The 144,179-nt window shown below is 40.9% G+C and overlaps 2 protein-coding genes across 2 annotated transcripts; both read right to left on the bottom strand.

Annotated features, from left to right (window-relative positions):
* Nucleotides 1-42,034: 42,034 nt before the first annotated feature.
* On the bottom strand, nt 42,035-54,528 carry RRM2B (ribonucleotide reductase regulatory TP53 inducible subunit M2B). The gene is made up of 9 exons (XM_088533593.1): nt 54,444-54,528; nt 52,191-52,346; nt 50,097-50,213; nt 49,013-49,146; nt 47,842-47,936; nt 46,734-46,867; nt 43,795-43,899; nt 42,669-42,782; nt 42,035-42,206 (listed from the first exon to the last, which is right to left on the bottom strand). The coding sequence occupies exons 1-9, from the start codon at nt 54,471-54,473 to the stop codon at nt 42,054-42,056; spliced, it is 1,038 nt and encodes a 345-aa protein (XP_088389719.1). The 5' UTR covers nt 54,474-54,528; the 3' UTR covers nt 42,035-42,053.
* A 5,925-nt stretch (nt 54,529-60,453) lies between these two features.
* Nucleotides 60,454-143,419, bottom strand: UBR5 (ubiquitin protein ligase E3 component n-recognin 5). The gene is made up of 60 exons (XM_088533625.1): nt 143,308-143,419; nt 125,502-125,546; nt 124,927-125,008; nt 124,650-124,726; nt 123,742-123,861; nt 120,181-120,370; nt 118,865-119,024; nt 112,958-113,107; nt 110,805-111,016; nt 107,103-107,219; nt 106,914-107,024; nt 105,968-106,122; nt 104,301-104,418; nt 103,238-103,422; nt 102,345-102,454; nt 100,603-100,715; nt 93,841-93,984; nt 93,637-93,748; nt 93,264-93,418; nt 91,595-91,792; nt 90,233-90,443; nt 89,577-89,621; nt 87,542-87,668; nt 87,165-87,316; nt 86,680-86,775; nt 86,126-86,249; nt 85,689-85,786; nt 84,928-85,076; nt 84,413-84,504; nt 83,349-83,495; nt 83,135-83,253; nt 82,925-83,051; nt 82,692-82,821; nt 82,283-82,443; nt 81,477-81,716; nt 80,669-80,792; nt 79,744-79,855; nt 77,996-78,127; nt 76,798-77,059; nt 76,172-76,436; nt 74,583-74,794; nt 74,026-74,256; nt 72,577-72,650; nt 71,697-71,869; nt 71,484-71,618; nt 70,699-70,919; nt 70,085-70,205; nt 69,904-70,002; nt 69,365-69,608; nt 68,671-68,782; nt 68,014-68,158; nt 67,589-67,719; nt 67,028-67,088; nt 66,757-66,932; nt 66,172-66,256; nt 65,014-65,169; nt 64,578-64,691; nt 63,430-63,574; nt 62,691-62,776; nt 60,454-61,631 (listed from the first exon to the last, which is right to left on the bottom strand). The coding sequence occupies exons 1-60, from the start codon at nt 143,367-143,369 to the stop codon at nt 61,419-61,421; spliced, it is 8,463 nt and encodes a 2,820-aa protein (XP_088389751.1). The 5' UTR covers nt 143,370-143,419; the 3' UTR covers nt 60,454-61,418.
* Nucleotides 143,420-144,179: the final 760 nt, after the last annotated feature.

The raw sequence follows: 144,179 nt of genomic DNA, 5'->3' as shown, positions 1-144,179 counted from the left end.
CTCCTAACAATTATAAAGCATTAGAAAATCTCTAACTTAAATCTCCCTTGTTCCAACTTTTAAGTTCACTACCGCTTACCGTAACTAAGTAGACATGAAGAATGATAAATTTATTTGCAGCACCTTCTTACATATCTGAAAATGGCTATCATGTTCCCTCAGACTTCTTTGGAATAAATAATCCCAATTTTTTTAGCCTTTCCTTATAGTAGATTTTATTTCCTAATTGAATTGCTTCTTGTTTCTTTTGGCTTATTTCTCCACTTTCTCACAATCCCTCATCTCATAATCTCATAATATGACTTGCACATTCAATAAATGCACTCTCCTAATCCCATAATGATAGCTCTAAGATTGCATCCACCACTTTTCCAAGTATCTTAGCAATGGTTTTGTAAGAACCTGCTGATTTTTCCCTTTCTTCTCCAGCTCTAGCCTGGGTTCATCTCCTTTTTGCTGCTACTGTTATTCAATCATTATAGTTGCCTTTCTAAAGAAAACCAAAGCATAAAAACACAGTTAAAATGCATTAATCAGGCAGTACGTTTCTCTCTTCGCTGATTAGTAGGTGAACATTTTACTCAGTCTTTCACTTACAACACATGCATCTTTCCCTCAGGCTTACTCTCATGGGATTGTCCCTATTGATTCTCCAAACTGGTTGAAGATTTTTTAATCCTTTGTTTTTAATTCCAATCTTCTCCCTCACCATAAGGAACTCTCCCATTCCTTGATCTCTCACACCTAAACTTCCTTCTCTTTCACAGCCTCAGCCAGAACCTCCGTATTTCCCATACTCAAATCTAAAAGAACCTCCCCGCTAGTTACTTTCTTCACAATCCTTGTCCAAATTTGTATCTCCCTAAGAACTTGTAGAACAGCTGGTGTCTTGCTATATTCCTTCCCTAGCAGATGTCTGGGTTAAATTTCCCACTAGCCCAGTGCTTTTAATAATTGCATAAAGAGGCTGAAATATCTCAGTGGTTCCATCTTCCTTACTCGGTGAATTATAGCAGACTCCTGCTATGACATGGTGGTGTCATTTCTCTGAATCATTAAAAAAGAGTAAATTATTTTTGTCAGAAAGCCACAGTGGAATACCTACGCAATGGAGACTGGCATTGTACAGCTGAATATCTTGTGAACTTCTACACCATTGACACTTCCATAACACCTGGTAGCCCTTAGTAAAGACAAGTAGATTGTTTCAGCATTGACCAGTGAACAGCCCTGTGATACAAGGTGCAAAGGAAGATGTGATGCTTTGACCTGCCAGAAGAGTCAAGACTAAGAGCTCTGCATTTGTTTTAGTAAGAGCACAGATCAATTTTCTCTCTTAGGCCATTTAAAAGCCAAGAAACTCCTGGAGGCAAAGTTCACTGGGAATACATTCAGAGGTGCTTTCCAAGACCCCTGGCAAATTTTAAGGCTATTGGGGTTCCTGAAGACTTGTAGATCTTGCAGAGGGGGAGGTATGCAGTCATTGTTTATGTCAAGGATTCCCTCGAGACACGTAAAAAGCCATCATGAAAATTTTTTCCTCCTCCACATGCATTTACACTCTCAATAGATGTCACAAGTTGCACATATGTACGTACACAAATATAAGCCTACTAAATACAGACAGCAATTGCTTACAGAAAACCATGCTAAAACAATACAGTTGTGCTCTCCAGCACTGTGAAATTATGAAATGCCAGAACTGTCAATGTAAAATTAATCCACCTTAAATTGAAAGCTAATTTTACATGAGTGAAATGTAAACACGGAGTTGGAGGCAATTGGTCCCATATGTGGTGCAGGCAGAGAGTTACACTGCGCTTTGTCCCCAGCGCAGTAGGTGGGGGTCAGTTCAAGGTAAAGTCATCCAGTCAGATCACAAATAGCAAGTGCCCACTCAATAAAATTAAGTAATTTGGTGTCAACATGAGCCCCGGCCAAAGCGCCTGGTATCTCAGCCTTGCTCACCCTTCAGAGCCCACCACTGGCATTGCCTGTGGATGTCTTCATCCCAGCCCTGAAGCACACTGGACTTTTCCTGTGGTTCCTTGCTGACCTTCCAGCAGTTTCAGTCCCATGAAAGAGCCCTTCAGGGGTGGCTGTGACCACCCCTGGTCTGGGCATCACCTCCTGCCAGCCTGGGACTCCAGCCCTGCTGTCTTTTTTGCTTCAAGCACATGGACAGCCGATGGGAGCTCTTCTGCTTGCCTCTTGGCAGCTCAGGCCAGTGGGCAGCATGGAATGGACAGAGCCTGACTTTGCCACATGATGAAAATTGCCAAAAATGACAATCTGGCTTTACATATCCAGAACCCATTCTAGGTAATATCTGAGTTTGCAAGAGAAAGAATTGTACTGTAAATGAGGGAGAAGTACCAACAGGAGGAAAACCTCAAGGCAGCCAAAGCAACATTCCTGGAGATTTGTGTTGAGCAACAAATCCTTCATTTTTGGTGTCAAATGACAAACATGGTCCTGATTGCGGAGCATGTGGCTGCCCTGGTTATTTGGAAGCTGCAGACGCAGGATTCCTGCTGCTCAACTGCTAATCAGCTCAAGGTGGGGGAGCCAGCACCAGCCACATGATTCAGAGTTTGCAGAGCCCTGTGTCACCTCCAAACAACGGGCACAGGGACCATAAAAGCTTTTCTTGCAGATGGACTCCTCCAAATGTGCTGGTGCTGCAGGTGAGATGCATCCCCCCTACTCTGCCTCCTCAGCCCAGTACAAAGGTTGTGCTTGTCCTTTTTAATGGTGTTTTTTATGGTGTTCCCACTACAGGAGACCATCAGGGCCTCTTAGCTGCCCCAGCAGGCTGCAAGGAAGAGCATCAACCAGCCCCAAGGACGAGCACCAACCAGCCCCAGCTCCAGATGCGGGTGGCCAGGTAGGGCATTCAGATGAACAGCAGTGCTACTCGGCTCGCTTGGAAACGTTCCCAGGGCCTGGCCACTTGCCCAGAAAATGACAAAAACAAAAGGCCTAATGATCTGTGCCAGTGGCAGCCTGCTCTGTGGGTTTCTCCTAGGAACTGAAAAAGCCCTGGCTGGAGCAGATCAGCCATTTCCCCAGTCAAGCAGACCTCAGAAACAGAAGAGGCCAATGTGTTCTGCTGAAAAGTCACCAGCAGCTTTCTAAGGAGAGGGCAAGAATCTTTCTTCCACACTGCACTTAAAAGATAGCAAAACCACATGGCAGCAAGGACCTCAGAGGTGGAGCGGTATCTTACTGGGGAAGCCACCTCTGAGATGGCTGTAGGAAGCCCAGCAGGTCTCTGATAAGGACAAGTTTGCCAGCACAGAATTTAAAAGTCAGACAAGTTTCCTGGGCAAACTGGAACAAGCATTGCCAATTATGCAATTCAATATTCTTGCAGTTCAAACAGGGAGCTAGGATCCTTTCAGCGTGTCCAGGACAACACTGGTAGTTCCTGATGCCTCTGGAAAGAGGTCCCAGGAGCTGCATGCAGATCAGGAGGCCACCAGCACAGGACCATTAGCCCCAGAAGTGTGTCCGGGTTCTCTGGAGCAGCCCCATTTGTCCAAGTAGTCCCACGTCTGGGGACACAGCACTGCAGTCAGTCTACAGAGAAGGTGTCAGGGGCCCTGTGCTGCTGGTCTGGCATCTGCTCGTACAGAGGACACGGCTGCTAACCTCTACTGCACCTCTGCAGGGCCAAAGTCCTGAAAATCGGCCAAAGTGAGCAGGGCAGGAAAACGTGCCATTGCAGCTTCAAATTTCATGTATTTTTTTCCAAAGGATTAAGTCATTTAACAAACACCATTTAATGGCTTTTGCAATTGAATCCTGGCCAAACAAAATCCCTCATCCATTCTTGGATGCAATGACTCACTCGATTGATGAAGCAATAAAAATATTGGATTCATATAGTAGATTAATATAGAAATTTATCTCATTTTGGCAGAGCTACAAGCAAGGAAAAAAAGAGTCTAAGAAAGGAACGAACAATGGATAACCTAAGTACCTGGGATTCAGGCACTGGGAAGATAGTTCCTGCATTACCTGAGCTGTGACATTCAGTCTTGTGAAATATACCCTTTTGGATGCCATGATGAAATGTCAAAGGAGCAAATTAAATGCTGTTGGCCAGATGTTTACATTTTATTTATTTCTCTAATAATTACCTGACAACAGCTGATGCAGTAATTTGAAGATGGGTAGCACAATATAAATTCTAGGTATTGGAGCAATTCTGACCAGACATCAATACTAGGACTGGTAAATCAAATTCCTTCTAGCTTCTACACAGTGTGTATATATATAGCTACCTTGCAGCTGCAAAACCAGCATTTTTGCATGAAAAGATTAATCTTCATCTTAGCATCCTAATTTACAAGGCTCTTGCAAAGCTGCAGTTATGAGGAATACATAAATATGTATACTCTGGGGCATACTAAGTGGTCAGATTTAATTTAAAAAATACACTAGAACTTTTATTTTCATCAGTTATCTTGTCTGATTATTAATATGACAGATTTCTTACCTTATTCCTCTGTTTCACTTGCTGGAAATAGAGTCCTGCTTCTGTGGCACTTTCTAGAGGCAACAAAAAAAAAAAAAAAAAAAAAGAGATTGCTCCCAATGGTTTAAGCACAGTCGTCTGCAGCTCCCAGTAATCAGCCAGGTCTGAACCTTTACATTTGGATGCAAAAGGCAAAACTTTCCTACCTGTGCCTCTTCAGGCAAATATACCTGGGTGTGTTAACTTTCAGCCTGTTTCTGCCAGCTTCTTTGTATTAACTAAAGTGGTATTTTTTTTTTCTCTAAGACTGCTTAAGCAATGGTTTGCAGACACAGTTCTGTGCCTGCATATTTATTATGGCAAAGGGAAGTTGTATACTCAAGGGCATTCCTTTTGTTGCTGGCAACATAATAACATTTGCTTAATTGTTTTTTATTAACGTTAACGTACCCAGAGGCTCAGACTCTGCCCGCACTTTTTTGTAAATTGAATTAAAGGAAAAATGAATCAGAGTTAAAAGACAGCTGATTAATTTTATTCATTTGCTTCAGGGGTTTTAAGCCAAATGGTCTCCACGTCTATTTTTCTTTAGAGAACAGATTTTATAGCCACAGGGCTAAGCGAAACTTGTCACTAAACCATTTTCATTGCCACGTGTCAAGAAGGAGAGCTATTTAAAGCAATAAAAGGAGTGGACATTAAGGAATGATACTCACCCCTTGCTCTGTCCAAATGGCAAGGTTATACAGACAGGTTTCCTCCTGCCTGCCAAACTGCAATTTCCATAAAGCATTTTTAATGAAGCTCTCAGAACACCCCCCAGAGCCTGTTGTGCAAGACAGGCAAGGGTACAGGCACAGTATAAACCTGTTAAGAAGGGGGATTTGGATTCACAGAAAATCCACCTTATTGGCAGGTCTATCTCAAAGCATACTGTAATTTAAAGGCCATTATTGCACTCTTTAATAGACTTCCGGCTTGTTGGAGTAGAGATCAGTTCTTCAAACAGATTTCTAATTTGGAAATAAGCATCCTTCATTAGAGGAGACTCTGCTGGATGCCTATTTGTACAAAGCCTTGGGTGAAGCATCAGTGTGAATGCAGAGTCATTCCGTGTTGGGATAGAGACCGTTCTGTCTATTCAGCAGCTTTTCTGAAGGGTCTGGTCTGGAAATGAACTAGATGCAAACATGGCAGGAGTTTCTGGCAATTCTGCTTTGAATGATTTCTTCAGCACTGCCTATTCAAAACTGGAAAGCTGGAAGTAAGGCAAAAACTCAGAGAAAGATGACTTTTTGTAAGTGTATATAAGCGGGTGGTTAGAGCCCCTCAGGGTAAGCAAAAGACACTGCAGAGGTCTCCATGTCTGAAGAGGAAGGCACATCAGAACTGAGGTCTGAACTTTTTTCCATCTCTTTTGTCAGCCTAGTCCATAGGGTCAGGGATTCCATGGTGCTCCAAAGGCTGGAGAAGGCTCCTGGGTGGCACTGACTGTGTGACCAGTGCTCCCAGTTAATGCTGCTCCAGTCAACTTGTGGTGGTCCTCTTTGTCCCTCCCAGGTTCTTCAAATGGTCCTCACTCCCTCATTCTAGGTACATCAACAGCTAATGACATATGAGTAAAGAAAAACGAAGAAATGTTGAATTTTGGAGAGTAGAGGAAATGCCTTTTACACCCTCCAAATGCCTCATGAGCCTTTTTGTAGGTTTCTCCATGTCCTGTCTTCCAAACTGTACATATGTGCTTTGGGCCTCCCACACTGCATGCGCCAGGTAAGTCCTGCAAGGACTCACATACCGTGAGACCTTAGCACAGGGCTAATGAAACTAGTCATCCATCACGATGTTTGTGAACAGCTCCTGGTGCAGTGAAACCAGTGAAATTCCCAGCAGGGCTTCGTCCAACGACCTGCAGAAATCTAATCCTTGTGGAAATGCAGCATAGTCCATGATGGGGCTACATCTGCAATGGGCAGCAAGAGGTGGGAGGAGGGCTTCTCCCGCTGTCCCTGCAGACAGGGAGGCAGCTCAGGATGCTCCTATGTCCTCCCTCATGTCTCACCACCACATCTTGTTGCTGTTCTGCATGCAGCCAGGGTGGTCATAGCATCTCTGAAGACTCATGAGCTCTCTCTGGCCTCTCACAGGAGGTGGGTTCTCACACAGCTCTTTCCCTCCATGGAGACCCTTAAGCTCTTTTACTTGCTCTTATATAGTCATTAAACTTAGAGGGAGTTTAATATCTTTGGGGTGATTACTTTCACAAAAAGAAAAGGTTGTTGGAAATGTGTCAACAGTTTCAAAAATTGATTGTGGACATGGTAAACACATGAGTCGCACTACTCGGAACCATAGGAAACCAACTGAGAATTCAAGTGCACTCAAAACGGCGTAGGGAAGGAACAAAACTCAGGGAAAATGGAATTGCGAAGTTACTTCCTAACTACACCTATATTGCGAAATAAATATGCCTAGGATATTCTCTGGCATTGCAGTCAACTCACACAGAACAGCCTTTACAGGTACATTATGGCTTTTGCACCCACTTGAGCTCCAAAACAAGGTGGTCACAGCCAGATGTTTTTTGGGACAGCTCCTGGCCCGTTGCTAGACCAGGCCTGGGAGTCCCCTGGGTTATGCCATGGCCACAGCCAGTCCAGGGCTGTGCTAGCAATGAACAGTGCAGGCAAGGGGCACCTTCACAGTCCCCAGGTACAAGGACTTTCAAGCAGCTAAAAGTTATCAAGTCCAGACATCCTCACAAAAGGGAAGGAAACCTTCATCTGTGGCTCTAACTTGTCTAAATGAAGCCAGAAACAAAACCCAGAAGATAATAAAGCTTTTTTTTTTTTTTTTTTTTTTTTTACAGTCTTCAGGAAAGAAACACTCTTTTTCAGGTAATAAAAGAAGAAAGCCTCATGTATTCACAGGATTAATGGTGGTTGCTTTGAAGAAGCAAAAAAAAAAAAATCCAAAAAACAAAAACAGTTATGGAGAGATTTATGATGAAAGTACAATTTGGCTCCATTGTGTTTAACTTGGGGAACAGTATAACAGTGGTGTGGGAAAGAGCATCTCACCAGTAAGCCAGCAGTTAGGTAGTCACGTGGGAAAAGACCCTTTTTAAAGTGTGCACAGAAGAGCCTGAGTGAGGTGAAGAAAGTTATGAGAAAGTTTGCTCTGAATTTCCTGACATCTGGGTGATTTAAATGGCATCTGTAACTTCCCATCATGCAGCCACTCATAAAACTATGTTTTATTGTTGTTCAGAGAAATGCAGGATGAAACAGCAAGCGCACGCATTTCCTCATTGCTGGAGCTCCTATTCTGAAGACCTTAAATCCTATTATTATAGGCAAAAACAACTTTCTCTGGTGAGCAAAGCATCCTGCCTTGACTGACATAGGTGACACTTTTGAATTGCATTCCTGTGTTAGAATCCAATTGCTCTTCTCATTTCTCATTTTTGTCTAAGTCAAAAAAAATATATGATTAGGATATGCCATTGTCTTCCAAGTATCTCAAAAACTCTGCCTGGAGGTAGAAAGAAGCAGAAAGATTTTTAAGACAAAAGGATTAATTTGAAAGTGTAACAAGAAAGCCAACACAACACAGAGGTTCAGCATGGACGTGTCAAATCAACTGCACTTTGAAGGAGCAACATGTCCTGGGGAGCTGCCTTCCCTGGGCATCCCCCAGCCTCAATTCCAGCCCAGCCAAATTCCAGCCCAATTCCAGCTCATCAGTCCCTGCCCTGCAACACCAGCAGTGGGACAGTGTGGGATTCCTGAAGGCCAGTGGTCATGCTGTGAGCAAGCCAGATAAGGGCAGAAGGGCGCCAGACCTAGATGAAAGGGCAGAAGGGCGCCAGGCCTAGCTGAAAGGGTGGAAGGACTGCTGACTAAGAGATAAGGAGATCTTGTGGAGAGTCAGATAAGGAGGCAAAGAGTTGACGCAAATAAGAGCTAACCTATCCTGAGCTCAAGCTTTGCAATATGCATGAACCTAATTAAGCTATGTATAAAAGTGCACACTGAGTGTTCAATAAACGAGTCTTGTCGATGACCATATGGTGTCGCAGTCTCCCTTTCTCCTACAAATGGTGACCCCGACGTGATGCAACGAAGGGCAATCCTCTCTCGGACAGAAAAGAAATCGGGAGAAGGACGCACCACGGTGGAGAAAGTAGGAGTTGGGTCCTCTGCAGCCAGGACGGTGCAAATCCGCCAAGCAAACGCTGGAAGGACGGCACCCCCGAAGATCATATAGATGGTTTCGGGCCATACGCGCCACCGGAGCCTGGAGAGCTGCAACAGCGCGCTGACGTCAGGAATGGATAGGCAAGTGGCGTATGAATTATTTACCCGTACCTTACAACAATGTAACGTACAGGGAATTGACTTAAAGAAAGAATTACCGGGATTGTTAGCATGGAGGTACGCGAAGAGTTGCTTTATTGTCCCACATACAGTGCATGAATTATCGGAGTGGCGAAAACTGGGTGATAAGCTATGGGATGCAATGTTAGATGATGATAAGACCATGGTGAAGCAGGGATTGTGGAAGCCCTACGGAAATTTGGTGAATAGGCTTGTGCAATCCCTGGAGCAAGCTACTGATGAACAGGCCTTCTGCAAGCTTTTGATCTGGTGCAGAGAGAATGGGTTCAAAGCCGAGCCCCACCTAGCATTCAAATCCGATGTGAAAGCAAAAAGCAAAGTGGCCGTCGGAGTCACGGCAGCCTTTGCAAGCACTTCAGGACCGGGACCGCCACGCCACCGACAACCGCTGGTGTTTGGAGATCCATCGCCAAAACCCCCCGACCTGCACCTGCAGCACCTGCACCATCTGCGCCCCCACTTCCGGACCCCCTGTCGAGCCTGAGGAACAGCCCGGCTGGGTCCAGGACTTGTTGAATCGCCTTGAAAAATTAGAGAAGGGGGCCGGGGAAGAGAAGGCGAATGAGATCAAGGAGACTGACGTTGCTGAGGGCTTGACAACAGCCAGGGGGGAGGTGCAGGGGAATTTGATCTGTCTTTTAAAGTGGGGGTTGAAGAATTGTAATGCTTTAAGTGAGGACAGAAACCGTTATTAGGGCTATTATTTCTGTTTGCTATGTTCGTCTGTATTATGTGTTGTGTCCTTTGTATAATGATGCTGACACGAGGTATGGTTGAAAGGAGGAAATTTGTATGATCTGTAGAGTCATAATGGGATCTTGAGAAAGAAGATGTTTGCCTGCCCGGGAACTGCAAACATCCTCTAAACTAGTTTGAAGGTCAAACACCTGAGAGGGAGGAAGATGAGGAAGGCAGGAGCCTCAGACTGACAGCTGGGACCACTTACTGGTACGCGCATTTGCGCACCCAGGAGGGAAGGTTATGTGACTGAAGGCGGAGTTTGTCCGCCCCCTGGTCTGCCTGCTGGCACGTACTGGCCCTACGTGGCAGGATGCACCGGGCTTAAACAGACAGTGCAGAGAGAGGGGGGGTGAGACTCCTAACACTGAGACCCACGTTGTCTCTGCGGGGACACCCGCCGAGTTAGGATCCTGACAGCAACCCTCTAATCTGCCAACTCGAGAAGATGTTCAGTCTCAGTATCCTGCCGACAAGTATTACCTCAAGAGTAGTTATTCATACATTGCTTATTAAAGGTGCTTTCACCTGAAAAGAGGCTCGCAGTAGCCACATTGTTTTGGGTGATTATTGCCAAATCCCAAGCTCATTCGCACCTAATTGGCGACAAGGATCGGCTTTGGCAATTGAGACAGTGGAACTCACTAGTGAAGTGCACGGCTACGTGAGGTCGTGCCACTCGACAGAAACTATGTTTTTGCTGTTTGTGTGTGTAGTCTTTAGATCTTTATTGTATAATATATATCAGCAGAGAGGACTGACTAAGTACAACAAGAAAGTGCAGAATTTGAAAGCGGGAAAGCCAGGAATAACTCAGACTATGGCGTCCCCCCCACCAGTGGAGGAATGGGAGCTGTACTCTGACTTGTGTCCTTGGAAAGAGACTAGGGAAGTACTTCTGCACAGGAAGTAAGAATGAAGAACCAAAAGCTGAAATACTGGCTACAAAACAAAACAAAAACAAAAACAAAAACAAAAACAAAAAAAAAAAAAGAGGGGGAGAATTGGGAATTTTTTAAATTTTTTGATTTATAGATATTGGAACCAGATGGGTGCCAGCGAAATGGGTGAGACCTTGGCTGGAAGCAAACTCGCCTAGATCAGATGCAGCAGGCAAGCAACCAGTACCCTAGCTGTGGAAAGTGTGAGCCTGCAGAAGGAAAACATGGGAGGAAGAAGTGTTACTGTTGTTATTAGCTGTATGTTGTAGCTTTTAGGAGGTAGTATTGCTTTTAACGCTATTATAGGGGTTAATGCTGCTTTTAGCGCTAATGGATATGTTATGCTTTTTAGGCAGATTGTTAATTATAACCAAATCAAGAGTTGTTGGCTTTGTGGAACAGCAGATCAACTCGATGCACCGGTGTTAGGTATTAAGTGTTGGGATGGTGTTGTTGATCCTATGTTGCATTCTACTAGTTGTGCCTTGCTTATTGAAATGTGTATCAAATATGATTGAGAATGCTGTAAAGAAGGTTTGGCTGGCTACAATCACTGAGCAAAACGGGTTTGATGATTCTACTAATCTTGTGCATTTTGGTGGTCGTTCCCTGCCTGATTAAGTGTCTGAGACAGACAGTAGACAAGGCGATCAAAGACATATTTTGGGTGAACCATCAAGAATTCTGGCTTGCTCAAAAATAAGAAGGGGGAATTGTGGGATTCCTGAAGGCCAGTGGTCATGCTGTGAGCAAGCCAGATAAGGGCAGAAGGGCGCCAGACCTAGATGAAAGGGCAGAAGGGCGCCAGGCCTAGCTGAAAGGGTGGAAGGACTGCTGACTAAGAGATAAGGAGATCTTGTGGAGAGTCAGATAAGGAGGCAAAGAGTTGACGCAAATAAGAGCTAACCTATCCTGAGCTCAAGCTTTGCAATATGCATGAACCTAATTAAGCTATGTATAAAAGTGCACACTGAGTGTTCAATAAACGAGTCTTGTCGATGACCATATGGTGTCGCAGTCTCCCTTTCTCCTACAGGACAGGGCCCTAGTGCCACCAGGAGCCCCCAACGCACACAGTGCCCTGTCACCGTATTTTATTCTAACACAGGAAAATTTGGTGGTCTCCAGTGGTTCCTCAGCATGAGAAACACTATGTGTTATTCTGGAAAAGGATTATCAGATTGGGATCCTATTAAAAGACTGCATTTTGTAGAGAAGTGTAGCTAAGCTTACTGTCTGTCCAGTAAATGCCATCTGTGAATGATGCGATTACAGAAATACTAATTGCAATACTAATACATAATGAACACAAAGGAAAGGCATGCAGAAGATCAGAAGAAACCATACTAGTGTTGGCAAGAATGTATGTTTTCTGCTGAAGTTTTTTTCTAGAAAAAGAGAAACTCCACCATAAGGTGACATTTGGCCAGAGAAGTTTCAAACTTTTATTATGGCAAAAGCAAAAAGTATATGATGTCAGCCAAATTACAGCCAAGGGCACTTTATTCCCAGCTCTCTTAATCTTTGCCATGTATCTTTTATCTCTATTATGAAGACTAAGTTCAGCTTCATGTTGCTAAATAAGAATGATTTCCATTAGCATAACTAGGGTCAGGGTTATTTAACAAAACTGTTGCGTTTGCAGATGTACTCTGGCATTTCATTAGAGCTTTAATTTCCCTTCAATGCCACTGCAAACAAAACAAATTAAAATGCAGGAGTTACATGCTCTGAAAGAAAGAAAAATGCAGCAGTCACCCAAGTAGAGTGAGCTCCTTGTAGTGTACGAAAAAAAGCAATTTTCCCCCATAATACGTAATACAGGAAACACACAAAGATAAAAATCCCATTTTGAAAGCTTGAGCGGAGACTGTTACCTCTCAGAGTGACCTCTTTGCAGTGTGGAGGAGATGGTGCTGGGCAAGCTGGGCTCTCTGCAGCTATACTCAGCCAGGCTGTGAGCAGACACCTTCCTTTACAAGTTGTTCCCAAACAGTGTAGTCCCCCTGATAGCTTTTGAGTGATAGGGGCATTGTGCCAAGAAACTCATGTAAGTTTTGGCAGCATTCAAACAGACACTTTAAAACTAACAAGGATTTGATATTTCCTAGGCCATCTCCTAGCCTTAGGCCATCTCTTTACGAAGGGGAAAAAATGTGTCGTGACAGAGCTACTGTGCACACTTACAACACTAATATTGCTCAAGGAAAACAGAAAGTAATACGTGCACATACAAGAAATCTGAATGACCTGCCAAGGACTGCCCTACTCTTCATCAAATCACACCAAAGCAACAGACTACCCCGTATGTTAAGGATGTTGCTTACAGCAAAAACTGACAAAATTAAAACAATCAGCTAAATAACCACCTCATTAAATTTATCAGTTAACTGAGATCTTGACCCTGGGCTTTCCAGGCTCATAAGACCACACTGTTTTCAGTTTTGTGTTGTGAAGCTCTTGTCCTGAAATACGTTGTTGACCCAATACCTTCAGTCAAACAAGCTGTTGCATACTGAGACAAAGCATGGTCACTAACCAGAATAAAGTAAAAAGAAACACAAAAGCTTCCTTCAGCTACAAACAGTACATGTGACCTAGGAGATCACCTGTGCTGCAACCTTCACCCCCATATCACATCTATAATCCATGGTGACACAGGATCTCATAAATCCTCAGCGTTCAATCTGCTCTGCAGAGCACCTCACTCACTCTTGATATTGCAAGACAGTAATATTCTGAAAACATATGCAACATAGTTATTTTTAAGGCTAGTTCTCAAAAAATTGGGTTTTATATCAACAAGCCCTAGGCTCTAGTAAAATATTATTACCTTAGGTAACTGCCTGAATACATATTTTAACAGGTGAAAAGGACAGGATTATGTCGATTACTAAAGTAAAATATGACTGTAATTACAGCAAACCCTATTCAAATTTTCAAAATTTTACAAGCTTAACAAAACTTAATAATGCCGTTAAGAATAATCCACTGATTTTATTGATTACAGCATGATTTTGATGGTTTTCATCTACAAGCTGCTATGAGCTATTACACCTTCACAGGAAGGTTCAGAGATGGGGACCTTTCCTCCCTCTCCTGTTGAATGTCAGCAATACCTTCATGCTTGTTGTCTGGAAATGTCTCTTCCCACACTGACCTGTTCCGGCTATTAGAGGAAAATCCCACTCAGCTTGACTTTGTACGAGAGCAGGAGGCAGCAGGAGACCAGGCTAATTCTTCTACTTAAGCTTCATTCTCAGAAACAAAATGCTGTGTTCTCTGCTTCCCTAAAAAATCACTATTAACAGTAGACTAATGTTATGGTAAAGAATTAGTTTACCTACTACAATCCAAAGACTGACAAAACAATTACTAGGGTTAGAGACACTTGTACTTAAATAACAGGTTTTACATGCAGCTACCTATAAAATAGTTCAGCTCCAGGTTTTCTCCTTGTTTTCTCCATCTAAAAAGGTACTGGAACACCTATACAATTCTCACAGCTGAAATTTTTAGGTAAGACAATCATCTTAGATGTGCCATAGGAGAATCATGATTTCAGGACACATCTTGAGATATCAGTTTCCCCCTCAAGGCTTTAGCAAGGTTCACACCTCCTGCAAGAATTTCCTGTGATGCAAAAACCCAACATTCAATCAGAACAATCTTGTTTAAATACTCCTTTCCAATGTCATTGGCAGCTTCTATCTATCATTGGATATAACTTTCTCTTGGGCATGCCTAGGTGCAGCCACTGCCTGGTCAGACAGTAAAAAATATTCTAATAATTGGTTGAGTAATATAGTATAAAAAAGTTGCTCACCTGTTGCATGGAAACACTTTCTACCTCATGGCATAGCAGAGCTCAAGACTGAGTTGATGCTTGTCTAGGCCCTGTGTATCTCATGCAATCTTCACAAACATTAGCAATCTCAGCTCACACAAAAACATGCCAAAGAAGGACGCAGATGGTTTGTTACCAGTGGGAGACTGGGCCTAATGGGATGACCACCCAAGAACACTAAGGAGACCCCACCTCTACCCCAGCTGGTGGCCGAGGGCTTTTGAGGTGAACCTCACCAGCTCTGGTTATCATGTAAGCAGTGACAAAGAGAGCTACTTACTCAAAGTCACACAGCAAGTGTGTTAGCTGATGTCCCCCTTTCCCCTGGCTGATGCTCTGAATATGTTGTCCTGTTCTAGCAGTGTAACATTAATCTGCTGCAGAATACTCCATGTGAAAATGGGAATTAGGGCCTTTAATCAAAACAGATTGCTTTCTCCTGGCATTGTCTAAAAACTAACTCTGATTCCATCATAAGGCAGCAAACAGAAAATCTTTTTTTTTTCTGCTTTGTTCCCATACTGGGTATTCTCCATGCACTATGCTCAGGCAAAAGTGCCCGAGCTCCCTGAAGTAGCTGTTGTACAAAAAAAATCAGGCTTCTTGAATGGGTCCTTAAAGGTAAAAGCGCAGGCGGAGATGACTAACACCACAGCTCTGTGACATGAGTCCGTTCACCCCAGCAGGGCTCTGGATGCTGCCAACAGGCATCATTCACCATTTCATCAGTGGTCACAGGATGAAAGACAAAAAAAGGAGAGAGAGATAGTGTTTGTGAGAGAGAACCGGAAGATTTTATCAGATACTTGGAGGTGACAGTCCAGAAGGAAGACACAGATATGGAGAACTCCTGAGGCAGACCAAGGTAAGGTTTTCCACTATACCTCCAGATCTGCCCCACAATATTTGTCAGTATATTTGTCGCAAATTTGTCACAAATATTTGTGACAATATTTGCCTGTCCCTGAAGCAAGTACCTAGCTCAGCAGGGAGCACCTAAAACGGGGCCATGTTCTCAGATTTGTCAGATTATATCACAGAGCAGTGCAACTCCAATCTGTGATGAGTCCTGAGGCCCAGAGGAGCAAAACATCCCTGCTGCACATAACAGCATGGAAGCAGATGTTGATGGCATATCATAATTTATGGAGACAAGGTCATAAGCAAACTGCTTCTCCTATCAAGGGTTTCATCTGATCTCTGCTATCTTGGACCTATGAGCTATCAACAACATCCTGAGCACAGGGAATTTGAGAAAGTATTGCTGCTATCTTCATAGCTTGAGTCACCTCTTACTACTGTATGGCACAAATGTGTCACTAACTCCCACTTCAGCCACAGTTAAAATTTGGTCCAAGAAGAGAAAGAGGTTATTTCTCACTATGCATTAAATTTCTGCATTTCAAAGCTTATGAGACAATTTATAGGTCCTTGGCTCCAAGAAGAGCTGCAGTTTTAATATATACGAATCCTATACCGATTGCAGTTCTCTGATTCATAAGAACTCCAGTCTGTCATTAAAGAACAAAAAGCCCCAGATTACAGTTTTCAAGTCTATACTTATTCAATGGGAGAAAATAATGGTTTTGGGAGGTGCCTTAAGAAGCAGGGCTGAATGATGGAGTGATACTTACGTGGGTTAATGAGAGAATCACCTAAAGGAGACAGCAATAAGCTAAGGAGTGTGTTTCCATTCACTCCTACCCATCACCCTGCAGTTCTGCTCATCACCTAAATCTGGTGCTCACTGATTCTCCAACAGAGCTGGTGAAACAGATGGCCACCAGGTCCCCTTCCTCTGGGATAAAGGTAGAGTTTGGCTCTAGCCATTTTTCTCTGTGTTACAGGCTAAGCAGAGAGGTGGCACAGGGAGGCAAGATGCTCTGACCTTTCCAAAGACATTTTTCACATCTCCTCCCAGACGGACAAGGGGATGATGTTGTTAGGAGCTGCAGAGTGCTCCTCTCTTCAAAAGCAACAGACTCCTATCTAGACATGTATCCTGCAGGTTGAATTCTTGGACTGTGTTCTTCCCTTACTTGAGCTTTGCAATTATATTAATATAATATATAATTCTGAGCAGATTCTTAATATATTAATTCTGAGCAGATTCTTAATTTGTACTATTTTAGGCAAGAAATTTATAAGCATCCTTTAATTTCAATTCTGAGGGCTAAGTGGGGAACTGTGATTTGAGTCCTTTTCCCATGTTGTTTCTTTTCCTCTTAGCTTTTCTACCACATAGACCAGTTTTGCAAAAGCCTACAAACAGGAGAACTTCTTATCCTTTGCCCTGGAGGCACACTAGCCAAAGAGCAAAACAGAGCTTTTCCTTGCATTTCCTCTTTTGCAATACAATACTTTGAAAAACATCCAGAAATCATCAGTTTCCCTTTTTCCTTTTGGCTCAGCAATGCTAAAACTCCACCCCTAAAAAGAGAATGGTTACTCTACATGTGGGGCATTGGGGCACTATGATAACAGAAAGGCAAAAAACAGCCTTTCTGAGCTCTTTAAATAGAAAGCCCCAATCCACATTAGTGCTGAAGGTTAAACTGTTTTGCAAGTCACTTGGCAGCTCCTGCAGCTCAAAATACTCCAGATAAGCAGAGATCACACAAGCAGATGCCACTCAAGCCATTGGTGCTGTGATGGGCGAAAGGCAGCAGGGAGCGAGCAGCAGGAAAAGCAAGGGCACAATGAGGGAAGGGGAAGCAGGAGGCATCGATTTTCCCCGAGGGCATGATTATTCCCTTCTCCAGAACATAGCTGCTATATAAACACAGAAATGCAATAGGATGAAAGACTTTAGAGACCACAGTGCTGGGTGAAGGTGAATTGTCCGGAGAAAGGGAAGGGAGGAAAGCTGGGGGGAGGCAGGTGCAGCTGGGGCAGAAGAAAAGAGGGATATTTTTGTGTGGGGACCAAGGGAAGGGCCCTGGGGGAAGCACATGCTGCCCGCCCGGAGACTACAGGAGTTGGACTTCATTTATTTAGCATGACAAGGAATGGTCCTTCAGATTTTTTTTTCCTCTGAAAATATATTCCTCCAGCACAGAAAAACAAAGAAATTGCCAGAGTTCTGGGGCAGCAAAGGAGGAGCTGCAGGTTGCTGCTAGCTCTGCTTTTTGCATTCCTGCCTACAGCTGTTAATACTACACTGCTTTTACATTATTCATGCACTGACAGGTACAGAGGCTGCACGTGGAAATATAGAAGCTTGGAAAGAAAAATAACTTCTTGAGACTGCTTCAGAAAAGATTTTTTTTATCATTCTCATACAGAAACTCTCTCATCATTGGAAAAAATAGTCATGCTTTAAACAAACAAACAAAAAAAACCCTGTAAATAACAGTTCACTAGTACTCAGATACTTAGATGATCAGTAAGAAAAAGCAGTCGCAGTTATCTGTGACTGGATGTGGTCACTCCCTATAGGCAGCCATTGATATTTTCAGGAATAACCAAGTCTTGCCTTGGTGACAGGGCACAGAGCAGCCTCCTGGCCCAGCCTCGCAGGCAGCAGCTCTGCAGCTCCTGGGACGCTGCCAACACCATTTTCTTGATGCAGAGTGAATGTTGCACACTGGTGTGCACAGACACATGTGCACACAGAGCAGGTCTTTGGAAATCCAAGCTTACCAGCAATTAGGAGCAGGAGGGAGGGAGATTTGATTAAATGTGTAGATATAGATATGCTTTTTCAAGGATTTCACTTTTGATACATCTCTGCTACTATTTCCATCACACTGTCACACATATCCGTCTACTTCTAGTCATTAGCCTTTCTGCAGCAACAGGTCGACCCCAGGCGTGAGCTCTCAAAAGGGCACTCATGGGATAACCCTGCCAAGGAGGCATCTCCAGCTCCTCAGGACTCAGCAGTGCCCAGCCCTGGGCCAGGCACTGAAGCACAAGAGCATAGGATTGCTTGCACACAGACACATCCATGTTCACGTGGCAAAACACGGTATTTGCTATGATCTCAGAACAGCTATTCAAGAAAATAATCCTTCATTTAGGAACTTAGGGAGAAAACAAGATAGAACGGGATAAACTGGGACCTTTCTCCTCCTCCATGTTCTGCGGTCTGCACTTTGTGGGTGCTGTAAATATAACCAATATAAAGCAGCTTCTTTCATCCAGGCTAGAAATATACAGCCAGATTGGGGCCTGTACCTCTCATACTTTTTTGGTCATCCTTTTTGTATGCAATTTATAGATCCACATAGGTGTCAAGATACTGCAGCAGTGAGCATCACAGAAACTATAGGAGACTCTTCAACCAGCAGCTGAATGTGCAGCATGACAAAAGCTGCTGATTTCTGCTACTAGAGACAGCTGTTTCGAGTACCACTGTTCACGTGCAGTTGGGAGGCAGAAGCTATATTTTGAAAAATACTGTAAACTTATCGAACTAGGAATGCTAAAAGGAAATCATTGCATAACTGAAAATCAAAATCACTTTCAAATATTTTAATTTTCAGATTTTTGTTCAGATTTTCAGATTTGGTTTTGTCAGATTTTAGAAAATATCAAAATCACATGCAGATCTTTGCAGATATGGACAAGTTTGTTGCAAGCCATCAAAATCAATAGACCTTTATCTTTAATGCCATTTTTACTAAATTGGTATTTTCATGGGACTTGCAGATATTTTCTGTAAGAGTGAGTCCCTACTCTCCCTTAATCTCCTTCCTCCCCTTCTAGAACACTGAGGAACCACGTGAAGGAAAAGACACAAAAGTAGCTAATTTACTTGGGAAAGGTGAATAAGAAAGAAAGGAAGGAATACTCAAATAGAAGAGGAGGGTGATGGTACAAACTGTCAGCAAGAAACTTGAGAGAGTGAGAAGATGACGTAAACATAGAGAGTAAGGAAGAATGTGGAAGAAAGCAGTGAGTGGGTGAGTGTGTGGTGCAAAGAGACAAGAAGCCAAATGGAGTGACCAGGGACCAGGACAATATGGGGACTGGTACCCAGGCTGTGATAACATTACAGCTCTGCCAGAGTCCAGGTGAGGTGTCAGGTAGAGGGGAAAAAAGAAAAAAAAATGATAATAGAGACAAGGCAGCCTAAGTGACCTAAAAGAAACCCAGCTCCTGATATGGTAGCAGATCCAAAAGATTGAAGACTGAGTCTAGACTGATCACCATGCTGAAAAACACTCTTATATTATTAAGCTTTTTTCATCCGTTACCCATCAGCATAAGTCCTCCAAGAAACATAATATTTTCCAGAAAGATGGGTAAGGAAAAGCTCCAACTGAACAGAAATTACAGTCCAGATGTCCTGAATTTGGGGTCTGATCTTGCAGTTAATTTGTGCTTGGCAATTCCCCAGGACAGCTACAGTTTAGCTTCTTGTCCTCTGCATGAAAATTCCTGGTAGAAATAGTGTTCTGCACACACATAGACAAGAAAAATGAGTTTTGCATTGGGCAGGAAGATGGCATCACCCCGTGTGACTTAGGAGCTGCATTCTGTGAGCTCCACGTCCTTCAGACAGATAAGAGACCTGTACATCTCATTTGCTTATCAAATGCAAAGTGTTGCTCAGCACCGTGTGGTGTTTCAGATAAATGTGGCAAGATCCAGTGGCTCCCAGACATATATGTGACATTTTGTGGATACCATCTTTACTATGTCTTTTCATTCTTTCCACTTTCCAATCAAAGAAGAGAGGTGTTTGCCTCAGAGCAGTGACTAGTGCTGGTTTTCATGTTTCATTCTGTTTTTTACATGAGCAGCAAGGCCCGAATTGCATAGACCGTTCTAGCAGACATGTCTTAAATCAAGCTCTCCTCAGTTTACAGCAGCACAAGTAGCAAGTGCTGATGGTTGGTCCATGTCTGGAAGAGTTCAAACTGGCCCAGGTGCAGGAAAAGTGCTGGTAGGATTGTCAGGAGACATTAAAAGAGATTGCCTTGCTCAGCCCAACAGTGTGAAAGCTGAGAGAGAATAGGATAGCTTTTTATATATAGCCCTGGAGGAAGGGGAAAGCCAGGCAGTGAGAAGAGCTATTAAAAGGGAAAGACAGCTTCAGCACAAGAACAAATGGAAATAAATTGGCCATAAATAAATCTTGGATGGAAATTGTGTTTTCAACTACTGGAGTGATGAGGTTCTGGGACAAAAAGCCTGTGAGCTGTGGATGAAGGGAACCACCTAATTTCACTGCCTGCAGGGTTAGGAATGTATCTTCTGCCATTGATTCATCTTGACGATTTAAATTCAAGGAAAGCAGAGAGTAGAGGGCAAGATGAAGCTTCCATCTAAGTCAGTTGGGAAAAAAATAATGAAAAACAATTCTCAAAAAATATAAATGAATAATCTTTGAAAAATAGCATGCAATGACAACTTCTCTGTCACATTATCAGATAGAGCTGAAGGGTCCGTTCCTCCTGCCCACAGGAGAAGGCCCAAGGTGTCCATGCTTTCCCCATGTACAAAATAATCCAGTTGCATCCACCTAAGGCAGGAGGGTCTCCTCTGCTCATACTCAAAGCAAAATACAAGCAGTTCTACAAGTCTGCACGTGTAGAGGAAATCAGGTAAACTCACTTCTTTATTCATGTCATGGCGCCTTTTTTTTGTATAGAAAGCAGCCATGAAAGACCCCTGGCAAGGCTGGCACATGTGGCCATGGTTTGTGCAGGGCTTAGCAAACTGGGGCCACATCTGCCACCCTGGCAGTGACGAGACCCCGAGCCAGCGGGTGCTCCGATCGGAGCTTCCTCACCTGCTCCTTCAGACACACACACAGAAAACCTCCCACACCTGGAGGGATGTCTCACAGCAAGGCAAATAATAAACTAGAACAAGGCAATCAGCTGCTGATTTTAAATGGTGGAGGGGGGGAAGTGAAATTGCTGGGGTACCCTGTACCCATACACACGTGTGGTCATGCCCAATAATTTTATCCATCACATTCACTAATACAAGCCTTCCCTCAGGCATGTACCCTTTTGACGTTAAAGGAACTGAAAGGATAATTTCAACTAACATGACTGCAGATCCAAAACTCATTTGGCTTCTATCATGCTTAATATCTTTCTTTCTGCCTAATAATGCTCATAATTCCAGAATTAACTGTCTTTGCAAAGTCTCTTTTCACTCCAAGAATAATAAGCTCACATGAAGATGCTCACTACTGCTTCCAATCCTTCTGCCAACTGCTCTTGAATTTGCCTTTATTCTTTGTAAATATTTGAAGGGCAGCTATCTCTTTGTAAACAAAACACTGGGCTTTCCCTGTTTGTATTGGCCAGGATAATTGTGTTTATGAATGTAGCTAAACTTTAGCTAAACTGTAGCTTTATGACTATAAAATATTCCCACAATATTCATCTTGCTCCTGATAAATACTTTTTTTGCACTTGGAGAGACAACATAAAGACAAAGCCAAAAAAAAAAGAAGAAGAAGAAGAAAAAAAAAGGAAGAAAGAAAGGAAAACCTCTAAAGCAGCATCTTTTTCAATATCCTTAAGTGTCTTATCACTTTTGCATTACATTATTTCCATTCATTTCTATGCTAAAAAGTAAATCCTTGCTGGCATTGGCAGGGATCCTGCTGAAAGGTCAGAACATGTGTTATTAAAATGAGATGATGACTCTTGGTTGGTAACCTGTCATTCACGCTCCAGGAGGAGAGACTCGCACACCTCGGTGCACGTACACGGGTATGGTCTCTTGGCTGTGTGTAGACCTGGCATGTGGGGTCATATGGGGTGTTGGGTATATAGGGAAATACTGTGCCAGGGCTCGCTGGCAGATCCGTGCCTGGAGGATTGCTATGGAAAACACGCTGCACTCAGTCCCATCCCAACAAATAGGTGCCCTGCATAGAAGTAACCCATGGGGTTTTTTTTGCCTTCGCATTGCCATAGCCACGTGCCCACCAAGAGCACAGGCACCTGCACACCAAGGGCTGTAGCCAAGGGCTGAGGCCACACAGGCCTCAGTGTACAAAGCAGCTGATGAGCTACAGAGATGGGGAGTTTGGAGTGTGGCCCTGACTGCTCTAGGGTGGCTGCTGGTGGCAACAAAGCTCAGCCATCTCATCCTCTCGGTCTCCACATCTGCCAAGCTACTAAACTCTTCAAAGCGAGTCCTGTCACATCGACCATTCTCTTTTCTGTAGAGCACATATCACAGAATCATAGAATGCTTAATTTTGGAAGGGACCTCCAGAGGTCATCTAGTCCAACCCCCCTGCACACACAGGGTCACCTAGAGCACGTGGCACAGGACTGCATCCAAGCGGGTTTGGAAGATCTCCAGAGAAGGAGACTCCACAACCTCTCTGGGCAGCCTGTTCCAGTGCCCTGTCACTTTCACTGTCAAGAAATTTTTCCTTAAGTTCCTGTGGAACTTTTGGTGCTTCTGTTTCCGGCCGTTTCCTCTAGTTCTGTCAGTGAAAAGAGGCCAGCACCATCCTCCTCACTGCCTCCCTTGAGGTACTTCTAGACACTGCTCAGGTGCCCTCTCAGCCTTCTCTTCTCCAGGCTGAACAGGCCCAGCTCCCTCAGCCTCTCCTCACAGGGCAGATGTTCCAGGCCCCTGATCATCCTTGTGGCCCTGCGCTGGACTCTCTCCAGCAGCTCCACATCCCTCTTGTCCTGTGGAGCCCAGAACTGGACACAATACTCCAGATGCGGCCTCACCAGGGCTGAGTAGAGGGGCAGGATCACCTCCCTCGACCTGCTGGAGACGCTCTTCTTAACGCACCCCAGGATCCCATTGGTCTTCTTGGCCACACTGCTGCCTCATGGTCAACTTATCATCCACCATGACACCCAGGTCTTTCTCTGCAGAGCTGCTCTCCACAAGGTCGGTCCCCAGCCTGTACTGGTGTCTGGGGTTATTCCTCCCCAGGTGCAGGACCTTGCACTTGGCCTTGTTGAATTGCATGAGGTTTTTCACCGCCCAGTTGTCCAGTCTGTCCAGGTCCCTCTGGATGGCAGCGCAGCCCTCTGGGGTATCGGCTACTCCTCCCAGTTTTGTGTCATCAGCAAACTTGCTGAGGGAGCACTCTGTGCCTTCATCCAGGTCATTGATGAATAAATTGAACAGGACTGGACCAAGGACTGACCCCTGGGGGACCCCACTAGCCACAGGCCTCCAACTAGACTCTGCACCGCTGATCACCACTCTCTGGGCCCTGCCATCCAGCCAGTTCCTAATCCACCTCACTGTGCACTCATCTATCCCACACTTCCGGAGCTTGCCCAGGAGGATGTTGTGAGGGGCGGTGTCAAAAGCCTTGGTGAAGTTGAGATAGACGACATCCACCGCTCTCCCCTCGTGTATCCAGCTGGTCATTCCATCATAGAAGGCTATCAATCAGGTTAGTCAAGCATGTTTTCCCCTTGGTAAAGGTGGTCACTTCTGCATATCTCTTTGTAATAAAGATGTTAAATGTTAAAAGCTTGGCTGTGTTAATCCTACGTGTTTCTGTAAAATTCGATGTTTTATTAGCTCTAAAAAAAGTCATCATTAAGAATATGAAATGACAGCAGGTACAATATTAAAGTGCACAGTTGCAGAGACATGCAAGGGCACATCACAGCATTTTTTAATGACATATCTCTGTGCATCTCGCTCTGCATCAGTGAATGAGGTCACAACAAAAGCTTCAGGGACAAATCCAGGTTTGTTCACCCAAGCTCCTGCCTGCCTGCGAAGTAGGCTATCATCTCCTGCAGCTGTACGCAGAGATGTCCTAAACGTCGCTTAAGCCTGACTCATATCTCCTATGAACAAAATCCCTCCAGAGGGAGGAACCCAATTTATCTTCAAATGCTCACTCAGTGAAATGTTATTTATATATTCAACAGATGAATATCCCAGGTACAGATATGAGATACCTTCATAAGGAGCCTTGAACTGACTGAACAAAGAATGGGTGGGATTGGCTCAAATCTATAGTTTAGTATCTGTGCCAGCTTCATTTAGAGCCTGGTTTCTGCACACCACTGGCACAATGTCCCACAGAGTCCCTAGGCCAGGGACATTACCTCTGAAAATCAACCTAGGGCAGAACCACCCCGGCTCATTATTAAATGAAGTTGCAATTTCACGATGGTCTTTTTCATAGATTATTATGCTCAGCATAACAAAAAGCACCATCAAATTATTAATAGAGCTCAGCTGGCTAATTTGTTGGGTCACTTCTGTCACTGCATGTCACCTTTAACAGCATGTTGCTGTTCTCCAAATTTCAGTGAGTCTGAACTATAGCTATTGCCTGATCAGAGGCTATAGCATGTTAATGTCCTAAATGGCCTCGCTATTTGCAGCCTGCAACGTGCCTATTAGTCCTCTTTACATTTATTCTACGCTCCACATCCAGTAGCATTTGGAGCTGATACCCACTGGGTTCATTCCATAAATCAGCAGCTTGCTTCTTGGGCTGTATCCACTGAAAATACTTAACGGAAAATGTTCCTGTAAATATTTTAAGAGGGAAAAAATAGAATCTGTGCAAACAGAGATGTGGAAAATGTTCTTTTCTTGCTTAAACAGTGCAATTATAATTAATTTGTCAGTGCACGCAGCAGCATTATGAGGTAGTGTTGTATGGAAATATCTACAATCAATAGTTCTGGATTTTCTTTTCCAAGTTCCACCCAATCTGTTGTTTTATGCTAGCAACCAAATGTGGATGAACTAAAGAAAAAAAATGAAACACAGTACAGCAGTCATCAAATTGTGTTATGATAGCTTTGAGTAGTTACCATCTAGGAAGGGAAGATGCTTAATCTAAGAACTGAAATTAATTTGTTTTACATTATTCCCCAGACTGGAAAACTGCTTTGGAGCACCAATATTATTATCGCATTCCCAGAACGCATATAAATGTCACTTTCTAAAAGTCAAAGTTGGAACTGTAAACCACAAAAATCCAATATTGCTACCACAACTTTTATTGCAGCCACATATCTTTATATTCTAGCTATTACAGTTACATTATTATTTCTTTACCTCTTAAACTTCTGCTGGGTGTTCAAGATACAAAAGAAAATGAGGTGTCTGCCTTGGGGGGTTGTGTGTTAAGACAGATAACAAATCACACTGGGAAAACAAAGCATTTTAGGTCTTGTGGTTGAGAGAAAGAGACTGGCAGAAAGACTGTCCTGCTGCGTTTTAGCTATTCTGTAACAACCTACTGCTATAAACACTATTTTGGAATAAGAGCTTACACAGGGAGTTATTCCAAAATGTTTCTGAAAAATTGTTATTCAGAAATGGGTAGGCTGGACAATTTACTTCTGCAAATAACCTCTTAATGTGTATATGTGTTTATGAAGAGAAGTAAGACTTCTAATCTAATCTAATAATCTAGAGAAAATATAGGAAATTAGCCTAGGAGGCAAAATTTGAATCCTAAAGCTCTTTAATGCTCTGTAAATTCTCCAGCTAAAAGCCAGTGCATTAGTGTTATTTTTTCATTGTGTACAAAATATCAAGGCGCATATGAGATGACAGGAGGTTGAAACTAAAATTTTGAGCTTAAAGGATGGAAATGACATCAGCGCTTTAAAAACCCTCTTCCTTGTTACAAGCCAGGTAACAGTTAAAATATTTTTTCCTGTAGCAATTAAGGCTCCTCTCTGTCATCCATCATTATGTAATCGTGCTGCTACACAGTGGTGGGCTGGGAGCAGAGAAATACATATAATCATTTCTACAATGCCAGGAGAGTAGATCTGAAGGGTGTAGGAAGAAGTGCTATAGCAAGTGTATCGCATAAACTGATCAGGGTACCACAGCAAGGTAAAAATGGGTTAACACTGAGTGATTCAGAGAGTCCTAAAATATGCTAATGAAATAGCCTGCAATTTTCTGCAGTGCCATAATGAAAAGATTTTGCAAATGGCACTTTTCCCTTAGTGTTTAAGGTCTGCTTTTAATAACAGTGATTTTGGTTTGGCTATATTTGTCAGGCTGACAGGAAAGTAAATTGCAACTAATCTGCATTAAGGCAGAGTTACGAGAAAACTTTCACCTACCCAGGCAGGCTTATATAAGACTTGTTTTTCTTCAGATCGCTTGCCAGCTCCTGCAAACAAATATTTAGAAGAATCTTAGGCTTTTTCTTTCTGGGCTGCTATCCACACTAAATGCTCTTCCAACTGTTACTCTTCGTTTTACTTCCCTGGCTGGGTACAGATGAGACCCTGGTGACGTGGAGCTCGTGGGCATCTCCACAGCCCGTGGAGTGCCACGAAGTCATCCCAGTGCCCGAAGCTCCACATGGGCCTCACAGGGATCCATGAGGACCAGAGGTTGGTCCTACTGCACCAGGTATATTCATCAGGCTGCAAATTGCCATGTGAGCTTGTCATGCTCCACCTCAGCCTAGCTGGTGGGATGCCAGAGGCCAGATAATATCCTGAGTTCGTAAAAGGCAATTTGCATTTCTTAAAAGGTTATTGCATAAAATGTAAATGATAATAGCTTTTTCCCTATTAAAGCTTGAGTTTTTGCTGCCCGTGTCTAAGCATTTGGAGACCTGACTTCTTAAGTACAAAATTCTGACTCACAGAATGCAACTTTTACTGTGGAAACTGTTGAGCAGGGGAACTTGCCATGTTACCTCATTTAGGGCTAACTTTCTAGAAGAGGAGCTCACTAGGCTGCTTGGCAGAGAGGAATTCGGCACTGTGGGATGAAGAACGTGGTCATGCCATGTCCCAGGCTATGGGGCCCACAGCAGTACAAATCGTATTGCTGTTGGCCAACAGCTGATTTGCACTCGTGTCTCATGCCTATCATTTTTGTTTTCTGTTCATCACAGCCCCTTCCAAAAAAAAACAAAAGAGAAAATGAGTATTTATGCTCTTCGATGTGAATAATTCACTCTGGCTAAAGGTTGGTACCGCAAGCAACTGAGGGATTTCAGGGGGTGCCAAGTGCCAGATGCGCATAACACAGAGGATCAGGCTGGGAGCAAATCCGCTGCATTAGCTGGAGGACTCCAGAGCTGCATCAAGGGAATGGGAGCATCCCAGCCGTCTGGGTCAGGACCAAGACATGCACATTGGTCTGATTTTGGGCTTAGCTTAAAAATCTTGATCCCCAGGATTGCGATGTTTCTGAGAGTGCTACCATCTGTACACCCCTTCTTAAAGGTTTATACACTTTGGGTCATATGTTGGCAAAACTCACATTTGTTGTGCATTTATTGTGCACCCAAGCTGTGCTCAAAAAAAGGAGGAAAAAATGGAGGTTTAGTGAGAAGAAAAGAGAGATGAAGAGGAACAGGAGTATTGGATGGAGCCCTATTCTCTCTGTACCTCTCATAGTATGAGCTTGGAGGCCAATGTTGTGGCACTGTGCAACCTGTGTCACCCTTCAGTCCATGTACCCTCTACCCTTGCATCAGTCCCTAGAGAAGTCTCTGGAGTATGATACGGAAATGCTAAAAAAGAGCAGTGAGGATATAGAGAAATAATAATACAGGAAAATCCTGGAAAGCATGAGGTAAATAGTTAATGCAAAGCACAGAGTTGCCTCCTACTCACAGAGATTGTATCTCTCATGTCTTTAATCATTACCCAGTAGCTATGACATACAGTAATCTACTTCTTCAGCTTCATTTAAGATTTACATGACAATGTCTTATCAAAATAGAACCACAGGGACTGCAAAACAAACAATTAAAGCTGAGTGTTTCTAATCGCCTCCACCCAGGATGAACACATCACAGTGAATGTCACTTCCTATAGTGCCCCTGCAATCAACAAAGCAAAGTGGATGTGAAGGGTGTGCTCCTGGAGTACCACCATCCATGGTCACATGCCTCTTCCCAGGACCAGTGGAGGGTTCCATAAGAGATGTCTCCAGAAGCTGCTAGCAAACTGAATGTAGCGTTGCCTCCTCGAGCAGCACTTTCCTGAGCTGTCACCTTAGCATGACAATCGTCCCTCTCAGCATTATTTTGCAAGAAAAACTGATTGAAGCAAAAGAGGAAGAAAAACATAAGAACTGGGGATCCATTGCACCTCCAGCTGAATTCAGCAAGGACCTCTGCATCCATCTCCATCACAGTCAGATCAGACATTTGTAGTCAGAGGTCTTTTGATAAAACTAGCAGTGGACAGAAGTTAAGGTTCGTGTAAGTGTTTTTGTTCTAATGTTTGTTTCTCAGTCATGCACTGCTTTCTGAAATTTTGACCTTCTAGACTGTACTTTAGGGCCACACCAGGAACAAAAGTTTATATCTTGAATGAAAACTGAGGGATGAAGAAGGAAATTACTTGTAGTTACAGAATATGCAAACCTTTCTAAGCTGTTGTATAATGCTTTTGAATATCTCCAAACTTGTGCTCTTATAGTCAACAGTGTTCCAAAAACCAGGGACCAAGGATCCATACCCAGCATGAATGTCATGGAAGTCTAGTTGCCCGAAAATAAACAATAATATTGCTACAGGATGTTCCCAAAATCTACTTTTAAGACGCAGATGCATCTTAAGATTAAGATGCAGGCCACAATAAGCACTTTGGAACTTTAGAAAACCTGCAAGAACACTGTTTTAGATACAGCTATGATGGAAAGGCAGACACTCCTCCAATGAGGTACCTTTGCCACTGTAATTGCACCTGTACTAAGGAGTCCTGCTGTGCTGTCAATGTAAGCACAATTATGTTGACAGAAGTTTATTGCGGGGACCTAAGTCTTTTTGTGGCTCTAAGGCATGAAGACAACAGAATAAGGAATATCTAAGTTTCCCCAAGTAAGTTAAATATCTCCACTCTGTACTGGGGAATAATGCAAAAGTATCATTTAAACTACCCTAATTTAGTTCACTGAGCAGGAATCATATACACCTTGTTCTTAAAAAATACAAGTATGTTCATAGACTAAAAGAAGTGATTAGCTTGCAGAGGATGGGAACTGAGGAATGCCTTTAGGGAGATTCCCTTGGGAATCCTTCCAGGAGAATACCTGACGCGATGTTTTTCAGACATAGCAGATTTACCCGATTCCATTTATAAGGAACCTGTGACTGAGTCAGCCCTAGAAGGCACGAGCTAGCAGTGACTGAGAAGTCTAGCAGCAAGGGTGGTAATTGCTTTCCAAAACCACTCAAAATGCATTCAGTCCCAAAATAAGTTTTTAAGAGTGAGTTTTAGAAGCTGCCTTTCCTCCCTTGCACATCGCAGAATTTAAAGAAAATGCGACCGAGCTGCTCCCTTAGGACCAGACCCAGAGTTAGGACATCTGGATCTTTCCTCAGTGATTCCAGTAAGGGATCTAGAAACCACAATCTGCGAGGAAAGGCAAGACCACTAAGGCTGGTCAGCAAAAAAAGACGAGAGTGAGAGAAGACATCAGAACATTCTTCAAATGTAAAAGAAACACTGGAAATGAATTAATTTAAGGCATGTTTTTAGGTAGGTTCTACCTAAATAGAAAGGTTTTCTATTTATTTATTTATTTACTTACTTACTTATTTATTTTATGAAGAAAGGTTTGGGTTAGCCCAGATAACTGGAAGCCTAATTTGCAATCTGTAGACCAAACTGTCAGGGGAGACGACATACCCCAGCACTGTAGGTTGGATTATCCTGTCAGGACAGGCTGAATTATCATTTCAGAATTCACACAAGCACACCTGATGCTTCTCTGGTCAAAAGAAAGGACTGAGTGACCTCTTGAGGCCCCTGGCAATCTTATCTTTACATGGCTCAAAATTACTATTTTGAGTCAGGGCCCATGTTACCCTGCTGAAATAAAGTCTACAGCAGATCTGAGAAGCTGGACTGCAGCACCCTCCATTTCTGCAAGACTAGATTCCTCTGCACAGGCCATGCTGTTCACTGATTTTCATCTTAAGCTGGCATATCCCCCACACTACATATGAACTGCACTAAGATCAGACCTCTGCTGATCACTGATTTACTAACATGTCAGTGGAACAGGAGGGCCCTGTACTGATTTATGATATATTTGTAGCAGAAATAAGACTTGCAGCAAGACAGGTATAGGATGTCAGCGTGCAGAAGAATATTATTGAACCTTGGAAATAGATGGCAGTCCATAATTAAAAAAAAAAATCAGATAAATAGTCCTTATTCAGGTATTCTATATCACAGTCAGCCACAACATTGCCAAATAGTGCCAAAACCATTTTGCTTTAGGCAATCAGTAGGCAGGGATGTCGTTTGTCTCTACCAGGAATGCAGGATTTGTCCCTGTATGGAGCCTGGGCTCAGCATCCGAGGAGCTCAGTGAGGATCTGCTACCTTGGACAGTTCCAACATCCTCCCCAAGACCGTGCCTAACCATGATCGTTGTCAGTCACAGCAAATCAAGAAGAGGACGTTCATGAATTCCTGGCACTCCGCTTCATGCACTGGCTGCTGGTCTGCTGAGCTCTTCTTTCTTCATATCTTTATTAATAAAATGTTATTTTCATTTTTAGCAAATCTAAGTTGCTAAGATGGTCAAAATGTCCAGGGAAGATATGTGGTAACCCAAGGTTTTAAGATGATTAAAGAGCAAATCTCACAGATCAGTGTTTCTAAGTCTGGTCATCTGGAAGAATCACTAACTGACATCCAAAACTACTCTTTTACAAAGCACAAACAAAAATGCTGTTGATGTAAGACTGTAGGAGCTGGACCTTATCTTCCTCAAGTGGATATGGTGATTCTTTGTCTTGCGTCCTGCTCTAGATTGCTCTCCTTCAGACCTGCAGGACAGAGTCCAAAACAAGGGATACTCCCCCAAACAAACCCCAGACACAGCTCAGACTCACATCAGAGGGTAAGAAAATTTAAAAGTACAAATGCTGTGTCCCTTAACTCTGGCATAAGACAGCAGCCCTGGGCACATTTAATCTATTAGTGTGGGTGCAGCCTGAAAGATGAAACGGTGAACTTCATAAAGATCACTGGACTTACAGGGGACACAAGGAAAAGTATTAATCATAGGGAAAAGAAATGTAGAAATTTCTCTGCTAGAGGCATTTATTCCAAACAGTTAATCATATCATGTTTCTAAAATATCAAGTCTGACTTCCAGGAGAAGAGAGTTTCCATGGGACATAATGCAAGGTAAACTTCAAAGGCTTCAAAAATCATGTTCTATATGTCACAATGACCTGGGATGCAAAGGATTAATTTTGTGATGATGAATTTGAAAAGCTTTCGAATGCCATTGGAAAGGACTGTTGCTAGACAAGTGTGCTCTCAGCATACATTGGCATTGGCTCTCAGCTAAACAGCTCTCAACTCCACACAACCGCTCTGCAGCATTAATAATTGGCCTGTTTTGTATGTGTGCAAGCTTGCAGTGTAGCCAAGAACAAAATTTCATTTTCTGTCTTCATATATTTTATTTCTGCAGGCCGTGCAAATCTATTCTGCACAAAAAAATAAAGTTCAGTGACTCACAACTCCATTAAAGTCGGTAGAAATCTTTATGGCAGGGATATTTATTTACTACCAAAGAAACAGATATGACCTTGGTTATTTACAGCCAATTAAAAGTCGCTTACAGAGTCCTCATGTTAGGATTTCTCCAATAAACTTCATCTTTTCCAAACAACAAGAGCACTTCACAGTTATAGACTGAAATACATCTCATCCAGCCCACAAACTCCAGTTATAGGCTTTACGGGTTTGGACATTGCCTGGAGACTAAGCTATTGAATATTTCATTAGTAAATTGCAGTGATAATCCTACAAGATGTTCTTTTTTTTTTCCTTTTATATAAACTTCTTATCTACCATGATATTTCCTTCAAAATATAAAGTGTCATTTTCTATCATCTTTCACAGTATATTGTTCCAATCCAGGATTGTTTTTCATCCTTTATGTCTATTTTCACCTCACAAGATTGCTGTAGACAAAGAAAAAAACAGTTTTTGCCAGACAGTAACTGACAGAGAATTGGTTTAATTTAACACAACCACAGAATTATTATTTTGGGGCAAGACAGTATTAGCAACAACATGTTCTTTTCCAACATGGCTGTTAAAGGCCAGGGGAAAACTTTTGTAAAAACAGGATAATTAGTTTAATCCTATGAGGCTGTGCTCCAGTTTGAGCAATTTCCAGGAGGAAACTTGTTTTCAGACTGAGAATAAATGGTTCAACTGTATTTCTGGATATTTCTAAAGAATCTGTTTTTGCTATGTTTTACCCAAGATGTTACATTTCAACGGACACTAATACCAGTTCAAAATATTTTTTCTAATCTGTCAGTAAGGTATTTCAAAAAAAAAAAAAACCTCGGTGAAAGAGTATAAATAACATTTTTTGATCAAATTTTGTAGAATATTTTCCTTTTGACATATGTTTATAAACAAATAAAAAATCAGTAACTCTGAAAGAAAGATGCTTGTCCCATTGTTTGTGTAATATGTTTCTCAGAAAGAAAGCACATTTGCAAGATGAACCATAACAACTTTGAAATTAGTTCCACGTGAGTAGGAAATTTATTTGAAGTCTAATGTGAAATTAAATTGTGTGCTGTTAATGCAATTCCATTCCATCTTGTTATCCAGTACACGCAGCTCTTCAAAACCTAATCAAATACAGGTATTGAATTAAAAAGAATAAATGAACATTACTTATTAATAACTAACCTGATTTTTTTTTAAGTCACAGAGACTTTTCTACTTTAGAATCCACCAGGAAAAGTCACAGAGAGTTTTCTACCTTAGAATCCACCAGGAAAGGAGCTACAGCTCTTAAATACTGTATTTTCTTAAATACTATATGAAGATCTCCTTCTCTGGAGACCTTCCAAACCCGCTTGGACGCAGTCCTGTGCCACGTGCTCTAGGTGACCCTGCGTGTGCAGGGGGGTTGGACTAGATGATCTCTAGAGGTCCCTTCCAACCTTATGCATTCTATGATTCTATGATTTTGTGTTTAATGCTGTTTTTGTTTACCATAATAAATTTTCAGGGGGCTGGGGCTATGTAAAGATAATGAAGACCCTATAAACAGGGTTTGCACTGTCTCCAGCCTAGTGAGAGTGAGGACATGACCGGCTGGGGCGTCAGTTTCTCACTGTTAGAGGGTCATCTTTTGTTCATCAACTACCCTCTTACCTCAAACACTGCTCAACTTATCAAAGTAAATAAACTCCTGCAAAAATCAGAACAAAACCAGCGTCACTGTGTGTGCCCATCAACAACTGACATGTCTTCCTGGTCCTTGCTTTAACTCATAGTGATATTAGGCAGAGGGAGTGGAATTGGGAAACAAAAGAGATAAAATGCTGTTTGGGGAAAAAACAAACGATCTTTTGGATGGAAAGAATAACAACTAGGCTGGAAATTCAAACTCATAATGAATGCAGCCTAATAGTTTGGTAAATTGACCTTGTAGTAACGGATATGATCTTTAAAAAAGTCTTGGATTGAGTTTTGATCGTTAAGTGGAAATTCTGCTTGGAAGAAATAAAGTGCTGCCGGTAACACTCCAAGCACCAGCGGAACTCTGCTGGTTTACACCAGTGTAGTTGGGAATGGTTGGATCCAGCTGACTTAATTGCATTTTGTTCCCTCTGGAGAAGACTAACATCTCTGTGTGTCAAGGGGTTGGAATCATATGGAGGTTTGGTGTTTTGGGTTTTTTTTTTTTTTTCTTAGAAAGTGGAGACTGAAATAGGGATAATCAGCAGGTCACTTGCTACAGAAGTTGCCTGGTAGCCTCCCAATAGCAACCCCAAAGGAGCAATCCCAAACAGAGGAGCTGCCAAAGCAGCCGTGCTGAAACACAGAAAGGCATGAAGGTTGGGAAGAGCTGGTCCTTCCTCCATGCTGTGACACACTGTTGTATATCCTGGTGGCCTGGCTTCCTCCAGGCTTCCAGAGCTCTCCTTTACCTGGGGGCAGAACCTTTACACCACGTGGTGCCTGGGGCTTGGAGCTGGATGTTGCACCAAAATCCAGGAGAAGGCTGATTTGTAACCCAACGGGCTGTAAATCAAAGAAGTGCAGCCTTCGCCTGATTTATCCACTCAAAGCCTTCCACAAATCTTATTCATCAATGGGAGTAATTTACACAAAGAGTCTAAACTTGTGTTGCTGACACTCTGTGGGTTTGGAAGACAACCATACAGAAGTTAGGAAGGTGTAAATTAGACTAGGCTACACTACAATTATTCTAATTCACATCTTCCGGCACTTGCAGAAGCAGCTTCCACTGAAGTTTCTGCCTCAAGCACCCTGGCCCATAATACACTATTTAAGGTGCAAATACAAACACAGTTGGGTAGCATTACTATACCAGCTCAGCAGCTGCCCATCAGAGCTGATCCAATCTAAAGGAGCTCCTGCTTGCAGCCCAGCACCACGGCAAAGTGAAAAGCATAGCAGAAATGCTCTGAAAGGGCATTCCCATGTGCTGAGATTGGCACTTGCTTAATTCCTTAGTGGGTCAGATGAGGGCAGAAAGGCAGCACATTCATTCAAGAGGGTAATTCATAACCGATGTGCTGGGGAAGCTGGAGGACGGCCCAGGTGATTTTCAAATGGGAAGCCCTTCCCTAGGCGTTTCGACAGTGTGGCACCAAGCCGCAGGGTGAGATGGGACTGGCTGGCATCGAGGACAGGCACAACACAGGGATCCTTATTAGCGATCGTGAAGGGAGGGAAGGAGACACCAGCTTCCTCCGTGGCTTTTTCCACCCAGCTTTCAAATATCCACCCTGATTGGGTCCTTGAACAGGAAGAGTTGCCAGCACCTCAGAGCAGCTGGAGGCCACCTCCGCTCCAGACCATTCGGGCTGGCTGTGCTTGGAAAAATAATGAATCAGTTATTAAGAGAGAGTTGGAGTAGACAGGCCTGGTCAGGCTGCCAAAGAACAACTGAGCAGGGGCCTGGGTTGTATTTTCACTTGTATGCAGTGAATTTGCCTTCCACAGAATTCTCCCATCCTTCCTCTTGCAGTATGTGGAAGTAGAAAGGCAGTACATGGTACACAGAGATCCCAGTAGACCAAGTCACAGTATGAGCTACTGCAAATCTTCGTGTTCACTGTAGCTGTCTCGCAGCTGGGCCTGCATTTTCCCAAGACAACCTTTTCCTTCACTCTGCTCCAGGTCTAGGGACCTACCCCAGCAAGCACAAGCGATGAAGGCCACTGGGTAACTCCACATGCACTTTCCTGGCCACAAGCCTATGGTCCAATTACAGGTCAATGCAGGTGGTCACACTCACTTAGCAAGGGCCTGCTAATTAACACATAGGCCTAGGCCGTGACACACTTGGCCACAGAGAGAAAGCTCCGAACGCAAACCCTCCTCAGGTGGAAGTGTGTGAGGAGAAAGCAGGGAAAGACCATGTGGGCCCCGTGATCACCACGCGGCAGGGCAGCACAGCGAGGGGGAGACGGAGGAACGTTTTGAAGGTGGCTCTAAACACAGCAGACGACCTTGCTTTTCCCTCCGTGTGTGGGAGCCTGGAAAACATTTTAGGCTCATGCTCACAATTACCAAAAATAATTAAGCTGGCTGGGCCAGTTGCAGGAGCACAACTATAGGAAGAGGGCTCTAATGACAGAGGCACTTTGCAAAATGAATCAAGGAACGCTTTTTCTGAGGTATTCACCTAAATCATTTCACATACTGTAATTAATGTCTATAAGACACAGTAAATGCCAATTCCCTCCACAGAACAGTCCCATGACTGTGGCGAGCAATGAGCACCCAGAGAGTGACTATCACTGCGAAGGAAACGCCCTTGCAAGGACTTATCCTACTGCACCTGTGTGAAGGAGGCCATTACCCACAGCGTGCATGGGGTGGCATGGTCTGGCCTGCCTTTGCTCCCTGCTCAGGCTTAAATACATCAATGTCAGTGCTTTGCCATATCCAACTAGGCAGAAGAAATTCCCCGACCAAGATGCGTTTCAAAGAAAATCCTCCTGCGTTCCTGGAGCCTTGCTCAAAGCCCATCTTCCCGTAAGGCCCTTGCAACCTAGATTTCCTCTTATCTGCAGGCAGGAGGGATTCGCTCCAATCTCCTTTTGCTGGCGGAGCCGTTCCCGGTTCCCAGCAGAGCCATTCCCCTCGGCACGCAGAGCCGCCAGCACGGAGGCAGGAGAAAGGAGGGGACGGGACCTGCTGCGGTGCCTCTGCGAATGCTGCTGTGCAAAGCAGAGCTGAGGAGCCCATGGGAGAGGCAGGAGCTTGGGATCCTCCATGCGTTAAGCAACAGGGGAAATGCCGTTGCTGTCCCTGGAGCCAGCCGGCTCCTGAGGAGCTGCCGCACCAATGGTTACCATGCTAAGAGGGAAACCTCAAGCCCTGCTTGTGTGTGTACCTATGCACAACTCCTCTCTTCTCTGTTTCAGATCAGAGGGAGCTCTTTCCTTCTGTTATTCCTATTGCTAATCCATACTGATGCTCTCTACCATGAGGTTGAGTCCCTCAGAGTCAGGGTGATGGTGCCTTGGGAAAGCGGGACATGAACAGTTACCCAAGTGTGTGTGCGACGTGGTCAAGTCGACAGGCTCTGAACAGGCTGCTGCTCCCACTGCCATCAGGGCACCTTTTCCCTTGCAGATGCATCCTACACACAGGCCTGTCCTCACTGCTCTGGAGCACCCAGACCTGCCTTTCTGCTGGGGCATCTCAGAGGCATCCACCCTAGAGCCTCCGTAGCTCTCATCAAGACGCACTTTGCTCTGGCATGGAGCGGGACCTCTGCCAACTCCTTACTCATGTCCTGGGCCAACCACAGCCCACACCACCACCCACAGCCCCGCCAATCATCCAAAATGCTACCAGAATTAATGAAGAACCAGAAGTTTCGCTTCCTTGATGGCACCCTGCCTTCCAGGAGGCAGCTGACACACAACCTTAGTCTTCATTAAGTTAATTGTGCAAAACAGACCATGCCAGTAGGCAAAGGGACTAGGCTCTGAAATCCCCCAGGCCCAGGCCAGCTGAGGGAACTGCCACGAGCATGTGACAAGGCCTGTGCAGCGCTGTCACATGCTTGTGGCAGCACCTTCAGCTCGTAAGAGACCTGCAGACACCCTATGAAATGGAGAGATTAAGCAACCTCCTGCATTTTAATTACTGGGTAACACATCTTTCATTTCTTTGTAAAACAGCTTGAATTTGAGCTGTTTTGAAAAGCATCCTCATTTGACGCTGTGCATTGCAGGGAAGCGGTTGGACAGAACAAAATCTGGAGCTGTGCTAAGAAACTTTGTTGGGCTGAAAAACCCAAGTTTTTGTGCAACTCTGAATTTCAAGTTAGCCTGCAGTGCCAGAGGCTTTCATCAAATGAGTAAAAACTATTTGCATATTAAGACTTGTTCTTAACACTTTTCCTGGCTCTGCCAACTGACAAGAAAAAAAAAAAAAAAACACTTCATCTTTTCTGTTGTTTGCCCAGAGTCTGCAGCATGATTTTGAAAGGTTCCTCTCTAAAACCAATGACTTAAGGATTGACTCTGAGATAGGACCTTGTCAGCAGAGGAAAGAGCCCCTGGACCTGCTCCGGCCGCACCAGCGCACAGCCCGTTCCAGCCCATCCTGAGACCCATGGGGCCTGTCAGCCCCGCCGCTGACCGCAGCTCTTGCATCCGATGCTGTTTCCCGTGTGCCTCCAGGCAAGGCTTCCTGGAAGATCATCAGGAGCCGTGTCCAAGCAAGGCAGGACATCAGCACGAGCCATAGCTGGACGCTCCCTGCATCACCAAACACACCTCGGGCAGAGCAGGGTGAGAAGCAGCGTGAGGAGAGGGGGACCCCTGGAAGCATCAAAAGTATCTTATTTCTATTCATGTGTTAATGCCAGTGTTGGTGAGAAGCTCCTCATGCCTCCACAGTAAGAAGGTTCTACGCCATCCGCAGCAACACTGACCACCGGGCATTGCCCGGTGCCTGGGCACTGAGCAGGGAGCCTGCAAGCTGCTGTCTGCCCCACAGAGATACGTTTAAGACCAACAGAGAGCAAACAAAAAGGGTCTCTTTCCCTCTGAGTCAGGGTGATCCATAAGTGGGACCTTCCTTCCACGAAGGACTAAGCAGCCCTGGCACAAAGCCTGGCTGGGTTACCCCACACCTCCGTGGCGTGGGCCAGCCCCAGCGCTATCAAACACAGGGCTGCCATTAGAGCAGCTACCCAGGGCCATTCCCAGAGTAACACTGACCAAACTACACAGTACGAAACAAAACAAAACAAAACAAAACAAAAAAGAAGGGTTTGGCAATAAAGGTTTGTCCACATGGATTCGCCAGCAGCTCTTCTGGAGCCAATGCCGTGATGAATGGTGCATGGAAAGAGGCAGCTGTGGGCACACAGCTCCTGGGTGAGCTCCTGAAGCAGATCCGAGAGGAGCAAAGATCCACTAGGAGACCTTGGCCAGCCAGGCTCCACAAGTCGTGTTGGATCCTGCTTTCCCTTCTGCCCTGCTGCTCCTCACATGGATCCTGCGCCTGCCACTCACAAGCCCTCTGCTATTTCACTGGAAAGGTCAAAACTGCAACAGGGAATTGCTGGATCTGCCTCTGTGGCAGCTGCACAAACGCGCCCTGCAAACTGAGCTGGCCGTGGACTTTCCTTCAACATTTGGGAGCCGCTCGAGCTGCCTCATGGGGAGCTGCGCTGGAACTTGCTTCCTGTCACTCACCCTATTCCAGGAGCTGCTGCTCTTGGAAACAGGTTCATGGATCCTGTGCAGGACAGGATTTCCCCACGTTTTAAGCTGAAAACCCTTAGCTTAAGATTCTGGCTAGCGGCAAAATCCGCTGCCAGAGCCGTGGCCCTCAGCACGGGCGTCCCTGGGCTGGGACAAGGTGCAGGGGCTATATGCGCAATACGTGTTTGATATGCCCTGTGCCTGCCCCCGCACAGCTCGGTGCCCGTCGCGGTCCTTCCTGCCACACGAGCTGCTCCTGGCAAAGCCGTCGGCTGCGGTCAGGGTTAACCTGCTGGGCTCCTCTCCCAGGAGGAGCTGAGGGAGCCGGTGGATGAGGCCGGAGCAATCGCTGACTCAAGGGCTCCACCAGGAGGGAACCGTCCGGCTCGGCCGCGCAGCGCGGAGGGACCCTCTGCACTAGCGGGAAGGCCGGGGCGCCTGGCAGAGCGGCCACCCAGGCCTTTAATAGCATCCAGGAGCGAGGAAGGAAAACACAGCAGCATTGATCTGCACCCTGCCAGCCGCTGCAGGCCAAGGTGTGCGAACGCATCCGAACCCGCTGTGAAAACCCTCACCCAGCCACAACACCAAGGGCTGGGGAGAAGCGTGTGGGGAAAGCTCCCTAAGTGCCCTGTCTTCTGCTCTCTCCTCTCCTCTCCAGCCACAGGTATCTCCCAGATGTGCTGTAAGATTTGGGGGACGGCTCTTTCCTCCAGAGCCCCTCCTTGATCCAGAAAATCCTGAAGCAAAGTTTTCTTTCAGCTCCCTAGACTGCAAACCTCAGTCTCTAGAAGAGCATCGAGTGCAGAGCACATAATGCAAGACACTGTAGGGAGCACGGGCACCTTTCTCCCACAACCCAAACGCTGCGACCAGTTTGGCCATGCCAAACTGCATCATTTTAGATTTCACAATAAAGCATGGAATTAGCAAACAAAGGTATTTTCTTCTCTGTGTTCAAATTTTATTGAAACTATATAAATATTTTACACACAAATAAGAGGAATGGGGTTGTAACCACACTTTGGTATCTCATTCACATTTAGAGAACCTGAGTACATTCAAATATGAAACTTTTAACATATTTCATATACTTCCCTCTCAAGTCACAACGCAGAACATGTTTTAGACTATAAACAGACTCCATTTCTCCCACAGATCTGTTTACAACATTTTTATTTTTCCCGCATCAACACAGTATTTGCAAGAGGTGCTGGGCTGTCTCTCTGAAGTCTGTAGTTCTTTTGCAATTGCAGGATGTTATTGAGTGACACCAGTTCCAGCTTCTTCTTGTATTCTTCAGGTCCTCCTCAGTATCTTATGGCAATGGAGACACACTGCTCTCTGAAAAAGAGCTGTCCTGTTTCCATGCTCATTAAGAAATCATGATCTTTTGCTGTAGCAAAACAAAAAACCAAGGGCCAGTTCTGCTGCTGATTTTTACCCTAGGGACAACTGTTCACTAGGAACCGTGCTAAAACGATGGACTGACTTGATGGAACTCATACAGCCGGAGCCCTGGCTCATCTGAGCTGGATATGACTTGTATCATCCCATCACTGATAATCCTGAATTAGCAGCTCATTTTATGCCAGGTGTATTGAAAGCAGCAGCAGATGTTGGAACAAAAGGAAAGCCACTTATAAAGGCTCTACATGAAGTGCTGGATCTCATGAAAAAAAGCAGAACCCCTTGTCTAGTTCATGTATGATATCTTCACCTTTGGGGGTGAGGGAAGTGAGTATATCTAATTGCAAACAATCCACCTACAAGCGAGTACTATCTTTTCTTATCCGAAGTATCACTACAGCATTAGCCGTTCTTCAGCTGCTCCATTCTCTGCTGTGTGTTATCAGGAAATTAAAGCTTTCAGGCACTGGAACGCACCAAAAAACATATAGTGGCCACCTGTTAAACGCTGACGCTCCATACTACTTTGAGACCTGTTTTCAGAAAGGTTTAATAGCTCTTAGGTGACATTACAACGGTTCACATTACACGCGCAGCTCAAAGTACCTCAGGATATTATGGAGTTTCCTTGAGGCTCAGGCTGTGGGTTTGGGGATACCTCAAGGGATAACCAATCCCAGGGGGAGCGATAGGCCTTCTCCCACCAGGAATGCTCGGGTGAAAGCAAGAAGGGCAGAATATCAAACCCCGCGGCGCAGCGGGGAGCACGGCCAGCACCCAGAGCTGGCTGCTCGTTTCCAATGCCCACTGCAACCCAGCACCAGGCTCTTGGTAAGGCACTTGTCAAGGGAAGCAGGGCAAAGCAGGCTGCAAAGTCAAGCTACAGCATGTGTTTTTTTCTGCTTTACTCACAGGCTTGTCTTTCCAAGGGCCATTCAAGCTACACTGACCTGCTTAATAACAGCTATAAATCAAGTGTGAGTGACTTTTGTCTTAAACTTCTAGCAGCAGGGAGCAGGTTGGCAATCACAGCGAAAACCGCTTCAGACAGAACCCAGCTTAATGGGGATGTCAAACTGTATCCTTGGGCTTAGGAAGATTTTATAGCTTATTAACATCTTTCCATGGTCACTCTTTCGGCAGCAGGACAAAAGGGAAGAGCATTTACCCTACATCAAATCTATAAACATGAAAATACAAACCACAAAAATAATTTAAAGCAACATATATACATACAGTCATACCTCATCTGGTTTTCAGATTAAAATACCATTAAATGAGGCAAATACATAGCTTGCTTTATTACAACACTAATGTAGCCTTAAAAAAGTAATAGTAGGCAGGTCATTTTATAAAGACAGCAATCACAGCAGATGTATCAAGGGAATCTTAAAAGGGCCTTTTTAAAAGTTATATAATTTTTTTAAAAAGACTTTTTTAAATATATAACACAGAGCAAAATGTGTCTACTCTGCAGACAAAAAAATCATGAAATGCCAGAAAAAAAATCCCAATAGATTCTAATTCCAAGAGTGGAAGTAGAGACAACTCCATAGCAGGAAGTAAGATGGGAGGGGGAAACTGCTGTCCTTTTTTTGTCAGGGTATCAAAAATCTGCATCCAGAGTGAAAACATTGTCCATAGTTTCTGCCATAACAGCAAAACGTTGATACTCCGAAACCCGCTTCTCAAAGAAATTTGTTTTTCCTTCCAGAGAAATATTCTCCATGAAATCAAAAGGATTTTCTGCATGAAAGACCTGGGAAAGACAGACACTATTACACTGATGATTCTGAAAGGATATCTTAAAAAAATACTAGTCAAACTGCTGCAAACTGGATCACCCCTAGCTGTCATATGCTGTAGAATTTATGGGCATCTACCTAAGCAAACTCAGTCCTGTCACTCCCCAGGAGTTTGGTCCATGGTCAAGTTCACTCATGCAAGGTGCTTATTAACCTTCCAGGGCTGCAGCACTTGAGAAGAGCATAAGTTTCCCATTACAACCCTGCAGAGCAGCTGAAGGGAAACAATGCCCTGAATTGTTCTTGTCCTTTTAAATAACAAAGCACATACATTAATGCTGTGGTTTCAGCTGTCACTCACGGAAAGTGCAAGCACTAACTGTGACCTGCTCCCAGGCACATGAGAGGGTGCTTTGTGCCACAGCTTCCCTGGGCTGCTGCAGCAGAGCAGCATTTCTAGCCATTTCACCTCTTACCTTTGAGAACCCAAGCTCCATAAGTAACCGGTCTGCAACAAATTCAATATACTGTTTCATCAAAGGGCAATTCATTCCGATCAGACCTACAGGTAACGCCACCGTTAGAAACTCCTGGATGTTAAAACACAAACAACATTTAGAGAAATTAAATTTAAGAGCGGGAAAAGGGGAGAAGACACCTATCCTTCACAGTAACACAATTTGTAATACTCCAGGCTCCTCAGGCAGTTGCCTGAATAAATAAGTAGCATCACTGAACTCAACAAGTGTCTCCTGTTCTGTTTCAACAGTTGCTTATATATTGCTTTATTTTTAGTAGGTTTTCTGAAAACAAAAAAGGCACAAGAATTTTCATTAGTGATCTAAAAAAAATCCCAAGTGTCAGTGAAAGGTTCATCGCTAAGTTCAATGGAGCCTAGAGAACTTACCACTGAGGAAGAGAAAGACCCCCAAATCTCCAGTTTTCCTTGGCTTCCAGCCATTGTTAAATGACAAAATTAGAGGGGACAGTCATGTATGAGCACTGAACCAAGTGTTGTACATGTTTAGGCACTGATGCAATATCTGTCAGTATTATGCAGCAAAGCCTGGGGTGTTCATCATCATCATCATCACAGGAGTAAGATGACAAAGGGAGGTCGGGGGAAGTAAGCTACAATCATATAAAACATCCATCGGTGTAGAAATGTATAATTAAGGATTGTTAGCATTTTATGTGAAAGGACCTGACAGTAATTTCAAAAACACCCAGAAGACAGCGCTGTACATTTGGCCAGAACCAGCCCTGTGCTGTCACAGAGGACACACAGGTATGTAAGTGCTAGCAGGGAGAGACAGGGATCCTGGAAGGACAGGGTTAACAAACTCTTCTCCTTTCTTCCTTGTGTCACTCAGGAAGAAACCCAGCTGCCAGCCCCAGCTTTTCACAGTTACCTGACAACTACATCACAAAATCTCTGCCTTTTATTCTTAAATATTGGAGCATATCAGGGCTCCGGGCCTAAGCCAGGTATTAAATATGGGAAATTCCCAAAGTTAAAAGTTCATGTGTGGGATTTTTTGTTTATTTTTGAAACATAAAGTTCCTCCTGTGTTGCCACAGCCCCGGCCTGGCCCAGCTTACCTGCTCGATTTCAACTGCATTGACAATGATCTCGCGCACCCGCTCCTCTGACGGTCGGTTCACCAAATAGTGAAACATCAGACAAGCAAAATCACAGTGTAAACCCTGAAATATCAGAGACAAAAAAAGAGAATTTCTCATCTCTACGTAGTGTTCTTACTTTAAGGCAGCCTCATGTAAGTCTGAGCTTCTAGTCTCCTGTTTCACGACAGTCTTAATGTTACTGCATGCAGCAGACCTGTAAGGGCACTTCTCATCTGCTACCCAGTCAGTAACACCTGCAGTCCAACACACCTCTGCCAAAACAACTACAAGCATGCATTTTTCTTCAATTCATTCAGGTAAATATTTTGAAAACTGCTCTGCTGTAAGGGATTTTATGCAGGGCCCTGCTGAGTTCCTGCTTCCCATCAGGGAGCTTTTGCAGAAAGACTCCTGCATCAGGACCTGCGAAAGTATCTGTCAGTTAACATCAGTTGTTTCCATGCCCTCAGCTTTGAGATACTTGCATAGAAATATTTGTTTTATATTCTTTTTATTAGCATTGCTTCCCCTGCTTCTGCTGCCAGCATTTTCATAAAGGTCAGCTCTGATTAGAGCAACTAAATCCAAGACTAACAAATCCTCTCTCCACACAACACGCAGTTATCGTGAAGAATTTGCTTCCACAACATCCCTAGATCTGTGACGTTTAAGACTAATGATGTTCTTCAATCCAACGCACCAAACCCGAGCCTCTACCTTTCACACAGCTCTCCTGCCTGGAGCCCAATAAACTCCATTCATTCCCCGCATTTCCAGACGAGCCTCCAGCCAGGATCCAACAACATGAAGCCACAATCAGGGTGTGAGGATGGTTATCAGACTGCTGCTCTACCACGTGCCTCCATTTCTCACCTGGCCACACTCACCTCTGCCAGACCCCGGGGCACTGCAGTACCCCGGGCCTCCTCTTTACTACATCATGGGGATTAAAGCACATACGAGGGCCTCAAGAGCACATTCACAGTGAAATCCAGACAGAAGGATTTAGCAGACTAAGGGCAAAGATGCAATCCAATGCTATCATTGATAACAGTTAAAACAAAGCCAAGAAGCAAAAGCTTTATCAGAAAGGCCATGAAACCCTCATGTTTCATTCAGGTCATAAAACAGCCAGAAACAAAGCCAGCTGGGAAGTAACTCCCCTCTAGGAGCTGCATTAGCTGCCCGCTGCGGCGCTTCCTACGGTCTCCTCTGGGCAAGGGCCCCAGCGAGAGCCAGGACACGGCTCCAGAGCAGGGAGCCTGGTGGCACTGGTGCTCCCAGCAGCTTTGGGCCTTCAAGAATTGAAGAAAAGGCTGGGGACAGATTCTGCAGCTCAGCAGCGTACTGAATATCAACCATTTATCTATTTAGGTGCAATGGATCATTGTGTGATTTCCTACTGAAGATTTTTATTATTTTTCTTGCTGCTTTGCTAGCCGTTTTCCCCGGTTTTCCATGCAGCTACTTTGGGCAACATGTCTTACTCCTTGTAATTAATAGCTATGCATTTGGAATTAGGCCACTGGAGCTCAAAAAAGCCTTTTGGTGCTGGGCACTACAGAGAAGTGTGTTATACTGCTGTATAGAGGACTTCATGTCTCATTCTGCAAGTCACCTTTCTAACAAAGACGACTTCCTCACTGGAAAGGATCAGCTCATAATGACTCACAGAAATAGAAGACATAAGAAAAGTCAAGGCTGGAGGTTTGTTTGCTTTTTATTTTCCAGGCATAACACATTCTTCAATAAATGCCTTTAAATAAAAGGCACTTTGCAAGATGCCTCATTGCAAATCATTTTATCTAAGCCATGGAGATTACTTCCATTATGATAAAGCTCTTCATTCTTTTAGACCAACTATGGTTAAGCTCAACCATTGTGTTTATACTACAAATACAACTGGTATTTCAGCGCTGACAGCACCATAAATTGTGTGGTGCCTGACAGACATGCCCCAGCCATGGGGAAGTGCTGCCAGTTGGCACACAGGTTTGCACTAGGTTTGCAAGCGTTCACCGTGCTGGCACACGGCCCCTGACACACAGATCACACCTCGAGCTAAAAAGCTCTCCCCTATAATGCAGGCCTGGAGCAGCTTCATCCCACAAGATCAGGGCACAGCAACATAAGATCATGGAGAGGAACAAGACGTGCTGCTGCTCCAGCATGTGCCTACAGCTGGCCAGGCAATGCAGACAGGCATCTGCAAGCCCTGGGACCTGTAACGAGACAGGGAATGGGACAAGGAGGTGGCTTCAACCTGACCAAAGTAGTTAACCCAGAGCCAAGATGAGGGTCACAAGCAAGCCAGGGCCTTGCCAGATCAAGTGCACACTGCAGTCACAGGCTGCACAACTCCAAACTCAAGCTCCTTGCAGCCAGGCCGCTGCCTCCCTTTGTGCACTAGAAAACAAGTGGGGAATTTTACGTTCCCTCCATTCATTCCTTTTTGATCATGCTGTGAATTTGAGCATGGTTGATCTTTATATTTCTTCCCTTTACAACACGTATTTCTGTTGAAAAACACTGAGTACCTAGGTTCCAAGTTCATTAGTAACATTTTTTTTTCCCTAAGTCCATTTCTTTCCCTATTTACAACATTTTCTAGGAACAGCTTGCTCCTTCCCAGAACTCCAATATTCCTACAAGTCAGGCGCTGCAGGCCAGGCAGCAGAACGGGATCAGACACTGCTCTGTGAAAGCTCCCTCTCTTGTCTGGGCTGCAGGACCCTCCATTTCAGTGGCTCCTGCCCCACCACTGCCTCTGCACCCACTCACCTGCTTTGCCCCCTCCTGCCACCCTGCCCACCAGCAGAAGGGGCTGCGGGATCTTTATGGAAACCATTCCACCCTTCTGCTGGAAGTGTGCTCCCTCTCCAGGCAATATGTGTGTGTAGGACATGATAAATTACCTCATCTCGGCTGATGAGCTCATTGGAGAAAGTCAGTCCAGGCATCAGGCCTCTCTTCTTCAGCCAAAATATAGCAGCAAAGGAACCGGAAAAGAAGATTCCTTCAACTGCAGCAAAGGCAACCACCCTCTCACCTGTGTAGTGTGAGACATTTGCAGTTAGGCACAAAACAGTACATGGCTCATTACCAAAAACACACCGTTTGCATGAGACAGGCCAGTACTGGCAGAGCAGTGACGCTGCTGTGGCACCAGGTGCTGTATCTGACCACATCTCTGAGCACATGCCAGGGCACCCAGGGCCTGCACGTGCAAGAGCCCTTCACCACACACACACACCCACAGAGCACAGCAGAACCAGGGCACCCACTCAACAGTCAGAAAAACTTCAGAAGGGAAAGAGCATAACCGTCTAAACTGGCCGAGGCACTTGTAGTCCCATATCTTTCTCCTAAGGACAGGAAAATGTGCAATTAAAATACAGAAAGGAGACACCCATGTCTTTCCTTTCCTTTAACGAGATGCAAATGCCATCTGCTGGCTGCTCTGAGGAAAACCCAAGTTAGCAGAAAAGCAATGGAAGTTTCCCTGATACTTTTAAGGTTTTAAGGAAATTATTTATGTTAAAACACTGAAATTCTCCTAGGTTACACCTGGAGATGAGGGGAGGGGGACTGCTCATACGACAGATGATGAATGAAACACCATCTTGACTGACATTTCATCTGACCAGCTATCGTGAAAATGTGTTATACTGAAACACAATCTCTCATCAAGAACATCGACCCCAGTGCAGTTTTGGGTCTCTGTTCATGCTGAGAGTCCACAAAACTAGTGCAGAAACTGAACTCTCAGCAAAAGAAATCAGGCAAAGGCAGAGAAATGCTACTGCATACTGCAAATGCTACTACATATCATCAGTTTTATCACTTCTGGCAAGCACCAGAGTACCAGAAGTTAAAGTCTACTCCTTTAATTAAACCCAGAAATACACAAAGGCTGTGCATCACCTCTGGAAAATATTGTTTCAACCTCCAGGGCTATAGCACCCTGACACAGGATTAGTTTGTAGCATGTGCAACAGAAACAGCTTTTAAGAGGCTACCCACCAAAAGTAGATTCTTGGTCTTCAATCCACCTAAGAGCCCAGTCTGCTTTCTTCTTGACACAAGGCATTGTTTCAATGGCATTAAATAAAAAATCCCTATAAAGGGAAACAAAGAAAACATCAAAATAATTATGCAGAAGTGATTTATCTCTTCTGGATGTCTCCACAAGCCTCAACAGGCAGCAGAGCCCCTGCCATGCTCTGAACTCTCTGAACTAAATGAAATATAGGCAGTCTCTACCCCAAAGAGCTGCATGATCTCTGACAACAGAGGGCACAGGATACCCCGTGCAGAAAGGGGAAGGGACATACCAAGGCCTCAGAGGAGATAAGCTACAGAGACAGGAAGGAAACTCAGGACTCCTACTTATCCAAGAAGTGCTCATCCGCCAGGCCATGCTGCCTCTCATAGTACGAGTCAGACGGTTGCTAGTTCCTGCTCAAGAAGCTAAACCTCATCCTTCCCAGAGCCATAAAAATGTCCATCTTTCCTTTTTTCCACAAAAGGAATTGGACACAATTCCCACAAGCTCAGTCTCTGTTCCCACCTGAAAGAAAATCTAGTAGCTCTTCCACTAGCTCTGTGTCTTGGTGTTGCAGGTCATCCTGGAAAACAAAACCCTGCCTGAGCATGGAGAATCTGAGGGAAACATTTCGTTTCAATTTTTTTTACCACTTGGACTAGGCAGCTCCCCAGGTGACAAAAGTGATGTGCCTCTCCAAAGAGCTCACTACTTTAAAATAACTACTTCAACTTGTTTGGAAAAGCACCAACAGCAAAAACTGAAGGAAGCAATGCATGGGTTAGCATATGTTACAAGTCCCAGTGGGTAAAGGGCACCAAGCTGGCAGAGACGGATCCTTCGCCGATGCAAGAGCAGGAGCACAGTAACCACAGTCTAATCTTTAACAGCATTTCACACAGTCTGCCATTTCCCACAACCGAAACTCTATACAAATATTAACTAACCTCAACACTCCCGCGGAAGTTTGTTGGTCAGGAAGACTTCTATCCACTTGGGGCTCAGGGAGGTGGCCTGGAAAGCTTTAACCAACTATCCCCAATGCCACATTCTGTGTCCACATGAAACACAAGGCAGTTGCTGCTGCCCAGCAGCTGTGCCCCTGCGCTAGACATTTCCCGGGGGTCTGCAGCACGTTCAGAGATTTACCTTTCCTCAGGGTCTTTGATGTAAGTGTCTATGAGCAAGCTGTACATCTCCGAGTGAACGTTCTCAATAAGGATCTGAAAGCCATAGAAACAACGAGCTTCTGGGATCTGCACCTCCTGACTAAAACGTGCCACCTACCAAAAACAGAAAGGACGGCAGTGAGTGCAGTAATACTGACCCCACACAAAAATATCCTCAAACTAACAGGAGAGACTACTGATCTTGACCACAGAGAAAGGACAGGGACATTTCAGATCTATTTTACTAACAGCTATGTCAATAAGGCAGGTGTGGTGCAGAAGAAATTAAAGAAAGCAAGCTGGAAATAAATACATACTGCATAAAATAGTAGAGTGAAACATGAGAGCACATACACACAGGAGGGGAGCAGCAAAAAACTGCAGCAGCAAAAACCTCACACTGAACAAAGACTCAGAGTCATCACTGAAAAAACATAAATCATACACCAAAGACATGTTCATGAATACCTACACACACACTATGACATTCTGTGTGTTCTAGATGCTGAAGATCTAAAATGAGTATTTCTACTCAGTAATCTGAGGTGAGACATTCTGCACCTCAAACTGATTTCAGCAGAAAGGGAAGTTTTCCCCAGCATTTTAGTAACACCCACTTGTAGCCCAGAATCATTCCAGGGACCATCCAGTGAAGATAAAAGAGACTGTACCAAAACAAAGAATGCTGAGCAGGACACTGCTCAATACCCCTCCTATTTTTGCTGCAGCACCACTCCATGAAGAAGTACAGAGTTTTATTAATTCGTCAAGAAATGGAGATCAGCAAATAGAGTCAGAAGGATGGACTTTAAAAAAAAAAAATTGTCAAGAATGACGTAATGTGGGTCTTGCTGTGGGTCAGTCCTGCTGACCACAGTTGACCTAATGTAATTGGGACACTATCCCAGCAGAATAAGCTGCTTATTTCCCATGGCAAAGGTTAGATGATGAGAAGAAAGGAGACACACTCAAAAACAAAGTTGTGGCACTGATGGGGACAACCAAAACAGAAGGATGTGAATAAAAACAAGGAACCATCTAGGCTCTCTGCAAAGCCTCCTCACCAGGTTTTCATTTACAATTCCATCGCTGGCTGCAAAAAAGGCCAGAACATGAGAGATAAAGTATTTTTCATCTGCTTTTAGCTTGTTCCAGTGTGGCAGGTCCTTTGATAAATCAACCTAATGAAAAGAAAAAATAAAAGCATTACTCTCTTAGGTTTGTATTTTTTAAGAACAAAAGTAGTATAGTTGAACCACTGAGGCAGCAATTTGGAGTTCACTGTGGAATCTTAAATACAAAGAATTTCAACATGTGTAAATTATACAATAGACACTTCAGTAACTCTGTTTCTGCAACTCTAACGTCTTGCAACTACTTTGCAATTTGCACTGCTCTCCCCACAAACAGGTGTGACTCTTTTGAAATACAGGCCAAACATAAAACCTTTTAGGATTCCATTCCAAGAAGGCCTAAAATTTCAGTAGTGTTATTTCTACTGAAAAAAGATAATTTAATTTACTTTTATAAAGCAACTTTCAGCATTTTGAAAAATATTTTGAAATGAAAAGCGGTCCTGATTTTTAAATTATAAATAAATCAGATTTTGAAAAACATTATTATCTCACTGGTATGAGTAAGAACACACATCAAAACGTAGAGCTCACTCCAAGACACTTTAATACTCTACTTGCAATAAATGTTGATACTGCAAGAAACAGATACCCTGGTGTGCCAAAAGCTGCACTGAGGGCATTTCTGTGAGAGACACAAGTTCACCCTCCACCCGTCCTAAGAATGCTGTGCAGCTGCTCTCCTCTAGGAGAGCAGGAAGGAAACCACAGCTTTTGCAGCAGAGACCTTTTTGGTGAGTTCGTTTGTTTTGAGGGAGCTTTGAATGACAGCACATGTTAAGGAGGGCCAGATGGGAAAACATAAACAGACCTAAAAACATTTTATATGTACATATAATATACATGTGTTTGTGTATAGTTGCTTACACATGTAGGTGTATATAAATGGTTATATATGTTTACATATATGTATAAGAAAATTTAGCCTTCTCTATAGATTTCAGAAATTTTACCTATTTTTATATATATACTATGCCACAAACACACACACCTGTGCAATGTGTATGTATGTATATAAACCACATGTATATATGCACACATTCAATATTCTACACATTTATATACGCACACACACTCCTATGAACTTTCCCTTCAGCTGGGCCCGTCCCGAGCGATGGAAGGACCGTATGAGAGCGAAGCACTAACGCAGCAGAAGAGCAGTGCTAATCAGTCAGGAGTTTAAACACTTCCTACAGCCTATACTAACCTCCGGTGCTACAGGATGGGTTTCCCAGACAAGGAAAGCAGCAGCACTTCCACAGGGAAACCCGCTGCATCCCGGCACGCTTCCCGGCCTGTTTGGCGGCCGTCGGTGACTCCAGCTCATCCCTCAGCAGTGAGAGGTGCTCGCAGAACAGCGGGGAGCACCGTGGCTCTGGGCCGAGCACCCCGCTGCCCTGCACGGAGCCCTGGGCTCAGCAGGGCGCCGAGAAGCCCCCACGCTGCACGAGCTGCCCAGGCAGCGCTCCCTGGGGCGACCTCAGGAAAACACTGTCTAAACACAGGGCCTGCACTGGGAGAGAGGCAGGAGCAACTAACCAGGGTGCTCTGGAGGAGATTAGATGTGTTTCTAGGCAGTGTCACCAATTACCCTCCTCTTTCTGGAGAATAGGTACCAATTATTTAAGAACAGCATTCTCATAAAATTGCTCAGAACACTTTACACGGACAAGGAGGTAGCTGTGCTCAGAGAATCAGAAAACTGAAATTCACACAGCGTAGCACTGTGTGTGTGTGTACACACATATGCACAAATACAGATCCCCACATTTGATTTAGACTCCTTCTACAGTCAAAAAGAGGTTCCTTTGAATGCAGTTCCACATCAGCCTAAGCCAGTCTCCAAAAGGAGAAGCACCCATCGTGTGGAAGCACCTTCTCACTGAGCGTGAAGGGAGCCTTACTCAGGGGCAAGTTGAAGAAACTAACTCCACCCAAGGTCACAAAACACAAACCAGCAGCAAAGCCATGAGTGAAATGCCAGGATCCTTGTCCCAGCATCACTGCACTGCCCCCAGAACTCACCTCTTCTGCTGTCCAAAAAGAGGCTTGAGCTTGTTTATACATTTTCCATATGTCTGGGTACTGGATGGGGAAGATGACAAATCGATGGGGATTTTTCCGGAGAAGAGGTTCTTCGTTGGCTTTCAAACCATTTTCAAGAGCACTTGGAGAGGAGTTCTGCAGACAGAGCACAGGTTGTGTCAAGGGCACCGCTGCTGCCTCCCTTCAGCTCCCCACGCTGTGACAGCAGAGCCCCACGGCCACGGGGACACTCACCTGCCCCCCATGGGGGTCCACGCTGCCCCCGGGGCCCTCCATGGTGCTCTCCCTCCCGCCCGGCGCTATCTCCTGTGATTTAAACACCGTCCTCCCACCCACCAGGTGCCAGGAAGCACCCGATACTCCAGGGCAAGACAGAAAGTCTTTCTGCGGTAGGAGGAGGAGGAAATGGCAAGGGCAGCCAGCCCGCGCGCTGCGGGGACACGTGCAAGGTCACCTCCCGCGCGCTGCTCGCCCCTATCTGTCCTCGCTTCTCTTCCAAGGCTGCCTCAAATTAATTCGGCTGTTACATGAAAGCTCGTGGGTCCGTGTGGACTTTTCCGTGTTAGTCCTCTGTTTCCCTGAGCAAAATCCTTCAGTACTGCATGCAGACTACCCCAAAGTACTGATTTTAGCGTATGAGGATGCACGAGCACTTACTGAAGTTCACCTTGATGCTCCCAAGCCATTCGAAAACCAGTACTGGGCACATAAAATACAGAGATAATTTGGAAAATACTTCTAGTGGGCAGAAGTAAAGCTGAGCACATACAGAACAGATAAAAGTTCATAAAAGTTCCAGCATGGCAGGAAAAGTACTTTTTGCTTCAACATTACTATTCACTAGTAATTTTCTTGATGGTCTTTAGAAGCTACACACAGCGCATAGACAGAAGGGTCAATGTCTCCCAGAAATACTGTCAATTGCACAGTAAAGTTACAAAAGTAGCAAAAGGTGAAAAGCTCCATGAGGCAGCACATGGACTCTGACAGAGGGCCCTGCTAGCTGGGAAATGAAGGATGGTTTCAAGGAGCTGGCTCAAAGGGATCTTGTGACCACGAGAAGGGTTTCAGTGCACAACTATAAAGTGGTCTGGATTTAAAAAAAAATACATAAAGAAATAGATAAATAAAAGAAAACTAAGAAGAGTCAACCCCTACGGAACACGTCATCCTCTCTGCCCACCTCCCGTGTCGTGGGATCCCTGCAGAGACAGGGCAGCGTTTTGCTCACACGCTCCGTTTGGAGGTCGCTGTTTGGCTCTGGCGCAGGTGCCGCCTCCCGCAGCTTTGGGTTCTACGGTTCCTTGCAAAGTTTCATCCAAGTAATACCTATCATGTTTGTTAGCTCAGTACCTTGGTGGATACAAATCAGCTGAAACTTTCCTGGTCAGAGATGGTCTCTCCAATTCACCACAATCCTCAGGAAGCCCCTCTGCCTCCAGCTCCCATCCAGCACCCTGGGGCTCCTCCTTCATGTCCCCACGGTGTGTAAAACAGAGCACACATTTGTCACAACACCGAAGAGTATCCAGCCTTACAAGGAAGCTACTTTCTGTTCTGAATGCGCAGGTCAAACACACACCTCACATTGCGACTACGGGAAACAAACTTCTCTGCTCAGGTCAGTACAAGAAGACAGCCCAAGACAGCCCTGCCTGATGGCACCAAGGCTCCCCCACGTGCCGCAGTCCCTACAGGTGGGCAGAGAGAAGCAACTTGCCTGAATCGAGGTCTCCTCCATCCCGCCCGGCACATTCCCAGCTCGCCCTGGAAGGCCAGGACTGGGAAGGCCCTGTCGAACCTCGGTGCGACGGTTCTCAGCAAGCAAGAAAAGCCAGTGGTGACAGACAAAAACAGACTCCGAAAACCGCTTTGCGTACAGCAGGTTGCAGGTGATTTTCACCCTCCTGTGACCTCAAACACACATCAGGGGGACTGGCTTTCCACGCAGGGAGCAGCAGCGGGGATCTGCACAGGACCCAGCTCCTGCCACCCCCATTCCTTGCCTCAAAAGCACCCTTGGGAGCCAGGGAGGGCTTAAACCGGCACCCGCAGCAGGGCCGGGGAGGCGCCGGGCCCGCTGCGAGGCCGGGCGAGCACCAGGCCGTGGCCTCCTCGCCAGCCACGGCCGAGCCCGCTGGGCGCCCCCCCGGCAGGACACGTTTATTCACGGCCCTTCTCGTGATTTGGGCGCCCTCCGCGTCCCGATCGCGCCGCCGCGGCCGCGCTTACCCGCTCGGGCCCGGCCCGCCGCTCGCCCATGGCCCCCGCGCCCGGGCCGCGGCGGTTGCGGGCGAACGGCCGCCCCTTCCCCTCCTCCTGCCGCCGCCGCGGGGCGGAGCGGGGCGGGACGGGGCCTCTCCCCGGGCCGCCCCGGAGCGGCCCTGGCCGAGGGGGAAATGGCCTCGGCCTAATCCCTTAGAACAAGGTCCGTGAAGCAGAAGGGCGCCCGAAGGCAGCAGCCTCCCGCGTGCGGAAGGCGGCGCCGGGGGGTGCTCCAGGGAAGGGCCGCTGCGGGCCCGTGACCTGGCACAGAATCACGAGAACGGTGTTTGCGTTTATTTATTTTAATAGGAAAATATTTTAGGCAAGAGAAGACGAGCTTGTGGGATACGATTATTTTGTAGTGGTAGTGATAGCCGTTACTTGATGTGTTTGTGAGCAGAGACAGGCAGACAAAAAGGGAGGGCGGGTGATGTCAGAACAGAAAAAAACCTGCAGGTTTCCCAAGCCAGCCCTGGCTCAGAGCAACATCCCAGTACCAGCTCCAGCTAAGGGTGGTAATGGCCACAGGTCTCAGGGCGAGACATTCGTCATCAGTAAAATCACAGAATCATCATGGTTGGAACTGACCTTAAAGATCATCGAGTCTAATGTAAAATGTTCTTGCCTCCTTTCATGGACTGCCTGCAACATCCTTCACCTGCGAGCGTCTCTCACAAAAGCACTATTAAAATTTATTTTCAGCACTGGCCTAGACTCCTTTCTTGCAACTATTTCCTGGAAATGTGGGTTAGGGGGTGTCATTTGTTTCCACATCCTTCCTTACCCCTGCGGTGGCCCTTCCCTTCAAGTCCATTGCTTTTAGACAGACGGGTCATCAAAACAACAGGCTGTAGGAAAGAGATTTAAAAAAAAAAAAAAAAAAAAGCCCTAAAACCAACTAAAGCAACTGTCAGTACAACCCAAAAGTGTACAGGGACTCAACATAATCAACACAGAAGTAGATTTAAGCAACGGATTGTTGGTGGGGGAAAAACCTGGAGTCTGGAGGAGGCGGTGGGAAGGAGGAGGAAGGTTTGGTGCCTGGTGGCCCCCGGGGATGGGAGGCTGCAGATCCACACAACCTTTCCGCGCTGCTGCTCCGTCCATGCACCCGAATCCAAGAGCTGGCCCAGCAGGCCAGGCCACTCGCAGCCAGAGGCAGCAACCCCAGCTGCGTAATCCTGAGCTGCAGGAGATTCTCATGCTGTTTTCCAGGAATTTAGCTTTGCATTAAGGATTTTTAAAATTACTGTAAATAAAAGACGCCTCAAGTGTTTCATGGCTGCTGTAGAATAGTCAAGATCTCCACTCTCCTCTGTACAGATTTTAAGTACAGGAATGGTACTCAATACATGCAGACCCGCTCTGTCCCCCGTGGTTTTTAAGCACCTTCCTGAGAAGGGCTCAAGTCTCAACATGGCCAGCAGCCCGGGCAAGTTCATCGGCGAGACTCACGCAGCACAGGTGGCATGAGAGCAGCTTTGTTTTCATTAAATTGAGTTTTCTGACGAGAACAAAAACATGTGCCTGAGCACCCCATTACTAAGGAGTGTACCAGAAGCATGTTAATGAGCATAAAATGAGAAAACATGGCTTTACACATGGCTCAGAAAAACATGGCTCAAAGTATCTGCCGTTACCTACTGCTCTTGTTCTGTCAGCCTTTATTTACTGTGCGTTACCCAAGGATCTGTATAAAAATTTCTTAATGTTCCAACTCACCACAGCTCCTTGCTTTAGAGCACTGAATACTGCACATTTTGGGTCTGGTCCAGAGTGTGTCACTATAGGAGCTGGTTAGATTCAATGCACCCATCAGCACGGACAGATTACCTTGGTGTGTGTAACCTCGATGGTGCTGATGGCCCAGTAGCTCATACATCTCCCCCTTAAATAAAACAAAAACCAAATCCCTGCAAATTTAACGTGCATGGATCTATTTAATAAAACTGACTTGCTTGTATATTTTAATTCCCTACCTCCAACCCTACCTGTGTGCTGTTTCAAAATTCTCCAAATAAGGGATTATCCTGTTGAGTATTTGTCAAGATGTAAGAACTACCGAATATAATTAACACTTCGAGTATTTTCTGATAGCTTCTTAAAAATGCTTTACAGATGCACAGTGCCTATTCATCCATTACCTAAAGTTTAACATTATTCTAAAATGCATAGAGGAAAAGTACAGCAAAGTAAATGTACTATGAAAGATGGAAGGATCAGTAAAACTGCAGTTGGGTGCTCTTGCACCTCCAACAAAAAACTGTTCACTTCTGCTAGCTTCATGTGCATTAATTGACACTGAAATTATATTAAATGACACTGAAATATGGAAGAGTAAAAATGCGTGTAACTTTTTTGCAAAATTGTAAACGAGTTAGTTTATAGGCAAAATAAATATACATGCAAAACACAGCACTGTGCAGAGTTTGGCGGGGGTTGAGGCTACCCAGCTGTACCTGTACTACGCTATTTAAAACAAGCTCCACAGCCGATGGCCTTTGCAGGCACCGACGGCCAGGCTGGGGTGGCACTGAGCTTGAGGGCAGGAAGGGGCAAAGGCCAGGCTGTAGGCCACTGTGCCGAGCCAAAAATGACACAATATGGGGAGAAAGAGGGAACAACAACAAACCTGAAATCAAGTCTTTGGAGTTCTGCTGTTTTCCAGAGATATCAACACTTCTGGAATACTGAACTATCAGAGACTGAGAGATAAGGGCCTACTACCAGCTTTAAGCCATGGAGAAAGAAGAAGCAGGAGAGGAATTCTCCCTTAGAGGCTTGTTTCAAGCAGGATGGTAACGTACCCTCCTAAAAACCTCTTAAAAATTTGCAGGTAGGAGAGGAGACATCAGTGCTGTGATGATGCCAGGAGCTCCTGCCAGGCTACGACTGCACCGGGATGTGGGTTAGATGGGGACAGGCGCAGGCCGTGGTCTCAGACCATGGCAGCCTCTTTCACATGGGCCATGGGTTTCCAGCACCACGACTGCATGGCCGACACTGAAGCTTTCATCTAACCACCTTCCAAACATCTCTCAGCCTATGTGTGAGCACTCGGACCCGGGGACGAACAAATGCCACACACTGAAATCTAGTTAATTTGGATTTGCAAGATTTCACACCTGATTTTGGCGGGTGCGTTAATAAAAAGGATTAGGAAAGCTGAAAAGTTCAGAAAAAAAGATCAAGTTATACAAGGTCTGAAAAAAACAAAGGGAAAAGCTAGGAAGTTAGGTATCTGTAGCTTGGCCAAGCATCAGGAAGCTAGAGAATTAAAAGTCATTAAAGAGTACAGATAAAGAAGGGCATTTACATAGATTTATGCACAGAGACATGATACAGAGGTTGTACGGACATTATAAAACAGGAGTAAGATCAGCAGATAAGCTTGCTCAGTGGAAGTAACTACTAAAATAGAGAAGTATCTTCCACACTGTGTGAAAGATGGCACCAAGGAGGCATTCTGAAGGAGGCCTCAAAAGCGCATCCTGCGAAGCACAACCACAACAGGAGCAGCGTTAGCAACCTGCACACCTCTCCCACCTGAACGACAGCCAAACTAAAACCCTTCATACTTTTTATCCTTGTTCATTTTTAAATGAATACACTGACGTGAGCTCCTGAAAAATAGTAGGTCTCTATACGGTCATGCACTTTAAAAGGATAAATTTAGGTTAAGGAGTTAGGAAAATGTACTTTCCTATGTATCCCTGAATGACTGCTGGGGAAGTGTTATCTACTGACCAAAAAACTAACTCCCAAACAAAACAGCTAGAAAGTGCCACTTGATGAGAAAGCACCCTTCGGTTTTTCACTTTTGGAAAGCAGTAGCAAAGGGGAAGCTGGCAATTCAGCTGCCATGTGGGATACTGCTAACAGTGACACAGACCAAGGCTAACATTAAGCCATGGCAAGTTAGGCACTATGGTATCAGCTCTTCCTAGCTTCAGAATAGGACCTGATGTTGGTGATAACCTTTTATTGGCAGCTACCTGTATCTCCTATATCAGCAATTATGAACTGCTAAAGATTTAGACTATAAAAAAATCCGAGATTTCTCCTTTAACTTCTCTACCACATCTTAAAAATGAACTAACAGAAGGGCTAAAGTCAAAGGGAGATGAGGTGTATGATTTTAATAAACATTTTTTCTTATTAAAATCTTGATATAGTTTAAATATACCATACAGAGGAAAAAAAGCTATTTATAAAGCTACATACACATTTCAAGTCAATGACGACAGCATAAATCATTCTAGGTTCCCTCTCCACTTATGTCATCAGAATGCCTTGTGTGTGTGTATATCGTGAGCTACTGTGAGTTAACCTGCATAATCTTTGTCTAGCTATACATTACAGGATTTAAAAAAATGTTTTAAGCTATATACAGAAATATATATACATATAACATATATTTATATGTTATACATACACATACACTTATATACATATACACACAATACATATATATATACACACAGTACTTTACATTTATATATGGCCTTTCATCCAAGAATCTTGGATATTTCTCTTTAAATACATCATTAGGTCTCTCACAAAACTCTGTGAGGATGGAGCTTTTATTTTACAAAATGTAGATTTGAGGCCTATTCTAAAACAGTTCTTTTTTTTTTTTTTTTTCCCCTCTCCTCCACTCTCTTGCTTTCTACTGACTTAACACATTTCAGTTAAGAGGCGTTTCTGGTAATGGAAATAATCACACCAGTTAGAAATTCAGGCATAAGGTTTATGTTGCTTTGTGCCTTTGTAACTATTCTCTTTAGAATGTGAAAACAGCTATACATACCAGTATAAATACTCCATATCTATACTAATACACCTATATCTAGACTTGTGTAGCTGTACTGCCTTTTTTGTTTGTTTGTTTTCATTTGTACCAGCATAAGAACTGAAATAATTTTGAACTTAAGATGCACTGAAGGTCACAACGGTAAATTCAGAATGGACTCCAATTTCCATACATTAAAACTAACCCTTGCTAGGATGACTGATTTAGACGGTATCAGTATATGCAGAAATAATTCTACGTTGTTTACTTGATTTATATGCAGTTTAACTACACAAGTCTGGAACAGTCAGCTTCATTTAAAAACAATGTTTTCAGGATCAATTTGGCAAGTGGTGATCAGAATTTCTGACCTAGACCATGCCGCGTATCAGTAGCGACTAAATAAATGATGCAAACAGCTTTTTTTTTTTTTTAAAAAAAAAGGTAAAAACAAAAACACACAAACACGCTTATAAGTAGATTCTGTACATCCCCAATTAGTTGACTCCATGAAAAAATAAAACACTAGTGCTTCGGCAGAGCTGAATTCCATACAGATTTTGATGGAACTTTACTTTAGCTCTCCCCAAAAGGAAGAAGAGAAAAATCACTAACTGGACCTGAAGGGTTGGAGAAGCAGAGAAAGGAAAACATCATAATCACAAAAGCCCTTAATCTTTAATATTTCAGACCACTAATTTTTCAGACCTTTGTTATATTAAAAAAAGAAAAAAGAAAAAAAGAAAAAACCTCACAAAAGCTTCATTTATTAAATCATTTATCTCTCACAAAAAAATAAAAAAATAAAACCTCAAGCTAGGGAAAACAAGTCCTAGGTTATGTTCAGAGACTGCCCTCCCAAAAACCAACCGCTTTGAAAGTGAACATACAGTAGAACCCACTACAGTGCAGTTAAAAGTTTTATTCTAACCCAATAACCTCGAGGTTTGTCAGAGCAAGCCACTTTCCCTTCAAAGCAATTCTGAGAAAAGAAGGTGTTGCCTGGCCCATTTCATTCAGGATTCTCTGCTAACTGTAAAATGTGGGCTGAATGTCTTCCGCAGGTCAATTTTTCAGTTACAAAATTCAGATTTTTCATGAAAAACTGTGTTTGGTGTATGATGTTAGCTAAAGTATAAGTGGCTAAATAAATAAAAACTATTGTTTCTTCAGTATGACTTGGTATTTTGTCTGTAATTTCTTTATTAAAAAACTGTAACAAGATACTTAAAAAAGGCTAGATACAAAAGAAGTTAAGCTGCTCACGAACATTAAAGTTTTCCAAAATGTATCTTCAATAATCATGATCTTATAAACATTTTACAGTTACCAGAAAGTGCCCAGGCTGAGTTTACATAGTTAAGATAACGTAGTACAAGTGTCTGGTTAGAACTGGTAGTGGAACAGTTTCCTGACTGTCTGTTCACTGAAATAGGGATACAAAAATTGTTGATTGTGAACTATGAAATACTGTGCATTGGCCTCATCATATGTACAAAAAAAAAAAAAAAAAGAAGAAAAAAAAGAAAAAACCACTAAAGGTACAGATTACATGCAAAATATTAGTGATGGTATCTGATGTGCCAGAGTTCAATGCAACCCAAACAAAAATTGCAATGAAAGTGGTTTCATAAGTGAATGATCTCAAGTCTGAGATCCGAGCCGTCAGGAACTTTTTACAAGTTCAATATACATGATACACAATTGCAGCCAACCACAAATTAAACACCATAAAAAAGTTAAAATAAAACACAGAACATACTTAATTTTTTATTTTGAAATTCCCTACTCCCTCTATACAAGAACCTTTGCTGAAACACTTTCCACAAAGGCAGCAGTGAATTTTCAGAACATTTTACATATTTTCCCTCAGCAAAAAGATAAATCACAGTGTAAATTATATTGTTCTGCTGTCATCTTTGGCTGGGGTTAGGCCAAGGAGTTACTGACTAGCAAACTGTTACGATCAGATATTGCTAGTGCTCCTTAGGCCTTTACGTTACAAATTTAGTACAGGAATGTTTGCATTTTATTTTTAAAGTACCACCAGGGGTATGACAGCATTAACTTTCATAAACTTTTATAGACAAATGGAAAAATCTACAAAACTTAGCTAGTAATATTACACAGCAATACACACTTTTTATACTCTACACAAAACCAAAATTCTTGGTCTTAATGGCGAGTAACAATTTCTGTTTCAAAATCTGCTTAGAGGAATAGAGCGGGACATAAAGGCGAGAAATGCAAGTGTTTGCTGTAGGAAGATGTTGGTCATCTGGTGGTCTTATTGTGATTGATGGCATAGGTTGGAATCCCTCCTCACTGGCAGGCAGTGATGGACTTGATGTCCAAAAGTACACCTGAAAAAAGACAACAGGATTTACAATTTTGCAGCATTACAGAAATTCATATTGCACACAGATCACCACTGCAGCACGGGTGAGAGAATGGCACAGAAGAGTCATAATATGTTTGATCATACAGTCCTTTCAATTTGCCAAATAAACTCACTGGTTACGCTACATGTTTTTGTAACAGATTTCCTCATTTCCTTTCCTCAGCTGCTAATTACACCAAGCATATCTATCAAAAACAAATAAAGCAGAACTCAGAATGATGCCCCATCGAGAAATCCTCAAGGAATTATGATGTCCCCAGGTCATATGGGAAGATTAATGCAAGTTATGTCAGATTTTTTTTTTTTTTTTTGCCAAACCAAATAATGACTACAGAATATACTACTTGTACAGACAGAAGTCAGCACTGGAGAATATTTTGTCATCTGAAGTGTGAAATATTGACTTGCAGAGAAGAGTCACTACTAGAGGTAACCAAACATATTCCTTAAGAATTATACTCCAGATTTTTCGCTTTTCAGATTAGTCCTTGTTTCCTTTTAGCTGATTGTAAAGGAGAGGAAGCAGGAAACTCAACAATTTCGGGAAGTAAATGTACAAAATTCACAGGCAGGTTTTCCAAAACAAAACCTGCTGAAGAACATCTTCCTTTTTTATGCTTCTCATCAATTTTTCCTGAGAAGAAAGTTCCTCCTTGAGAAGCAGCAGACAGTACCGTTATTGACATCTTACAGAGAAGATACAGGTGCAAAGCAGATGTCCTCAGGATACACAGAAGCCAGGAGAATAACTGATCCAGGAAGAGAACTCGGCCTCAAACCCTAATAATCCACAACACAGCTCAAGCACGGTCGAGACGGTTAAGTATCTGCAATTCAGCTGCAAGTTTGTCTAGAATTCACACCTCATGTTTCCAGGACTTAAAAGTCTAATCAATCTCAACTTCCCTGCTCTGACACCTTGGTTTTCACATATAAAGTCTCTTCATGTAAACCCATGTAAAACAGTAAAAACACAAAAGCAATCCCAGTTCTTCTGGACATTAGTGAAAGAATAACTTACTAGATCTTGTCTTTCTGTCATACTCATCTTCTCAACTATGGACCAAAACCAACGCTTGAACTGCAAAAGCTTCTCAGCATTTTCTCCTGTGTGAAATAAAAATACATATAATTCAGTTGGTGCACTGGACAGTAAGAATTGAGAAATCTGCAGGTTTCTTTTTGTTGTTGTTGCTTTTTTGTTTGGTTGGTTGCTTAGTGTTTTTTGTTTTTTGGAGTTTTTTTTTTTCCCCCTACACGTTCAGTAAGAGCTGGATCACAGCTACAATCCCTTTTCTTCTTAAGGCTTGACAGAATTAGCTTGGTCTCCAATATAACCCACATAAATATAAACACCTTCTATCATAAAGGCCAATTCTGACTATATCCAATTACCTGTTATCCAAAAAAGCCTATTAAATGATTTTTAAAGGACATTAGCTGTTAATCATGTTTTAGTCATATTTATAGTTCTACAGTTAGACCTTTCAGAAGGAAAGACATTACCAATTACACAATCCTTGCACTTAATGTCAAATGACACTAAAGTTAGAAATTGGGTCTTCCCACAAGCACCCTGCCCCTCCAGCTGAAGATAAATATTTTCAAACACTTAAAAACAGCAAAAAAATTATAATGACTTGCAGTGAGTTAGGTGAAGTCAGTTTGGAGACAGTTTAATGCTGCTAATTCTATGCAATAAAGTACAGTGTTAGGTTATCTCTGCAACTCTGTTTCTAAATGAGGAAGTTAATTCATACCTGACTCATCATTGAAAGATGTAAAGCTGATAAGCATTTGCACATTTACTTCACCACAGCCATTTACCAGAAGTCTGAAATCTTCTGCTGTTAAATCTTCTAATGAATTCTTTGGAAGCACATCCAGGAGACCTTTCCTCATTGCCTTAAAAGAAAACCATAACATCTGCATTGTAGCCACATCACTTTCAGATTAATCTTAAATGCATTACTGAAAAGTCCCACAACAAATGCTCTATCAACTCCATTACTCATTATCCTCCTAGCAGTCTTTCTTTTTAAGCTTTACCCTGTGAGCTATAAGTTTTCTGGAATGGAGCACTGCACCAATCAGATCTGAAAAATACTGTGTTCAGCTATAGGCCAGTATGAGGCGTACAGCAGAAAGCAGTGACAGACTGAATTCATACTCTACCAACCAACGGGAGCAGCAACAAATGCATCAGGAAACCAAGGTCAGCGTAAATGCACTAGTTTCAACATAGCAGACCATCTGACAGAGAAATCTGGCACTGCAGTAAGCGGTTCTAAGCATCAGCCTTTCACACACTGATCAAAAACATCTTTTTTTCATAACTTTCAAGCATCCTTTCCCATAACTTTGACTTAAAAATGGCTTCAAAAAGCACATACAGTCAATTGTTAAGCTTCTTGTCAGAGAGGTATGTAATAAAAGTAAGAACAAAAACTGTATGCATCCTAACTGTTTTTTCCTTTTAAAGCAAGGGTACAATCATATCAGGAGTTCAAGGTGATTTAGGTAAATATTCTAGGATTTCTTTTAATATTTGCTTATAAAGCTAAAAAAAGTCAAAGGCAACAAAGATTTTAGGATAAAATAGCTGCTGAACACAATCTCCAAATCTCCTGTTATTTAAGCTCAAGAAATGAACATATATACTTTACCAATAAGATAAGAGTTTAAAATAAGCAATTTTTCATTCTATAAAATGCAGAATTTATTCCAACACTTCTCTTCATAATATTGCATAAACAGCTTTACGTTCATAATAAAATTTAGGTAATTAGAAAGACTTTTTAGCCAGGCTGTCAGACCTCTAAAGGAACCTGATTAGCAAAGGAAAACAATTACAGACTGGAATCTTCAGCAAGGTGGAGGGTTGTTTGGTTTAAAACCAAAGACTTACATGTAGGGGCTGTTCTGCCACTACCAACATTCGGTGCTCTGCATATTTCCGTACATATTCATACACATTCTGAGGAGTGACTGGTATATTTACACCATTGGAAATAAGTTCAACCTATAGCAAAGCAAGAAGAACCATTTTAAAAGAAAAACAAAAGTAAATAAGACTGTTATAACAGATATGATGTGTTGAATATTGATTTATAACTTAATAATGCTCTTTTCAAATAAAACAAGCAAAATTTACTCCTCCTACTACTATTAGTTAGCTTTCAAGATTCTTTAGAATCAACTCTGCTCTCCCAGCACTTCAATGGCTAAAGAAAATCCCTTACTTTGAATACAGGAAAGGTGCCACTAGCTTTAGCACCACAGAAGGGCCTGGATTGCACGTACACTGCCACATGCTTAAGTTGTCAAACTGTTCTACCACTTACCTGCCCTCCGCCCTCCTCCTTACACAGGTCTATTGCAAATGCTAAATCCATTGCTGCAAACACTGCATCCGCATCCGTACTCTGGGAAGCGAGGATCAGTTGCCGAAGGCTTTCGTACATAACCGGATCAAAAAAAGCAAAATCATGCCAGTTCACCTAAAATGGAGATAGATGTTTGAAATATAGCACTTGCTTAAGAATAGATCCAAAATTATGTCAACTGTGACTAATATATACACCAGTATAAGGCACTGCACTACACGCATAATGAAGTATACAAAGACTTAGAAATAATGCCAGCTAAACTCCTATTTTCAACCTGTTTTTGAATATTTAAACCAGAATACTGGGTTAAAATACATTAGCAGAAGATAAATAGATCTGAAAAGCCTTTTCTGCTACAAAGGGCATAGTAGAATAGAAATTTAACAGGGTTTTTAAAACAGTTTCTTCTATGTATCACTTTAATCATTACAGGTTTGATGAACACCTCCTTATTAAAGATCATAGAGAAACTGGATTAATTCACTATGTGATCATTATTGTTTTTAAGAAAGGACCAGCAGTAACAAACTTGGGTTTAAGATTGTTACATCAGACAGTGCTTATGATGTTACTGACTAATGCAAGAAGTGTATTTTCTTAGGACAAACAAAACAAAAGAAACAAACCAAACAAACAACAAAAAACCCCCCACAAACAAACAGACACCTGAAATGTTTTGGCCAAAAATTTAAGTAATTACTGCTCTGCGTTAAATTATGTCTAAACTTGAAACAAAATTAATTATAATTTAAATCAGTGAGTTCTCTCAAATTCTAAGGAAAATGCCTCTGCATAAGGCAAGATGCCATCTTCCACTACTGTTTAATACTACCTCTCAGAGCCTTCAGTCTCAGGAAGGAATAAAAAGTGGACAGTATGTTGTTTGTGAAGAGAAGCAAAGACTAAGCTATTACAACACTTCCAGTGCATCTATGCAGTTAAAATATAAGAAATGAAAAAATGAAAACTTTTTAATTTGAAAGCATCCTGACAGCTCCAATACTGGTCCTGCTAGTGGATAAATTCAGTTTGAAAACAAACAAACAACCCTCTGTTTTCAAAAGGAAACTGTAAGTACTTGAAGGAAATTCAGATTTTCTATGTTTAACTTACTTTTCTTCCAAGAAGAACTTTGATTACGTGTCTATTTAACGTGATGGGACATAGTTCATTCTGCAACAAGCACAACCCTAGGATTCTGAAAACAAAGGGTTGGTTTTTAATTTGCTAAAACACAGAACACACTGGAGATCTTTTAGCAAACTTGCATTTAAAAAGTCAGAATATTCTGAGAAATAAGCTGCAGCTAGTTTTCCAGCCCCATAAATCCCCCAAAGTGCTGCTATACATCCTTTCACAATACAGACTTATCCCACAGCATCATTTGTCAAAGTAGTAATTCTTCTCTCTCTCAAATCAGTAAGACAGAAGTAAACAAGCAACTTTTTCTTCAAAACTACTTCCAAGATCACTTCCTGCAGTATTAAATTTCCCGATAGTAAAAAGATAAACTGAAAGTTTAATAGGGAAAGAAACCTCAAGCAGATATATTCAAATTCCCCACTGCACAGCTTCCAGTGAGAAATACAGAATATGTAAAGAGTAAATAAAAGTTTTGCGGCTCGGATCTCCAATATTTTCCCTGTCATTTTATATATTCACTTTCCACAGTTCTTCAGAAAAGTGTTAGTAACATACCTGCCGATGTTTCTGAAACAATTCAGCCTTGCTTCTGTGTTTTTACCAGGCCTTGGTGTATAAAAACCTCGTTTTCCAGGTTGGTAGAAAAGTGGTGCATTATCATCCCCATCATCTGTATCATCTAATTCCATATCTACTACACTGCGGCTGGAACCATGTCGCTTTCTATTTTCCTATTTCAAGAGTCAAAATAGCAATTAACAAATCTTCTAGCTACTGAACATCATAAGCAAGCAAATAACTTTCAACTGGCAAACGAATCCCTTACCTGCACTTTATCGGAAGAGTCTAGTAACCCAAGATCCAATATACTGTCAGCACCATTCTCCCTTGACAAGGGAAAAAAAAAAGGCAAATAAAGATTTAATTTCACATGGAGGAATGGTTATTTCTGGAAGCAGATTCATTCATTTAAAAGATATTTTTTAATTCAATTTCTGAATTTCATACATTGCAATAATTCGGAAATTATATTATGGGCCTATATTCTTTATATTCCTTAACCAGAACTGCTACATAAGTATGAAAGCTATTGTAATTTGAGTTTTGCTCAGTTAAATTTCCAAGCCAAGTAGGATTTTGATTTTACATTTGTACATAGTAGTCAATGCATTTATCATTCTGATCTGGATTAGACAGTAGCCCTTGTTTCAATTCAGAAAAAAAGCAGACTGTGTGGAAAAGAGATATATTCTGGGGGTTCTAATGGGCAGCCAAAGTCAACAAGTCACTTGTCCAAAGAAAAAGTTGGCTGTATCAAACTATCACAGTTTAAATGCTTTACCACAATACTAGTTTTCATCTTTTATCAGAATTCTCAATATTTTACCTTCCATGCGCAATAATGAGCTCCATGGCTTCATCAACTCTTGCTCGAAGGGAATCTTCACTAGCTAGTAACAGTAGCAGCTGAGCAGGAGACAATTCCAACAACATTCCCGTGATTTTACTTGCAAAAGCCTGGGGATAAAGAATCAGATGTCTTATTGTTTTTTTCCAGCTCTCTTTTTTTCAAATATAGTTTTATAAAAATTTCCAGCATTTTAAATATGGAATGTGTTAAGGGATACATCATGAGCTAAATGACAAATTACAGAAATTAAATTTAAAGAAAATCCCAAAGGTAATCACACCATTCCTACATATTCAAATATTTTATATTAAACAGCAAGTGACACAGTAAAAATCATTTTTAAATGAAAAGAAGCCAAAAATAATTAATAGTATTAAGTAATATATATAGGCAAGTCTTACTGGTTGCATTGCTTGTACTCTAGGGTAAAGCCTTTCTCCAAGGGCTTGTCTATGTGCTGGAAGAGGATCAGGGTCATCACTAGGATTTCCTTCTGATGCTGGTCTAAAAGGCCGTGTGTCAATGGAAAGTTGTCTTCTAAAGTCCCTTAAAAAGTTACAGCAGTTTATACTAAATTCAAAGAAAATATGCAAAAAAGAAAATCATCTGAAATAGCACCACTTACACCCAGACTTAAAACAGTATTAGCTTTCATGCTAGAGCAGTAGCATCTCTCATAGCTGCCTGGAGAGAATGATTCAGAAACAGAGAATCAAGATGCACCAGAGATTTTACCACTAATAGTATTTTGGAAACAGCATCCAGATATGCCACCAGCAATGGCAATGCTGTTTCAAAAACACCCAAGAGTTTTACTCTAATACATCAGCTTTTATTGTTGTTTTAGCCAATGGAAGCATAATCTAGCAATACTGGAATAAGCATATTTTTTTCTTTAAAGAACTAAAGCATATATTGAATTTCAGCTATCCTGTTACTTGCTCTTGAAAAAGTGATAAAGGATGGTATTTTTCGTTTAGGAAATACAAGCTCTTTCCTGAAGATAACCAAGGATATTTGACAAAGTATTTCAGACAAATAAAAAATAGGTGACTTACCTATCCCTATCTCTCCGAGAACCAGCTCGCAAGCCACTACTTCTCCGCATTTCTCTCTCTCGTTCCCTTTCCCGATCTCTTTCCCCCCTATTTCGCAATCTCTGCATCAGACCTGAAGGAAGAGAAAACTCAGAAGCATAAACATCTTCACACCTCTCTTTCCTACCCAAATTTCAAACCAAGAGGAACATATTTTTTATAAAATAGCTTGAAAGTTATTAATGAGACAGAACCACTTCACTTTGAGTAGTGGTTTGGGTTCAGCCAAGTTTCTGAAGCATTTGCATGAATTTATAACGACAAAAGTCTTTGGAGTTCATATACTCATGCAAACACACTGAAATGTATTTATGACAGACTAGATGGAGCAGTCACATTAAATACACACATTGTTTCCTAGTGAAAAAGAAACAATTACTATCTACTATAAGGTATGGGGAAAAAGGCTCCAGAAAAGCTAACAGCTACAATAGTCTCCTATTCTGAGAAAAACAAGAGCCTTTTATTCTTAGGAACAAAAAAAACCCTATCTACACACCCTCAGAGAACTAACAACATGTATTTTTTTCTTAATTCTCATTGTTTCTCTTGTTAGACTAGCCCAGAATCCAAACAACTGCAAGTATTTCAATGTAAAACACATCCAAGGCATTTACAAACGCTGCCTGTAGATTAACTGCTACATAACACTTACTTGTATGGGTACCCTTGTTGGCATTCTGAATACAATCTAGATTTGGCAGTTTCTCATTTGACAGAAAGGCCTGGGCAATGGCAGTATAAAAGCTTCGTGCTACACCGCTGCCCTCTCCGGGCTCGTCCTTAAAAGTCACTTTTACTCTGTGTACGGCCATTGGAGTGGTGGCACATCTGCGACCAAAGTGATTGTTGAGCTGCCTCATGGTTTGCTGAATTAGAAGATCTCTGTCTCGATCAACCTGGCAAGAAACACAAAATACAGAGTTGTCCCTCTCTTTACCAATCGCCACACTGAAAAGAAAAATTTCAGCTTTACAAGAAATCACAAGTAAGGTGCTGAAAACTCCTGCATAAACTCAGGAAATGCTCACTAGAATATGAAAAACTATAGCATAATTGCAACACAGCTCATGTAGTAAGCTTTAAGGTGTTGGTTGCAGACTCTGAAACATAGATTCTCCTATCATGATTGCAATGTGTGATAGCTCAGCTTTTAATCAAGACAAATTTGGAAAATAAACTAACATTTTTTACCTCCAACGTTAAATCCCTGGACTGCTGGTTTCTAAGCTTTTCCATCTCTCTGCGGAATTTTGATTCTTTTACTTCAAAGCCACCTAATTCAGTCAAGATCTTAAAAACAAAGTCGAGAATAATGAGTGAGATTCACAATTCGGCTGTAAAAAGTATTGTCCTCATACCAGAAAATACATACCGATCCAGGCTCTGCTCCAACATCTTCCATGAACACTCTACCAAACAACTCTAAAGAAAGGCGCCAGCGTCCCAGTAACATGTCATGAGATATCACCATGCCCATGAAGCTGCACTGTGGCCTGGCAGGAGGAGGAAAAAAAATCAAAGTTACATTTCAGCCACATTTTGTGTGCTTCAAAATAAGTTCTTTTATTTCTGACAGTTGGTACTGGAATATGGAGGATTTCTAGGTGTTGAGCTCAGTTAATTTGTTGGTTATAAACTGAGAGAGATGTTAGCCCAAGATTGATATTGATAAAAAGCACTGATAAAACTAATAGACTTTGCATAATAATAAAACTAATAGACTTTGCATAATAAAACCTGCATACTGTAAGAACTTCAGTGCAAGTTGTCTTGAGACATCTAGGATTTCCAGCTACAAACTTTACAGTTGTTAGTTGCAAAAACTTCTTTTTTCAAGTCTATTTAAATGTTCGACACCTAGCAAATAGCAGTGGCAAATTAAAACTAAAGCTACCTGCTTTCTCCTCACCCAAATATAAAAACCTGTCCCAGATATCCTTCTATCAGCTCAGCACTGTTTACAGAGTACTTTTCAACTCCAACTACCTGAAGGATGTGAGAGGTGGCCCTTCGCTTTCTGTCAGCCCGATCTCTGCCAACAAGCTGCTTTTCAGCTGTGCTGCAAGATCATGCGCAGAAGGCCCCGGCTTTGAACCCTCGGATTCCTCGGCGGGCACATTTTGTTCCTCCCCTTCCTTCTTCTGCCGATTCTGCATACTCATGACGTTTTTTAAATTGGCTGCATAAGACATTTTAGTTGGAAGAACCTACACAAGGAGAAATAAAATTTAATTGAATTTTCCAATTTGACTTTTTGCTTTTCCAGGATATATACAATTTTAGAGTCACACAAAAATAAGCACTCTAATTGCTTTGTTAAAACACATTAATATCAATGTCTCAGAAAAATCTTCCAAAATAATATTGCTGTTTTGTGTTTGCATTTCATACACATGGCATTTAATGTTCAGTCTACAGGCAAGACAATTCTGCTGGGCACGGGGATATAATTATTTGTCATTAAAAAAAAACATTCCTAATTGGCATATCACTATTAGTGCAGATGTTACTGTAGCCCTTAAAATACTGCCTGAAATTAGATATTAGATTAGTCAGGAACCATGAAGTCCCACAAATTTGAAATGGATTTAAAATGAGAGCATACAAAACTTGAACTTGTTACGAAAAAGTATTTACTGAGCTCTCAAATTATTATTTGGAAAGATATTTAAATTCTTTCCAAGAGAATCATGTTAAGTATCTTTTTAAGGCATGAAGATACTAGCTTCAGTTAACTCCACTGTCTGAAATGAGAAAACCTTTCAATTTACCTCAAGGCAGTTTCTATCCACTGTCACTTCCACTAAGCACTTCCCACTGTTGGCAGAAGATGAATATAAACCCTGACTTGGTCGGCCAAACAGATCTTCCTTGCGAGCATTTGGCTGAAAAGTAACAAAAGCATTCTGGGTAAATAATATATTTCAGTTAGAAAGGAAAAAGAAAACAGGAATTATCTTCCAGAACACAATCCCTGATGTCACCTGTAACAGATGGGGCTGGTCTGCTAGGGGGATGGCCTCTGCCAGAGGAACCTCAAAAGGGTTGGGTGGAATGCAACCGAGGAACGTCATGGAGTCTGACCGTCGGAAAAACGGATGATTCTGGCCAGTCTCTGCTGGGAGGGAGTCGTCATCCTTGTCATTGAGTGTAGCACCTAAATTATCAGAGAAGATTTTACTTCCGTTTTCACTTACAGTTATAAAAACCAAAAGACTTAAAACATCAAAAATTAAGGAGCTTTTATCTTAGCTATCTGTTTGGAGCAGCAGGAAACTCTGAAAATTTCTCTGAAAATGTAATGGTTCTACATGATGCTCCCATTATTTTTATTCCCAATATGTTCTTAAAAAGTTGCCACTCATTCCCTTCATTGTAACCAGCTTTGTAGTGACAACTACTCCTTGGCAGGGTTCCTTTAATGCTGATTGCTGTGTACAATTGACATACAGAACTAAAATGAGAAAAACAAACTGGGGGGAGAGGGGGAAGCAGTGACCTTATATTTTTGGAGATGGGAGTATGGAGCACAGTACAGAGTATATTTTCAGCAGCAGTTTCATCAGCCCAGTATCAGAGTTTAACTCAGATTTGAATTTTAAATTCTGTCATTGTGTAGAACTAGAAGCAAAGGCAGAACTTAGAGTTTGGTGAGAACAGAGACAAAAAGAGCACCAGAACGAGAACAAAGGCAGATGTTTGGATGAGTAAGAATGGTAAGAACGTCTTACTAGAAGACAACGTTAAAAGAACATCCTTTCACTGCACTGACATAACATATGCAAATAGAAATTTTTTATTCAAGGCTAGCTAAAAAAAAAAAAAAAAAGGAAGAAAGAAAATGTCAGATCATGGCATACTAACTTTGATTGGTGTCATCATCATTTTCATGTTCTGAATCTTCATTGTCTAGACCCAGTTCCAAAAGTTCCCGAGTTCTAAAAATGAAACAAAATTTGTAAACTTGGCACAGATCTCACACTGATATTACTGGTTGTCAAGCATATCCACTAGGATATGGCTTGCAAAGCTGTAGAATACTCCTTATCACATCCTCATGCTTACCACTTCCTCTAGTTATATCGCCACCAACAGATATCTACTTCCAAGTTTTAAAAATTTACAGCTTCAGAAAGTGATGGGTATGTTTGTTTGTTTAAAGAATATGTCCATATAAACAAACTAGGAACCCCACATTAGGGAAAGAATCATATACTGAATACTAGTCTAGAATCCATTGGTGCTGATTTCACTTTATTCTAAAGAAAATAGTTTCACTGATCACAGCATAAAAGATAAGTTAGTGAGAAAATGGATGCAGCTGATTAGTATTCTTTTCGGCACTTAAAATATGTGGCATCATTAAATATATTTAGAAATTAGATGATACATTTTAAAGTTGTAAGAAGCCTCAAGATATCATTAGCATAATATTGGAGTTACATTAGTAGCTCCAGTATATGTCTAGAATATTGATACCACACACACACACATATGTGTGTGTGTATAAATAAATAAATACATAAAAATCACCGTTTCTAAACTCTGTAGAGAAAATGAGAAGTGTGACCTCGACGCTGAAACTCAGGGCAGAAAGGTGAAAAGATTTTTACCAAACTGTAGGGAAGGACTCTTCAGATAAATTACCTCAAAACTTAAGAAATTGAAACAGATGGTGTAGACTATCAGCATACAAACATCTCTGTAATTATTAATTCCTGTTTCAAATTGAAGGGCATTAAAAAAAGTGAGCTTAAAAATCTGTATTTTATCAGAGAAGTTTACAATGGTCAGGAAGCAAGGAATTAAACTGAGCACTGCTAATTATTACTGCTTTGTGAGAAATATAAAAATGCTATAGTTAAAATTGTGTAGATTAAAAACTTAATGACCTTTTCAACTACTGACACTTCCCTATGGTGCATTAAATAACCAATTAAATCTCAAGAACCCACAACTAAACAGAATATAGAACTGGTGTGCCCTTTATGCCAAACTTCAAAATTCTCTCACATCGCTCTTAACATGTTTGACAAACTCTTACTTAGTCATTATCATGCTAAACATGAGGAGCAGATTGCCTTTTCAAGATGATAAATTGCCGCAAGTCAGTCGTTTAGAGGCAACATCACTGAAATAGAAATAAAACTTAAGTTTCTGTGGTAAGAAATTCTTACAGCAGTCACCATGACAAGATTTGAACGGGACACTGCAACAGGCCTAGCAGGCTTCAAACACGTATGAGGTGCTGACTAACAATTCAGGTATTTGCAAAAAAGAGCACACACAACTTCTGTGAGTCAGCCTCAGTACCTTTTCCGTTCCAGCTGAGGAGTATCCAATGTTGTCTGTTGATTCATTGCTTTAATCCAATAAATAAGGGCTTGAAAAACATATGCTACATGCTTTAGTGAGCAGACATCTAGAACAGGAAGAACATCTGAGTGCTCATCATTGTGCGAACGCATCAGGGACAGCGCATAGTTCAGGAAATCACCGCGTGCCGACATCATCCCCTGACGGGCACTCAGTAAAGTAGCACGTCTAGTGAAGAAAAGAATTGCATACAGAGAGATTAGGCACCAAGTCTTTTGCACATTTTTAAGTCTATGTCTTTCAAATATGGACGTGAAAATACCAAAGCATAAAAGCAGTGTGATAACAGCAATTGTGGTTTTACGCTTTACTGTGTATAAACAACTCAAACACAAACAACCTAGCAGTTAGCAAGATAAAGCTCGTACTTCAGAATAAAACAAAGAGTAGCAATAATACAGGGATCCATCTTAAATCAAAACAACTACTACACTGATGTATTTGAAAGTTAAACTCCAGGTGTATCACATTCAACATTCCAACTCTCCTCATACCTTCTGCCCTCGAGTGTCCGTAGGCTTGCTTCCTCCCGGGCTGTCATCCTCTCCCTTCGGGCCGAGTTCTGAGACGCGTGCAGGGGATGATTCGGGTGCCCAGGGTCACCAGCAGATGCTAGAGCAGAGCCATAACGCAGCTGAGCTTCTGTAGAGTCCATGATGCTAACCATCCAATTCCAAGTGGGAATAAGCTTTTCTTCTACATAGTTCTACAGAAAAAACACAAGATGCAATGAGTTATGCACACAATGAAGCTGGATGACAAGAATTTAATTGCAATATGAGCTCCACAATGGCTAAGTTCAGTCTAGTTTTTGATATAAGGGATGTGTAAAACAACATTCAAAAACAACCTATAAACTAACTTCAGAATGCTTCTGCTGAGAGAGAGGATAATTTGCTGTAGGGGTCTGCAATTCATCATTTATTACTATGGCAACCTTAAAGCATTCATAGCACTCCTCTTCCTTTTGGAGACCTCTTCTGCTCCCCACCTTACTATCACACACCATTTGCCAGGCACACACGTTAGGGATTTTGGTCCGATTCCTGCTTCTGTGAGCTTTAACAACCCACCCCTGTGTTCACCGTGCGGATGCTTCACTACTCTCTGGCAGTTAGCAATTCACCCAGTGAAGAGAACAAAGTTAAGACCCACATATGCTCACATAGTACTATGTGAGCATACAAAACTCTCCTCCTGTTCCAGTTTTTTCCCTCTTTTGTTTGCAATACAGGCGCTATGGGCTGCTGCTCTTGTCATTTCCCAGCTCCATTGATATGTTTGATCTAACGTCAACCTGGCATCTTCATTCCACTACATTCTGGTTTTCAATAACATCCCACCCCCTTCAAAGATGTTACTGTATTCACTAAACAGAGTGTGTGCTGTCTCATCTCCATTTCTATATCCAAATAAAAATTAAGCTCTAAGGCTTTCATAGGCTACTACAAATACTTCTGTCTCAACTAAGCAATTCTCTTCTATAGGCTAAAAATAGCCAAAAGAAAAAAAAAAGGGGGGGAAAAAACAAACAAACAAACAAACAAACAAAAAACACACACACTTCATTTCTGGTTAAACAACAACAAAACCAATAAGCACTTGATGGACTCAGTAGCTAAGGCTACTTCATCTCTCAGCATCTCTCACACCAGGTTGTGTAACCTCAAGAAACAAAGACTTGCAGGGCGGGGGGTTATTAATTCATTATCTGAAGAGAATAACAGGAGCAGACAGAATCAGGTCCCTCTCAGTGACAGCAAGTGAAAAAAAAAAAGGAGGAGTTATGGGCACCAATTGAAATATAGGAAATTTCATTTAAAAATAAGAAAATCCTTATTTTATTGTGGGGATGGTCAAACACCACTGAAAGGGCTGCCCCGAGAGGTTGTAGAGTATCCAACTTTGAAGATATTCAAAACTTAACTGGACCCTGCCCTAAACAGCCTGCTCGAGCTAGCTCTGCTTTGAGATGGCCTTGGACTAGATGACCTCCAGAGGTCCCTTCCAGCCCTCACAAATCTCCACCTAAGGAAATCCAGCCACATTGAAGTTCTATCCAAATAGTTTTGGATGCTCTTACCTGCAAGTTTACTGCATCTTGGTAAGTCAGCTTCACTGCAGCAGGAATCTGGGAGTACACGAGATGATTGTACTTGGGGATCAGACCCATCAGATCAGATATCTGTCGTATCACAATACTGTATGCCCTTGCTAAGCTGCTTGCAGATGTTAGATAGCTGCTGGCATTGCTGGCTTCAAGAGCAGCAGCTGCTGCTGCAGCACTCGTACTGATGGTACCACTCCGGCGCAGGTTGGACGGGTCGATGTATATCAAGCCTGCTGAGCTTGCTAAACATAAGAGAAGGGATGACATTAAATAACTTGTTTAGCCTTTACTATGTAATTCTTGTTTTAACTTATATAATTTCTAGGAATAAACTTGTATATCGTACTGACATCATAACTCAGGCAGATAAAAAAGAATAATAAACTAGCTCAAGTTAGTGCATTTATCATCTTAAGATTGAATAGATGCTTCATTTTGTTAAAAATGAAAACAACATAAAAAATAAACAGAACTATAACAGTCAAAAAACACCACCTCTGTCTTCCTAAGACAAATACATAACATTTCCTTGAGAGGACAAGCAAAGCAAGAGAAAGAAGAAAGCCCAAAGAGGTAAGTGGCACTCTCGTTGCTGGGACTTGCCTGCGGGGGCCGAGGTGCTCGAGGGGGCAGCGCTGGCAGCTCGCTGGTTCTGCGTGTTCCGCACAGCCCACTGCATGGAGCGGGGCGCCTGCGCAGCGCCGTTGGCGTGGGAGCTGTTGGTGGTCCTCTCCAGAGGTTCATCAAGCATGAAGGTCTCCTGCTCTATGTCATCGCTCTGACTGCTGCTGCTATCGGAGTCACTGGAATCGTTTGACTGAGAGTCATCTTCGGAAAAGAACGCTGGGACACTGCTAGCTCCTATATGAGGAAAATAAGCAATAAACAGCCACTGACAACTGCTCTGGTGTGTGCAAAAACATGTACTGTGACAGTGTTGCAAGCCTCTTCACAAGAGCAAACCACATATACATAAAAAAAAAAAGTACTATTGCTGCAAATCCTTAACACGACGTCTTTACATAGTGTTAATTTTCCATAACAATTTCACAAAAAAGAAATCAGATTACTTATATTTCAAAAAAAGAAAAAAAATTGATCTTAAAAAGTCTTCACTTATAAGCAAGGCTGATTCTATACTCAGGCAATGACTCCTAAGATTTACACTTCCATGGGGGAAGGTACAGCAGCTGTTTTCAGATCTTCAAACAATTGGTCAGGTTTTGGGTTTGCGTTAAACCGTATCTAACTTCTACACTAAAAAATGAGTATTTTTTAGTGCACATTTCATTTCCCAAGCATGCCAGATAATCTCTCACTAACACATGCAGAAACTCTCCAAAAGCAAGTAAGCAGACAGGTCTCATCTTAACACATCTCAAAAAGGCCAAAAAGGACTGCATAGTTCTTTCCATTTACAGGATAAGAAAAAGCAAAAGAAAAAGAGAGAATGGGGGGAAAATGGAGGTGGGAGGGGGGAAGCAGGATGGAGAGAGATAAACAGAAAGGGAAAATAAGATTACAAGTGAAAGCTGTTTGTTAAGATGTCATGCTCAGGTAATTCTCCTTCTATCCAACCTAATCATGAAGTAAATAATTTCTCCAGTATATCTTTGGAATGCTGGATGCTGTCCAGACGCAAAGGCAAAGGATAGTATCACTTTTTTTTAAGATGGAGCCAGTCCTGCCCTTGTGAAAGCTATATTGAAATCACTAAAAGATTTCTTTTTCCTGTACAACTTAATCCTAATGCCTACATTTAAGTAGCTAGATTAAACACAAGATGATGTGGCATACCTGCTTCTGACCCAGCAGTAGCTGCAGTGACAACACTTCTGCGCCCACTAGCATTGTCCTGATTACTGTGGTTACTCTCACTGTCACTTTCTGTTTCAGCTGCAGCCAGCAGATCCAACTCCATATCACTGCCTATAAAAACAGTATCAAAAACATCTCATGTTTAAAAAGAGAAAGATTAGAATGACTGAAGTGTCTCAGATAAGACACTAAATCCATAGCCTCTTACTACAGCAGGAAGTAATGGATATGCAGGGAAAGGGCATAAAAGCAGTGCAAGCATACAAAAACACTTGCAGCACTCCTTCCCATTTCCTAGCAGTTGGTAATACCTGCTCTACAGACTGTACCTTCCTCCTTATGCACTTGATAACCCTTCACAAAATTTTCCTCCCTAAACCCAGCTACTCCTGAGCTCCTTTACGTCTCTGGCATTCATAGCATCCCACGGCAATGATTTTTGTAGTTACCCATCATACAAAGAATCACTTTCTTTTGTTCTAAACCTGCCACCTAACAGTGTCTTTAGTTGCCTCTGGTTATATGTTACATGGAATCGATCCCTGCTCACCACCTCCACATCATTCCTAATTTTATACACATCTTTCAGCTTTTTTTTTTCCACACAGAAACTAGTCCTTAGATTACACTTACAGGTAGGTTAAAAATACAGAAAAACATTAGGAACCTCAATGCCCTCTCACTCTGCACTGCACATGTACATTCAACAGAAACACTGAAAATTAAGACACACTGAAAAAATAGGACTTCAAGAATTCACAATTAGCCACTCAAGCCAAAAGACTCCACAACTTTCTTTGTGCACATATATTAGAACAATTAACCTTAAGCTGTTTCAAATGACTATCCAAGGAATATCTGAAAACTTAAAAAACAGAAACACCTAATTAAAAAATACAGCTTCTATTCAGGTTTAAGTTTTGAGAATTAATGTTTCAAGTAATCAGAAAATGAATTAACACTGCACTGAGAATGGGTTGACTGGAAACATGAGACATAGTTCAAAAGAGTAGAGGGTAACATTTTTTATCGTGACTTTGGGCCATTTAATCCCAAAGTGACCAATACCAGATAAACCACTTTGATAGCAAAAATTTTTATAAATAATGCATGAATTCCATACATCAGAAAGTTCAATTTAACGGCATATGATTGGTCTGAAAACTCAAGCACAATGACTCAGATCCCTTTCATATCTACCGTATCTACCTCTAATCATTAACCACACAAGAGCTAGGCTATTTTAAACCCATCAAATAATTTGTGCCCATAACATTTTAAAATAGCAAATGCCAAAGACAAACTAGATATCATTAACGAAACACATGCTAACGTTTCCTTTTTATTCTTTGGTGTCTTAGTATTCTCTCTTTGTGCATGGAGGAAAAAAAAAATAGTTTATGTGCCTGCCTACTAATTATCCATAATTTACTCATCTCCTTCCTATATGTGCTTCTCTATCCTTCAGTGCTAAGATGTGCTTCTATATCCTTCAGTTCTCTTTGCTTACGCAGTTATCCCAAATCATTATCACTGGCGACCTCTCAAGAGCATTATTATTTGTACTGCTCAGCTTGTTCATCCTACCTATCTGCATGATTTATGGTATAAAATAAAACTTTTTTTTAAATCTTTCTTTAGGCATTTTAATATTGTCATCTTTTGCCATGTCTACTTTCTAGATTACAGGATAAAATAATTAAAGGATCATTACAAAACAGACATACCATCTTCATCATGCTCATCGTGCTGTCCTTCTGCTTCAGCATTTTCTTCGCCGTGTTCTTCTTGCTCATCATGGTGGTCCTCTTCACCAGCTACACCCTCAACCACCTCAACCTAGAAATAGCATTATAGGATTATGCTACTGTATCTTCCATATCTCTATGTCCCCCCCACCTCCTTCCACCCGACCAAAAAAAGAAAAAAAATTAATTTTTGCTTTAAAACTAAGAAATAAGGAAAAAAAAAATCTGTCTATTGATAGACAACTTGCAGCTGCAGTAGCTGTACACATATGGAGAAAGCAGCTGGGGTATAGGTATTTATGTGATCTCATTTTACAATCCATAGCATTATGGAAAAATCCAGGGACACAAATACAAGATAGCTTATGACATTACACTCTCATGCTAATGATGACAACAAAACCTGAGATTAATTTCCAAATACTAAAGAACCATCCTTCTGGTAAAAGACCCTCTTTGTCCTCTAGTGGAAAATGTGTAATAGCTAACATATGTTGAAAGACCATTAAAAAGTGTTTTAACAGGGTTATAATGCAAAATTACATGCAAAACCGACTAGAGATGTGTTTATTAGTTTCCTAAATCAAACTGCAATTCTGTCAAATTCAAGGCATTTAGCATGTTCTATTGTACTAGATTTAATACAACCTTTCTAGAAGTGATTATATGGTCCCCACCTACAGAAAGACAAAGCTAGATTGATTATACAACAGAAGGCATATGGTACAGTCAGACTTCACGAAGTACAACAGTGCTGTAAGGAAATAGTCTCAATATCGTAGGTGAACTGAAGTCCCTGATGCCTGGCTTGCAGGTTCAGATGTGAAAGCAGGTGCTACTGTGCTGTAATACACCTTACATGCCATAACGGAGAAAAACAAACAAATAAATAAGGAGAGCTGACCTCTTCCACATCTGCTGAAACGATATCGTCTTGTTCTTCATCTCTACCACGAACTGGCTGTGACTGGCTGATCCGTCTCTGCTGAGGATTCCTTATGATATAGGACGATTGAGACTGACTAGAACTTAAATTGAAAAAAAAATCTGGTTATAAAAAGAAAAGCATGTTCAAAGAAGCAAGAGTTTAAATCCCCTTTTCAAAGCGTGTTCTAAAAACATGCTCAAATGGCTACACTGAAAGAATGAAAAGATTCTGCCAGATTCATCAAGAAACTAGGATCAATTTCTTCCTACATAGGAGAATGAGGAGAGGGAGTAACTGAGTGACAGCAAAGCTAAGTTGAAATGATCACATTGCACAGCTGGACCACCTAAAATCAGAAATCCTCTCAAAGCCTGTGCAGAGATACTCCAACACATGCATTTCCAAGATATTTTTTCAGACAGCAGACCCCTAAACATTATTTTTTTTCTGGGAGATGGTGGTTGGCTGGAGGGTAGTGGTGAGCAGGGGAAGATTCTTCCAAATGAGGATAGCCAAATATCAGAAAGCTGTCCCAAAGCATTGTGGCATTTCCACACTTGGAAAGATTCTGAACCCATGTGAACAAAATCCAGAACGTGAAGCAACTCGGGAAGGGGATTGCAGCCAATGACCTCTCAAGGTCCAGATCAACCTTGATTATTTCATAATTTGGTCAGTAGGAAAGTATTTCTAAAATGGTAGGCCTATAAGTAAAAAGGTAACAGAAAAACAACACACAAACTTTTACAAGCTGCAGGAGAAGAGAACATATAGTGAGCTTTACCTGCTAGACTGGTCAGATGATGGCCTAGGTGGTAGCGGCTCGACAGAAAACAGCTCTTCACTTCCCTGCATGGCATCTATGCTAGTGCTAGCAAGAGTAAAGGGTGCTGTAGGACGTGCAATTCCCATCCTGACTGGAATAATTAGAGATTCTGCTACATTGCACAACTCTTCAACAGCGTAGGGCAATAATGCCTGGAACACACGTTTACATTTTCCAATTGGCTGTGGAATAAAATTGCTGGGAAGAAGGTGGAGAAAGAAGGAAGAAGAAAGATCAAATGCATCTTCTCTTCAAAATCATTAGTTACATCAACGTTTCTCCAAAATGATATTCACCATCAATACATATATACATATTTACTTATTATATGCATGTGTGTGCACATGGATGGGTTTGTGTGGGGCTGTATAGTAACAATCTGCACAGCTATTAAAAAGTTAAAAGCATGCATCATTCAATAACTTAAGACTAAAGCTGGCTAAATCTATCACTGACAAACAACTATAGATTACCCTTTGACAAATATGTAAAAAACCCACTTCCCCCAATCTCTGAACTTTTGAAAGAGAAAAAGTCAGTATGCTAGCTTAGGAGAATGCTTAAAAAAATCTATTGAAAACACTGCATGTAATATTAGCAGCTCCTGTCAAATCTTCAATGATATACTTTTCACAAAATGCTGCTCACAGGCTGCAAATTAATTCACATCATTCTGCCCATTCCAGATTAGCAGCAACTCATTTATAGAATGAATTAAAAAGAAAAATCACCCAACACACACACAAAAACCAAAAAGTACTTACTTTTTCTTTTTTGAGGAAGCCATTTCTACACTAAGAATGACAAACACTCTTGCCACAGAACGCAGGAACCTCATTGTAACAGCAATAGCTTCTTCTCTGCGTCCTGGTGTATATTTGTTTTGTAACTCCTTTACCAGAGTACCCAGCAAAGTATCTAAGAGCTGTCAAAAAAGGTGATTACAACACATTAAAGGTGTGCAATTTAGAAGCTTGAAAAAAGAGAGACTGAGATTCACAGTCATAAAAGCATAATTAAAAAGTGTAAAATAATTAAAAGCAGTATAATTAAAAAATAACACCACCAAAAGTAAATTTCTCTTAAAGTAAGTCTCTGAAATGTACCACCCACGATACAATTCTGAATAATGTGACACTAAAGTCTATTTCAAATATGACTACCAGTGCTTACCAGAATGTCTGCTGTACACTTGACAATAAGGCAGTGTGTGAAACAGTCCAAGCGAATAGTTCCACTTTGCTGATTAAGGTAAACTTGTTCTTCAGGCAAAAGGTGACCTATCCTACTGCTTGCACTAAGACTTAGAAAAAATGAAAGGAAAGGAATAAAATTTATGTAAGCAAGTGGGTCTCTAGTGTCAGATCAAAATTTGCATTGAGAAGTATTTATAAATAAATACACACGGGTCTTTATTTTCCTGGGAGCCAAACATGATCATGGATTTCAGTGCGTTCCAGTCTTGCAAAACACGTTCCAAAGCAAGCTGAGCAAATCGAGGAGGTTCTAAGTCATGATCAGGCATATCAGAATCTAAAGAAACAATGACAACAAAAGTAAGAAAGAGATACAGAAATACAGAATTTGCCTATTTGTTCCAGTGAAACAGCTCCTACCTTCTGGATTTGCAGTTTTACGATTACGATCTTCCCTGATTCTAGGCGGCCTGTACTGGCAGTGCTCCACCGTTTGCCTGGCTACTGTCTGCACTAAAAACAGCAGAAGATGCTCGCCCCTGTAAGGCAGAAATTGATTAGGGGAGATATAATGTACTGTACATTTAACATTGTAAACATCATGTTGCCTTAGTCATTGCAAATCAGACCTCACCTGCTATTTGGCATAGTAACCAGATTTGTTGTGGTAAGCAGTCGGTAAAGCAGATCAAGGCGAGCAGACTTTTGTCCTGCAATTAGAGTTTTACACTTGCACTTTTCCCAGCAATCACAGTAGGCTGTCGGGGATGTTCGTTTGAGCCTACAATATAAGGAAAAGGTAAGTTACAACACTGTTCAGGTACAGAGAATCTTCCAAACAAGCTGAGGATGTTTGTGTACATATTAATACCTCTGGTAGAGTTTTAAAGGCACCAAAAACTAGCTTAAGAGAAACACAGACATTTTAAGTGGCTACACTTGGCATTTTCTATTATCTGTACGTACAACCGATTTTATGAAGATATTTTCACTGTAGAGCTTTTCATGGTGTCTTAATAAATCTCATCTAAGACTGTTGAGTCCCCCCCAAATAGCCTCCAGACAAGAAAATTATGTCCATATGCAATAGAAACTCAGTAATTCTTATGATGCTGAGAACATATTTATAATTTTGTTAGCTTATTACAACTAAAATACTACTGCAGTAACAGGTAGACCCTATAAGAGGGATACAAAAAATATTTATAGCTTTATAGCTTTGGCTAGGCTGGGCAGAGAAATCCTGAGTGCACACTGGACTGGTAGTTCTCCATTTATTGCAGTTATCTTAGGGATGAACACTACACTGCTTCTGAAACTTCACAGGAACGGCCTGTCATCGGGGCTTATTGGCATCAGAAACTTTCAGAAGCATCCAAAATGAAACCATGGTATTATTTACCTACGTTATTCTCTAAAGGGTGTTAATTCGTTAAGCACTTTGAAGGTGTTACAGACTACTTTATTCATTTACTTTAACTCTCCAAAGCCAAAAGTACAAAACTGCTTCATATTATTCACACTTTAAATCCTCAAAGTTACAGAGCAGAAGGAAATAAAATTGACATTTGAAATACTTTATGAATCTTTCTCTAACACCTGAAGAATTTTAAAAAAGGGACAATTATCAGTAAAAAAATGAAACACCAAATGATTAATTTAATTTTAAGAAACAGAACACAATACCACAATACTTACTTGCAGTCGTGTCCTTTGTGGCAGACCCTTGCACATTCTGTGCAGCAACAGAGAGATTCCAACAAGCCACACGTGCGGCATTCAAATATATCCTTAGAGAGAGAGAGGGAAAAAAAAGGCAGTTTTACCAAAACCACCAGTCATAGTTTTCTCCCTGCAGCACTTGCTATCTTGCAATATTTGAGGTTACAAGAAAATTGCACCTGCTCAAATCAATGTCGTCACTTAGAAGTCAATTTTAGTCTAAGAAATTTTGTTGCTAGGTAAGTCTTTGAAAATACTGACTATTCCTCTCTCTGTTTTTTTCCCAAGCTAGTAATAAGGAAAATCCCAAGCTATTAGCAACAATGTCTGATACAGTAACCAGCTCTGAAGAGTAAGAGGCAATTAAGCAAAGCAACAAGTAGCCCAGACTATTAAAAGTTACAATCATTAAAACATTGCAACCTTAGTCATTTAAGTACTAGATTAGTACATGTACAGTGTACACAGAAAACAAAACAAATAAACCTTACCTGATTAATATGCTCTGCACCAGTCCACGTAAAACTGCAGGTATCGTTACAACACAACACATACAAGGGAGAGTCATCTGGATTTGTACCAGAAGGACAAACCATTCCCATAAACACATCATCTTCTTTTTCACTTGAAGTTGCCTCAGCTAAAAGGAACAGAAACATCAGTGTTTTTTTCTTTTTTTTTTCTAAAAAAAAAAAATAATAATAATAAAAAAAGAGGGAGAGGAGGGAAGACCCCACAAACTGAAGCCCCATATGGAATTTTCAGTTTGAGTAAAGTCTCCCTCACTTTTTTCATTTAAAAAAAAAAAAAAAACTGCTTGCCACATTACAGTTCTAATTTGGTAAAGTTTCAAGAGTCATAAAAGAACTCTTTGCAAAAGGGTCTTTTCAGAAACTGGATCTATCTCTGCAGAGTTTTATCGGATCCTATTTTTCAATTCAAAGAAAGAACTTCCAAGCTAATCCACTCATGCTTGTAAAGCAATGAAATACTAAAGAGATTAGAGAGCACACAACAGCAGTAGTAATCACAGAACTCCATCTTAACCTATATGCATTACACAATAGAAAGATACAGTAGGTTTTCCAGAACATGCAGCAGCTCTTGTCCTGGAAGAGCTTATCCCCATCAACTTTTGCTCAAGCACACAATTTCACATACAAAAAAGTAATGTTAATAATGATTTTGTGCACATTCTAAAGCCAGACGTCAGAAGGAAAGAACACACTAACAAATATTGAAGTTAATTTACCTTTAGCAATTTTTTGTGCAGTTTCTAGAATTGTAATTGCAGCAGGATATGCCCTGCCACTAACTGCTGACATAAATGGTGTCATACCTCTTGCATCCCTAGGAATTAAAAAAAAAAAAAAGAAAAAGAAAAAAAGGAGAAAGTCAAAACTGACTTTAGTTGCAAAAGAAAAACAGGAAACTAATAGAACATTGTCATAACACTGTCAAGCTTGTACAAACAAACAAACAAACCGAGTGAATAATCACTTTTTCTTATCCATTTTATTTCTGTGCAATATACCTACTTTTAAAGGATGGTAGGACACAAACACAGCTAAGAGCCAACATTTAAAATTCTCTATTTGAAATATTGTTTCTTTACACAAATTTAAAAAAGGCTTTTATGTGATAAATTTCCTTTTGAAGGATTGTGAGCATTCATTTGAAAACCCTTACTTGGCTGACAGCAGTTCTCGAAGATAAGGCTGTAAAACGACACTATCACATAGTAATTTCAGTATGAAATGAGCATTTGCCTTCCGATCCTTTGATTCCACTACAGATGGTTCGGTAGAAGGACCTGCAATGAGAAAAAAATATATATATATAAACATTTTTCTCCAAACTAAGTACTTACTAAAAGCGAACAACATATTTCACTGAAGGGAGCAGCTTGACTTTTCCTGGGTTGGCTCATGTCAGCATCATTTTGCTCAAGTACTTTTAAGTTTCAGTTCCAACTTTCATTCTGAAATACAGGCAGCAAGGCCAATTTCATAACGATTACTTTATTTTCACATGTATGTCATTTCCAGGTAAAATTACTTCTTGTGCAAAACACAGCATAGGGCTTCATGCATTTATTTAATATACATTTGTAAAATTCTGTTTCAACTCAATCTCTAATTTGGGAAGAAGTGTTTGCATATGCAAGAAGTCCATACAAGTAAAGATAGGTTTTGAGATCATTTTCCTTCTGTAGCATAACCACGTAAGTAGTGTTTTCTCACCTGGTATAGTGGAGGTGCTAGGTCCTTGGCTGGTGCCAGTCGCTGCTGTGGTAAGAGATCCCACAGCGGGGGCCAGGATAAAATCAATGTCACCATCTTTCAGTAAACAGAACAGCAGGATGTACATCAATACATAAAAACATCCCTAACAACATGCTCTTTCTGCAGTGTCTAACACCCTGCACCTTTTCTGTATTTAATCGGTGTCCTTTCCTACTAAACACCGTATTCCTAGACTAGCATCAGTGTAACCAGCATTACAAAACACGTTGCAGAAGATTGGCAACAGCAGTAGAAAGATACGTCCTGGTCAACTCTTATGCAGGTCTCACTAGCTCAATGACATTAAATATTTCAGTCTCATGCTGAAGTCTAAGCAATTCACCTTAAAAGTTATTGGTACCTTTGTTAAGTACTGTGGTACTTTGGACAGCCTGTACTTTGTACAGATTTTATAGTCTAGATTGATACATTAGCAGACTTACCTGGATCCATGGCAGGTGGATCTGGAACCCAGCTGGGAGGAGCTATCGGAGGAGAAACTGGATCCTGATGTTCACTTGAGGAAGCACCAGCTTCATGTCTGCCCAATCCAGCAGCTCTCAAGGATCTTCTCATCATTTCTCTTAATCTCAAACTGAATACAGAAATGAAGCAAAAATATTACTGCATTTTCATTCATAATTAGACAGAGCATTAAAGCAAAGTTTCACACTAAAAAAACAAAACCAAATTTATTTCCAGTTTTCTTCAGCAAGAAGTGAAATCTAATTTTAGACTAGCAACAGAACCCATTCTTAAGCTTGAGAACGCAGTAATTAATACTGAAATTAGCAGATAGAAAACAAGAGAGTCAGTTTACCTTCTGCTGCTGGACGACCCTGCCCGATTTCCTGGGCCGTTGCTCGACACCACTGAGATCGCATTTGCGATTGCTTCAACAGCCGACAGCCTTTCAGCAAACGTATTCCTCTCGGAGCGCTCTGCCTCTGAAAATTCCAAAAAACTATGTTTGCCAAAGCTTCATTTAGGAATAATTCATCACATCCGGACTCATAAACACCCCTCAAATAGGATCCTTGGCTGACCTCTCAAGCAATAGATACATACTTATATATGTAGGCATGTATGAAATAGCTCTTATATAAAATGGAGATATTCCACCTATCCTTAGTTCCAGTGTCAACTAATTGAATTTCAGCTACTCTGTTTATGACAAAGCTAGCACTCATATTTGAAATGAATCACTTGATTCATTTCTTCAGTGGTAAATGCCCTGGTTCTAAGTGTTATTAGTTGTTTTGCTGCCTTATGAAATCTGCTCTAAGTCTCTAGGAAAAAAACCCTGTTTTCAGACATTCAGCAAAGACAGGAAAACTTAGTATCAGAACTCTTAACATTTAAAATGCTTTGGACGTGTCTTTTAGATCTCTCTTTTCAAGGTTCCTTTCTACTGAGGAAGTATCAAACTACAGAAGAAAGCAACCTTGACTGCATCCAATTTTTCTGCAATTCGTTTATCCAATCGCATGGAAGCTATGATGAAACTAGGAACACGATCTCAGAGTTTTGAAAAAAAAAAAAAAAAAAAAAAAAAAAAAAAAAAAAAAAAAAAGGTTGGCCATGCCCTCAGAATTCCACTTCTAGCATTTAAGAAGGAAGCCAGATGAAGAGTGAAGGCCTCAGGAAGGCGCTAGGTGGGAAGGGGCTTACAATTCTTAAGGAACATCATATCTGGAGTCTTGAAGTGAACTTGTTACACCTAAAATCAATCTTCTTTGCAGTATAACTTACAGTCAGTAATATTAGACACCATTTCCCTTCAAGTGATGTATAGAAAATAAGCTTGTCCTTCTATCAATGGCTAGCAGTTGCAGTGAAAGGTGAATGTGCTTTTAATCAAAGGATGTGAATCCCCTTTTAAAAACAGCTTTTGTGAGGGGAAAGAGAGAGGCAGAGGGGTGTTAGAGTCTATCAGGTTTGCATTTTTCCTCTTTTTTTTTTTGAAAAGGTAAATTACATCCAAATGATTTACGCAAAGAATGTCAAGGCTGCAAAGACAAGCACTCAAATTAGAAAAAGTCAGATTAAGTTTGCCCATGCATCCTTATGTCAGCTTCCTCTTGTGCTTAGAGTAAAACACAATTTCAGTTACATGGTTGGCTGCATTTTATTTGTTGGTGTTGGTTTTTCTTTTCTTTTATTGTTTTTTTCCAAACAAGACCCCTGCCTCAATCAGTGCACAGGATGGACGACACACTAAGATGAAGGGTTGTATGATGAGCAAGCTGTTCGTGCCTTATTTGCTGCAAAAGTTGTAAGGTGTGTAGCAATGCTGCAAGAGCCTGGATGGGAAACGTTATCTCATGTTTAATGCCACTAAACATCACCCAGAAGACCTGGATCCTATTTCTGCCACATCTAACAGTACACAGAACTCTGTAAAACCAGTTTTTACAGATGATCACGATACATTTTATTCATTTTTGGACACTGAACAGGTACCTGACTCACAGAAATGGTTGACATTCACAGAACGACTAGAGTCACTATAAACTCAGCTCTGGAATAAAACATTTTGAAACATCTACTCAAAAATATGACAATAGATCCTAGACTTCTCAAACAGAACTCTCAAGATTAGCTCACACTTTTAAATACATAAAAACTTCAAGCTACAATACCCTCAAAGAGATGAGCAAGTTGTAGCACTATTCCCATTCTATAAATTGGGATAAGAGGCACAGTTATAGTCTAACAAATTCAATGACAGCATCATACAAAACCCCACAAGGAAGTGTATTCACAGGGCTTGCAGGGCTTGTATGGTGTGCAATAAGGGAGGAATGGGGCCAAACACTGAATGATGAGGATAAAAAGAAATATTGAATAGCTACCCATTCGGTGAGCACCGTCCATCTTGTGCACTGAATGAGGTAGTCCTGTGGAAAAAATAGTATGACGGTGTAATTAAAGACCATATCACAATATATACCCACGTATAGCACATGGGTAAACTCAATTCTGGTACTTCCTAATTTTTGAGCGTCTGATTTAGCAACCTTGCTGTTATGTTTTCACATAATAGCATTTAATAGGCATTTTAAATTAGGGCGCTGCCTGACTTAACAAATTGTTGTTCACATTTCTCAGTATATATTGCAAGTAAACATTTCTTCATGGAGGTATAAACTAAAACCCTTGAAAAATCCAAAACGCTCTGCTAAAACACTGTTATTGGTATAAAGGGGTAAAACACTTGCATTCATCTAGAATTAGTATGTGGATATGAAAACAATTGTGTCTTACAACTAATGAAGATAAATACTGAATTTGTATAAAGCCTTGCAAGAGTTAAAAATAAAATATATTTGTATATATGTTTTTCAGCCCAGCACCTCTGAGAGGTTAAGAAAATTTAGTATCTAAAATATGTAAGATACTAATATCTAAAGAATGTAGTTTTCATTAAAAAAAAAAAGTAAATAAACTACTCTCGAAAATGCATAAAAAGATTATTTTCCAATTATTTTCATGACATTTTTGGGCTCACCCTCTTCCTCTTTTGTCTCCTTGTTGCTGGTTGGAAAGCATACGGAGACACAAGCATGCAGAATATTGCGGTTCCCGTCGCATCTGTGGCCAAGGAACGTCTGCAGCACCTGGGGGTTCTGATCCAAGACAACTGCCTGTTCGAGATTCATCAGGTATTGTCTGCAAGCCTCATAGTCACATCGGAGAATATGTTGCATTAAAGTTTGTTTCTGTACTCAAAAGAATAAAATAATTTATCAAATGAAAACACAGATTGCAAATATACAAGTATCTTCAGTATCTCTTTTTAAAAGGAATAGAAATGTCTAAGTCTAGGACATCCCTTGGCAGTTAGTGCAAAAGTTGTTGTGAATAAAAATCATCTCAATTATCCCAATGTTAAGAAAAGAAAAATAAAAAGAAAATAGCATCTAAACACTACAAGGTTGAGAAAAGGACAGCAGAAGCCCTCAGGCTCACAAAACTATGCCTCTGGCCTCACAGTTTGATTCTTGAGACAGATTTAAAATTTCATGGCCACATTTAAAATGCGGAGAATGGTGCAACTGGAAAACTAGGGAGGCTAGGTTTACATATTTATCTTAAACTAATGATGTGCAATCTGGGAAGTGGAGCAATGCCAGCTCGCAGGCCCTCCTGAGGTCTGCAAGGCTCACCCCATACAACAGGTTTTTCCACAGGGGCTGGATACTCCACTGGGAATCCATCAGTCATAGAGGAACCCAACATCTCCTGGGAGCAGCAGGGCTCGTGCAACTAAGCTGCACTGTATCACTGCCTGATTTACAGAAGCGCTACACATAAATTCAGAGCAGAGCTGCCCATACGGCACCACAGAGGCCTGCAGAACTTTACAGTCAATTCAAGTGAAAGCTCTTTTGACTCTCACTACTTATGGTCCTAATGTGAAGTACAAAAAAGTACTGATAGATGTACTGCATTCATAGCAAGAAAAACTAGTACCCCCCCACCCCCCCAAAAACCTGTACACTCCTAAAGCTTAAATAAAACTATATTCAAAAATTAAAATTATAAAAAAATAGAATTATAAAAATTATATATATAGGTAATATATGCAGCTGAAGGTGACAGCTTCAAAAGTAATGTTAAACTAATATTAGTTAAAAACCTGATTAAGGGTTTGAAGCTATGCACTGAAGCAATGTATCACAAAAACATTTCTTTCACTGTATTGCATACATTTGTTTGTATTTTCATGTTTATAAGAGATTCTTCACCTGGCATTACTTTCTTTAAATTAGTATATATACAAACTCTGAACACCACACAGTTTTAAGCACTGTTTTATAAAAGCAAGCAGCACAAAAGCCCATTATGCCTTTTAAATAAAATATTTTACCTCAACAGCCATGATGATTATAGCAGCTTTCTTTTTGATGGTCGAGTTAGCAGGGAGATTTGTTAAGGAATGGACACCCATTCCAAGACTACTAATAGGTGGAAGATCAAGCCAGTCAGGGTCTCTTATCCCACCCATGCAGTCTTTTGCCATTGGATAGATAGTACCATTTCCATCTCTAAGGATAATTGGAGATTCCTACATTTGGGGAGGGAAAGGGGGGGGGGGACAAAACAAAATAAACAAACAGTTTAAACATTATAGCTTCACAATTTATAAATGTTACCCTTCCCAAAATGTCCACTTCTGCTTGACTGCCTACAAGGAGACTGATTTACCCCGAATTCTTGTTCACACCTCTGTCTCTTATCCTTACAAGTGGCACAGTATATTCTCTTTCTGAAACCCTTGGAGCATGTTTAACACAACAAATACTTTGAAGTGTTCCATGACACGCTAATGAAGTACCAGTAATGAAACATAAGGTACCTACACTTAGCTTAGAAGTGCAGTAACAGAAACCTGAATATATAAATGTGTTCTTTTGCCAAAAAATGTTTCATTCAACTATTATAAGAGAAGAATACTCTTTATGTGTAAGTTAATGAAGCGATTCTGCTATTTATTCTAAACTCTCCTCAACTATCCCTGCACTGTGAAATCAGCTCTGCAATCAGATAAAATAGGATGTTTAAGACTGGACAGTAAAAAGAACTGCACAAAAACACAGTATTATTTTTAGTATGAAATGCAGATTTGGGGGGAACAATTTCATTTGTTTTTAAGCGGGTCAGATGAATATCCACTCTCTTCTGAAACCAAAAGTTAGATAGCGGATTTACAGTAACACAGTAACTACTCCAGCTTCTCTTTGAACCTTCTATTCAAGGACCAAGATCTTTTAATGACATTATTCAAGGTGTTTAATTGAGTTATGCTGCAGCTCCCCTGCGCCCTGGCAGCAATGGCGGCCAGAGGTGCGTGGCGGTGCCTGGGGAGGAGCGTTGCTGGAGGGCAGCGATCCTGCCCCTCAGGCCGCACCTGGAGCACTGGGGCTGGTGCTGGGCTCCACAGCACAAGGGAGACACGGAGCGAGACCAGGGGAGGGCCCCGATGGTGACTGAGTGGAGCAGCCCTCACGTGAGGAAAGGTTGAGGGCTGGGAAGGCCCGAGGCAGATCTTATCCACGCGCATAATATCTGAAGGGGGACTGTAAAGAAGATATACCCAGACTCCTCTCATGGAGCCCAGTGACAGGGCAAGAGGCAAAGGGGAAAAACTGAAACACAGTAAGTTAACATCCAAAATGAGGAACAGCTTCCATACTGTCAGGGTGACTGACCACTGCAGCAGGCTGCCCAGAGCGGGTAGAGAGTCTCCATCTTGGAGATACTCAAAACCTGTCTAGACTTAGCCCGGGGGAAGTCGCTCTAGCTGAGCCTGCTTCAGAAGGAGGGCTGGAGTAGGTGACCCCCTTCCAACCTCAATCAGTCTGTGACTCTGTGATTCCCCACCCCCTCTTCCAAATATCAATGGCAGCAGCGAGTCTTTCACAACCCATTTTATTTTTGCCAGTCTTTGGAAAAGCTTCCCAAAAGCTGTACCATGCCGTTTGAAGACGAAGGAAGTGAAACACAGTGAGGTTAAATGACTGAGATGCAAAACAAACCTGTCCAGCTGTAAAAATGGCAACACTTCTCTCATTCTGACCCAGGAACGCAATGCTGCTAGTAGGGAAATTATTTTCCTGTTCAGCCTTTCCTGTAGCAAGGTCAAATATACAGTATCGAACCCAGTTCCCAGTTTTCAGGACAGCATGCACGCCTTCAAAAATACATGAAGAGAAAGGTTAATCCCTTTGCTGATGGCATTCAGTAAAAGAACTCCTAACTATTGCACCTTTAAGGATTTATTAATATCAGTGAAAACAATAATTTATGTTAGTTTGACACCTGTAGTTTTCCACTGTACGGAGGGAGGAAGGTAATAAAGAAGGTAATAAAGAACACAAAGGAACATCTGAAAGGTAAAGTTCTACTTACCTTTTGAATCTACATTTACTGCTAGAATCTCTGTTTTTTCAGGAATACACAACTTTTTAGGTGTCCTCTGAAAACAGTCAGGAACTTTTGGAGTTCCACCAGTTTTTACTACCTAAAAACATATGTGAAATGTTAAGAGTCAGTTTGTACATAGTACTAACACTGCAAACATGACTTGTTTTCTCAAGAATTCCAAAGACATACCTGCAGTTCATCTATTCTGAGCAGTCTACAATCTTGGAGAAGAGAGGAAGGATCAGGATCCGAATTAGAACTGCTCTGACAGCTTGCGTTACTGGAGGTGCCCGGAAATTTCACAGCAACATAAGCACCATCCACTTTTAGCACCTACAAGCAGAACACAGTACAGTTTTAGTAAAAGCTTTGAAAATAATAATAATAATAATAAAACTTTTAAAAAAGAAAGAGAGATTGAGAATAGCTTAGGCTGATTTCCTTCAACATAACCCAGACCTTTGTTAGGAAAAAATAAAGTTTACAAAAAACAGTGATAACAGTGATCTTGCTTAGCAGCCTTGTTGCTTTTGCTGATAACACTGAACACTGGAAATGCAAATTACTTAATGACTTCATGAGCATCCTGAATCTGATCAAAGGTCTCTAGACCAGCTGCTAGAAAAGCTTAACCTTTTCATTTCCAGCTTTCACATACTAGAAACTGCAGACAACTTCACATTTAACACCCAGGACAGACTCTGCTTTTGCCTGATCGCTTTTTGAAATAAAAATTATTCTGCAGCAATGAATTCCAAGCATTAGATAACCATTCAACATTTCTTTCTTTATCAGGTGCCTATCAGTTCTTACATTGCAAGAAACAGGAAATCACTCTTCAATTCATCTTTGCCATTTCCAATTTTTTTAAGCCTCTACTGCAGCCTTAACGCTCATTGCTCAAGATGAGGATGCACAGAGCACGGTCTAATGGGTCCATTATCTATTCCTTACATTTGATGAAGTTCTCCACTCAATCCCTTAGGATCAGAGGACACAAACCCATATTCAGAAACACTTCGTGTGTGTCTTTCCGCCCCTCAAAGTGGAAATGAAGTTTTGTAATCCTGCATTCACAGTTACTTATGAGATTCTTAGCATCTCTAAAGAGTTGCTATCATGCGTATCTAATCAGAACTGTCAAAACAGGTTTCCTTGATATAGAAGCATCTTACAATACCACCAAATAGCAAAGCCCTTTGAGGTACCAATTAGCACCATATCTTTCCCAGAAGGCAAACAAAGCTAACGGTGTGTAAGGAAAAATGTTTTCATTTTTAGAATGAACAAGACCTTACTATGATCTCAAGTCTTAGTCAAAACTAGGTAAAAAGCAACCATCATCCTTGGTTAGGCCCTCATTTCTCAATAATTTCCAAGCAAAAAGAAATAAGCAATATTAAAGATTGAGACAAAAAAAATTAAAGGTCTTCCATAATAAAAAGCAGGTGTTAAGTCTTCAAGATACAATAGGTAACAACCATTCAGACATTTCAGACACAAAACATCCACAAACATCAACTTTGACCTAGAATACACAAAGACAGATTTGATATGAGGCTTGCAAGATAATATTCTTGAGAAAAATCATGATTTGGTCAAGATAATTCAATCAAGGTACAATCACATTTTTTTTCCAAGGCTGTGAGACCAATCTGCAAGCCTGTGATCACATGTTGATGGCTGAACCATCAACTCCCAGTCCAACTTGCAGATATTTTAAGTGACTAAAAGAAGCTGCTGAAAAAGCCCTTTAAAACTGGGTCTCTTCTGAAAACAGATGATTCTAAATAGGTCCTGTTAGACATTGATTATGAACCGTCCTTCACAAAGCTTCAAGTTTATGAACAGTTTGCAGGAGGAAGTGGTGAGGGGAAATTATCTCCAAGTCAAAGCTTTTTTCACAGGCTTTCTGGCTGCTTTCGTGCACCACCTAAATTCTCTTCACATGTTCAAAAAGAAAATGCTGACCAATTTAAAGACTCAATCTTTGAAGATGCACATGCTAGAGTTGGTTTCATTTGCGGCTTTTTTTTTTTTTTTGAGTTGATATTGGAAAACTGGATAATATGTTTATTATAATTTCATTTGAGAAGAAATCCACTCCTTCATATGGTAATTAAGTTCTTCAGTTTAACATTTAATACTGAAGTTACTGGTTGTCTGCAAAAAAATACAAATAATCTCTCCACCTATACGGCAAGCAACGAAGAACTTACATGGAAATCTGATAGTAACTGCAGAGAACAGACTGACAGGCAAAGATGTATTTCAGTGGGCTGCCACTAACTAAGATAAATGAGCAACATTAACATTCCTCTAACTGAACTGAGACACAAGTCTGGATTCACTGAAAAACATATTAACCAGAAAAAACACAACAGTGATCTTAAAAGATTTATACACATCAACTTAAAGAACCCATGTGCTCAACTTCTCACCATCTGTGCACTTTGTAAAAATTTCTATTAGAAACAAGCATTTTATACAACCATGCACAAACATCTGGCTTAACGACCATATTAAAAGAACTGAATCAAACAGGAGAGGAAAAAAAAAAAAAAAACCAACAAGCTTAAGTCAGTTTCTCCAAAATAAAAATATCTCTTTTTATCCACATTTTTACTTACAGTATAACTGGATCTGTTATTTCATTTTAGTGGAAGGAAAAAAAAAAATGTACGGACAACAGAAATAACTGAAAGATGAGCATACTCATTATTTCTTCTACTTTTACTATGTGTTCATAGCCATATTCCTTTAGGGCATTAAGAGCATAATGCAAAAGCCAATTTAAAGAGACACACTGATGGGCATAAAGCTTTCAATAAAAGTTCCTTCCTCAAAAAAATCAAATGGAGACTGGTCCTGAGTCCTGCTTCTCCTCCAGCATCGCCTCTTAAGGTTCTTTGCCTAAAATCACATTAATGATGGACCGAGTATTCTCTAAAAACAAGGAAGGCGACTACCAGCATTTGAACATTTCAAAGTTCAAACTTGATTAGGTCTACCGATAATCCATAGAACTTTTCCCTATCCAGAGAATCACCATATTTCTTCTTAAGACACGGCAGCAGAAGACCAAGAAAAATCTATGCTTACTTGCTTTTCTTCTGCTTGCTAAAATGGAAATACTTTTAATATCAGAAAACATTTCTACCTCTCCTCTCAAAGCGAAAGAGTATTTCCAAAGAAATACTGACAATCTTAAAAATATTCAGCTTCAAAGGATTAAAATCAGACTCCTACAAGGGCTTAGATAGCTTTTCTAGTACTGCGTCTCCCTTGAGCTCTTTCAAGTCCTTCCGACTGGAAGGCTTCACACTCAGACAGAAAGGAAACCAAAAATAAAAAGTTGAACTGACTGACTAAACCAATATATTCCAGAGTACAAGTTAAGAACAGAAACCACCTAATCCAACATGTCTTACACAAAATCCATAGGACTGGATTGTCCAAGCATAGAAACTGCAAAATTGGTAATATATGGAAGTCTCACCTGATCCAGGATAACTCTGATGAACAGAAGCAGTTTGGGGAGGCCTTGGACACTGCCAATGGAAGCCTCAGACCAAAACGAACCGCAGCTGCCAAAGAACAAGAAAAAAGCAGCTCCAACCCAGGTCCCCTACCCTTTTTTCTAACAGCGGTTCCAGATACCAATTTAAAGTCATTGCAGAACAAGAAATCCAGAGGCTAATGTCAGTTGGTAGGTACCCCAAGGCACATGGGATGAGCACAACCACCTTCTAGCCCTTTGGTGTCTGTGAAGAGCAAGGACGCCTTCCTTCAATCCCTACCTTGCCTAAACTATGCTGGAAGAAGAGGTTTTCATCACATTGCTCAGACCAGTGGGCTTGTTTGTACCAACACAAACAACAGAAGAGTTAAGTGCCAGGCTTTTCCACTCGATCAGTCTTTCATTAGTTTGATAATCTTCTGTAACTCATTAGTTGACAATCCTCCATCATCAAATCCATCTAATGATGGGCTTGAAGGAATAAAGGCTTGGTTTTGTCCCAAGTCCATGAACACATTTAAACTGAAATCAGATCAGAAAAGGAATACACTTCAAGGAGAAAGATGACTAAATCCCAAGAGTTTATCTGATAGACTCTTCTGCCCTCTTGCTTTCTTTCAAGAACAGACCAATGCAAGAATTTTTGTATTTTCTCCACACACTGGGCATTTGTTCCTTTGGCACCAAATATAATTAACCCTGAGCTACGATGCAGTGTGTAAAATACTGGTCCCAGTACAGTCTACTGGGATCCCAATTATCACAAGCCCTGACCCTGGAATGCAGTGGAGGAGTGTTAACAGCTCAGCCCAAGGACCAGTCCAAATGGAAAACCAGCATGTTAAAACTTGAGATCATCTACTGGCTTCACAGACCCTTAATATTTGGTCTAGGAAGAATCTTAACTAAGCACTTTCTGGAGTCTTTATAAAGTTTTCACATACACCCAAGAACAGAAGAACACAATCTTTCCAGACATGAAGTTATTTTAGAGATATAGACTGAACTCTAAAGTTTGAACAACTTGCAGCTTCCATCCTGAAGCATTAGCTAACATTTGTATCTCTGTACCACAAGCTACTAACAAATACTTTTAAAAGGGGGCAAACATTTTGATGGAAACTTCTGGCTATTTGACTTTGTTCTGCAGGATACAAACCTACAGATTTTCAGATGCTCCTGCTGAAGTTAAGAAGAAAGCAATCAATTTTTTGCTCCTTCATTTACATTTTCAAACCTGAACCATTATGTAAGGCAAGATTTTTGACCTCTAAGATGGATTATTTTAGTGCAATTCACTTTATGCTGCGATCAAAGTATATCTGACAAATTAGCACTCAGTATTTCTCAAAGAAGTCCCATTATTCATATTCTCGACCACTATTTTACTTAATGGCAGCGATCTGAGGGAAACTAAGTATTATGCTTTTTGACACAATGACTTGTAGCATGAAGTACTTAAAACTCAGGGCAGCACTTCCGAGCCAATTTTCTGAGATGCCAAAGGTAACAAACTCCCAGGTTACATGGGAAGTAGCATATTCACAGGCAGGGTTCCCCAGCTACAATGGGGATTCATAGCGAGAAACATGAGTTTTCATAAAGTTGTTCAGTAAACAAAAGCCCATGGAAAACCAGATGAAGATATCCACAGTGTTCTCTAAAAGGACTGGACTCCTTAAGCCCAAATCCATTTGACTATGTTTTTGCAATCTGAACATCTCAACACACTCAAAAATTACTCACACAAACAATAACAGTTCAGATTGGACAGAAGTCAGATTATTTTTCTGTTCAATTCAACTCAAAAAAGGCTAAATCACTAACTCTGTTTCACAATGAACAACATTAGCTGTTCTGAAGGCGTGTGAGAGAACACTGAACAGTGTCCTCTGCAGACTGCAGCATTCAACCCTTCCCATATCATGGAAGAACTGAACCAAGCTACAAAGAGAATGTATAAAAATATATAAATATAGAATACATAAAAACTGTATTTCTGTCCCAACCTGGACATCGCTAGGCAAGATTTTTCTTTTTTTTTTTTTACTGTTTTGTGTGCTGGATTCTGTTTAAACTTTGAAGTTAACAAAGCATTCCAAAACTGTAACAAGAAAAATGCAAATGATAATATACAGCATTGGAGAAGTCTACCATGCTTTATGATCACCAATAACAAAATACATGTTGGCCTTAAATGACTGATACAAAACAGACCAGAACTAATAATTCTATTCAGAAGACAACATTTTTAGCACTTCAATGTACTTCAGTGAAAAATACTAGCATACCAAAACTTAAACTCATCTATATTTATATTAGAGTGTTTGTTCTCAATGCTGCCCACAAAGCAAGACACCTATACAACTGTATGCAAAAGTAATTAAAACTGTCCCTGTTCTGAAAGCGGGAAGGACAGATAAAGGCAACATTGCTTGTCCACAGCTGGTGAGAGTGGCAGACTGACATAAGCTAGATCTCAAAACCTTGCTTATTGGTATCTGTTTTGTCAGATTAAGTTATTTCATACCTTCCTCTACAGAAATGACCTAAACAAGATAGTGAAAATTCATTGTGGGTCTCCTCCCTTTGAAGATTTTTTGTTTGCTTCTTTTGTTTGCAAATCTTCCATAAACCAAGTAGAAAACACAGAAAATTTGTGTTGCCATTCCTATTTTTGAATAGTTGTCTAGATGTCTTCTCTGGCAGGGAACTGTCTAGATGACCTAATCCTTCCTGATATCACACAATCAGAAGGAGAAATCAAGTATGGAAAAAGTTTGTTTTCCTCTGTGGCACTCAGTCATAGTGAAGGCTTAACTAGAGAGAAAATGATGACCAGAAGGAGCAAACAAACAGGTTTTCGTATTAGTGAAATTAAATACATCTACTGTCATATTAATAGAAAAAAAATAGAATATTCTCCAGTAAGCACATTACCTATATCTTATCAAAATATTCTATTCTTTGACTGCAAGATTCCCCCAAGAACTCAGCTGGTATTTGAAAAATCAGAACACAGGTAACCCTCCAGTCTAACTGGACAAATGTGGAAGCTGTTGCTGTAAACCCTGATGAGTTTTTTTTAAATGTGACATCACATGTGGGTTTCAAAACACTTAGTTACATCTTTAAGGATAGGAAAGTTACTGTCAAGATTCAGTTTTTTTTTTTTTTGCTTTTGTGTTCCAAAACATATTCAGTTGATTGCTATCATTTTGTTGTGCACAAATAAAAATCTGCAAAAGGGGTCATACAGATAGAAACAGAAGACATTCTCAGGTGTCACCCTAAACTAACAGTTTAGAGTTTGCTATACACAAAGCCCGAAATGTACAGCACAAAGCGTGCAGCACACTTAATCAGAGAGATTATCTACATGGAAAAAAAAATTATCTTTAAGATGGTGCGACAGAACATTTTAGACAAACCTTGCCAACAGGAACATTCTTAACGTCTTCTACGAACACAACTTCCCTCAGAGACCACTGCTCTTCATTCACTTTCTCCTCCTCTTTTGGGGCAGGAGTAGATCGTCGTCGTTCTGACACACAAAAAAATAAATAAATAAAAACTTGAAATAATCACGTAAACACCAAACCTTTCCCCGCAAAACAGTTTAATTATTCAAATCTAAAATTAACAACAGAAGTTAACAAGAATCTGTTTAAACCACCTAAGTCAAAGGTACATAACAGTATCATGCCACTTTTGTATTTTTCTATTAAATTAGGACCAGTAAAGACCCTTTATCAGATATCTAATGACATTAAAACTATATATTGAAAAAAAAAAAAAAGAAAAAAGAAAGAAGGAAAAACATAGCTAAAGAAAGCTATTATACAATGTAATTAGAACACATTAGAATATAAGTAATTTTGCAGGACTCATATTTATTCTACAACAAGACTAAGATTGTAACATTCTGCATTCAGCACCCCTGAAAAGCACTTTATAGCCCTTTGCAAAAGTCTGCCTGTCCAGTAACCTATGCATTTTTGATGAATTTCTGGAACACCAGCATAGACTCATAGTAATTGCAATAGCATTGGACTCACAGTAATTGCAATATAGTAAAGATTTGTTTCCAAGACATTATCTGAGTAGGAACTAGAGTAAACTCAGGATCAAAAATTAAATTCATAACTCAGCTAAATTAACTATGACAAAAACTTTAATCTCCTGCAATGAGTTTCTTTAGTGTGATATTATCAACATGATTAAAGAAACAAAGCAGATTTTTTTCAGCCAACTGTAACACTAACTTCAAACAGCAGTTCAAAATGCCAAGTAAAGTTATAGTCATAGGATACTTACAGTTGAAAGAGCTACAAAAAGGCATCAATAATAGAAGATTCTACTAATACTATAAATCAGTACTGCAGATCTGAGCATAAGAGATTCTCAATCTTTGTATGAGGCCATTTGATTCTCTAGTTGAACAGTTTTTAAAACTGCAGCATGTGAACAACTAGAAGCTACAGGGCCACAGAGAAGATTCCTTCAAATGATGGTATTGTAATAAACCCTTTATAAGATGCACGCGTTTAAATGGAGGACAAAAACAAACAAACAAACAAACAAACAAGAAAAATGCATCAGAAGTCAATTACATTGACTCAGGGCTCAGGACACAGAATTCTAATACAGCATTTCAGGTCCTGAAAACCAGCTTGCACTATAAAAACTTTCCCAACTACTTGTACATGCCTAGTAAAGAACGTTTGGGTTTAGACATTTTTGTGTAATAAGGATGACCAGCCACAGTTTTGCCCCTCTGAAGTTCACTTCTGAGGCAAATTGTGCAAGAGCATCTAAATCTGTAAAGGAATTTTCCTAAGCAAGTTCAATATCTGGGTCCTAAACAGGCTCACTTTGGTATTCCAATTAGACATAAAAAACAACTTTGCCTTCTGTCTTTCTGTAAATCACCTTCTGATTTTGAAAAGGACTATTATGTCTACTTAGTTACACCTTACATCAACTAGTCATTATTTATACTGATACATTTAAGTTCTTTCACAAAATATGGTGGTTCATTGTGAAGAGACAAAAAGGATTTTTACTTTTCTCCAATTTCTGAGATTAATGCCTTATCTTTCTACAACTGCCATTTAATAAACATCTTAACTGAACAAATCTTTTACGACTATGAGCTATCTCCATTACTTACTATATGGCATCGACGCGCTGCTTGCGATGGAGGATGCGTCGCTACAGGTGGAAGCTGGGGATGGAGGAGGACCCATCTCCGTTTTCACCGGCTCCTGCTTGCTCTCAGGCCTGGAACAAGAACCGTTACTAAGACAAAGACACAAGAACGTGAAGTCTCTTTTGTGACAACAACACTCAGACTGTCATTATGTCCAGGAAACCAGCCATGTTCCACGTAATGATTTTTGTAACAATCCAAGAATATTTTTCAGCAAATATTTTAAGTTCATACTCCTGAACAAAACACCCTAACCAAGACAATACATTTCATATTCTGACTTGTGCTGTGCTTCTTAATCAGGAATTAACTTAACATTACTAAGCATAAATATAACAGTACAGGGTACAAATTCTCAGATGTGGCAAAAAGAATTCTTAGTTTTATACACTTGTCTGAAGTTCTGAAATAAGTAAACTTTAACCTTTAAGGAAAACTTAAACAACAACTGCCAATCCAAATGATTTTATTCAAAGTATGGACAGGCTGAAAGGTGTCTCTCAACACCATGAAGGGCTTAAAAGCACTTATTTTCACGAACAAAACCACTCTCAGTGTGCCCAAATATGAGATCTTGGAAACATTTTGAAATACCGCCTGAGAGTGGAGGGCAAGAATACTTTTGTCTTAAGATGCAAGAGGATACTAGGTTAATACTTGCCTAGTTATTTCAGACAACTGAGACACCTTCCTTGCAGTAAACACTTCTGCGCATTTAGCAGAGTTTACAGTAAAATTAAGAGACTATCAGGTATCAAAAAGTTTAAACCAGGTAAAACCTTCCTTCCTATTTTTAACCATCAACAAAAAAAAAAAATGTCAAACAAGGCTGTCTCTTCCTTTAGGACGCTTACTTGGCCTCAGTAGTTTTGCTGGCTTTCTCCAGGTTTTTCAAGCTCTCTGGTGATCGAAGCTGAAATCGGCAGCTATCATTCATGTTCCAAACGGATTCCATTAAGACACCCACTTTAGGAATTCCAGCACTGATTGAAAAAGCAACTGCTCCAGCATGATAGAGGGGGTTATTTCTTAAACACACCTAAAGATAAAAGTATTTATTTCCATGAGATCATATATTTCTATGAGTGGATCAAAGCAAGGAAAGTCATATATATACATGCATTTTCTTGGTGACATATTTAGCAGTCAAGAGAGAAATGAAAACCTATGGAACTGGGCGACCAGGAAAGTCAGTGTGATCTCCTATGCACTTGGCTAGGAGAAAGAGGCTGTTGTACAACTGACAGCTGAAAACAGCAGCTTTAGAAGTGCAACTGTTTAATATACAATTAAGAGGCTCAGCTTAAAAAGAAACAAACCAGCTAAAAATGAAGACTCATCCCAGAACAGAAGAGAATGGACTCAGAGCCAAGGGCTCTCTGCAAGGGAACTGCTTTGGCTCAGACCAGTTCTCGTAATCATCACAAGAACAAACAAAGTTCTGCTTCAGCTATTCATACTTTTTTTTTTTGGTAAAAAAAATAAAATAAAATAAAACCAAATGCCTATAGCTCTGCATGAATCACAGACCCTAATCGTGCAGGCAGTTAAAAGCAAGGTCATTTACAAAGCTAAATGCTCTTTTAAGCATTAACATGTCTATACTTTTATACCTTCAAAGTACAGAATGGGTAAGAAAGATGCAGAGAAATTAGAACTTAGTATTTGCATGGGTGCCATTTTTTCCTCCATGCTTACAGTAACAATTACACTAATAAGGCTAAAAATATACACTAGCAGAATACATCATTTTACGGTCATATAATTAAAATACAGTATTTTAATTCCAAATTATTTATAGGACTTTTGTGCATAACAGGAAAGAAACCTGAACTGTTACTCTTTTTTTGTTTAAGAACAGACTATAGGTTCATCACACAGCACTATAAATGTGTCACATATGACAGCTGAACTTGCCTGTGTTCCAACAGTTATGTTTGGCATTGAGGAGATACCAGCACTAGATTTGGGCTTTTTATTTTTTGCTCTGGCCTTTTCTAGCATTTTCTTCCTTTGGCTGAAAGGAACTACTCCCCTGTGGAAAAACACATAATGTTATCAAAAGGCTATCAAAGAAATGCTGTGTTTATACCCTCGAACAATTTATTCCGTTTAACATAGTCATGTTTAAAAACGCAGCTCTCTGAGAGACCTTCTCCAAAATCTCAAAGCACTGCAGACGTGACATATTTTTCCACATATATCCCCACCTTCCACCTTTCATCTCAACTTTCTGATTTATGAGGAGGACAACAACAAAGGCGGAGAGCGCAGAAGAAACGTCCCTGCTAAGTGATGACTTTCATTCCAGTCCAAAGTGCCTCCACAGTCTGAGGCACGTCTGAGCTGACGTGCTCCAGACCCAGCTGAAGTTGGGCAGTGTCCCCTCTCAACGAGCTGACAGCTTTGCTCTGACTAATGGCAACTGCCAGAGGTTGCTGCCTTATCTTCACTACGGCCCAGGATAAGCCTTTTCACTTTTATAGGTGGAAAGCCCTTCTGCCAAAGGCCTCACTTTCTCTCTGTGGACATGGCTGAAGGACTCCAAGATCCATTGAGAGATTTCAGCTGCTACAGGTGAAGGAGAGGAAGAAAAATCCTTTCTTTTGTAGCTGGATTAATTCAGTTTGGCTGAAAACAGCATTAAAGCATGTGGTTAAGTCCTCTTAATAGATTTTTGATTTTGACAGTGTAAGATTTCAAGACTTCATGTTTTAGCCAGTCGCTTATAGTTAGATGTTTTTATTCAAAAACCTCCCTCATCACAAGCAAAACTTGACAGGCATCATCCTAAACCCTTCCACAAGGCTCCAGACCCATTCAAGATATTAGAGACATCTCCCCTAAGTCTGTTAATAGATAGAAGCTGCTATCTACATCAATCAGAATACATTTCAGAGTTACAGAAAAGCCATTTCACTGACTCAATTCAGTGCTAAGATTTCCAGCTTGACACCAAGTATTTAACTCATTCATGCCTAAGAGCTACTTGAGATTTTTCTGTTACATACAAGCACAACAAAATCCAAAGCCAAGACAAAACAATGCACACTAACACCACATTAATGATAATAAATTCACTCAAGTTAGGTATACACTTTGGAGCTCTTCTGGCAGTGTTATTTTTGATTTTTGAAGGGGTTTTGTGAACACAGAGCATTCTGACATAAAATTTGACAATTAAGCCTGTCATTTCAGACTTCGCAAGTGTTTATGAATTATGTATTTTAACAACAAGCTTCAGAACATCTGGTGCTATTTCTCTCTTATTTAGGATTGAGACCACAAACCAGCAGATCAGACCCCAAGAGGAGAATGGAGACCTCAGAGCTGATTATGTTTGTGCCACGCTTAGAATTTGCAAAAGGCCTGAAAGGCTTAAGATGTACTGCTCTGTTTCACAAAGTAACCTTAAGAGTTATCTAATCATGTGAGCACCTCCTATGGATAACTTTATTCTCTTAAAGATTCAAATTGCTTAGGATCAAAGAAACAGTATAAAGAAACTTTTAAATGGGTACCTAAGCTCACACGCATGAAGATATCAAGTAAAACTACACCGCAAACCACAAAAATTTACTTACCACCAATATAAGTTGTTCTCTAGCTGAGCACATGTATAAAGAGCACAACAATGTAAGGAAACGATGCGCTCTCCCTGAAGCTCTGAGTACGTCTGTGCAGTGTGCTCTAATTTAGAAGCTACTGAGCTTAAGGTTTCATCCACCCAGGTAGCAACCTAAAGGAGAAGGGAAGAAAAGAACAGGAAGGGCAGGAAAGAGTAGGGGGGAAAAAAAAGAAGGGGGTAGAGGAAAACAAAAAGCGTTGCACCTCTAAGTTTAATGTAACATTTATTATTTTTGAAAAAAAGAAAGAAAAATAAACATTTTTGCATACTTCAGTAATCCCATGTGCGATATTATCCCACATCACCTTTTCTTCCCCTAAAACTGAGCTTTTGAGGCATTTTTCCTCCTTTCCAGTCCAGACAAAAGAAGTGACAAAACACAGAGAGATATTCTACAAGCATTTCAACAAGTACATACATTTTATCAAATCAAATATTGCACAGTTTCAAGTTGACTCTTTGCTGGCCAGAAAAAAAAATACCTCTACAGTACCGAAAACTTCAATGCCACTAGATTTTCAGTAATTACATCCAGAACATTAACAAACCTCTCTATTCCAAAACCAGGGTCAGATTCTAGTGCAATAGTCAAGCATTTCAAAAAAACCTGGTAGAACACATAACCCTTCCCTGTTTCAGCTCCAAATCTGCTGCAAATCTAAGTATTATCACCTTTTCCATTCACATTTTCTCTGTTTTTTTTGATTTCTTGTATTTTCATAAAACATAAATTAAGTTTTGGTTATATTTTTACATTTCTATAGAACAAAAAAAGATGAACAAGTGAACAAAGATTATCAGCTTCTGCTACTGACAAACCTTAAGAAACAACTGCACTGCAATACACGCAGCTGGAAAACAACTTTATCAGATTCAACAAAGTCATACCCCACATGTCATACCTTGCTATTTTCAGTGGCAACAGTTGCTCTAATGCTATTTGCAGAAAGGAGCACTATCTTTTCGTTGGTTAACCCCAAAAACATGGCTCGTGGATGATGCAGCGAAGGATTCTTTGAAAACAAGAAAAATACTTGAGATATTCAAAGCATATAAACCTTCTTAAGATATTATTTAAGGGTGTACAGTACCTGTGCATTTCTGTAAGGCTCTGATTCACTCCACTTCCACTGATAGAGCTCTCCTTTACTGCTAACGGCAACAAGTTCAGAATATAGAGCTCCAATAGAAATAAATTTTGTTCCATCCTACAAATACCAAAATACGGAGTTTAAGTCAGCATCATCATAAAACCTACCCATCAAAAATTTAATGTAACAAACTTCCATATTAAAAAAAGAAACAGGAATTACTAAGGTTTTTTCAAAATGTTAAAGAATTTTGGACTTCGGAAATAAAGAAGAGTTTGTCGTAAACTCAGCGATATGCTCAAACAAACAACAAGCAGTACTTCTTCCACATGATTTAAGAACAAAATACTGCTTCTGTAACTAAAGACGGGAAGAATTCTGGCCTGAGATATTCTTCAAAGAAATGTTTCCCTCTCAAAATCTGGACATTTTAATAGAACAAAAAGGCAGCCTAGTCTTCCACACTGATGCAGAATCAAAGTGTCACTTTATCGCATCATTAGGACCTGGCACACCAGACAAGCTAGTGTGCCAGCACCAGTTATGGGGTACAGGTTTCCTTTTTTTTCTTGTAAATAATTTCATTTAATATGGTACTGAGCTAGTACCACTTTGCTCAATGGTCTCATCCGGCCCAACACCTGGATCTCACAGGCCTTCTTTTCTTGAATTTAGCAGGATACCAATACTGCAGCACCTATGAAACAATTATAATGTCACTTTTCCAAGGTCTTGTTCCCCACTGCAAACTACGGACTCATGAATTTGAAGAATTTGTAAAACGTTTGCACCTGTCTTGCACTGCAAAAGCTAATGCAATGATCAGATAACTTGAGTAACAGAGCGCTCTGGGAAACTGAGCTCTCAAGGCCAAACCATAAGAAAAAACAAAACACACAAAAACAGAAGAGCAGCAGCTTATTTGTTCCTTCGCTTAGGAGATTTTTCTTCAGTCAGGAGAATCAGCTACAAAAGTTTTCAAGTGGAAACAAAGGTTTTCACTGTTGGAAATTTAGATTCACCCAGTTTTCCCTTATTTGCGTGCATGGAATTGCACGTTTCAAAAGGCATTGAGCGTCTTAAGAGAGTTACTGTGCTCTGGAGGGCATCCATCAGCCAGCACGTAGCAATAATACTAATCTGAATCATGTTAATAATTTCCAATGTAAAACATTACGTATTCTGAGAAAGAAGTGCAACCACAACAGAGTGCACACTATGCAGATGCTTTTCTTCATTAGTGTAAGTGAATCTTCAAAAGTTAGTTAGCCTAATGCCTTAAAGTATGGAAAGCAATTAACTTTAACTTTGCTACAAGACAATTTCACTGCGACTTTTTGTTATTTTTTTAATTTTTTTTAATAAAGTTTTATGAACATAAGGTAAACTCTAGAGACCTGCCATTCAAAGTCATTCTCCTCCACCCACCAGAACATTACAGCTTGTGATCTAAAGATGAGAACCCGGCCACATAAACCTCCGTAGGGCCATTCAAAAGAGCAACAGCACGAAGATGCATGAATAACATCACAAGGCTGGCACTGCAACCACAGCTGTGTCTGTTCAGGTATAAATACTGACTTCAGACCAAGGAATTACATATTTGCACATGATTCAGCATTTGAACTGCAGACAAAACTCTTAGTTCTTCTGATAGTTCAAAGGTGACTAGACTGTAGTAGTACTAAACTGTACCAAGTACCCCCAAAAGAATTTCATACATATCAGAACCACTCTCTAATACAATAAGCATGGCTTCTTTTTCCTCCTAGACCATAGTTCGGTGCAAACTGAAGTTTCTGTATTTGTTCCAAATAGGTATGTTATGTTTAGCTATTGCGCTATTACTTGACTTGAATTCTCAAAGAATTGATTTCAAATATTTGGTGGAAAAAAAAAAAAAACTGTGCATTTATGCAGCATGTCAACATCATTAGACTCAGGTCCCGTGTGAAGCTGATACAGTTGGAAGCTGATATAGCTTTTCAGAAGTTTCACCCATTCTTGTCAGGCTGTTATTCTACCTCCCAAAATCTGCAAGTTTAATGTCTTCATCATGGACTGCTAAAATTCTGTTTTAAAGAGTTAAAAGCCAAAATCATTAAAGATCAAAAAGAGGAAAAAAAAAAAAAAAACTGCAAGCAAGAATCTTTGATTCCTCAATGATTCTTCATGTACTTTAATCTCTCCACCAGCTTATTATCTTCTTCTGATAACACCTTGAGATCTCCTTCCCTGTTTTCAAAAGGAAAAGGGTGTCTCCACTGGTCTCTCAGTCGAATCATCTCCCTCACTATTTACCTCATGAAATGTGTGTTGGACACTGCAACCACCACCGCCGCCTGGAGCGGGGCTATGGCAAGAAAGAGGCAGCACAACCTCGGTGACAAAAGTGCAGTCGAGAGACAGGATGAAATGTTTGCCTGCTCTTGGAAAAAGATGGAAGGCCTCTCCCACACGACATCCCGTTTTAAACTGGAAGCTAGGGGATAGCTAGAGTGCTAGACTGCAAATGCTATTTCTATTTTGTTCTTTCATGGTAAAACCCCAGAACCCTCCACCCAAGCTGGATGACTCCCTCATTCTACTCCTGTAAGAAAGAAAAAGGGTCAAAAGCTGCCAGCTCTTCCTGACATAAAGGGTCAGTGTATTGGTTCAGCAAAATCATGCCTTAGTCATGCAAAGTCTAGCTGGGAGGCTACTTATCAGATTTTTATTTTTCCCAATTATCTGCCTTGCTTAATTTGAATCACAGAATGGGATGATAGTGGTTAAAGGTGGGAACCTGTAAGCTGAAATGAGGTTTCCAATTTGCTTCCCCCTTCAAGCTCTCTGCTTGGTTTGAAAGGAACAAAATGGAGACAAAGGGAAAGAAAGTAGGAAACATTAAAAGAAATCAAACAGATATTGAAAACAAGTAGAAGAGGAAATGCTAGGAAGAGGTGTTCCAAAACTCAAAATTTGGTCAAGTAAACAAAAACTCTCACTTCCATTCCTGGAAAATAATTTTGTTCATCCATTTTAGCAGGCATCTAGATAATACCTCAAGAAAATGACATCTATAGATGGCTGACAACATATAGTTAGCATTCCGTTTTTCTTGGATCTTGTGTGGGGAATTTTTTCTTGAAAGTGGAATTAGGGAGGCTAAGAGGGCCAGCTAACCAGAGCCAAAAGGATTCTTAAGTAGCTGCCAATACTCATTTCTGTTATTTGCCATCCTGTTTTGTGCGAGACTAACACAAACCAACTTTCATCGCTGTTTCTGAAAAGCTTCATCCAGTCAAACTGGAAGCATCCTGGAAAAGGAAAACCTAACCAAAAAAAAAGTTTTCTTTATTTCTTGTATAGAAGGACAATTTAAGTTGCTTCACGAATTCCTTATTACTTATTAATTTCTCTGAGCATCTAAATGAAAATAAATAAGAATCTGAGCCTTACAATCTACAGTGATGTCCTTAAAAAAAAAAAAAAAAAAAAACACACAGGTGAAGAAATTAAAACAGAAGTAACAGCAGGATCACGATTATAAGGGTGTAATTAGTTATTCATAATGTTCCCAAGTGCATAATAAAGCATATGCTATCATGTTATCTTACACGCACTTAACTGAGAAATTCAGCAGGGAAATAAAGACTATTTATTTGGAAAACATAAAGTCTGCTTCATGACACACGTAAAATGCTCAAAAATTTTCAATACCTTGTCCGGCCACCACTGCAGGTCTTCTCCTAGAGAAACAGGGCTTTGAACCGGCGTGTTCTTCTTGTCCAGGTTTGGCTCCCCTTCCTTACTCGTAGAGCCTCTCTCATTATCAAACGAGGCTCCATCAAGCCACCTTCGTTCACGCAAACGTAAAACGGACTCACGTTCACGCAACAGCTCAGAGTCTCTCTCTAAGGGAAGAAGGAGAACTGGTATGCAATTGGGTCACACCAGTGGGATAAAAGTAAGCCACTCTCTAGTAAAGACCCTTCAGGATGCAACTAACAGCACTTACAACTACTCATAAAGACTAAAAATAAAGAAGTCCTGACATGCAACATTCAATTTATCAACCCTTTCAAGCACATGGACTTTGGAATTACTAAATATAAAAATAGTAGCTAAAAAGTCTTACAGTCTGTGTGCTATCAAAATGCAAAAGCATGTTGCTTACTTGTCATTCAAACTGTAAGCAGCCAAATACATTTAACATGGTAATTTAAGGTTTTCTAGTACAATATGCAGAATTTTGTAGTATTGTTTTATCCATCTCATAACAACAACAACAAAAAAACCCTATATCTGTACTGTCTGTTAGATACATTTAAGCAAACCAAAAAAGAGTATTTATTAGAGAGTTTCATAACAACTTTTCCAAAAAACAATAATTTGAAAAGGTTAAATAAAACAAGCATAAAAAAAGGAAAGGAAAAAAGCTCTTGCATAAATATTTGATAATCCAACCCCTTTTCTATAAGACAATACTCTATGGGACTGGATTAAACTGTATCTGTTTTGAGTAGATCAAATGAAAACTTTTCAAGAGTCAGACAATTTTTAAAAAGGATCCTCATAGGAAAATGTTCCTTACCAAAATGCTTCCCCTCCAATTGGCCTACAAACTGTCTAAAGCCAGTACTCTGCAGTTCGCTCATGCAGATAAATTTTTTAAATCAGGTAATCAAACTAACTTTCCAAGAGTCAACTATGCATGGAAAATAAGGATTATAAAATTCGTGGTAACGTCTTATATAGAATAACCTTAGGAAAGGAAAAAAAAGGAGGAATTTAGAAGGAGTTATGTCAGATGCTTAATATTTGTACATGCAAATAATGCATTTAACTTATTAAGTACTTAATTTACGTTCACAAAAGTCGACTGGAATTACATGTATAAGATGATCATGTTACCATATCATAATTTCAATAAATTACTCCAAGTCTTTGGTCTTTCGCTATACTAGACAAATGGGAAAGCTTTTACACAAGCCAAAAAAACAACAGTTTGTCTAAGAAATATACTCCATATAGTGCTGCACTTACTATCTTCTAGCAAACAACACACTGACCCTCGACTAGTAATTTTTTAACAGGCACTTAACTGTTCGGCAATTAATATCCTATATCATGTTCTCAAAAGGCAAAATAACTGTATCACACAAACGGTGACAGCAGAGGCTGGATTAACAGTTTGTAAATGCTGCCAGCATTTGTGTAATAGCTCAAAAAGCTAAAAGCTGCTGCATGCTTATTATAAACCTCCCAGTGTAATATGCCTTACAAAAACATGTAAAACACCTTAACACTGCTCAAGGTATTCATTCTCAAGTTGTCCCTAGCCAACTATAAAAATGCTTCCAAAAATATTATATAGATTTCTTCTCCATCCCTGGTATCTACACATCTTTCTCCTTAGTCCATAAAGTTAATTTCTGCCATGGGACATATTAAGAACATGTAAAGAAGAGAGCATAAGGAGCAACCCTCCTCTATCTGATTAAGAATGCTGCATGTCATCACTTGTTACTGGTTTTTGAGTAAAACCAAATACTCCTAATGTAATATATGAATTAGTAGGTATTTGCACTACACATTTTAAAATATACTTAGCAGGTAAAAGTTTTACAACAGTTTGAAACAGCAATGATCAACCATTAGATTTAAAATGATTATAAAGGTTCTTAAACTTACCTGCTTGTATTCATAAGTCATTAATAAGTGAACTGTCGCTCACTAATAAAATTATCTACTCTGCATCTTTGACAATATATTATAGTCTACTTTTGCATCTATACCACCAGTGTGTACCATCACTAATGCTTTGCACAGAAAACTACTTATTATAAAGAAAAAAAAAGGTGCAAAATTACCTCTGGATGAGCCTAGCCTGGAAAGTGATGAGCGCCGAAAGGATGGATAACCAAAGTAACTAATATCTTCTGAAAACATAGCATCAGCATCAATAATGACACTTGGGTGAGCAGAATGTATGTCAGCATCCAGAAGAGACATAAGATCCTCTATAAGAGGAGACAAGGGTCTTAAGTGAATAATCAGCTACTTAAAAACATTAGCTAGAGAGACCATCAACTGGAAAGTATCAAAGCAAACAAGAAAAGACTATCCATTAATTGAATTTCTGCTCTTCAGATTCACCAGTGCAAGCCGATGTGCCTCGTCCACCTTTACAAACCAGCACAGCCAGCTAGCGCGTGGGACCAGCTTCCAGCCACATTTCCTAAACGAGCCTTACCTGAAACACATCTCTCTGCAACCCAAGAGCTCAAACCTTAAGCCTTTCACTTGGAAGAATGAAGTGCTAAGAGAAAGTAAATGCACATGTGCTCCCAGGCTTATGCACATGCACAGAAATCCAACGGGCACCTGGGTTTAAGCAGGATAAAAGTGATGGTGAAAGCTGCCTTCACAAGGCCTCATGTTTGGTATCGAAGACTGTCGGTTCCTCCATGGAACGTTTCTCTCCGAGAAGGACACTGTTCAGGTCACAAGCTCGTGGCTGCAGCTCTTGGCACAAAGCCTTAAATGGCACCAACATTAAAAACAACAGTTATCTGGAAGAAAGTACCATTGCTTTAATACAAAGACGATCTTCAACACTGTGACAGGCCCGGCCACAATTTAAAAAGAAAAAATATATATATATTTTGGAGCTACTACTCCTGAACATCTGCAAGCTGTCCTTTACTGCATAGAAGGATATTGGTAAGTGCTCTCTGCACACAGAAGAGGCTCATGAAAACTCACACAGCATTTCGGGGAAGCCCAGGATATGGGCAGATCACGCAACCCAAGCACACTCCCGTCTTGCTGAATGGCAGTGTCCCTGCCACACAGGGTGGCTGCTGCTGGCAGCAGCACAACCTCATCTGCTTTAGCCACTCACAGCGCTAACACGAGGCTCTGTCCCTCTGCAAGGCACCGAAGGAGCACATATGACTTCAAAACATCCAGGTTCTCTCAGCTTTAGCTTCATCGGAAGTTTTAAAACAACTGTGGCCACAAATCAAGATTTGGTGATGTCAAATAAAAACATCCTTAGTATTCAGCTTTCAGTGTTAAGATTTTTCTCAGTGCAGTATAGAAAGTTAAGCACAAAGGCAAGTGTCTCCAAAAACTGAAAAGGGGCCACATGTCTGCTCTCAGAGTCAGTATTAGTTCCCTGAACTGTTTCATTTACTGATACTGAAAGTGTCAGAGACTCGGGCTGGAGGAAACCTGTGTATTTACTCTGACTTTTCTGGACAGAAATTTGAAATCAAACAAATCCCAGCTACAACCAGATGTCCCCAACAGAAAGGAAGTTCACATAAAAACAGTGTGATAACCTGTTTTTGTGAACAAAACCCAAAGATGCAGGGGAGATGCAGGGAAGCCACAGCAAGCAAAACCAGCAGGTCAAATAGTTCTTTTACATTATGATCTATTTAAAATTTGCACTATTATTCAAGTAAAGAATCCACTAAAGTGCAACCTTTGCTTCTAAAAGCACCCAGTTTAGGGCACCACAGTCCATGTAGTAAGTTTTAGAAAGATCCCTGACAGGCTACAGGAAATTCTAGGGAAAAAAGAAAAAAAAAAAAAAACCCACACTTACCTGGCAAGCAGGCTACGCTTTACCCAAACACTTTAGATGCCTGTAAGCCTGGTCCTGCCTATCTTATCTACTTTCCACTGACCTCCTGCAAAACCAAAGCAGAGGTGCCGCTCAGCTAAGTAGCGCACTTCTGTGAGATGTAAATGCAGCTGAGAACCTGCTAGAGGCCCCATTCCTCCTTCCTGCTACTTTCACCACTCTGGTACTTCTTCCTCTCCTCCTATGAGAGACTCCAACTCTCGAGTCCTCCAGCAAGCAACAGGAACAGCCCAGCAACTCGCCCTGTTGGTTATGCCATTTGCCAGCCAAAGATTTCCACGACTGCTACTTTGATCTCTCTTGGGAACAGAATTGGCCACACAGAAAAGAACTCGTCAACCTCGTGCAAATTTGACAACAGCCCCAAAAACCAAAGTGACGTATATTTTTGGCTAAATGTACTTCAAGAAAAGTGAGAAAAATCAAAACTTCTTCCTTCAAATTCAAATCATATTTTAATTTTTTGTTCAATATTTCTGCAAGAGATCCCTCCCCTCTTCTTCCATCTTCTATAGCAGGAGAAGAGATGCTAGACCTGGTGGGAATAGAAGCCAAATCCATTCCCCTTCCTACATCACCAGATTTTTTTAGTTCTACAGGAATACAGATATTGAAGAGCAAGATCAAGTTTAAGCATATAAGTAAAACACATTCTCTGTGACTTTACTCCCTGCTCTTTGGAGAAGTCCGTTACCACTTGTCACTTGTGCACTGATAGACCAGAATCCCATCCCTCAGCAGCTGAATTAGACAGAATCATTCTCATCATCAGAAAGAAGGTAAGAAAGTACCTATGATTCACTAGTAGACACCAGAGTATCTAGGGCAGAGGAAAGGGAAGCGGGGCAGGAGAAAAGAGATATAAGCAGCAATTCAAATATTGAGATTTCGGTTTCCAATAGCTCCATGACTATTTGCTATGGATTTATTAAAGATTTTGCCTGGATAGATTCTTATCTTAAGTAGAACTTTCATTATATCCTTTCCCTTTTTAAAGGGACAGTCGTAAGGTCTCTCTTCTCATGTGCATATTTTTATGAAATGTCACAAACTTGATGCCTTTAGTACTTCTAATTGTTGATTTTGGAATAAATTGCAAAACTGCAACAGTGAAGGGACAAAAATACGTATCATGCTATGCTAGGAATCCAAAGTCAAACAGAATTCTACTTATCTTGATGCTATACGTTCATTCAAAATGCTACCTAAAAAGTTAATTTTTCAAAAGAAAAGGAGGAAAAAAAAAAAGTTACATACACGTAGATGTCTTCCCAAAAGGAAAGCCACTGAATAACCGGTTTTAAATTGATTCCTATATTATGCTCCAATTCCCATCTCTCATCCCTGCAAACTAACACAAGCAGTGCTGCAATACAAAAGCAGTCTTTCTCTTCTCTCCTAAAAAAAGTAAAATAAAAAAAGAGGATTTTTAAACAAGCATATCTCAGATTCCAAAAATCTAAAGTTGCCTGGATATACTGCAGAACTTCTGCTGTTCACTTAAGGTATTTTGAATGTCTCTGAAAACTGAAACTTCTCTGATCATCAAAAAGCCCGATGCATAATCCTTGCACTGCTGAGATTATCACAAATGATATATTAATGAAATGACGATGTATGAAATAAGAATTTTCAAATTTCACAGTAACTGGAAAGCAACTCAGTACTATTTTTTTCCTCTTAAAATCATCTCTCTGGCTTGAAAGATTAAGAGGGCTAACCCCTAAATTTAAGGGTCATAAAGCACCAGACATGCATAAAGAAGAAAGTAAAAATCAGCATATCCTTTTAATCAAAATGCAGAAGCCTCAAAAGTTCTGAAGTGTGAATAGTCTTGTCTTTTGCCTTTTTTTGGCACTTGAAAGGAACAAAAGCAAAAAGTTTTAAAGTATTAATCTAACATCATTAAAAAAAAAGATACACACACAAAGCTAAAACCACACAACTGAAGATTCTTTATCTTTCAGAATCTTTTTGGTGTATGTATTTTTTTCAAATGATTCTTTTATGAACAATCTTATTACATAATGAATAACTGCTTAAATACATTCAATTCCTAACGTTTTCTCCAATTAACTCCAATGTTACAGGTGCAAAAGAACATCCAGAGGCAAGACAAGTGATAATAAGGAGAATGTAGAGTTCTTGGAGCAAAAGATTTAAACACTGTTTCTGTGTGGTTTGAAAGGATGGGATGTTGCTCTTTTTCCAGAGTTACAGGCAAGGTTTTCTGGCCATCAGACTTTTCTGAAATCCAGCCTGCATGACTAAGCAATAATGGCAAGAATTGCTAAACTTGTCCTACTTAATAAAGCAAGGGTAGAGTCATAACAGCACATTGCTATTCAGCTAGACCTCTCCTATGTTCTGAACACATTCTGTGGGAATTCATTTCCACACAACACACCTAGCTATTTTTGCCCATGAAACTTTAGTAAATTAAGGACAAATGCAGAAGGCACTGCACATTCTACCGATTTTGCTTATGCCTTTGAAGACAAAGTTGAGACAAAGCAGGTTGCATTTCAGTTGTGATTTCCTTCTCTTTCCATACAACAGCTGGGGAAGAGCTAGCCCAGTTTTTCCACAGAGTAAAAAGAATAGTGGAAAAAAATACTAATATTAGGAGGGTGCAATCTCTTGTAAGAAAGATTAGTCTAAAAATGGAAAAGTTTTAAAAAGTAAGCCAACGAGGAAGCATTTTCTGGGTAGTTACTAAAGACAGTGAAATGTGGCACACTACTTTAGCCTATCTCAAATTGAGACTGCAGCCTGGGCACCCTGTAACCAATATCAGCTGTCATACGTTCTCAAGTGGCCTCTATTAACTGACCCCTATGATCTCAAGAAGCACCAAGAGAATAGTAACGCTGCCGAAAGCTGGTTCTTGGTTAAAATGCACTTTCACTCTGGATGATTACTGGCAGAGAGTTATCTTCTGAAGGCAGTTTCCGGAGGAACACATTCTGGTATGCCTACAGGAACAACTCCTGCTTCGAATAAAGGGATAGAGTTAAAAGAATTTGCTTCCTTCAGTGCATCTGTCTAACGCTATGAAGCTGATCTCTAAACATCCAGACTCAAATTAAGGATTTTTCACCCCTGCCTTTAAGTTCAACCAGATTCTTGGTTCTGCAGTAATACAAAAAAAAGCTTGTTGGCTTCAACCAAAACCAGAAGACATCAAGTACATCACAAGCCTCTGCTGCAGAACAAAGAAACCTCTGTCTAATCACATGATGGACGAGATAAAGATGGAGGAAGCCCATGAGCCTTCCTGGTGAACCGGATGAGCAGAAAAAACATCTATTAGAAAAATACCAAAATATCATTCTGAACCCAAAGAGGAAAGCTAATACATAGTCAGAGTTTAGATGCCTTCTTTGCATATCGTGCACCTAACTAGAAAAAAGGTTAACATTAGATTTGGCTTCTATGTTTTCAAATAGGGTTACTTGGCAAGAGTCAGATTACCTAAGTAATTTAACCAATGCATAAGACAACCGGAAGTCTTTTTGAAACAGAAATTGCATGAGATAGACTCTGTTGGACTTCAAAACTACTGGACTTCAGTCATAACATTAAACCTGCATTGCCAAAATACTACAGCATTTATTTATAAGGGGCATTTGAGATGAGGAATAATTTATCAGTCTATCTGTAAGAACTGTACACTGTTTGACCCTCCCTCGAGAAACTTTGATTTTAAAAGGCTGTATAAGTTTTGCTCTAAAAAATGTTGTATTGAAGGAACACATTAGTAAATTAGATAAGCCACTAAAATTTAGAATCAGCTTTTACGAGCAAGCCACACTGCAGTCATTTCATTGAGCAACAACGTACATATGCAAAGCTGATGTTACAAAGCCCAGGTTTGTTAAAAAAAAAAAAAAAATCCCTTTCATGCTACCCTCAAATAGAACTTAAAGAACAACAGTTGACTCAGTTAATCCCTCCTTCCATCCCAGGGCATCTTTTGCTTTGTGCATTTTTAGACTTCACTGCTATAAGCTCGGGCAGTTTTTGCTGCATACACTGCGCAGCGTGGAAGACCTGGTCAGTGCTTAAACACAAGAAAACAAGAACACCTTGGGGTTTTCTTATTAGTTTGCAGAATACAAACCTCCAGGAAGGTATGATTCACTTGCTGTGTCATCCCCATCATCTCCATCTTCATCATCACGACTTAACAAATTATTTACAGCAAGGTTTACATCAAGATTTGTTCGCTGGAGTTCCCGAATAATAATACTTCTGGACTTCCCTTGTAAAACAACTTGTGCCTGTAAGAGCAGGGTGCAATTGGTTACTGGCCACTCTCAGCTCATTAACCACCACTCCCAAGATAACAAAGCCTAACTCTAAAACAGTCTAACAAAAAGCAGGAGTGCTATTATTGATTCTTCAAAAGTCAAACACACTACCTGCAGGCAAAGACTCACCTGGATTTTTTTCCTAGATATCTAACACTAGATAATTAACAACTTCTTGGCTTAATTTAGAGCACTGAATTCCAGCTCTGGGAATGAATTTCCTAATGGGTTAATATCTTGCCTCTAAAAAGGCAGAAGTTCCCAGTTTCTACTGAGTTTGGAAGTCACAAACAGAGAGGAACTTTGTCACAGATGTGTCTAAGACACTACATCTTCTAGCTCCTGGCTTGTGCCAGCTATGCTGTATCCCATCCAAAGCAGAGGGACAGCTAATCTTTGGCACACCAACTGCTGGTTATATTCCAAATCATGACTAGAAACTTGTTTTTAACTAAGAATTACAATATGTTACCTAGTTACATATTTTGAAGATATTACTTTGTTATAACAGTATTTTTCTCCATGACTAACTAAATTCAATTGAATCATACGTTGTAAAGCCCATCTACTTATTTGGTTTTGGTTCATTAAGGGGCAAAAGCAGAATAAATTACGCCCAACATCTATATCGACTGCATTTACTAAAACATTAAGGAGCGGTACCCATGAAGAAAAAATATTAGCATTTGAAGAGATTAAATGTATTTAGTGGCTTTCATTTAAACAGAAATTTGTCACTCACTTTTATCCAAAGCAAAAAAAAAAAAAAAAAAAAAAAAAAAGAAAAAAAAGAAATTGTTCCCCTTCTTTATATTCCTTTAAGAATCCTATATATTTGGTAGGATGCTTACTTGATAAGTTTTTTTTTTTTTTTTTTTTTTTTTTTGCTACATTCCCATCTGCAAATAAACAATGCACGAGAAAGCTTGGGAAATTACAATTCTGGAATAAAAATAAAACAGTCACTGACATTATGGATTTCAGAATAGAAGAATTTGGTAAGTCTCTCATCTTAATTACATGCCATAATTCCTTGGGAAAATACACTGCTATTGCAGCATTCTCCTGCTCACGTGCTACAAGAGGTTGCCAGTTTCTGGCACCAAGAGGCTCGCCGCTCACGTACCTGTGAAATGAGTTCCTCTGGAATGACTGAGGCTGGAATCACCGGTTGTGGCTGGCTCCCCAGCAGCCCGGAGCCCCTGTCGCGCCCGGTGCGGATAACGCGGGTCTGCCGTCGGGAATCGCGAGCTCCAGCTGACGATCTGCCAGAGGATCCTCCTCCACTTCCACCAACCCCCGAACTCCAGCGGCTTCTAGAAGATTTAGATTTTATTTATGTATTAATTTTTAAATAGCAGCATGCTTTGGGGGCTATTTCAAGAAGTATGGCTTCAGTTTTATTATGAACATACGGCAGACGTTCTCGGAAAGATACTGTATATGGGCTTCATAAACATATGCTATGAAAGGATCTCTCAAAACTAATGAGAACAGCACTAGGCAACTGATATAGCTCTGAACTACACAGAAGAAACATGAAGTTGCACTTTTGGCTACTTGTACAGCTGTGTGATGTACACATACACGCACACATGCAGCCACACACACACACAATTCCTTAAGTTTCTAAAAGCAACAGTAAAAGCAGCATCCCACCAGCGCTCAATTGCTGCCTTCCTACTATAAAAGCACATACAAGCAGCAGCCTCATGACCCATGAGTTTGAGAGAAGGTCACTATATTTAGATGGCTCTTCTCAAATTTCTGAGATGTGATTTACATTAAGAAACTGCTTACTTAATTTTCCAGTGTAACCTTGACTGCAAGATAAATCTTGCACTAGATATTGCACTACATGTAAATGATTTGAGAGGGATTTTACTACAGACCTATTCCTCTTGGAATAATCAGCTTTCACACATGTATCACAAAAGCATGTGTAAAATGACTAGATAAAAACAAACTTTCCCTTCCCATTGGCCAATATCAAAAAAAGGGAATATAAGATAGTGCCTCGTAGAAATATACAACTCGCCATATTACAGCTAACTTTAAAAAGAGAGAACTGCACCAAATGTATTGCCCCCAAAGCCTTGATATTCTGTGGTCCTGAGGAAGAAAAACAAAACAAAACAAAACAATAAAAAGCCTCTAGTTTATTCCTCAGGAAAAAAAATAAACTTTGTTTCAGACAGAAGCCTACTGTAAAGAATACTGCCTATGGCATTACTGCTCTTTAATCATCAGTATCAGTGGAACTTTTCTGCTCTTAATCACCCTATGCATCAACCTCCTTTCATGAGAAATAATTAAAAAAAAAAAATCTAGAGTCTACTTAGTAAAGGGAGAGGGGAATCAATATGCCCTGCGATGAAAAAAACAGTTTGCTTTTTTCACGAAGTATCGCTTTCATATCTGCAGGTAGTAATTAAGACAACCAGTTAAATCTTATATTTTATGTTCCGATTACCATTTTTCTGCGCAAGACCATAAAATTAAATAGCTCAAGCATCTGTTTAAGAGGATGCCCTGTCTCAGGGAAATCTATGTTTTCAGGATCACGGCCAGCAACTATACAGACGATGACTCAATAGGAAGCAATAAGCAATTCAATGACAGCTTCAGCATAAATGCTTTGCCTCATGAGTTAGAAAGAGCTCCCCCAAAAAAAAAGGAAAGGAAAAGAAAAATATTGGTGAACATGAAAAGGAACATGAAACGGGGGAAAAAAAAAGTGACATTAAATATAATGAGTCAGATTGTTTCTAGGAGCGTATTCTTTTTGTTGGGAAGGGAGCTGAGAGGAAGCTAATTTCTACAGAGCAAATTTTTCAATCCAGCTCTCAGCAGGGAGGATGTGGGTGTAAAAAGAAGCTTACGTGCTATATTTTAATACTTATTACTGATGCAGTTTTCTATTTTAAGTTATAAGCTATCAGTGACAGAGTTGAGAGAGATCTAACATTTAAAGACATTTATATCCTTATAATAATTAAAATGTTACAATTGAATCCTAATTGAGCTCAGGGAAACCCACTGGCTTTGCACACTGCCATTATTTTTAGTGTAACAGCAATTCAGTTAAAATGTGGTTTAAATGTGTTCTTTCAAAGAAAAAGAGTAACATATTCAATATCCTTAAAAGAGTTAGGCTTCATTCTCTGATGTCTTTGCTATGTTTAACAGACATCTTCAGAAGTTCTGGAACCTACTGATCAACTTTGGTTAAACAACCAAAAAAGTTATCTTCATAAAGTTTACTTCCCTAGTGTTCATAAATCTTTTTTTCCATCGGGACTCCTTTCAAGTGGACTTGAATTTACTTGATGTGCTACCATGCCTCTGTCAGATCACTTTTTTATTTAGCTGCTTGAGAGAGCAGATCTGCTATGAAGAAAAGTCTAAGGACATAGTTACTTTTACTAAGCTGTTTACATCTCGAATAAGTACTAGTACCAAAAGGAACTCTTTCTGCATATTTCTGCTCATCTACTTGATCCCCATCCACTGTCCATTAACCTGCTATCATCTTTCCAAATTCAGTGAACTAATCTAAGGTCTCTGCAGTTAGCATGTGTTAAGATTCAAATTAACAAGTAAACCTTGCCTGTAAATACACTCTACTAGTTTGGTGAGTTTCAACCAAGCATTTCTGAACTATGCAACAGAAAATAATACAAAGGCTTCAGGGGCTGGTTTCAGATGACTTCAAATAATTTTAACTGGTTATGCTCAGGTGAAAATAAAAAAGTGAACATGTTCCTAGTCTGAGAGAAATAAAACCATTTTTGACAGTAAGTTTTTAAGCAGGACACCATCAGTTTGCCTTTAAAGTCCACCACACAGATTTAAGTTGTGATGCATGAATATTTCACAAAGAGGCAGAGATAGGAAGACTTTCATGCAGCTAAATCCCAGATGAAATTAGCACATTTAATAATGTAAACAACAAATTCCTTTTATTTTTTGAGTGGAGGGGGGAAAAGGAGGAAAGGCTGAAGTTCATTGCCTTACAAAAGCATATAATGAAAAAGCCACTGCAATTACATAAAGATTAACTTACATTGCTATAAAAAGGGACACCATCAATTCTAAAGCTGATTATTAAAATAATACATAATTTGAGTTTATATACTGTATTTCCAACTTCCTATTTCAATTCTAAGGGTTCTGAGTCACAATTTTTTCCAACTCTTTTCTTCTTATTACTATGTATTACAGCCTAACAAAAAGCAACTCTTCACCTGGGACAAGGGAGAGGAAAGCTAAATAAAGCTGACTACAGGAAAATCTGTCAATACACATGCTAAGCATTTTTTTCCTGTGTAAATGCACTCATTTTACTTCATGCTATTATTCTATTAAATTGATAGTGTCCCTCTAAAAAATCTGTTTTTCAAAGCTGAGGGGGTAAACACTCAAAAAAGACAACACAGCCAAAACCAAGTTATCCTTCACACATTTATTGGAACGTATGAAGAATGTTCCATATCCTAGGCACTCCAGGGTCATTTGCATATGTGTTATTTTAACAAAGTCAGTAAGGTTTTTGTTACACCCTACCTACACAACTGCTGTAATTAAACGTCCCCTTACACATACTGCATACAGTTTATATATGTGTATACACATATACTCAAATATGGAACAAACAGATTGCAGCCTCAATCCTATCAAAACTTACCCAAGGGTGTTGCCTGCCAGTCTGCCCAGAGTTTCAGAACCAGACAGAAACCATGGGGAGTCACTAGTTCTGCCTGGCCTGGATGTCCTTCCTGCCCCTGAGCCACTGCTCAACTTTGAACTGAAAGTAAAAGATGGTAAATCAGTCACAAAACAATCCCAAATGGGTTAAGAACAAAACCTGGAAGCCCAGGTCTAAATTCTCAGGGACTTAGTCTGGTAACATACCAGCTTAAGCAACACCCTTGGGGAATATTCCAAACTAATCTAACTGTCTGTTAAGATGTATGCTGAAAAAATAAAGTGGAAAGCATGCCTAACAGATCGTACTTACACCAGCAATCCATAATAACAGTTTCAAATGCACATTAAGCTAATCAGTGATTTGAGATAGCCACTGCACTACGTGTTTTCAGTTGGCATATACGTACAAATTGTAACAGCCAGGTGCTCTACCTGTATACTAGAGCCTAAGTATACTACTTAAATTGAAGTTTTACATCCAAATATGATCATGCAGTCCTAATACAGAGGACTTACCTGTATCAAAGGCACCAGATTTAGAAAGTAAGCCCCTCCAGAAGGGACCCCTTTCTGAGAAGATTCTACGTCTGGCTTAAAAATATAAGCCAGTTTGTTTCATAAAGCTTGTCTAGGGCAGGGGAAAGGTGTTGTTTTATTGTTTCTATAAATTAAAGAGTTCCTGTATCACTACCTTTTGACCACATCTAATATTTATTCCTGTACCAGTTTGTCAAGCTACACTGTTTGGCTGCATCATCATAACCACTGTATATAAACTTCAAGTACCCATTTCAAAGGCAATCTGTTTTAAAAACAAAACAAAACACCAAGCACTGCTTATGCAGTTCAAAAGAATTATTTAATATAAAGAAAAATATTTCTTACCCATCATTATTATCGGGTTTACCCAATTCCAATCTGTCTGGCTGAACTGAAAAACCAATCCTGCAGACTCTACCATCCTATATTTAAAACAAGAAAATCAAGTGTCCAAAATTAAAATACAAGACAGTTACAGGAAAAACACACAGACATACACACACACACATAAGTAAATAAGTCTTCAGTTGCTGAAGAATGTTGATCAATTTGATATTAAAAGAATTAGCTTTAACTCTACAGTTTCAAATTTGTTATCTCAACAGATTTTGGAGTAATTTACCTCAAGAAGAAATGCAGCATGATTTGGTCCCACCACACACTGTTTAATAGTAGCCTGTTCCAATACATTCAAAGGGGGGTGGCTGAAAATAAAAAGTGAGCATGTATAACATTTTTAAACTTTTAAAGTCTGGAGAAAAAAAAAAAAAAAAAAACTTAGTGGCATATGGAAGTAATAAAGTGCAGTGATGATCGCTGATACAGAAACATTCAAGAATGACTAAAAATGTACATTAGTTGAGGCAACTATGATATACTTTCAGTCATCAAGCACAGAAAATGCAGAACAAAAACTTAATTTTTTTTTCATTTTATGTGGTCAGTAATAAACAATAGGGATTCTACATCAAAAGTAAGGAATTAGTCTATAAAGTGGGTGTTTAATAGACTGTATCATGATTGAAAACCTAACATTTTCTCCCTTACATAGTACTGTCTTGTCTGAAGCATTTCTGAAGCTTAGCATAAGTATTAAGGCTTTCTAAGGCTCCATCTACAGTGCAATCCTTGTTTTGTGTTGATATTAGAAACACATTCTTTCCTAGACGGCTTATAGTGATGCCTGAAATGTCTTACCTGTTTAAATTATATTTGTTCAGCTTCTCTGAAACTTCCCTTAATCTGCAACAAGAAGAAAAGAAGTCGTTTGCAAGACATTCTTCACTGTACCCAACGTTCACCTAAGCAGCACACTTGTGACATGAGTTTTCTTTTTAACTGCCAGGGACATTTCAACATCCTACACACTGATCAAACCGAATACCGACTCCAAAACTGGCCCCTTTTCAATAATTATCATGACATGTATCATGATATTACAGCAGGAGACAGTGAGTACATTATGAGAACAACTTACCATCACAAAATTTTCAAGGCACTATATAAAAAGACTCCTGCTTTTGTTACCACCATTTTCCAACTTTACACACAAAGTAAGCAAATGAAGCAATAAGCATAAACAGTAGCTATATTTGTGTTTCTTGCTACAGACTTGAATACAGTCTCCCTGAGCAAACAGGATTACCATTTTCCAGGGAACCCAAACATGTGGTATTTCACATCAAAAACACGACTAAGTTCCCAGAAACAGATAACACAGGGAAACAGAGGCATACACACACACACACACACACACACATATATATACACACATATATAAAAAAAAAAGCCAGAGGCAAAAGGGACAAGCAACAAACTTTGCTGAAAAGAAAAAACAAGCCGGGTAACACCATATATGACCGCACCTTTTATCTAAAATGGCACCCTTAATGAGAGGGGGAGAAAAAAAAAAGAAAAAAGGAAAAAAGGAAACAAACAAAAAAAAACAGTTTCCAAAGATACCTCCACCTTTACATCACCTCACCAAATGGAGAATGGGCTAAAAACTCCAGCTTAGAGGCTATGGTGTTCAAAAATTGAAACCAACACAGGCCTTTCTACGAGATGCTCTCTTACTACCCTGCAGGCATTTCAGGTGAAACAGGGGCTCTTTTCTTCTCAAAGATGACGCACACTCTCAAGACGTCCTTAAACGCCACCCAAATTTAGTTAGAACATTTGCATTATATTATGAATGCTGTAAAAATAATTCCAGGTCTTTCCAATTAAAAACAAAAATAAACTAACCTTTGCACCACATTTACGCTAGCATTCTGCAAACCTCTTCCTTGCTCAGCAACACCGCTCCAATCTCAGCAAGAAGACGCAGTCCCACCAGGACCGTTCTCCTCTCCGAACACGTCTTTAAACCCTAACTTTTTACTCGATTAATTTCGTTTCTATAAATAGGCTGCTGAAGACAACAGACCTAAGTTACCTGCAAACCCTGGGCATGAGAAGCAACACACATTAAAGGCCCAAAGCCCCAAATCTCAGCGCTATCAGTTTGACGCTTTTTAACTCGATAGCCTTTATTTCAAGCATGGGGGGCTAGGGGGTGGAAGGAAGGAACACATCTCTTTGGGACCGCAACAGGCTGGGAAGACAACGCACAGGAGGAGAACACACAGGACAAACATCCCCAGCCACCTGGGCAGGCGGCGGCCCACGCAGGAGGATCCTCAAGGAAACCCCCAGCACAGATGGTCCGGTCCAAGACTCATCCTGGGACTCTCTGGGAAGCAAGCAAGGATCTGCCGTGTAATACACATCAAACAAAACACACCCGAACCTGCGTGTCCCTAGGACCTCAGCTAACTACCCACAGGAATCAGCAGCAGCAGCTTTTCCACTGGCATTTCTCCCCCTGGTGAGCTTGAGCAACAGAACAGAAACCATGCTTTTAAGTTCGTGGCACTTCTCTATGAAAATCTAGGAGCGAAGTCATACACTAGCAACAGGACACAGATTACCAGGCTACTCTGAGCAACATTTAATGTTTCCTTCGGGTTTACATGACAAAAGTCGGACAATATTAAGGAAATATTTTTTTAATTTGTAAATACAATCTTATTCCTCTTTTACTTGTAAAAATATAAGGAGCAGGGAAGAAAAATGAACCAAAAGCAAAAAAGATTTGCACACTCCAAATCTACCAGTAACATCAACCTTGGAAGGGTTCCATCTGCAACAAGATTAACCAGATGCCCAATGTAATTGAGAAGAGGCTGCTGTCAGCATTTAAGGGGGAGAGGGGATTGCTATGATTTGATGATTGTGCTATGATTCTGAAAGCGTGAAACTTGCTCTCTCCCAAAGAAACGTGATCTAACCCCCCAATGTCTTATACAACTCCCAGAAGAGTAAAATTGCAGAGTACTGAAAAATAAGCTGAGGGACTCATGCAGACTTGAACTTTATGCAGAGCAGCACTGAACAAGAGAGGAAGGGTTTGCGCTCCCTCCATGCCCGGGCCGCTCCTTTCAATCCCACTGCTCCCTTTCTTGTGCTGCCACCAGCACTTGGGGGAACAACGCAAGCACAAAACTAAGCCAGCCAAATAACAGCAGATGAAATAAAAAGATAAATTCTGTGCAGATGTAAATAAAAACTCCAGGCAAACTTGACGAAAAGGTTATTGCAGCAATCTAAGTCCTTCTGCTTGCACGCTTTCATGGTGTTGTGCTATGGATCCTCTGAGGGAGAATTACCCAGTGCACACTTAAGTTTAGGCCAAAAAAAACACAGTTCAATAACTTTAACTTAGGATGAACTGGACAAAGAGGTACATGCAGAGATGATTTAATGAATCCATGCATTAAGGAAGACCCACACTTCTATTAAGATCTTCCATCTGAGTCTTTGCTGTGACAGGACGAGTCTCTGACACCAGAGGCTGTCTCCTCAGTTTTGGAAAAATCTCACTAAAGGCAAGTAAACTATTTCAAACAAGGAGGGCAAAAAGAACTCAGTATTCGCCCACAAACAGATCTGGGGAGAATTGCACTGGGTCTTTACACTTTTGAACACGAAGTTCAGTGGTGACGTCTTGCGCATTAAGAGATGCGTTTTTATAATAACCCTATGAAAATCTAACCAAATGCAGCTGTGACGAAAAACAAAAAGTTAGCTTGCACCAGCCAAGTAGGGACTTTTTGTTTTAAATTTTAGCAGCTAGAACTTGAGTCCAAAGCTCTTGCATTAATCAGAAAATGTATTTTCTCTTAAAGAACATATATACCTTCAGAGAAGTTTATCTGAGCATCCATCATCCCACCACATCTTCCTGTATAAAAGCTAGTTAGGCCTAACAAGAGAGTTACACACAAAACTCAAGTACGAAATACTAATAAGTTCACTGAAATAATAAATTACAGCATATTTTAAAGAAACTGCAACCTAATTAAGCAAGCATTAAATTCTATAACCTTAAATTCACTAAGCAGAACTCTGTTTTACAATGTAGGCTTTCATCCAATATCCAGAATGGAGCTTTGAAATAGGCAGGTTGTCCCAAGGAGAAGAAAAGCGTAACACAAGCTGCACTTCTAGTATACTTGCTCCTCGTGGGCACAGTTCCCAAGAGGCAGGATTAGACAGTCATCCTTCAGGTTTTCAAGAATATATCCATCCTGCCACCCAAAAATCCATCTACCGTAATATGCAATACTAAACAAAATTTTCATATTGTTCTAAGATTTTAGAAGAGTCTAAAGAATCTTCTACTGCTCATCTGTCTCCCCAATCTGTATTATAAGATCAAAAAAAAAAAAAAAAAAAAAAAAAAAAAAAAAAAACACTTCTCAGTGAACATCTGGAAGATCTTCCCAAGGAAACACATAAGACGAACTGCACAGTGCATTGCAAATAAGTATTTCCCCTGGTAACTATAACATTTATAATTTTCCCTCAAAATCTTACTTGCTATTAAACTGAAACAATACTGATGCTAACATGTAATCTAACATCTTCTACAGTTCTGGTCAAGTGATAATACCACATATACCACATTTATTGAGAAGTATTAAAATGATTAGTACCATCTCAGAGATGGATCTAACTTTATTATCCATTTTAGGGGGAAAATATATACTTTTTTTAAACTATGCAACTTCAGCTAGATTTTTAAGTGCCAGGTAGGTCTTTAAAGAACACACAATGCAAACTTTTAACTGAAGAAGTGCAAATTAAAATGTTTGCACATTGCATGTCTCAAGAAAAAGAAAAGAAGTCTTGCTTGAACAACAAGAAACACTAGATCCCCAGACACAATGTTCCCAAGATCCATTCTCTTCATTTTTTTCCTCCTAAAGTTGATCCTTTACAGTCTTAATACAATACTTGTTCACTTTAAACAAAGTTTCTATGTCAGGCAGGGGCCCCACAAGAGCTTTCCTAACTTCAGCACCACATGGTGATGATAAGGGTTCGCCAAAGGCTGAAAATGAAATATATGTTTGAACGACAGCTTGGTCTGATGAACAACTTCAAGTAGAGAATTTCAAGATAAAAAACATATAGTTCTGATGTTTTTCTAAATGATCAGACCTCTCACAACTTCATATGGCAATGAAGTCTGCATCTAACAATCTCACAACTTTCATCAGAGCATAAAGAATGTAACAGAAATATCAGTTCTCATATAACACATAAAAGAAATAAAAGTTTTCCAAAGAAAGGTTAAGAAGCAGCAGATAACCAAGGGAAAAAACCCTCAAGCATTGGAAGATTGTACTGACTAACATACAAATCAACACTAAGTAAATGCAACCTTCATCTTTATCCCATTGCTGATACCATGAAGCTCACAGTGTCAACAGCCCCATGCTGACCAAGGCCCATGGGAGCTGTCACATGACCGTCACATGTCACAGCTCCAGCATGGCAGCCAAATAACCAGTTATTGGGACTTTTTAGCCCAGTAGAGCTGTACAGCTTCCAAATTCAAGTCCTTTCACTCCTGCCTACCTTTGTGTCAGAATTCCACTATGCCTATAGGTGTCATGAGAATGGATACCACTGACAAGCTAAAAAAACAAGTTGTTTTATGTGTCCTGATCCCAGAATGTCTCAGATATTGGTACCGTAAAAATCGGGTAAAATCACATCCAGATGCTCTAAGAAAGCATACGGAAAGGTCCTGCTCCTATTACACACCCTATTTGCCAGGCCAAATCTTGTAAAGGCATTTCTGAAGAGGCAGCCTTCCCTAGCTCCTGTACCATATAACTTTCTCCTAAAGGAACAAACGAAGAATTAAAGGTGAGAGAAGGGAAAAAAAAAAAAAAAAAAACCACCACCACTTCTCTCCTTCAAAGTGGAACAGGAAGAAGGGAGAAGAGGATGCTTACAGTTTGCTTCAATATTAAGCCATTCTAGATAATACGAGGCAGTGGTCATCCACAAGAAACTGCAGAAGTACCACACAGAAGTAGGCAATAAAATGACTGTGGAAAACAAAGGAACACACAAAAAAGAACAATAGCCAGTGCAAGCACAAGATGACCTGCAAGCAAACCAACACTAATGAGCACTGAAGTGGGCTGCTAAATTTGGTCTATAATACACAGTTCCTTGAAAGATGTAAGACAAAAAGGGATAGTGCCACCTGGTAAGCGACCAGGTGTACCATGAGTTACATGTGACCGTCGTCTCCCCTGTTCCAAGAAGCATACATTAGAATCAGAAAATTTAAGAAAAGGCAACAATTAAGCGGCATGGGCCCAAAGAACATCCAGTGGGACCAAGATCCTTCGAAGCTGTTGGAAAATGAAGACAACTGTCACAGAAGGATAAACGGGGAATGACATTTCATTGTCTCTTCTAATATGGGTACCAGGGGCAACAAATGAAACTAGCAGGAGGCAGATAAAAAGGAGTAGAAGGACGCAACACACGTAGTTACACTGCAGAACAACCAACCTAACATGGGGTGGGCAAGGGACAACAGCGCCTCAAAGGCTATTACGCACTAAGTCCTGCTGAGGAAAGCCCTGAGCTGCGAATTGCGACTTTTTAGAAGCTGGAAGAGCATTATTACGTTTGCCCTATTTTCATACCCTTCTATCACCCAATACTAGCCACCGTCACAGACAGGAGGACAAGACAGAGCTCTTGTCCAACTCCAACAGAAAACAGCTCCTATCAAACCCGAGTTTTTATTTTATGAGACCGTCAGTTCGGCTGAAAAGGCTATTCTGATAGTTAGAACATGGTGCTGAACCAGGAAGCTGCAGTAGAAAAATAATCTGGAAACCATCAAATGAATCCATCTTTGTTAAAATCAGTTTTCTGCAGCCACTGAAAGCCTTAAGACATGGTTAAGGCAGAAGGACAGCAAAAATTGGCAAAGACAGAACGGTAGCAGCAACATCAGTAGATAACGACCAACATCTAATGTTCAGCATTAAACACCCATTGTATAGGCAAGCAGAATGAACTTAACCAACTACTTCACCCTAGAGAGGGGATAAGCACATAGCTTGGGTATCATTTGGCATCATTTAAGAAAGCAAGGTAGATTTGGTATCGCTGTATAGGAGAGCATTTTGCTTTCAGAATGGAACCTCCATACTTTTGAAGGTTTAGCAAGAAAAAATGGATTTTGCCTTTGAAAAGCTAAAAGATCTAGTCTTGGTGTAAAATCTCTCTTGTGAAATAAGAGTCTTGGGAAAAAAAATATATATATACATATATATATATACACATACACACATATATATGCTGAGGAGTGAAATGCCCAAGTAGTATAATTTAGACATTGAGCAAGTCCTAATCTATCTCAAATCTCTCTCTTTAAAACAATCTACTTTATTTTTGCAGAGACATTTTCAATAATATTTCAAAGCTTTTTTAAATAAACATCCATAACCTAAAATGGCCATGACACATTTAACATTTTTATTATTTTCTAGATGCACCTAGATATCCTACTCCTGCTGTGCTAGCCACTGTAAAGTATAAGATTGTCCCGAATACAGTTGTAATAAAAAGAGTACAAACAAAAAGAAGCAACAAATGAGTCTTGACGGGACTAGTACATAGCAGTTAAAGCATATTTAAGTTATCAGGAGCAACTTTCAAAGCATTTGGTAGTAAAGTCTGCAAACACAGATTGCTTTTAGTTCCTAGTAATGCTCTGCGGGGGAGAGAGGGAAAAAAAAAGGCTCATGCAATCATACTGCAAGAGAATGAGTCAACCTTATTCTGATCTTATTTTATGACAGCAAACTTCCAAGGAACCAGGTCCCAAATACAGGCAATATATGATGGAAATCTGGTCTCTGTTGCAGAATGTATCAACTCACTGCCTATGTTTTCAGATTTTGCCTAACTGCACAAAGTCCTGATAGTTGCAAGGAATTCCTGTTTAACATTTAGCATAAACATAGTTTGTGAACTAAAATATCATTAAAGCAAAAGGCAAAGCAATTGAACTGGCTATCTCAGCTGGATACAGTTTCTGAATCTGAAGACAATGCAAGTTATAAACTATTTAACTATCCATCATTTCACTAAATTTATCCTTCCGTGATAACAGAATGCAGATAATGGGAATTCATAAACCCAAACATACTGACTGTCTTCAAGGATCTTGAAAAATGCATAAAATAATGTAAGTCAGTACTGATACTGAGACACATACGCATGCTAGCTACCAAAAACATATCTAGGAAGCTGTGCACTCTACACAGGGACTTGTTCCACTAGGATGAGGGAAGCTTTCAAAAACCTGCAGTCAGACAACAGGCAGGGAGAAAACTTTTCTAATTTTTTACTGTCAAAGTCTTACTACAAACAATTGCTATCAAAATAAAAACATAGGCACTGCATGGCCTTAAGCTACTTCGCAAGTTAAATACATGGCTTCTCTGTTGCTCATAATTAACGAGCACATTAGCTCAGGACACCCAGGAAACCCAGGCTCTGGTCCCAGCAGAGGCTACTGTGGGACCCAAGCCTCCTCACCACTTTCCCTGTCATTCTTCCTCCAAACTCTTGGAAGTCATGGCCACTACATGAAAAGAAAATGACCTTTGTTCAGAGCATTCAAATGCTGCAAAAATATTTTCATAAAAAGTAAAAATTTCTAAGTCATTATGTCTTGGCTAGGAAACAGAAACAGTATATTCTCTGTAAGCATTTTTTAATTAAAAAGAAACATAAACAAGCTTCTGAACAAACAAGCTACTTTGCAAAAGAAAAAAAAAAAGGCCAGCATGTCTATTCACATGCTGAATTAGTTGCAGACAGAAGAGCATTTAACACACAGGTACCTGACAACTTCACTTTTTCCTCCTACTTGAAGGCCTGAAATTTTCAGCCAAAACTGTAATGCTGTTTTATGTTTTCTGTGGGTCACTTTTTCAAACCTGTTTAAAAAGATGCCTTTTCAAACACCATAAACTCCTCCATTCCTCTCACACTGTACTCTCTTCAAACAAATGTATATGCTTAAACCTTCCTCTCAGGCCCTGGATATCTGATTTAAGAAGGAATGAAATGAGACCTGGGAAATGCAATAGTGAGCAAGCATTATGCCAGGAAAACAAGCCAGCCAAAGCACTTTGTCAGGTGCATACTGTAGGCAAAATAACCCAAAAGAAACCAGCTTTTGAGATGTGTAGCTCACATATCAATACTTGCTGCATTGCCCAAAAACAACTTCTTTTCTCCATGGGTCTGTGCTGCAGCCCCAAAACTCCAGGTGCTTCCCCTCAGCATAGCTAGCGTTTTGGTTCCTCTGCAAGAGCTTGTGAGGCAGCGCGCTGCGTAGCTCCCGCTTCCCACTTTGCCTGCAGCCACAGTACGGCAGGTACCATCCCTGCCAATGCCCATTCTGCTCTGCAATACAAAAAACATCTCACTGACCGCCCCACGGCCTCCAAACACACACGCACGCCCCAGAAGAGCCACATCACGCTGGGCCTAGCTCATCTGCACCCACGAGGACAGGGTGGCATGATGTGCGCAACCAGTCTGTTTTACACCTTCGCATCTCTTCCCCGGAGACAGATGATATTTTGCAAAAAATCAGCAAGCTGTATGGAGTGGGGGAAAACAATAATAATAAATAAAGGTAAGAGATGAGAAGGAAAGAGGGTAAACTGTTTGTATTGTTAGTTTAAGTGCAGCCAAAGCTGAAGAAGTGTCAACAACCTAAGGAATATCTTCCATAAAGGTCTGAGAAGAATAAGGCAGTTTTACTAAAAGTGAAAAATTGTTAGAGAGATTAAATGTCACAAGTCCTTAAAATAAATAAATAAACAAACATAGCCCACAGAAGAAAATTCCTGGATATTTGCTAGGGAAAGAAAAGAAAAAGAAAAGCCCGGCTCTGTGCTTATTCTCAGGCCAGATACAGAAAGAACAGTAAAACTGTATATTATAAGCAAAAGAATAAACACTGGAAGATGCATTAAAAATAATTTTACAAGCTGAAAGACAAATAAGAATAATACCACCATCATTCAAAGATGTAACAATGACATCAAATAATGGCAAAATATGGCATACAGCTCTCATTCAAATGCATTCACGTGGGTTGCTTTTTTCCCCCCACTAAGATTTTAGTAAAAATCCTGTAGCACAAGTACTTGAATATATTAAGTCAATGCCAGACTTCATGTTAGAAATTATGAAGCACAATTATAGCATCCAGAGAAGCCAATCAAAACCCCTTTCATGCTATCAGGAACTATACTTATGTTATCTAAAAGGATGATCTACATCCCAAAGAACTTAATAGCATAAAATGATGAAAAGGTGGCAAAGGAGAGAGTCTGAGGGAACATGAAGAGAATGAAATGAGTAACTGTAAGCCAAAAAAAAAAAAAGCTAATTTAATGGGCTTTGCTTGAAACAGTCAACTACTACTGCCACGCAGCATGTAAAAAGATGAAAATTAGAGTCCAGCTAGAACTATAGATGAGAGCAAGCAATACCACCAGCAGCTGTGTACACAGCATAGAAGTTCCTTCCAGGCTATTTTAACAGCAAAAGAACAGCTGTATAGGTATAATGGTCCTAGCTTAATCAAGGTATTCCCAATTTGCCCATTATACTGATTATTTTAGTAAACAATAAAAATAATAATAAAGTTGTGCATTTTTTCTTTGAAGGCACAAATTTCTTAAGATGATGAAAATCCCCAGCAGCCCTCATGCTTTTATCTGTCAAGCTACACATCTATTGTCACAAATTAAGTTGGCAGACCTCACTGCTGGCAATAAAACTGTGATAGTGGATGGTTCCAAAATAGTTAAATTCCAAGACAGCATTAATTATCTAAATGTTTTCAAAGTTTTAATCCACATTCTTCAACAAATCACCACAATGTAAATTTAAATCAAGCACATAAGAGCCAAAGCTATTTTGGGCATCTTCTCCAATAAAGGATATTAAATGGAATTGCTTTACTCAAAAAAAATACCCAAAGCAAAACTGCTGAACACTTGCATTTTAGCTCCTTTGTGAATATAAACAATTAGAGAAATCTCCAAGACACACCTTACAGCGAGTTTCATACTCAATGGACTTGAGTTTACAACAACAACAACAACAACAAAAAAACCCAAAGAAAACTACAGCCAATGAGACAAAACATCTGAAATAGTACATTATCTTGAAGGTCACTTTTAGAATTGCAACAAAACAAACAATCACGGTGTGGTACTAAAACATAGATGGTAAACTAACACTCAAAGCTTTTCTCTATCAATATGAATTACTAGTGTAAAGCACGTTGCATTTTAAAGGACAGTAGCCAAGACATGCAGGAAAACAGGATAAAGCACATTTAGTAGAAGAAATTCTCTTTGCAAGTGTGGAGGTGTGGAACAGCAGCAATGAGACTTGTGAGTGGAAGACTAAGTTTTCAAAGAAATTCAGTGCTTACTTCACTCTTCAATTGGATTCAAACTGGCAATCTTACAAATTGCACCTTACATCTCTACTCACTTTTTCACCGTGTTTGAAGTGTTCATAAAAGGCAGACACTTTAGATCTTCATAATCTGTGATTCTTGAATGTACCAAAAAGCCCTTTAAATCAAACAGCTTTTCTTTTTTTTAACCCTCCCCCAGATGAGAAAAGGTAAAAGAGAAGAAAGTGGTGTTGGTCGACTACTTTTTAAAGTACATTTTTAAAAACTAGAGTGAAAAGTTTACTGACAAAATGTAACTATGCCAAAAAGATAAAAGGCTTAAAATCTGTAACCTAGATTACCATTATTGTAGTGGACTAACTAGTGCTGTGAGCAGCCTCATCCCAGGCCTGCAGTACTGCACAGAATACATGTACAACTGGAAAAAAACCTGCATACATTATTATTTTTTATCTTAATTGCTGCAATCCTATATTAGGCCTTGACCCCATGCTCTCTCCAGGATTTATACTGCTGTCTTCTACATTAAGTTGTTACTAACAGACAAATCCTTATTGGATTTGTCCAAGATTAGAAAAAAAGTTTAAACAACTGAAAATCTAGCTCGAGTTAGTTTTGTGTATGGTTTTCTTTTAAGAAGCTGTAGCACTGAGCCAGAGAAAGACAAACCAGCAACTTCTATAAGGAGCACCTTGCAAATTTAACTATCTGGATTGCTATCAGCATAACCCCTATGATATAAGATACCTTGAAACTCCCCCCCTCTTCATTATGTAATTGATAAATACACATTATAGCATATTTCATTTCATCTAAGAACAATTAGCTAAGTCATAACTGTAAAAAAATGGCTACAATATACCAGAAAGCCAGCCATGATTAGCTAAGCCATTTAAGAAGAGCAACTGACGGTATGCAATTTTTCATATAAATGTAACTTTTTGTCTAGTGAATATACTTTTCTGAAAGACTCTTTATAAAGTTTAAAAAAATGTGATTCCTTTATATCTATTTTAGTATTTAATTACAAATTCATGACAAACATCTTGTTACCGAAGTATCCTACGCAACTGCACTATTTACTAAACACATACTTACTGTATCCAAATCACCCTGGAGGTACTGTTCACTATTGATTATATGCCATCTTTTACAAAGAACTAACACAGATTCTGTTCTTAGATCTTAGTTTCCCCAAATTAAAAAAAAAAAAGGCTGTTTTCTGAAAGCTGACTTGCATCTCCTTCCTTAAAAAATGGCCATTCAGATACTGTTGCATTAACCTTATTTAATCACTGATCTAATCGAAAAAAAATGCCCAAACCTCATTGATAGTTTGAGAAGGGGAAGAGGCAACGTTTGTGCCCAGATTGCTATTTTATAAATTCCTTGTGACTCCAGTCACAACCACTCTTGTCCCAGATCGCATTCACGGAACAGTTTCACGTTACAGTAGCCAAAATAAACTTGCTGCTTTCAAAATGGAAGGAACTCGGTCCTGCTTCCTCTTGTTCTTCACTCCCAGTCCTCCCTCAGCACTTTTCAAAACCCCTTCCTTATTCATCCATGTACTCTGTTGCTCACCTGACACAGAGATAAACCAATTCTCTAGTACCTAGGCATACACACTTCACTTTACCCGGGTTAGTTTTATGTCGCTTTAGCAAACTGAGTCAGTTTGCCACAGGATAAGACACTTGCTAGTGCAAGGAAAGCGGTGGGAACCTCCTTCCTCAGCAGGACGCAGTTCCTATGACGCAGGCCACCTCAGGGAAGCTTCAGAAGGAACCAACATTCACTGTCACTTAAACAGACACTCCGTAAGCAGCAAGGTCTGGACTGCAGCCCCTGACCATGGCCAGAAGAGAGTCCCGGCAAAACCAAGTCCATAAGGACAGAGACCATTGGACTGTATGGAAGTCGCTGCCACTTTCACCCAGATACAGAAGGACGCTCAGGCCTGAGCAGCTAAGTCAGAAATTTGCCTTGGAAGTTGTGAACTACATGCAGATGCAATTTATTTCTTTTAAAATTGTTTCAACAACAAAAGTTACATTAGTTCAAGAAGAGAAGAAACCACATTATTTGGCAACCAAATTAGAGTCAGGTTGGCCCAAGGACAAAAGTGTGATCTTGGATTTCTCACATTCCTTCTGACCTACAGCAAGAAACCATCTCATTGTGTATTTAAGAAAGTAAACCATGTGCACACAGAACTTTTACAAAAATGAAACTTCTTACTTTTCCTTATAATCTTTGCTTATAATAAACTGGACTGGAGAAGATGCTCAGCTTCCCAAATTATCATCCTTAAATAACTATACTGATAAAGAGATCAAATCCTAATGCACTGGTTTTCAGATATGAACTGCTCGGTGGTCAGTAAAACCCTAACAGTGACATAAACAATTTAACACAGTTAACACCTTCTACTAGGAAAGTGTTTTTAATTTAAAGTTGAATAATTAGAACAGCACGATAACTGTCACACCCCCCACTGACACCTCCTAAGCCGCGTGAATTTAAAATTCTTCATGCTTTTGAGAAATTAAATCATAAAAACAAAGTCAATACATCTGCTGCCACTAAAGCATCATCAAACATCTGAAAATCATGGAATTAAAATATCATATTAGCAGTGTTTTCCCTTTATCATCTATTTCTGTTTGAGATCAGCTAACTTCACTTTTTCTAAATTAGGTTAGGAAACAGTTTAAAAAGCACCAAAATAAATCACATAGTGTAAAAGGAAAATTCATAGAGTGCCATATTTTCAGTACACAGCCTGCAGATTTTCTGCTTAAAGCTGACCTATCCCTCCTTTCCCCAGCTCCAAGCAGCAGTTCTGATTATACCGAAGTCATGGCAGGGAAGTTTATGCTGGGGCTGCCCCTCTCCGCAAGAGGACAGGGGCTCCCAACACATCCCTGAAGGTAGAAGGGGAAGCCGTGGCCCAGGCAAACCTCAGTTTTACAGGGAACTCTCCTCCTCGGCACGCAGCTCCTGCAGACACTTGGGGCCAGGACAACAGTCCTGCACCCGCCTCGGCTCCCTGCACAAACCTGTGCAAAAGCAAAACCCTGTGGCCAACTGCCTCCCCACAACATCTGCTTGGGATTTTTAACAAACCTGTTCTTCACTAAGTACAAAAGGGGGTAAGAAAAATCAGCCAGAGAAGCAGCCCACACATCTACTAATCACTTGCCTGTTGCCTTGAAAAAGCATTTTCGCATACATAAACTATGATAACATGGGCTAAAATGGTGTGTTCTTGCTAAGTATCCTTCCATGAAAATTGATTACTAGAGTGTGAGCAATACGAGCAACGTAAAGTACACTAGCTGATTTTTCAGCTTATATCTGGCCTAAAGAAAGTGATATTCAAACAATATAGAGAGACTTTAAACAGACTACTAAGGAAAAACAAAACTCAGTGAAGATCATGGACTCCTTTCTTTCCTCAAAGTTAACTGCACATAAAGCCTAGAATGAACCTTCTCCATCAAAAAAACACAACACATTTCTTATTGCTCACTCCAAATTCCAAATACACTGTTTAGCCAGAGCCACTACACACTATCTTCACAGGGAAAAAAGAAAATAGCAATGCATCAGTTATCAATTACCAATGCATCAATGACCACCAAAGGACAACACCACCAGCACTTTAATGGCTTAACTAACAAAAATTCACTTAATAAAGGGTAAAAACAAAAAATAGAGCCTTAAGACAAATCTTGCCCCTAAAACTGAGTTCATGGAGGGAAAACTCAGAAGCCAAACACAAGCCCTTCTCACTCTGCAGAGAAAGTTAAGTAGTTAAAGCTAAATATTATGAAACCCGTGGGGTTTTATAACACCCATAAGAACCATTTGGTTATTCAAAGGTAATTCTGCCACCCACTTTTCCTTCTCCTCCTCAGCATAGTATTAAGAAAAATGCTACCAAAAAGTCACTACAGCAATCCTATCCATTAAGTAGTGTGACAGACTTTCTTCATAAAGCACAGTCTCCAATGCTGAAGCATCTATGAAACAGGAAAATAATCCATACAACATATTTAACATTCGCTGTTATAGGAGTTAGACATCTCTTTTTTTCAAAGATTAAGAGCATTTGTTATTTACAACCCCAAAACTTTGTGGACTTATTTCTTAACTACAGGCCATGTTTGATTTTTCTCCCATTTAAGCTTTTCATATTTCATTTGTGGAGGAAAAAAAAAATGCCTGGTTAAAATCTTTCCAATTATCTATCTTTCCAAATAAACTTACTGGAAAAAAAGTTTTATTAATTCTGTTCATCCTAAACAAAAGCTGAGTCTATTATCCATTTTTAAAATGAATCCTAATACAGTGACAACCAAAAAAAATGTAAATATAACCTTGCTATATATCATTAGTTTTCTTCACAGCAACCAGCTTCCAGACATCCAAACGAGTGTCACGGACAAGCTGACATGGTTTCAGCTTATTTGAGAGAGGCCTAATAACTACCATCAAGGCACAACGTAAGTATTTTCAAAAAGGCTAGTTGAGAGGTACTTTCAGATGATGTGTGTGGTCAGGCCTCTTCCCAATCATCTGTGGTTCCACAATTATATTCTATAGTAGACGTACAGTCTACTTTAAGGGAAGCATGGTTTCCAAATGACTTAACCCCTTTCACACACTACGCTTAACAATCAGTATGGACATATCAGATATTTAAAATCCAAAACTATCAGGTACTCTGAACACATGGGGGGACTACACTGATAAATCCATTGTGGTTTAAAATATGATTATACCCTAAATGCAGAACACTCAGCCACTCATGAATACAACTTATCATGTGCTATGCGCACTATTAATGAAAGCAGGAAATGCAGATTTATAGTCCCAAAAATCAGATTGAAAAAATTTGATTATTGATAGAATGGAAAAAAAATAGCTGTTTGGAGGACACATTGAAGTGTGAGGAGGGGAAGAAATGCAGTAGGATCTAGGAACATCTCATGTATCTAACTGCTACGTGCATACATATATATGGAAATTTATTAAGCTATTCTGATTCTGATATATATTGACAGATAGTAATAAACAGCAATGCTAGTGTTAAAATTGAACTGCCACTTCCAGTGAATACATATGTGCCTCAGCCCTATTTATGAATCACTCTGATTTCACTGCACCACAAGTTCAGATACATAGCTAGCACATTTCTAGTAAAATTATGTTTCTGAAGTGGAAATTTATGATTTGCAGCGCAGATCAAGGAGCCACTTGATTTTTCGGAATAAGTCACTACTTAGCAGCACTTCTGCAGCTTTCTCCATATATTAATTACCAAATGTTATGAAGCTTCCTGTATCAAATAAAAGTTGTAAGAGCTGCCGCTGCAGTTTAAAAAAAAAAAAAAGTATGATAAGGACTTAAGGGACATTGTATTTAACATCAGTAAGTCAACAAAACAGGTGTTAAATTAAAGGAAAATCAGATCAGCTCTTTCATTCAGAGCAAAGTGTGATAATTACATCCTAAATGTTTTCCAAGGGCCTATCAGTATTTAAAGAAAAAAAAAAAAGAACAATAAAAAACACTGGGGTCCTTTCAAGTCCTGGATCTTACCCTAAATCAGACCAGTAGGACGGGGAAGCGGGAGCACTCCTAGTGCAGAACCACCTCTCAGAGTCTGTCACACTAAAGAAAGAAGCTGTGTGCCAAATGTGAATGTGTTACCGTGGAGAAAGCCAATCAATCCCTTAGGAATGGTTAGGCCTTCTCCTAGGAAGCATAAAAAATGAGGTCCTGTAAAATGTATCATCAAGTTAAGAGAAGAAAATAAATAAAAAGAACAAAAAACAAAGCATTCCACCCTAACACGCTTCAGGTTACAGACCTATTTTATCATTAGAAATATCGCCTTCCTGTTTAAGGCCAGGGATGATGCAGTTTGGGATAAATTTTATCATTACAATGACCTATTTTCCTCCTCACAAGCCCTTGAACCTCAGCTCTTTTAATACAGCCATCTCAGCAAAGAGAGGTCACTTCTCCTAGCCTGAACTACAAACAACAGTGGAGTGAGCTGGACCCTGCACTAGCCTCAAACTTGGCAAGATCAAAGAGCAGAAAAATACAATCAAGAGCACATACATTTTAATTTATAAATGCTAAACACACTTATAAATATTAAGTAGTATTTATCTATAGTGTATGAAAACACTTAGGTTTCTATCCAGTGATTAATTAAAGACCTTAATTTATTCGCACATAAATTTGTAAGAAATTCAAAGGGAGAAGGCATTATTTCTTAAGAATGTCTTTGTAAGAAATTTGTGAATTTGTGTGCTGACGTGCACAAGCTAAATTTATCAACGATAAGGTATGCAATTAATAACTGCTACATAGGAAACATCTGACAGCCGTGCAGAGGGCTGTCGAGCTCCATCAAGGAGGCCTATGTGGCCTACGGACTGCGTTTTCTCCGGAGCCCTTTAGCTTCTCCCAGCCTGCAGTTTCTCGGCTGCAAACCCCAATAAAGTTAGCTGGGAGCTTTCCCCAAACACTGCGCTTTTGTTCGAGCTGTCATTGCAAGCGAGGCCAAACCACACGCGCGACCCGCAATGCGAGCGGGGCACCCTGCCTGGTGAAGAGGAAGAGGAAAATAATAGAAGAGAGAAAGAGGAGAGCGCAGCGCGGCAGCAGCGGGGCACCCTCGGGACACGCACACGCGTGGCCGCCCCCACGCCCGCCCCCCCCCCCCCCGCATTGTCTGCCTCGCTCCAGGCTCATTAACATGGACGGGCCGCGGTGCTGCTCGCGCGGCGCCGCCGCCGCCTCCCGCTGCCCGCGCGGCCGCCGGGGCCCGAGAGCGGCGGAGGCCGCCGGGGCGGGGGAGGGGGGTGTCCCGCGGGGGGCAAAGTTGAGGGCGCGGGGGAGGCCCCGCGGGCTGCGGCTCCCGGCGGGGCCGCCCGGTGCGCGGGGGGGAGGGACGGGGGGTCCCGCGGCGCTGCCGGGGCCGCCGCGCTCCCCCGGGGCTGCGGCCGCCGCGGCCCCTCCCCTGCCCCGCGGGGGCCGAGCCGCGCCGGGCCGGCCCCTCCCCTCCGCCCCCCGCCGCGCGGGCCTGCCCCTCACCGGTCATTGAGCTGGTCCTCGGTGCCCGGCAGCGGGTGCACCACGAAGTGGATGGAGGTCATGGCGGGCGCCGCCGCGGCGCAGCGAGGCCGGCGGGCAGGGGCCGGGCACACAATGGGGGCGGGGGGGGGGGGAGGGGGGCGGCGGCGGGGGGAGGGGGCGCCCGGCGTCTTCCGCCGCCGCGGGGGCGCTCGCGGCCGCCGGCGGAGTCCTCGCGCTCTCCCGGCGCGGCGCGGGGCGCGGCGGGGCCGCCCGCAGCGGAGCCTCAGCCGGGAGCAGCCTCGGCGCGCGCGGCGCTCACACACGCGCCGCCATCTTAACTTCCAGCGGGCCCGTCTCCCTCCCTCCCTCCTTGCGCCGCGCCGGGCGGGGGCGGGGCGCGCCGGCGCCGCCGTGCAAGGCGCGCGCTCACTGGTGCGCCCGCCGCCGCGCCGCGCCCCGCCACCAAGCGCGCCGCCCATTGGCGGGACGGCCGGGCGCGGGGGGGGGGGGAGCGCGGTGACGTCATGCGCGAGGGACGTGAAAGGCCACGTGACCCCCCCCCCATCCCCGCACGCCGCGGCGGCGCAGGGGGCGGGGTCACGCGGGCTGAGGCGCCGCCGGGGGAGGCGGCAGCGGCCACGGGGCCGCGGCCTCCGAGGGGGCGGAACCGGCCCCGGAACCGGCCCGGCGGCTGCCCCTGTTCCGCCGGGGCTGCCGCCGCAGCTGGTTTAGCGGGCGGGAGCGGCGCGGCGCTTCCCGGGCGAACGGCAGGTTGCGGCGGGGGGTTTGGCCTCTCTAGGCCCTCCCTGCTGCGCGGGAGGCCTCAGAGGGGGTTTTCCAAGCGGCTGCCCTTAATAACCCGCCTTCGCGAGGTCGCTCAGCGGCCTTCC

This window comes from Tinamus guttatus, unplaced genomic scaffold, assembly GCF_059628265.1.
Source record: "Tinamus guttatus ecotype Peru unplaced genomic scaffold, ASM5962826v1 Tinamus_guttatus_pri_ptg000510l, whole genome shotgun sequence".
In the NCBI taxonomy this organism is placed as follows: domain Eukaryota; kingdom Metazoa; phylum Chordata; class Aves; order Tinamiformes; family Tinamidae; genus Tinamus; species Tinamus guttatus.
Note: the sequence above shows the minus strand (reverse complement) of the source record. Positions and strands in the feature narration are given on the sequence as shown.

Coding starts and splice junctions, on each gene's coding strand:
- RRM2B (XM_088533593.1), bottom strand. CDS start 54,473: ATGGGCGAGCGGCGGGCCGGGCCCGAGCGG. Junction 52,347..54,443: donor GGCGGGCCGGGCCCGAGCGG/GTAAGCGCGGCC, acceptor CTCTGTCTGCAG/AACTCCTCTCCAAGTGCTCT. Junction 42,783..43,794: donor ATGCAGTTGAAATCGAGCAG/GTAAGCTGGGCC, acceptor TTTAACATCCAG/GAGTTTCTAACGGTGGCGTT.
- UBR5 (XM_088533625.1), bottom strand. CDS start 143,369: ATGACCTCCATCCACTTCGTGGTGCACCCGCTGCCGGGCACCGAGGAC. Junction 103,423..104,300: donor ACATAACTGTTGGAACACAG/GCAAGTTCAGCT, acceptor TTTTATCTTTAG/GTGTGTTTAAGAAATAACCC. Junction 69,609..69,903: donor CCAGGGATTTAACGTTGGAG/GTAAAAAATGTT, acceptor GTTTCTTGCCAG/GTTGATCGAGACAGAGATCT.